General features: G+C 40.9%; 6 protein-coding genes and 1 long non-coding RNA gene across 10 annotated transcripts in view; 4 read left to right on the forward strand and 3 right to left on the reverse strand.

Moving 5' to 3' along the window:
- Nucleotides 1–802: 802 nt before the first annotated feature.
- Nucleotides 803–32,882, forward strand: pdlim2 (PDZ and LIM domain 2 (mystique)). Its single transcript, XM_085475020.1, has 10 exons — nt 803–1,111; nt 7,713–7,844; nt 9,681–9,832; nt 12,407–12,470; nt 12,902–13,053; nt 14,128–14,191; nt 24,682–24,794; nt 29,807–29,955; nt 30,607–30,718; nt 31,712–32,882. Exons 2-10 carry the CDS (start codon nt 7,752–7,754, stop codon nt 31,902–31,904), a joined length of 1,092 nt encoding a protein of 363 aa, XP_085331146.1. The 5' UTR covers nt 803–1,111; nt 7,713–7,751; the 3' UTR covers nt 31,905–32,882.
- A 3,257-nt stretch (nt 32,883–36,139) lies between these two features.
- On the forward strand, nt 36,140–75,847 carry adgra2 (adhesion G protein-coupled receptor A2). Its single transcript, XM_085475021.1, has 19 exons — nt 36,140–37,170; nt 55,064–55,135; nt 65,923–65,994; nt 66,938–67,009; nt 67,109–67,180; nt 67,828–67,991; nt 68,395–68,608; nt 68,781–68,945; nt 69,048–69,246; nt 69,351–69,500; nt 69,583–69,744; nt 70,000–70,200; nt 70,362–70,551; nt 71,211–71,419; nt 71,497–71,621; nt 71,705–71,828; nt 71,908–72,056; nt 72,635–72,724; nt 72,861–75,847. The coding sequence occupies exons 1-19, from the start codon at nt 36,881–36,883 to the stop codon at nt 74,272–74,274; spliced, it is 4,134 nt and encodes a 1,377-aa protein (XP_085331147.1). The 5' UTR covers nt 36,140–36,880; the 3' UTR covers nt 74,275–75,847.
- Nucleotides 75,848–76,490: 643 nt separating this feature from the next.
- Nucleotides 76,491–90,466, forward strand: rab11fip1a (RAB11 family interacting protein 1 (class I) a). Its single transcript, XM_085475022.1, has 6 exons — nt 76,491–77,224; nt 84,338–84,774; nt 84,885–85,785; nt 86,716–88,368; nt 88,751–88,847; nt 89,250–90,466. The coding sequence occupies exons 1-6, from the start codon at nt 76,875–76,877 to the stop codon at nt 89,451–89,453; spliced, it is 3,642 nt and encodes a 1,213-aa protein (XP_085331148.1). The 5' UTR covers nt 76,491–76,874; the 3' UTR covers nt 89,454–90,466.
- Nucleotides 90,467–92,173: 1,707 nt separating this feature from the next.
- prlhr2a (prolactin releasing hormone receptor 2a) lies at nt 92,174–97,399 on the reverse strand. The gene is made up of 3 exons (XM_085475023.1): nt 96,878–97,399; nt 94,854–95,334; nt 92,174–93,141 (listed from the first exon to the last, which is right to left on the reverse strand). Exons 2-3 carry the CDS (start codon nt 95,312–95,314, stop codon nt 92,505–92,507), a joined length of 1,098 nt encoding a protein of 365 aa, XP_085331149.1. The 5' UTR covers nt 95,315–95,334; nt 96,878–97,399; the 3' UTR covers nt 92,174–92,504.
- A 9,525-nt stretch (nt 97,400–106,924) lies between these two features.
- got1l1 (glutamic-oxaloacetic transaminase 1 like 1) lies at nt 106,925–113,121 on the reverse strand. 2 transcript variants are annotated; one of them, XM_085475026.1, is made up of 9 exons: nt 112,868–113,121; nt 111,341–111,522; nt 110,995–111,118; nt 109,756–109,800; nt 109,583–109,653; nt 109,317–109,467; nt 108,274–108,439; nt 107,950–108,092; nt 106,925–107,439 (listed from the first exon to the last, which is right to left on the reverse strand). In XM_085475026.1, the coding sequence occupies exons 1-9, from the start codon at nt 113,040–113,042 to the stop codon at nt 107,300–107,302; spliced, it is 1,197 nt and encodes a 398-aa protein (XP_085331152.1). In that variant the 5' UTR covers nt 113,043–113,121; the 3' UTR covers nt 106,925–107,299. The 2 variants fall into 2 exon arrangements, with proteins under 2 accessions (XP_085331152.1, XP_085331153.1); XM_085475027.1 differs by having other exon boundaries at nt 109,583–109,800; nt 112,868–113,113.
- LOC146696759 (uncharacterized) overlaps nt 113,107–116,874 on the forward strand; it is a 48,452-nt gene continuing 44,684 nt past the window's right edge. For both annotated transcript variants that reach the window (XR_014923329.1, XR_014923330.1), the window contains exon 1: nt 113,107–113,187. This is a non-coding gene — a long non-coding RNA (uncharacterized LOC146696759). The remainder of the gene's footprint in view (nt 113,188–116,874) is intronic.
- adrb3a (adrenoceptor beta 3a) overlaps nt 115,796–116,874 on the reverse strand; it is an 11,270-nt gene continuing 10,191 nt past the window's right edge. For both annotated transcript variants that reach the window (XM_085475025.1, XM_085475024.1), the window contains one exon: nt 115,796–116,845. In XM_085475025.1, coding sequence (XP_085331151.1) covers nt 116,818–116,845 — 28 coding nt within the window. In that variant the 3' untranslated portion in view covers nt 115,796–116,817. The remainder of the gene's footprint in view (nt 116,846–116,874) is intronic.

A 116,874-nucleotide genomic window follows, 5' to 3' on the forward strand; every position in this document is an offset into this window, starting at 1 on the left:
AAGGACATTGCACACCATGCTCAGATTTGCTAGGTTTTTGGCTATTAGCCCTTTCAGAATTGACCCATTAGTGCAAAAGTACAAATTTATGCCTGTCAAACTGTGTTATGTTTGGCAGTTTTCAAAGATTGGGCTAAAGAAATGGGAACGATGTGTTATTGCAACAAGTTGCCAGTAAAGTAAAACATACAGTTTAAAACTTTGCTAACTTGTCTGTTATGTGAAAAACGCAACACTCATCCCTTAAGGCAGGTGGGATTTTTTTAATCCTTGGGTAAATCATAGGTCCGTTTTAAGTGCCTTAGATAAGTAAATTAAAAACAACTTTTTTCTTTAAAGTGGTCAGATACAAGGTATGGACTTAAAAACGTTAAAAAAAAAAAACAAAAAAAACAATGTCCAATGAAAAAAACTGAAAAACTCTCAGAAAGCCTGGAGAACTAGTCAAAGTCTGGCTGCTTAGAAACAATGTATTAGGGGGGGGAAAGGATGGCTCGCGACTTTTGCACAGCGTGTCCCTCAACATTAAAGCAGTCCAAAGAAGCTGCTTGTGATTCTAAGTTTAACCGAAGCGACAGCCTCACCGCTAACGTGAACCAGCGACCTGTTCAGTCTCAGGTGAAAGCCATGACACTCAACTAGCTGCTTCGAGTGGGGGCGCGTGCCGTTGTGCTCTGCTCCGTCAGCAGGTGGCGCGTGAACACACACAGCGCAACCACCGTGTTTTGTTTCGGGGTTTTTTTTTAAACAAATGATTCAATTATCATTGCGGTACACTCCTCTCGCCTGCTCCTCCTTGATGTGACACGCCCTGGGCCGGTAACCATGTCATCGTTTTTATTTTGGGAACGGCACATGGCTTCTCGAGCTCATACCATCACTGTTACAACTACGCGCGTCGTCACAAGTGGTGTTCACGCGTGCCATCCTCTCATCTGACTCAACACTCCAGAGACACAGACTCGGCGGGAGTAGCAGTGGAGCTTTTCTGTTTCATGTTTGCGATTTGGTGACTGGAGTGAGCTGTGACCTGTCTTGTTTTTTTTTTCAATTTATTATTTTTTTCCAAACAGGTGGGAAAAGAACCTTAAAGCCCACTACATTCAGTTTGGTAAGTTGCTACAACGACCTGAACAATTTAAACGGCTCTCAAGCCTTGTAGCTAATTAATTTCATTCACGCAGCTTAATTGTGACTCTCAATACTCCTATTTTTCGGAGGGGTGGTGGTGCAGTTTTTTCCCCTTCTGTTGCAGTGTTTGATTTATAAAACGTGACTCATTATGAGTCTAAATTTGTCATTAGGTATCTGTTGTATGGAAATATTAGAAAATATGAGGTAGAGCAACACACAGGGTTTATATGCAAAAGTATATTAAAGTTAAAAGTGCACGGTACCAATGTGTGAGCTGTTGTAAGTAATGATGCATGATCCGAGTGGAAATCAGTCTAACACAATAGATGAGCCTAAAGCCACAATGTGCATGTTTCCAGCACCTACTGTAGATTTTCCATCCCTCCTGAGTTCAGAGAAGCAGATTTTTTTTTTTTTTCTTTTTTTTTCTTTTTCGCACATTAAGCAGTCATGCTGATTTGTGGAGAGGCTGAACCAGGTGCAACCTCAGGAAGCTCTTAAGTCAGTATTTATGTCACATTAGCCGGCTGCTGGGGCTATTATCTTCCCTCTCACTTCACTTAAAGTGGTTTTAAAATGACCTGGCTGTGTGAGCGGATGAGAGGGTGAAACTGCTGAGGAGTGCAATCCAGAACAGTCACAGTGAAACAATCGTGTTTTCAAATCTCCATTGCCTGCTGTCTCTATACTTTAGCCTTTCTGATTGTGTCTGCTTGCCTTTCATGTGCCTGCTCTTTATACTTTTCCTCTCACTGTTTGTTTCCCGATGGTTTTGCTTTATTTGAGAGAACTCTCTGACAGGATAAAGCCATCCAGAAACCCAGAAACGGTCCACTGTAATTTTGTACCAAAGCAGCAGCTTTTTAAGAAAACGCACAGAAAGGGCCAGGTCATTACTTCTAACTCGGAAAGATATGTTGTTTGTTTTTACGATCGCACTGAGGTTTTAACTGAGCCGAAGTAACGTTTTCTTCTTTTTTTCGCCTACTTTTAGTTTTAATCCTCCTGCCTTGCTGTAACTTTGATTTTTGTTCAACTCAGATGAACATGCATGCAGGAAGTCGTTTTTATCTTTGGTCTGAAAGATAAGTGTGGGTTGTTTTTTGTTGCAGAAGTTTGTTTTTCAGTTTTAACTGAGCCAGAGCCAGAGTGGTGGTTTAGACTGTTATTTATTTCACTTTACACCAAGATTTATGAGCCGCAGGATGTTCAGCTTTCTCAAAGGTTCTCAGTTGCCTCGGTACCTTTGGCATGCAAAGAGCACCACAGTTGTTGGTGTGAGGAGCCAGAAGGTGAAAGCAAAGGATGTGGTGAACCCGTTTGATTGCTGAAAATCTGCAAGTGAAAATGTAAAAATGCAAAGAGCAATAATGAAAAGGGACAAGTACAGCCAGTGTCACAGTATTCGTTTCAATTCTGTCAGCTGTATCAGTGCTGCCACAAAGTGATGAATGCACTTTGGTAAGTGGTGGATGTTATTAGATGCTACATTGCATTAAGCAACACTTTTAAGACCATAATAATGTGAGATCAAATCCACTAGCAGCATCCACCCTTGAAAGTTTTCTTATTGAAAAGGGAGTAAGGCATTTTTCAGGTGTGTTTCATTCCACAACTATTTTGGTGACACATCGTAGCCATATGCAACAATGCAGAAATTCACCAACCAACACCCCATTTGACATCACATGTTATTGTTTGATATTCTCTTCATCTCCTTAGTGATTGCTGGTATATATCTGACCAGATGGGTATGATGTGCAGAATGTGCTGAATGCTACTGCTTTCGACTTATTGGAGGGAGAGGCTTGCCACTGCATTCTTTTCCTTTTTATTCAGTGGGTGTGTGTGTCCAGGTAGGTGCCAACCTGTCAGTGTACTTTGTGACACAGGTTGCAGACTGCATCGCTGACATGAGATTGTGGAAAGTTCACATTGGTGCACGGCGACCTGTGAGAGTTTTGACAAGTGTGTGATTCATACCAGGAATATTTCCCTGAAGCCACAGGAGTTCTTTTAAGAGAAAGCGTTCCTTCACATTAAAGAGCTTTCAGTTGAATGTGTGTGTCTGCTATGTTCATCAGCCATTGTTCATTTCACTCCAGTGGATTTTGGCACAGCTTTGACAGAAGAAAAACTGTCTCACTTAAGCACTCTAGTGATAAAAGAAAGTTATAGAGCCAAAGTAGGTGCTCAGTTTTGGCTGTCAGACATTTTACTGTACAGGGCTTTTAAGTTGGATCACCTAGTGGCATATAGTTTACACGAATATTCGATTTCCAGTGCTGTACATATGGTAACAACTTGTTTTTCCAAAATATTCATTCCTTGAAATAAATGAGGTGTTAGTTCTCAGCTTTGTTATGCAAAATGATGGTAACGGTTTCCTGTTTTGGTGTTCACAGTTTGCTCTGTCTGCTTTGATTTAATGAATATCAATGCATCTGTAAATATGACTACTGGTTCCCATGCCAGTGTCAAAATGGTGATCAAAGTTAATGACTCACCCTTGATGAGTCATTGTAATACCACACTAAGACACATGATTTCAGGCCTGTGTCAGCAGGTTTCATTCAGCCTAACTGCCCATAGCAACTTGTTGCTTACTAAATAGATTGCATATCAGTTGATGTTAATGTCTTTACACTGAAACCTGCATGTGCCTGATTTATCATCAGACACTGATAAAGAAAGCTACAGTCCTGCAAGACTTTGCTCTCAGAACATAAGCTCAGTGTGGCAAACATAAGCTACGTGTAACAGATTAGTTTCATGATGTATGTCATACAGTAACTAATATTTTATTTTTATAATGTAAAAAGCAGCTGTATCTATTGGTAATATCAGAAATGTTTTATACAAATGATACATTTTAAAACTACTTTACATTAAACCCTGAAGGCATTGCACAGGTACAGCCAATGAATCTTGACTCTGACATTATGAAAGGCCTATTCTGCCCCTTTGTACTGCTTGTAACCGTGTTTGCCTGTAGAGAGCACCACTCAGAGATTGCAAGTACCCAGAAGCCTTTAACATATAACTCCTAACATCAGTTTCCTAAAGTGCTACCTGATGATAGCCAGTTTTCTTGTTTTGTCTTAAACAACAATGTAAAACCTCAAGATGTCTGGTTTATTGCTGGATAGTGCAGCAATGTTTAGTAGCAGTTGTTAGACAAACTTTAAAGTACTTCTTGGGGGTAAGAACTGATCCTCTACACACTTTCAAATTCTTTTTCTTTTCATGTAATAATCTTAACCAAAACTTAAGTTAATGAACAAATCATTTAAGTGCTAAAAAAGTAGCAGAAACGATGACGGCTGCATTTAGGAATGTGAGGCAGAAAGAATTATGTGACCACACCATGTGGTTTGTTAATGTGAGGGGAAAAAGAAAAGGAATGTGAAGCATTCAGTAGGATATGGACAATACTTTGTGTTGCTACCTGTTTGCAGTGACAGAATGTGATTAATAAAACTTTGGGTTGTCGTTTATGTTGATGACTATGCTTGTTATCTACGAGTGGGACAGAATCCCACCAGTAACAGGCATCAATTTGTCAAACACCTGTTTAACAAAAAAGCTGTGATGAACATTTTAAACTGCTCTGAATACCCCTGGTCCACTCGATGATGCTGGTGTGCTCCATATGGAGCCTATAATGCTAAGTGGAAAATTGGTCTAAATGGCCAGTAATTTCATGAAACTAATCAGTTGTTAGCTGTATTGTTGCAGACTTTGAAGTGCCCTTCTTAAAACATAATTTTTACCAACATTGACTGTGACATTTGATAAAGTAGTGTTGTACTGGAATACAGTAATTCTTGCTGGGTGTATGCTATGCAGTTTGAGTTTGTTCAGAAAATTATGTAGCCTGTAGTAAAAAGTAATCTGACTTGACGTCTCACTGCTTGTTGTAGCAACAGGCCGTACGCAGTTAAGTTGTAAACCTGTCTATTGTATTAATTGGAGGTGAGAGGGATCGCTTTCTATTCTCATGCACACTTCCAGCTCTTTGTGGCCGGTGCTGAACTACAAGCTATAGAAATAGCTTCATAACTAGAATTCTTTTCATTGTGTTGGGCGTATTGAATTGTGCTGCAAAAACTGGCCTGGCAGCAATAGCAGTGAGATGTCACCAGAAGAGAACTTACCTTTATGTGTGCTGGCACCTTCCCAGCAGTAATTTCATGGACTAGAGACATTTCATTAAACTGTGTTCAGCAACACAGCCTATTTAAAGCTCATCAGTCACCAATTAAACGCAGCACATGACGAGCGTGCCACTTATCTTCACCGCCACAATGTGTTGTCGTCCATCTCCACTGCCCCCAGACTTTCACCATACTTTCCCTTTCCACCACAAGCATTTTTATGATGCAAACAGTGAATGTTTACACAGAGAATTAGCAGGTTTCTCGGACGATAATGGCCTCTCTATAGGAGTAGTTGTAGAGACTTATGGAACTAATTGACACCCCCGGAGGCTGGGAAAGTTTTGGACAGCAGCTCTCTGTCATTATCACTACTGCACTTATTTCTGGCCACAGCAATTAAGAGATACTAATGATGGAGAGCCCGCTAATTGGCCCAGACTGTTAATGAGTAACTGGGTCTGCATTGCTTGTTCCAAACTCTTGTGGAATGTGCGTACCATGAAGTGGGCCAGTGTTTGGAGGGATTCAGGGGAGTAGCATGGCTGCTGTCCTAGATCCACTTTACTTGGTCTGTGATTTATGTTATTGTATTTTGCACAACTCTGTTGCTTGTGAAGCTCGCACGCAAGAATTTCACTCGCATGTGCTGTACCAATGTACCTGCACATGTGATGTGACAATAAAAGTGATTTGATTTGATTTGATTTCTCATTGTCCTGCCTGTTTGTCATATTTTCACGATCTGTGATAAGTGCATTATGCAATCACTAGCAGTATTTGTTTACTTTTTTTTTATGGGGACCTTGAGTAACATCGCTTAAGATGAAAATTGACGTTGTTGGAAAATGTACGTCACAGGGTGTACAGTGTATAACGTACTATAGTTGGCTCATATCTGTTTTTTTTAGACCTTATCAGAAGATTTGCTGATACAGTCACAGTGTGCAATCAGAGGTGCTACAGACTGTGCAGGTCAGCATATTTCACACTCTGTCACTAAAAAGAATTACTGTGGTTAAAGAGTAAAAACATCCATAGTGTTATTATAGAAAAATGACAGTCAACAATAAAGTGTAATTTCTGTGTTTATTTCCAGAAGCTTTCTCTTAGACTGAGCCTTGTGTTATGAGTTGAGTAGCAGAGAATAGAAAAGAGATGCTACTTGGTGTTTATTTTTTCTGTTTGATCGCAGCGGTCTATACTTAAAATAGCTTATGTCATGAGCTGCGTGTAGAACTATATATTACTTGTTGCGCTAATGTCTTCACCGCTTTTTCTCTGTGAGATGAGTTTCAATGAGAAGCTGCAGCTGTGTGTGTGTTTTAGCAGTACGGGTGTTGATGCGTATATGACTGTAAGGGCTTATCTTTTCATCACATTATCACACTGCAGAGCTCTTTGTCTCCAGGTGAAGTCGTACTACAGACAGGCTTCAGTCCATTAGCAGAGCCTGAGAAAACCTGCAGGTGAATCACGTCTTACCAGTAACACCAGCACAAGAATTTTAATGCTTTAAAAGATATTCTGGGTTTATGCTCATGAATATTTCAGAAGTTGTGTAACTGATGATTAGTTAGTGCCAGGTTTTAATTACATTAGTGGAATCTACCCCAGTGTTTACTGAGATACATATTCACATATAAAAACTGTTGGTTTTACCTGCAATAACCAATTAACCAATAGTTGCTATTAGTTACCCTTTAATACTTTGCTGTTATCGTCTTGTCTCTTTGTGTCAAAGTACACAGAGATACAATGAGAAGAATTTTTGATAATGTGTTTATTGGGAAAAGTAAAGCAGTAAAAGCATTTTTTAAGATGTTAGTTTCAGCAGACACTATTTAATCATGCTAATGGCTTTCTTTTGTTTAATACATAATATCACAAAACCAAAATAACTTCTGCATTAGAGTCCGTTATACAAGATTTTATTTTTATTTATATATATATATATATATATATATATATATATATATATATATATATACATAAATTAATTATACACACACTCTACTGTACTCTAGAAAATAGTCAGTAACAGTTAACTATGTACTCTTAGCACATTCCACTGTACACTGTGTTTCCTTAGTCTTCAAAGAGCACTTGGATTTAATGAAACTATTTAACTTAACAAACGCTTTAGAAATGTTGGTCATGTGAATTTGGTCTCAGATTCTTTCCATTCTTATTTGATGTGGTTGGATAATCTATGTCAGAGAGGACTTAGGCCAGTGAAAGAAGCTGTGCTGGAGATAAAGGCCATCTTGTGCAAATGATCGCTGTCCTCTCCTGTTGATTGTATTTTGAACCTGTCTCAGGCATGTGACTTGAGATCATTAAGGCATGCACATGTTTAGGTCTGACATTTCTTATACCTGATGTTGTTTCTTTTATTTGTTTTTGATTTTTTTCTCCCAGAGTTTGGACAAGAGTGAAAAAGAAAGATCCGATCTCGCCATGGCACTAACAGTGAACCTGATTGGCCCTTCACCATGGGGCTTCAGAATATATGGAGGACGAGATTTCAAGAAGGCCATAACTGTATCAAAGGTATTTGTTGACAGCAGTCCTGACGCTGAACCCTGTCACACCTTATAATACCATACCCATTTTTTTTTTCAAAACACAGACTGGAATGCCATGTCATGCAGTCAACTTCCTACTTGCTACGCCTCTTTTCTTGTCTTTGTTTATGTCCGCTGCAACAGCATACCTATTTCCTTGACAACTGAACCCATTAGAATAGAATGGAAGTAGATTGCATTAGAAGGAAATCGCTGATTACAGTAGAAATGGAAGCTGAGGTGGGAGGTGAGAGGTTCCTGAGTTACAGCGACGTGTAAATGTGTCAGAATATGGATTGCCCTGTGAATCTGTGCACTTTAGCATGTGTGTTTTATTTTTACTGACAATATTTTCCCAGTTGGATGAAGTAGAAGAAGTGGAAACATTACTACTGTAAGCAGACATTCTGCAGTAAACACATCCAGGAAACTTGCTCAGACTAACTACATGCCAGAGACACCCTGTTCACCCGCACATCCTGGTGCTATATCACCATCTCAGCGTGTGTTTTTTTTTATTTTTTTTTATTTGGCCCTGTTCACTGAGCCTCCCCGCAGTCCATAAAGGATAAGTTATGGCAGTGCCATGAAGAGGCACCCATGCTTCAAACAGCTGGAGTTTTAAGCTCCTTAAACTTCAAAAGCACTTTGTTTGGCCCCACTCAACAGCTTATGCTAGAAAAACTAGTCTTCTCATGAATAATGGGTCTGATTTTGTTAGTGCTATCCAGTAAACAACACCAGTGTTTACTTGTCTCAAATATCAAACGTATCCTGTGAAGTGACAAGAATTCCTTCTCAAACAACAACTTAATTACTGAAATTGGTTTGTAAAGTGTGTGTGAAACAGTTGGTCCCAAATCCCCAAGCAGAGATGTAGGTTTAACCCTCTGTAGTGGTTTGTGCTTGGCACAGAAATACCACGGATGCACTCTTTTTATTTCTGTTGGCCTGAAAGATAACGTGCCCTTGTTTTTCTTAAGCACAGATTTGGGAAAAGATCCCCCAGCTGATCTTAGTTTATGTGAAACCAGGCATGTCCTGATCAGAGAAGGCATGCAAAACTGTGGGTCACCACAGCAACCCTTAATTGCCTCTCAAGTTGGCCCACAGACATGGTACCTCTGCCTGGCTAAGTGGGCAAATGGCCTGTGACTGGCATTTACTCCACATACATTTGCCTCTAAAGAGGCAGCAGAGAGTGATAGGCTCTTTATTCATTTTGCTTTGCATTCTTTGTTTTATTGCCTCTCTCTGTTTTTAATTGTGAGGCAACACAGTTTGTGGCAAATGACATACTTTCTACTAAAGTTTAAGCTTCAGATTAAGTATGCCTGTGTGCTGGGTCACAGGGACCAAGCTGAGCGAGATCGTTTGGACCTTATATTTTGGCCCATTAGTGTGGAATTCCCTCTGATGTGGGGGCATGGTACTGACTCTGACACGTGGAGAGGCTGGTTGCAAAGGTCAGAGCAGTCAACCCATCGAGTACAGTCACACTAATGACTTCTCCCCAAGGGTGTCATGAATTCATCTGCTTGTGACCACTATTGGGAAATCCTGTGGTGTTTGTCGGCATTTACCGAGGGCTGACTTTTAGGAGAAGACATTTGGGTTAATTATGCAACAAAGTATGAAACAACTCTTCAGTGTCTTTTCTCGTTTATTCATTTGTTGTGCTGGAGGTCAGTCGATGTCAGGGTATACACACACTCATGGGATAAGTCAGAGATGTCTATGCTTGTTAGATAGCTTCCTAAAAAGTGTTGTTTTTAAGACCTGGGGCTAGGACTAAATTGGAGCTCATGCCTTTGTTCAACAGGTCAATGAGGGCGGCAAGGCAGAGCAGGCAGCCCTACAAGCCGGTGACATTATTTTGGAGATCAATGGAGAAAACACGGCTGATATGCTGAATGCAGAGGCCCAGACCAAGATCAAGAACTCCAAGACCTCTCTGCAGCTGGTGGTGGAGAGGTATGCTGACATGCAGATCTGAAGTAGGACTAACATTTGAGCTACAATGTCATTTTTTTTTTTTTGTGAATATGTCTTATAGACATAAAATAAACAAATACAGTGCCATGCAATGCAACAACATGCAGGCTGCATAGTCCCACATAGAGTATCTTTTACGTCTCTAATTTTCTCTGTTTGTGCCAAGACCACAGTCTCCCTAGCTTCCATCTTTCTTTACACCATTTTTAAGCACTGTACAAACAAAACAAGTGATTATAATCAGGGGAAATGCCAGCATGTATGAGAGCCACCCTACTCCCTTCCCTGGTCCTTTACTTTGATCCTTTACTTTGGTCCTTTACTGGTCCTAAACTTTACTTTGAGATTTTCCTTGTTTGGATGACGGGAGTTGGGAACTAAGAAAAATCTTTCCCTTCAGTCGGAATTACTCTTGGCTTGATTAAAGGTCCTCCCTGAGGTATTATTTGTTGTCACAGTTGCCTTCCAATCATATTTTTTTTTCATCTCTGTTATTACACGCACGCGCACGGGCGCGCTCGCACACACATCCTTTCTGGATGTCCTACGTCCATGTGAGTGAATTTTTCCCGTCTGACCTCATGTCTCCTGCCAAGCCAGAAACAACAGTAATTCTCCTTCGCTGCCCAAGACAGTGCCACTCTGTCTGTTAGCTGTCAGTGGTTACACCGAAGCTTCTGTTTTTAATTTTACTCATTTAGCACTTCAGATCTTTGACTTATGTTCAGATGAGCTCTCTTGAGGATGGTAATTGAGTGGCACAAGTCTTTAATGTTTAATGAGTTCTTTTCTTAGCTGAGAGCACTCTCCTTCCAGCAGTGATGTGGGTGCCCACTGAAGGAAGCTGGCATCAGTCTGTACTCAGAAGTTTTGTTTTTAGCTGTGCCTGATGTTTTAAACTGAGATAGTGGTTTATTGTTGGTCAGTTCAACATCAGATTAATCCCAGACATAGCTAACTGAATATGTTTTCAACTGAAGGAGTAGCTACCACATTTCAAATTTGATCCTTAAAACGTTATACATTGCTTTTTTTTTCTTTTCTTTTTTTTCCTGCTGGATGATGTTGACCCTTTTCTTCATGGAGCTAGCTTTTAGCGCACCTTTTGCTTTATTGTGCAGTAGTTTTCTTCTAATTTCCTGCCTTTTTAAAGTAAAAATGATAAATAAGTAAATCCAGGTTGTATGCCGGATTTATATATTTATTAATTTTTTTATAGAGAAAAGGGTAATGTGATATCAACAAACAAAAATCAGCTCTTGTTTATTGCCGGTTTCAATCCTTTTCAAATCTAGTTGTAGATGAAGTGTTTTTGGTTCATTTTCTCAGAGTGGTATTCCAAAAATTCACATTTTGAATTTCCAGATGTGAAGGCTATTATCAGTACGGGGTTTCAGATGCTGCTTTTGGGTCAGTTTTACATCTCTGTGGTTCAGAATCACACATTGTTACCACTAATAATTCTTCTGTAAATGAGACCTGTTAACCAAGAGCATTGGTTACAGCCTAAATACTCATCTGACTTCTTACCGTCCGTAGGCCACAGCTTCCTCTGATGTTTGATATACATGCTACAAAGTGGAAGTAATGAGTTTTTCAGGCGTACAATATTAATATCCTTCCTATGGGAAGAAATGTCTTACAGGGACTGGATCAGTTTTTGTCTTCTTGCCATCTCTTCTCCACACAGTATGTGGAGCCAGAGCCACTAGAGGTGTGTTTCTGGGTGATTTACCACAGGCATCCAGGCCTTCCTGTGTGCCTCATTAGCTCAAGCTCAAGCAAGAGGCAGGCAGCTTCTGGTCCTGCAGCCAGGGGGGCATTGTGTGTTTGCATTGGCGCTTCCACTACCCACATTTTCCCCTCCAGCTTCAGTGATAGACTTGCTCATAATGTATCTTCTGTTCAAGAAAGAAAAACAACAGTTGAAAAGCTGCAGAGAGATCAAGAGAATATTTTGTAAAGAAGGCTCTGCAGTAATCTTAAAGATTCATGACAACATAATGGTGGACACTTGGCAGGGCACTGACACTATTATTATTATTATTATTATTATTGTTATTTTTTAATAACTGATTATTTCGCATTGCTTTGGCTCTTTCTCGATCGAAATTGATTTTTTCTTTTCTCCATGTTTGTTAGAGAAAAGTCGGCAGTCCTATATAAAGTTGCACGATATCCCGTGTTGATGCTGTTCCTGTATCATTATAATAAAATTAGTCCGGGTCAGCATTGCAACAGACCATGGATGTCAATGCATTCGGTTAACAGGTAACCGATCAGGTGGCTGATGCTACAAACATGAGTAATCATAAAATAGTTATTATACTGGATAAATTAATCAAGAAAACACTGGAAACGTTTACATTTTGTAAGGGGGTTTTATGTAAACAAAGACATCTTTTCTTTTTTCCCCACTTTACAAAGTTAAGGCATCACAGTGTGTTTTTGGTCACTTGCAGTAAACCAGTATTATTATTATGATGCAGGAATGCAAGAGTTGATCAGATACACCTATAAAGTCATTTGATCTGCTGTTCTCTCTCTTTCAAGACCTGAAACTCCCGGCGTTGGACAAACCAACGGCACTCCTGAACAGCTCATTGGACGTTTCAAGGTCAGTGCTGAAGCTACGGAGTACTTCAACATATTTGATGTCCCGCACTGGACAGAATAATATCCATAATTGTCATGTTTTCTTTTTTTCTGTATATTCAAGTCATGTTGGTTTGTTTGTAAAAATGTAAACGAATCTTGACAGTATACATGCATTACACATCTGTTTACAAGTCTGTTTTTCTGTCCACAAATAGCCGTAAAACCTTAAATCATTTTCAGTACTTGTATTTTACTGAGCTCACACCGGGTGTAAGAGTTCATCAAACAATATGTAGTGATAGATGACATGTTTTTGTGGTGACATTTCTCACAAGTACCTCTGTTGATCCTTTTACAGCTTGCATGGCCAAAACACAGGATTAAAGATCAAGTCATGTTCAGCTGAGTCTAATGTAGTAACATTTCTCTGATGTGATGTATTTTTTTTAGGAAACAGTAAAACTGAATCAAGATGAGAATCAAAACTATAGAGAGTACACCATCTCCAGCCCTGTGTCACGATCTCCAGGACCGTACTCAACAGATCGTCCTGCCAGCCCCGATACAAGGATGGAGATGGTGACACCAACCATCAACAAGAGGTAGTGCACTCATGCTTTTCAAATCACTGTGATACTTTGTTTAAGCAAGTCCACTTTTCATACTTTTTGACATGCAAAGTTGTGTAGTTTAAAGAATTCTCTGCAGAGAAACATGAGTTACAGTTTTCTCCTGTAACATTAGAGACACAAAAAAGCATTTCCCTAGGCGTTAGCGGTCTAAAAAAGGAGATTTTTAGAGCTCCACATTTCAGGTGTATGTTTTTTTTTTTTTGGTTTTTTTTTTTTTTTTTTTGTTACTGTTTCTTTTTCTTTTTTTCTTTCCAAAAATCCAACCGTTCACTTCCTAAATAGGCTTGTATCTGGACAAAAAGTCTGCAGCAAGTGGTCTCTTGACCAAACAACAGGCAAGCCAATAGGTATGGGAATAACAGACAGAAAGTGGAGCCATGGGATTGTGCTGTAGTAACAAAGGATATGCACAGGATATCACATTCCTCCGTTTGCATTCACGTTAACAAAAGGCAGAATGTGGAACATTCACCGCGGTTTTGTCTGCACTCGGACGTTTGTTGAACAACCTTTAATAGGCCATATTTCAAACTAGATTTCCTCCCTTGCATGCACTGGTAAAGTTTCCTGCCCAGGACTTGATTTAAGTATTAATATAATTTTTTGCTTTTGTTTGTTTTTGGGGGGGGGTTGCCTCATAACCTATTAAATCCGTATTTTGTAATGCAGTCCTATTGATTTATTAAATAGAATAAACTCTTTGGCACAGTAACTTGTAATGTGTATAAGGAAATAAAGTGCATAGATCATTCACAACAGTCATAAAAAAAAACAATATAACCAGGGTGAGTTGATCATAGAGTTTGTGTTATTATTATGATATTATTAGCCTTTTTGAGGCAGCAGGAACTATGAAGCCACAATAATATCACAATAGTGTAATACATACTGAGATAATAAAGGTGCCACGTGCTACAGTAAAATATATGCAGTACAGAAGAATCTCTGACGACTGACGCGTGTCTCTGTGTGAATTGTGGCCAACCTAAAAGCATAAGTTCTTATGACTGATATCTTTTTTCTTTTCTTGTCCATATGTTACAGTTTTCAGCTGCACTCAAGGTCACCAGAGGAGAGAAATACGAGATTGTCAGGACTCGTGTCACAGGTTGGTTGAAGTGTTTTTGTTGAAGGTTTTCAGCAGTCTGCCTTACACGTAGGAGTTATTGACTTTTGTTCAGTCATTCCTTTTTCTACCTTGCAAATAATGAAGCACAATTTCTGTAATAAAGAGCACTTAATTAGATGGAGACAGTGGTTGCTAAGTAACTTAAAATTACTGTCTTCAAAACACAGTTTGTGGGTGTCCTTTTTTGTTTTACGGTATTTGTGAGTCAGAATCATTATTTGCGTGTCCAGGCTTGAAAGCCATAGATTTTCCTGGACTGTCGTTCATCTGTAGCTGCAGTTTTAGGCTGCAGTTCACACAGACAGTACAGCTGAAGATTTTTGTCCACTGTGTATTACTGTGTGGAGAGTATTTATTTTGACTGGGCTAGTCCAGTCCGCTAGAATGACTTATCTGAAGCCTCAGCCTTCCCATTTGAATTGTTTGTTTCTGATGCCACAGAAGGTGCCCTTGAATAGGTTTGCGGACAGTGTACTGACTGTGCACTTAACAGTAAAGGCAGGAAACTGATAAGGTTTGGCATTTTTATAGCAGGGTGTGTACAAACTACAAAGGTCAGCGTTCAAAATATCTGGCATTAAGATGAACAACCGTCTGGAGCTGCTTCATTCAAAGCCTGGGCCAAGAAAAAAAGCTATTGATTTCCTTCAGAACAATGGCCATAACCTTTAGTTGTCAAAAATGGAGACTTATTAATCTCAATAGGCTGCAAGATATGGAGAGACGTAAAACACAGACTTATCTGTAAGTATGCTGTGTCCATTCCCCGTTCCAGCAACAGAACCAAAACCGGGGGACTAGAGCGTCTGGAAAGACTTCCATGAAGTAAAGAGAGAAAATGTTGTGGGAAAGTTCATCATAAGCTATTTCAGCTATGCCTCCATACTTAGTTACATGCATGGGTCCCACTGAAGACGAAACATGTGAAATGACAGAACAGGAAAAAACATTCAAGACCTTTTGTAGTGCCACAAGGAATTCCATCCATTTTTATAACTCTGGACATTACATAACGTTAGATAAATATGCAGAGGTTTGAACTTCAAAACATTGGAGCATTCCTCCTGAGAGGCAGCTGCGTAAGGCAGTCCAGTTTAAAGGTTTTCCTTCAAGTTTTAGATTCTTTGTCACGTCCTTGAAGGCCGGTGGCTCATGTTGGGGTACTCTTGGTTGTTTAGACACCACGAGAACCACTCTAACTAATATTTAGCTAATATCAATTTAGTGTAACTAATTTTGACAACTGAATTCCACAGTTTGCTACAGTTAACTGATACGAGGTTAAAGCTTTATTAATTCCTAAAAAACACTGTAGGCCACTTTGACATATCAGTTCACTTTATTTTTAGGGGGGGCATTTACAACCATGTTCTGAAACTGACTGTGGAGTTCCACTGTGGTGACCTGAAAACCATGGTGCAGTAAACTGGAAGTTGGCTTGCCCAAAACACATTAGGAGCTGTATTGTGGCTCAAAGCTCCATTGGCAAGCTCTTAGGAATGAACACACGCCTGTTGGGACAGCCTCACATGTTTGTGGTATTCATGGAGTCACCCGTTCTTCCATTCTTCTTAACATTTTTAAAAATCATAATTCCTCTTATTTTTCTTCATTTGGACTCTGTATTGTCTGACTTCCTCTTGGAGCCTTTTCTTGGTTATTTTTAACCATTTGTTGAGTATCTTTGAATTAAATCAGTCTCAGGAAAGAGAGTTTTGGGTTTTGGCTGACCCCAAGAGATTTCTATCCCGGTTTTAAAGTAGTGATGAGCCTCCCACTGCAGCGCTGAGATTAGTGAGTGGAGTTCTTTCAGAGTGCTCGATGGGGAGATGGCTTGGAAGAGTTCTGCCATGGGTACATTGTGCATTATGTTGCTTGCGCTGGCAGGAACTCAGCATCCCATTGAGCGCTGAGATGTGGAGCGTCTGTGCCAAGGGCCTCTGTCCTGACTGAGAGGTGCAGAGTGCTTCTGTATCAGGTGATCAACTTCACTGAAAAGCTCCTAAAAGGCTTTTCCACCCCTGATTTGGCTCCCTGAGTGCAGAGAGAGTGGGGTGCGCAACAGGATCCGCCATTTTCCAGGGTGTTGGATATCCTGAGAAAAAGCCTGTATACAATAGTGGCTGTGATGGCCTGGTGTTGCTTTTTCCCTTGTGTCACAAGGCATGCTGTTGTGTGATGAAACTCAAATGGATGGGGGCTGGGGTATGGGGTGGAGTTCAGTGGACACCAGAGAGCCTGCTGACACTCGCAGACTGTACTTAAGCCATGTCACTCTAAGGAGAAACTTTTCAACACACAGCCATGTCTTTTGATTGGAGTTTAGACCACCTGCGATACCAGACCGACCACATGTATGACAGAATCGAAAGATTTAAATGAATGTTTAACCCAGTAATACCAATTCTACCACATATCATACAGAAGTATTTGAGACCTCTACACAAGTGGGGATATATTTTTTTCCTGATACACTAGAATTATCTGCAAATTATTTCATGCTTCAGTCTTTATAAGGTTAAAAACAGACATTTTAGTATATTTATATTTACTATAGTGCTGTTTCTACCTCTACTTTTATACCAACTTGCCTTGTGGTGAATATGAACTATAGAGTTTATTTATCAGTGGCTCATATTTATCAATCAAGAATACTTCAGGACGTGGAGGGACTGGGAATTGAACTCTCAAATCATTGGCTATATTACAAACTGCTTTTGAAGTCACAGTCGTGACAAAAGAGCTAAATGCATGGTGCATCCTAGATTACTGGAATCTGGACATAAGCTTGTTTCTGAACTGCTCGGCCACTGTCATGATTCAGAGCATCTGTTTATATCATCATGAAGTGACCACAATGGGATCTCTGTTGCACTGAGCAGAGCCAAAACCAAACTGCTCTTCATGAGACATGACCCGTCGCTCGACCATTAAGACTAGGCTCCGTGTCTGGGTTTGCAGTTTCTGCACTTTGAGGTTCCTGAGGGTTGCCTTAGTGGGCTGTCCGATCCTGTGCTGGGACAGTGAGGTTGCTTTACAAATATCCTCAGTAGTGTAAGATCTCCAGCTACAGCCGGGCAACACAACATTTTGTGCCAGCGCTGGCCAAACTTTTCCTCTCGATTCTAAATTTGGTGCAGTGGCCTTGGCTGTATGACATGTCACGGAGTTCTTTATCTAAAGAAGTAGCTGTCAATCCCCACATCCTCTATTTCATGCATTACTGTCCATTGTTCTCTTCACAGGAGGATAGCCGTCACAGAAGGAAGGCGGCCTTGTGCTTCGTTATTCTAAATTGAGGCCAAAACTGTGCTCATCAAATTGGAGCAGGAAAAATGACTTGGCATTCAAGAATGGAGTTTATTTTTAATGGTGTCAAAATATAAACCTTTATAGACACAGTTGGATGAAAATTGAAGTAATTAAAGTATCAAAGAGGCTGGGAACTTAAGAAAAATTCAGCTCAACAGAAATGGCCACTCCTTTTTACTAAATAGAAATATACATATTATATAGATGATGATGGCTTGGAATGATGCACTTTCTCAGATCTGATGTGAGTGGGCCTCTTGTTTGGTTTGGCATGCTGGTGCTGTGCTAAGCCAAGCCAGTGTCTGGGGAGCAGTGCTGGCTGCACGGTCATGGTGGAGGGATGTTTTCTTCTCTGCACAGTGAGCTCTGTGACTGGGCAGTGTGAGGCCCTTTCACGTGGACTCGTAGCCGTTAAGCTCGGGGTCCATTGTGGCCTCTCCGTGGGCAGCATGCCTCTCGTCATCCCCTCTGATTGATCAGCACAGCTGTTTTTCTTTCCCCTGGAATGGAAAAGCAAACTGGGACACTTTTGATTCCCTGAGCTTTGCAGGCCTCTGGGTGCACTCATGGGGATAGATGGCCCTGAAAGTTTTATGGAGAACTGTTGGCTGAGAGAGATGGACCTTTTTACAAGTTGTTGGTGTTTACGAAGGTGGTTGAGCATAATGTCAACATTCCTAAAGTTGTTGTCAAGGGAATGACATGAATAACTGCCCCTTGATATGTTCGTGCCAACAAAAATAGACATGTTAGCATATATTTTTGTAGTTTTACACAGTACAACACCCACATTTTAGTGTAGTGATTACCAGGGGTGGATTGGGTGATCGTGAATCATAACTGTTAGGCTGCAGAAATGACATGTGGAGAGTAACTCTTCTGCACTGACATACCATAAATGCTGACATGTTAGATTTATGGTCTATAGTCATTTGTGGACATTCCTGTTGAAATATATGTGGCAGTTTTCCATCGCTATACAGAGTACTCCAGTATTCAGTACAGTTGGTTTAAATCTGTGTGAAATGTGAGAGTGGAACATATTGTTGTGATGCTGTGAGACTACTTACAGTTAGAGCTCTGTTATCTTTGTGGGAGGAACTGTAAAAACACCAAAAAAACTACAAAAATGTCTTTATAAAAATTTGATCGTCAGTCTTGTTTACATTCAGCTCGTCTTGACTCTTACTGTAACCCCACCACACATTTTTTTTCTTTTTTGGCGCATGTGAAGAGAGTCATCTCGCCAACCATGAATTGGAAGTCCAGTGATTTTTAGTCCAACCATAATGAACTCCAGATGTCTAATGAGCTTGATATGCTGATTCAGTCAGAGCCTTGTGGGGAATTTTATAGGGATAAAAATGTGTTGCTCAAAGCACCCTTTGTGTATAAAACACTATGCAGACATATTATTGACCTATTCAGTTTTGGTAGCAGTGAGTCTCTCTCTCAGGCCACCTACACTAGAGATCTTACTTCATTACTTTTAGCTTCAGGAATCATTTGTTTATTAAACTAAAACTGCAGCACTTAATAACTGTTTCACGATCTGTTTCTGTCAAGCATGTTTTGCAGCACCCAGTATGCTCATCCATTCAGAGGTGTATCAGAATGCTGCTCATTCGATATCCAATGTTTCTTGGCAGTACTGTATGTTTAGAATCATCCTCTTATCTTGTTTTCTATGTTCTTCATTTAATCTTGTACAGTTTGATTGTGTGTGGCCATGGTAAAGGAGTAGAGAGTAGAGGAGCTATTAGGACCAAAGTCACAAAAATCTATTCCTTTGTTCAGTGTCACTGCTCTATATAAGCCTATTTTACAAATGTCTATGTATAAACCCTGAGAAAAATGAGCTTGACTTGTAAAGAATTGCATGCTGCAGCATAGACTGGAGTCCCGTAAGACTTTTGCATCAGTATTTTGGAAAAACAAAACAGAACACGAAGTTAGCATGCATTTAGATTAAAAAGAAAATTACCTTTAAGTCTTAATTGTCTTAGATTATATGCACAGGTATAGTCTCAGCACATTGTTTTAGTCATATCATTATTGGAACCAGGACTGTAGTCGGAGATGTAAGACCTTTCATAACGCAGGGGCAGTCGGACATGAGCCAATAAAAAAGGTAAAGAATGTTAATTACATGATTTTTTTTTTTTTTTTTGTTCCAAAAAGATGTCCTGTGTTTAACCATGTATTGTGTTTTATTTGTAACAGAATGTGTACACAGTAATGCACCATTGCTCAGACATAATTACAAGGCAGGGATCTATCAGTAACAGTGGATAACGAGTAGGTTACTCTTCGCCTCAGGACCTCCACCAGTGCCCACTGCTGGATAGGAAAAAACCTACACAGCTCTGATTATTACCAAGCCCAGAATGTCTGGTGTCCCCCGCCTCATTGTAGTGCAGCACTCATGTCTGAGGTGGAGACAGTGAATTAGCAGTTACAGCACTTTCTTACAGCAGCAACTGTCTTCCCAAAAGTAGCTCCTCTAGGCATCACTCCTATGTGCTGCTGGCCAGTGCCCTGTAATTGAAGCTGCAGGGTGGTAATGATGATGCACAGTGGCTTGGTTGGAGCCAGACTGAAGACTCCTCTGCTGGCACTGTCCCCAGTGTTTCCCATGGGTCTTTATCTGAAACAGCTGCCTTCACTTTATTTTGGCATTTTATGCTTGTTGTGTCTAAAATGGATAAACTCTTGATTGTGTTTAGAATGATTTTTTTTTTTCTTTTGTAACAGTTTTTATAATGCACTAAGGCTTTATCTCTAATATTGGTAAATGAATACGTCCCATTTATAGTTGCCCACAGTTTTGTTTTGCAGAGATCAGCCACAACAGTAAAATCACCTGCCTTCTAGTGGGTTGATTACTGTTATGTGCCAAAGCAACGCTGATCACATATTAGGAGTATATAAGTCTTTCAAAGGTGTGTGTAGCCACTGCAGTGTCTCAGGCGTTTTTGGATTCTGCATTCTGAATCTTCAATTAGTGTTTTGGCTGCTGCTGTGTTTTTTGTTTTGTTTTCTTTTTTGGAGACAGACATTACCACCACACAGGCCAGGCCAAGGCCAACATACCAGTTGCCAACCATCTTGCCAGAGAAAAATATTTATTTTCTAGCTGGTGGGTTGCTGTAGGTTATTGGTAGTTACTGTGAAATGGATTTGTAAAGGCCTAGAGATCAGTCAGCGGCTAGAGAGAATTTTGTGTTCTTTGACCGGTTGGCAAGTCATTGTGGGAGGTTGCTGGCAAATGTTACAAACACCAACAAATTATTTGCCGATCAGTAAAACTGGTCAGTTAAAGTTGCGACTTTTGAAGTGTGTTGGTTGGGAAGAGGGAAAGAACAGTGTCCATTTCTGGTTTGCACCAAACTTCTTGTAGTTTCACTACAGCAAAAAACTACAGGCGGCCACAACATTTATTTTACCTGGTGACAGCCAGCAACCTATGTAGTGACATGAGGGTCATCAAGCCTGTGTGACTGAGGCCTAAGCTCTTAGCTAGTGCTATTAAGCTGGTTTAACTTTGGATGGGTACAATCCACAGATAGGAATAATCAGCATACATTTATAACTAACATTACTAATAAATATTTGCCAATGCACCCAGAAGTGTCTTTAAAAAAACACAATCGTGGATGCTGGCAGCAGATCTTTTGGGTCTTGTAGGTTGCCAGTTTGGCCCTTCATAGACTGGGTTGGATCAGGTGCACCTGTCAGAAGGGGACCAACAGATCCCCATCTGACCAAGGCTGGAGAACTTTTTTGTGTTGTGCATGTTCTGGTTGAGACCACTTGTGTCACTTAATAGTGTGTGGTTATGCTTTATGTGAAAGAACATTAAGGTGAATGGTACTTGCCAAGGTAACATCTACATGAATGTCAAGACTAAAGAATGTAGGTTTTAATACAATGCATACTTTGTAATATGTGAGTTTCTGGGGCACCAGTGTTTGTATTTTCACATGTTAAAATCAAGCTGAATCCCATAAATGTCGGGTCAGTTTTTGCTGACGCACAAGGGTCTTCTCTGTTTCTTTCCCCAAGCATGCTGGGATAGGCTCCAGCCCCCTCTCCCCTGCCATGGAAGATGTGAGTGTATAAAATGGATGAACGATGAAAATAAACAGCAGGTTTCAGCACAACCTTAAGTTGCCATGTTTTCCACAGTAAGACAGATGTGGCCCTCCGTCTTACTGCTGCAAAGGGCCTCATACATAAAGTTAGAGATTTTAAAATTAAGACATTTTAAATGCTGGAGTTTATTTTGTTTTGTGTTGGTATTGGCTGTTTGGGCATTATATTAAATATCATAGAACTTCAAGCATGAAAAATGGTTAACACTGAAATGGAAAAAGCACATAGAAAAACCCAAATTCTGAAACCTTGCATGTTACTTTGGCAAAAAACATTGTTTGTGTTGGACCAATGGGACGTGGATATCCAATCTGTTCTCCAGGCAGATTTTGTCTCTGTGCATTTGTATGTACAAACACACCATAATAAGCTAAACAGTATACCTAAAGAGGATATATAGTGCTCAATAGCTTGATATGTTATTTTAAATGCAGTACAGCATTCCAGCAACTTGCCCTAATGATCTTGGGATTGTTGACTATGAACTCCTGATTACAGTTCAGCGCAGCTTTAATCAGAGCTTCCTCTTCTTGCCAGCCACTGGAACCACAAAAAAATTGGCTGATGATATTCTCCGCTGGTCTCTTCCATCTGTGACCATTCTCTCATCCAAGAAAGAAAATGGGCTTTCCTCAGCTCACCCGTATTTCTTCTTGAGTTTTCTAGTACATGAAACATGGGGGTATTGTTGGCACTGTCATGATGCAGTTCCCCAAATGCACTGTAGAACTGAGATCACTGTGTGTAATGGTTCAAAGGCTTAAAATGCAACCGTGATGATCTGGAACAAAGCATATGCAGGAAGCATTGGTTAAGGCTTTGCTAGTCATGTAACAGTTACCGCTATAAAATTCTGGCACTGGATTTCGCAGAATGGATTGTGGTGATGGGAGAGCTGCTCTGGTTGTGCAGACAAAGTTTTTTTTTAACTTTCTAAGGTCAAGCTCAGTCACAGCTGCATACTCCCTGTCACAGTGGAGCGCATGTGTTTTTTCTTTATCCCTTTTGTTTTTCTTTACTTCATTGCATTCCTCTTGAGTCTCCGAGCCGAGCTGTGATTTTTATCCCTAAATTCTTATGATGTTGGAATGCATGAAGATCCACATTCAGTAGCTGGACACTTATGTAACATATATTTGGTTTGTATTAGAATAGATTCATCAGTACATACTGCTTGGCTTCACTAGGTCTTTAAGAAAGAATCTATACATATCCCTCCAGTACATTCCCTAGAGATTTGCTCAAATAAAGACAGCATGGATGTCTCTATTCGTGCATAGTGATAGTACGAAATATATGATGTTCTGAGCCTCTGCCTTTTGTGGTGGGTTTATCCTGGGAGGAATCATGGGGAGCCATCCCAGTGATCATTTCTGGTAAAGGCTTCCTGGCATCCGCCACTAATCTACCCACTCACTAAGGAAAAAGAGCAGGAAAATTGGACTCGATTGAGAACAGAGACATTGTTCAAAGAGTTTCTGAATTGGAAGCGGGTGCTGGCATTGGGCACACAAATCTTTGACTCCATCCATGCTATTTGTTCAGTACTGAGCTCTTGCATCAGCTCCAGCTTGACTTTCAGATGTGTGCTGGTTCAAAAGGTTGGGTGGAGCCACTTTGCTGTGAAGCCCATGTAACACTTGTGCCAGCTGGTGACATTTGAGGGAGGAGAAAAAAAAAAATCGGTGAGCTTTATTGCAAAAGCTGTACTCTTGGGTTGTCTGTGGGCTTTGCGATTTCTAGCACAAGATCTCCTGCACTGTGTGCACTGTGTGCGGGAGATGAAATGAAGTAACAGCTTTATTTCACAAGTAAAGTTCAGTAGGAATATTGCAGCATATGTGATCAACAAGTATGACTGCTAATTATTCTGAGCTGTGCCAAGTAGTCATGAGGACTTAAAATACCAGTTTTGAAAAGACAGCAGTGAAATAACTACCAGGTTTCTTTTTGCCACAGGTTGGCTAGTCCATTATCCTTGTTGAATGATATTCACCAGGAAATATTCAGACAACATGTAACACATGTACTGCTCTAAATCATAATCAAGCTTTCAGCTTCCAAGTTCAGGATTGGGAAATATAATATGGCATTTTGATGATTCTGTCTTAACTCTGTACTGCATATTTCTTTTCCTGAGCTAAACTAACATGCTGAGGAATGAATTTCAGGAGTTTTTTTTTCAACCCATACTGTTAGAGTAAAGATGGAAAAATCTACCTTTAACTTAATGGTGGAACTGCTGGATCACCTGTAGGTACTTAGCGCCCTCTTCTGTCAAAAGTCAAATATTTTTCACTTGACTAAGATTTCTCAATTTCAGTATTTGTACTGTAAGTGTTCATTTTGACTGATTTGTGTGATGCTGCTGTTTAACTACAGTAACTACAGATGAATAATCATCAGGTTTGTAGAGCATCTGGAACCTATTACAGTACAAGCTGGCTCTGAGTTTCTCTTCAAACCAATTTTCCAGTTAGTACCAAACACCTGTTTCTACACCATCAGTCATCTATCAGCTGTGGGAGTGGAGCACACCTAAGACTGTGCATGATTAACACGATGAAACAATGTTAATTCAGCTTGCTGAGATTGAAATGGATCAGCAGGAACAACCAGTAAAAGGAATGTCGGTGTGACTCAAGCTGTCAAAACCTTGGCAGCACAGTGAATCACATTAAACAATGCAAGCATGTAGCTTATTTGGTACTTGAAGTTGAAACATTTGTCTAAAATCCGATGAAGGTTTCAATCGGATCTCGCCTGGTTTGATCTTGACTGAATGTGTCTTTCAAAAGATATAATTTTATTTCAGGTTTTCATATTTAGAGTTTCTGGAAATATGGACGAACTGCCGTCAATACCAAAACACTCCTTGGTGGAGAAGCTCTTCAGAATCTCACCCACTGAATTCCTGTCTCTGAATGGAGCAAAACACTTGGTGTGTCTCTTATGTTTAAATTGCATCATTTCATACATTTTTGCTCTCTCCTTCTCCACAGGACTTCTCGCCTTCAGACTACAGAAACAACTCTGTGTCCAACACAACTCCACAAGGACGCTTCTCACCCCAAAGTCCCACTGAGCGTGACGTACCAGTGTCGCCTCATCGCAGGTAAATGTTACACTTTTACTCCAACATAATTAAAACCTACTTTTGACTCCTATACACACACAGGATTACCACACCAAATGGATTGTTCTCTTTTTCTGAGAGCAAACCGGGACTCTTTCACTTCTTTAGGCTTAAAATTTAGGTGCACGCTCAAAGGAAAAACCCGACTTGGTTTACAGTGGCTGTGTTAAGCCGTGGTTGGCATTTTGTGGCCATAGTTGGGAGTTAACTTGGTCAACTTTGTGGGAACATTCTGTCTTTAAGTATGAAAATTATGTTAATCATGTGTTATGGCCTTCACAGTTCCCAACTTTTAATGCAGCTGGGAATCTCCTGGTTTTGTGTAAACAGTGCTTCCACCACATCCATAACCAAGATGTTCTGGAGGAACATGGAGGCAAAATATTTTACAACAGCAGTTGGTTGACGATGGCTTTTCCTTTGATTTGATTCTCTGGTTTTTCTTTCACATGATAGCTTGATATCCAACTACTCGAGGGCCCCTTTAGAGGACAATGCACAACAGAACCTAAAGCTTTAACATGTACTACAGCGTAAGTTTTTTTCCTGTCTAATTGGAGTATACACAGTTTCAATGCAGTAATTTAGTGCCACCTATAGGCCTGTAGAGGCTGCACCTGCACATTCCACCATCACCTGGTACCTCATTTATAACTGTAAAGCTGCAAATATGGCATGAAAGTGGGTACTTGCAGACCATGCACACATGTATTTTGAAATTTTGGAAAACTACTAAAACGGGTGGTAATCATCGAACTTCTTTATTATTAGATTTTTATAGAGAGATTTGTATTTACATTTGTGATCCTTCTCAAATTTTGTACTTTATCAAAGAAATAATTACACCCAAATTATAATAACAATTAAGGCTATTTGCATTACACTGTGTTAGTAGTAAGACACTTATTATTACCTCTACAGAAGTGAAAATAGTTTTATCTGGTTGCATCAGTGATCTCATCTTGAAAAATTCTTTCAGTTTCTCAGTTGTTTCCTCATTTTTAAAATCTCTGTCAAAATGCAGATTAGCTGAGAAATCTGCCAAACCAGTTCCTTCATTTAGAGTAAAACAGCCAGCTTGTGAATCTACTGATATTGTCCAGGTGGTTCTCGATGTTTACTGCTTTTTGCAGAAACATTTGGAGTCAAATGAACCTTTGGGAAACGGCTCATCACCTCCCTCAGCAACACTTTAGTTTCTTGTTTCCTGCCTCACCCTCTCTGATTAGGTGATGTAGCTGTAATTTGATTCTGTTCCCACTGTGCAGGTGCTGCCCTCCTAAGCATTGTTTGGAATATTTGTTGTCCCAGAAGAAATTGGTGTTTTCACTTCAGTCTCTCACACAATCCTTTCTGTCAGCACGCTCACGGTGGCTGTTTTTTCTTTCCCCTCCTCAGTGCACGATAGTTGACTTTGGACTTTAGACCCAAGTCCAGCTGGGCTAACCATAGCTAGTGATGTGTCAGCAGCTGTAGTCAGACCCTTCCCAAAAAAGATTGATTTTTGCTTCTCCCCCTAATTGGCCCCCAGTCTAGAGCTAGCACAGAAAGTCTCTCCCTGTTCTTTCCAGCCAATCACAGACTCTGTAACACCCATTTTCCCACCCCTTCATGATGCATGGCCAATGAGTTTCAGCTAAAGGCACACCTTTCAGTCACTCTTGCATTTTCTGTGCCGTCTGGTTTAGATAGAGGTGTGTGCTCTTCATCTGCTTGTGTGTCAATATTGTTTGTTCTTTTGTATGTTGGTATGTTTGCCGAGTTGCTCTAGCACTGTTAAAAGGACAAGGACTTTAGCTGGAATTGTTCTTCCCCACTTTTTTCACTCTCTTTCTCTCTTTTTTTCTTTTTGAGGTGAGTCTCGTCATCTTATGTTTTGCTGTTTTTAATTCCTTCTCTCCATATGTTTTGACTTTGGTTTAGATGTTGTACTTCAAGGAAACCAGTTCATAAATATGGCTGGAATTTAGCTTTGTGATCTTAGATGTTTCGACTACATGCAGCTATGCCTTGGGTCTCATTGTTGCTCGCGTGAGCCAAGTCTGGATACAGAAACCAGCAGCACATTTGTCTTGGCCACTGATATATACATGTGAGAACATTGGAAAGCGCAATTCCCAAGAGTTTTGTGGAATTAGATTTAAAAGTGATAGTTGTTTTAATGTGCTTGCACTAATAATCTGTGTGCTTGACTGCTTGTTCAGATGCATGTTATTTTCTCTGACCATAAGTCCTGTTATTTCTATTCTTTTACCTAGAATTTCCATTTGTTTTGAGATAGCATGTCATGAGGGATGGTGAGGGAAAGGAAAAGGGGAAATGGCTTGCTTAGGGTGGAGCTGAGCATGTGGAAAACTTGGAGAGGTCTGAGAGGTCTGTTTTCAATTTGAACCATGTTCAGTGATGCAGAAGAAAGGGTCTGAGCATTTGTTTCATTCACATACTTGTTGCTATGTCTGTTTGCCCTTGTTTGTTGCAGCCATGTTCACTAAGGGGGAAATGGGCTTTGCATACACAGAAATATATCTTATGAAAATTCTCTGAACATGTTCATTTAAAACCATTACTCATCTTTGCAGCTGGACAGTGAACCTGAACCTAAAACCCAAGAAACCAGGGCTGTTTCCTTTTTCAATGGCCACGTCTGTCTCTTTGCCTCAGCCCAATTCCAGTTTAACAAAGTTGTCTAGTCTCATAATTTGAATTATCAGTCACGCGAACTGATTTGTTTTTTAAAAGCAACACAGTCACAGATTTCTCATCTTGAATCTGCTTTAAACTCATAATAATTGAATGTATAGAGCCAGGCTACATGAAGTTAAAAAATGTTACAAATCTGCCAAAACCCAGCAACACGCTAACTGTAATGTTGTTGTACAAAAAAAATAAATAAAAAGGCTTTATAGGTTCACATCTGTATGTTAAATCACAACAGTGTTGAATGAAGTTGAGGGCTTTGTCTTCACACCACAGGTGTCAGTTAAAGCATAAATATCTCTGCAGTAGGTGACAACAGGTGGGACAGTCAGTCAGGTTGGGTTATTCTAGCTGACAAAACGGCTCCTATTTGAAGTAATCAAATCGCACCTAGTCTGAACAGTGTGTACCTGGCCGACTGGTTCCACATGACTGAAAACACTCCCTCCAGACAAACACACATACAGGAACAAAATTTTGTGTCTTACCAATGTTCTGCCAATCTACATTTTAGTACATGGGTTTCCTCAGCTCGGGTTGCTTGGAAGACGGAGCTTTTATCTGTTAAGTAATAATCATTCAGCTCACAGTGTCTAATCCCCTTTGATGGAAGCTTCTTCTCCCCTCCTGCCCTTAACCTGAAGCTGAAATTGCAAAAATGCAGAGTTTGAAGTAATTTTCTATGGCTGTGTACCAGCGACAACAGTGGCTGGAGGCGTCATGTGTTTGAGTTGTCAGTCTGCATGTACGTGCAGGGATTCTCATGAACATGATGTGTCAGGTCACCTCGAGGGATTTTATAAAAATTTGGCACAGATTTGCAGTTGACCTCAGGGCCAGTGCAGCTTGTCGAAACACGTTTTTCACCACAACTCAAGAACTCATGGGCTAATTTCACAAGTTTCTAATGGGATAAAATGATGTGATGACATTTCATTTTGAAAAGGCCAAAGGTCACACCTTCACAAAAAGAGACACGCAACTGCGGGATCTCATGTTTCTTGGCTGTTGGAGAGGCTTTTGAATCAATTTTGTACTTGGTGATGTTATTTTGTGCTATAGATTATGTAATGCACAAGCCTCTCTTATTACTACTTTGTTAACCGGTTTTAACTAATCAGAAGTTTTCTAAAAAAAACAAAGCCGCTTTTCGTTAAGCTCTTTATTTTATTTTATTTTTTCTTTAAGGATTTTAGATTTGAGATGTGGCTCTCTCAGTTAGCCTTTTGCCCTCCTTGTTTCTTCCTTGTAGCTGTTTGCTGAGTTAACAGCAAGACAGCAAAGTATGGTGTTACTGGTGGAGCACGTTGAGCATTAGTTTGATATTGTTTGAATTCTTGTACAGAGTTGCTATTAATGTAGAAATAAACATGCCATTTCACATAGAAATCATACCAGATCATACTTGTATGGCTTTTCTTGGCATCAACTAGTAATTTCCCAAGAACCTTCCTGAAATAACAGTAATCCCCTGATCAATAAATTCAACAGTTCCCACTGTAATATCATATTTTAAATTTTGATGAGAGGGGAGACTTCTCTGGTTTGGTCTGGGTGTTGTCTCTGCTATTGTACAATGTTGGAGCTGTTGAAGCAGTCGTTGGAAGTACCTGCCAATATAGATTGATTTAGGAACAAATATGGCAGAAATCTCATAAATCAGATAAGTTGTTTTACCATTTTAGATTAGATAAAAGCGCTGTTCTGAGCAACAGCTAAAGAAGTTCAAACTTAGATGGGCCTCTTAGTTGGCTCTTTACAAACACACTTCTGGTGAATCTGCAAATGCATGTGATGAGTTGCAAATATGTGTGTGGAGAGAGTTACCCTTAACTCAAAGCTTTGATTTGCCCTGAGCTTATACTCACAGGCTCATGCGTCCTGCTCTGCCTGCACTCTGTCAGAGTGTAATACAACAGACATTCATAATGAGCAGCACTCAGTTTCAGTTACTATTTAAAAAAAAAAAACAACAAAAAAACTTTTACATCTACATAGAGGAACCAACTGATATCCGATAAAGTTTGCCTTCTGCCTGCAAAACTGCAGCCAAAACACTCAACACAAACTTGTGCAAATTGCAACACGCCAAAGTGCAGCAAAAATCAAATGTACAAAAGAGAGCCGGAGAGGCCTGCTTTAAGTTATTATTGGTGACTTGGTTTTATGTCCATCTATTCAGTCATAATACAAACTTTAATGCTTTAATATCACCGTATCATACACATTTATATATTTTTAATCATATATAAATGAATAGATCCTATACTGATTATTATTGGTTTGTTTTACAGCAGTCCCAGTTCTGACTTTGCCATGCAGAGGTTCGACACAGACTCAGAGGTGTACAAGATGATCCAGGAGAACAGGGAGTCCCGCAATCCACCTCGTCAGTCCAACACCTTTAAAATGCTGCAAGAGGTCCTGGAGGCTGACGAAAAAGGTGAGACGCTCATTCATCCAAAGAGCATCCTTTATAGACAAAAGTGCACATTGTTTCATAAATATAAAAGTGTGTGTGTATGTTAGAACACACAAGAAAGTGGCAGTAGGTATTAGTTGAGCACAAAAGGGCTTTGTGACTGCAGAGATTTTATCCATGTGGACTGGCTGCTTTGAGACTTATTTTCTGCATCTGTCAGCTATATCAAGTACTTTATAATTCACTTCCTCTCTTGTTTCTGTTTGCTGCCCACATCTCCATCTTGAAACCATCCTTGACAAATGTGCATCATTCAGAACCATATGCACTTCCATATGTTTGTCATGAGGAGCGCAACTCTGCAGTGTGTGGGTCATAAAAATGTTATCATGGAATACATCGGTCTGATTCCCCTTTGGCTTTGATCTTTGGCAGTGAAAATAAATCCAGATAGTGATAACATTCTTTCATGACGTGATAATGGCCAGTATTTGGAAATTTCATATAGCGTGTCCCATAGGCGACGACCTTGTGATGACAGTTACCGGAAACATAAACAAGCTGCACTGACAGAGGACAGTGAAGACAAACAGAGTGCTGATGTGTTGAGCAGTGAGACGCAGCGTGTCAAAACTTCATCATGAGCAACTCTGTGTGTGTGTTTTTCTCCAGAGGCAGCTCTGAGGTTTCCAGGAAATCTTTCACCAAATGCCCCCAAAGCAACCACATCAGTGGGAGGAACCAGCAAATACCACACCTGCGAGAGGTGTGGTACCAAAATTGTGTAAGTCTGTGGTCGCCTGCAGTTACATGCTTAATTGGATAACATAGCCGTTGATATAATAATATATTTGTGTCTCAGACTCAGAAGATTTGATGCTGGTTTGTTTTACTTATAAATCTGCAAATGATGCTACACAATTACAAAACCTTCACACTTGAGCTGTGGTGCATGAGACTTCTAGACCTGCCAGCCCAACCAGATTGAGCTATTATGGACAAAAGGTGTTTGCCTTGGTGACGAGAGTCAGACTTCCGCTCCCCTCTTATGCGCACCACTCAGCCATTTATGGTAGAGTGACCGAAGAGAACGGGTTCCTCAACAAAAGACAGAAGACACTGTGCTTATAGTTCAAAAGCAAAATACTTGGGTCTTAATGAACAAAGATTTAAGTATTTGGCTGCAAATGGTAATATTTATCTGGAACTGGAAGACTAGTCAGGATAGAGAAGTGTGTACATGACAAATACAAAATCCTTTTCTGGAGGGAATTCTTATTTTTTTTTTTTTTTTATATATTTGAGGCTTCACGTGTTTATAGAATATAATACTATATATATAATATACTACTTAATCGTTATCAGATTATCATAAAGATGTATATGAGATCAGGATATGAGTTGCCGTGAAACTCGCACATCAAATCACTGATTTTAAATTATCTGACCTCCAATTTGAGTCATACTCTGAAGGCCATGAGCCTCTTAACATGACCAGAATAAACTGGTGAAACTGAAATATGTGAACGAATGCTTCTGGTTTACCTGGTGCACAACACTGCCATTGTGGTCTGCTGTGTAACGATTTGTGGGGGAAAAATAATAGACAAAATTTCAAAAGGAGTCTGAAACATCAATTGTAGACAGTTCAAGCGGGTCTATTAACTGTTTTGTTTTAGCATGGTGATTATTTGTGCTGATTGTTGAAACTCATCATTTCACCGTTCGATCATCTAGTCTGTTTTCTTGGTGCCTGATTGCGCTCATCTCTCCGCAGCTCACAGGCCGTGCGCATCAACGACGATCGATTCCGCCACCCCGAGTGCTACACGTGCACAGATTGCGGTCTTAACCTGAGTATGCGAGGGCACTTTTGGATTGGAGATGTGATGTACTGTGAGAAGCACGCCAAAGAAAGGTACCAGGGCCCGGGCAGCTCCCCCCCAGCCACCGTGTCCCCTCACCACTGAGTCTGCCACTCCACCCCTGCCTCACTGTGGACACAGAGGGCCGCCTGTTTGGCTTAAATATCCACCTCATCTGACTGAGTTTTAGATCTTGGGAAGATACACGGAGGTGGAGATGAATCAACAATATGGTCGAGGATGCTCTTTTCTGATCACATTTAACCATACTTTGCAGTAATATAATACACTTTGTTGCCTTCTTTGTAAATGTATGAGAAATGGGGCTTTGTTTGTCTTTTCTTTTTCTTTTTTTTTTTTTAATTAACCAGCCTCCGTGCCATCTTTAGGTTATTCTTAGGCCTAATGATTCACAGCTGCCATGGACTCAAGCCACATGACATTATGCTAAGGCCAGATTTACAAATCACCACTGCTTTGGACAAACTCAACAGGGCTGACTCTGAGGATCAGGATCTTCATTTAAATTTTCTGCTGACACAGTGGGATCAAAAGAAAACTTACACTGCATGCCTTTTTAAAAAATGTAATGTACACAGATAGTGCTGTGTGGGTGTGTATGTGTGCATACTTTCTCATGCAGGGGTGTGGCGGCTTCTTCAGGCGTTCCCTTCATCTGTGGGTGTGTGTGCACATGTGAGAGTGAGAGGCAGAAAGGAAGAAGGGAAAGGGTGTTCACACTGTTACAAACACAGGAGTTGCAAATTTAGTATCAGGCCAAAAACCCCTGAGTTTTTCTGTATTTCTTTTGTAATCTGAATTTATAAATAATGAGGGGATTTTTTTTTGTGGCTGTTTTTGTTACCTTTTGAGGGACTAGAGTTTCATTTAATATGCAAATATTTTTGATGTTTGTGATTGAAATGTATTCTATAATGTAGATCACTTAAAATGCATAATGTATGCACAGGACATATAGTGTGAAAAGAATCGATGATGCTACACTTACAGCAGTACTCAGAGATGCACTATAATGTTCACATTTCATGTGGCACTTAATAAATTCGCACAACCTGAAGCTTCCTCAGCGATAATAACTGTTTTGCAGTTGTGTGTACCAAAATGTGTATGTGTGTATGCAGTGTTTTCCTGATGTGTTATTGTTTCTTTAATGTAACTATGTCTGCCAACTTGAAACATTTATTCTTCCCATATTAACACCAGAAAGAGTTTCGCCAAAAGTAGCACAGAAAAGAGTTTAACTGCTGCTGTAAGCTGGTTCTTTACCGCACATTTTTGAATGTAGAACAAGGTCTGTGACATACACAAACTGCAAACATCTCTTTGTAGTAGAAGTTGTACAGATAGGTAGACAGTTTATTTAAATGCATTTTTGCATATTTATTATTCCACATATTATATCGCACACAATCTAGGGATTATGTTTGTCATTATATTTAATTGTTTTACTAGTGGCTCCATAGTGCAGTGCCAGTAAAAGCTCTGCAGTTCATCCCAGGAGGAGACACAAATCCCTTGGGGTGGTTTGTGTCAGAAGAGGCATCCAGATTAAAAATCTGCCAACATGCTTTGTGAATAGCAGACCAGGCAAAAAGGAAACTAGAACGGTAGTTTGGATGCTTTTATTTTCCCACAAGCTTATCTGCCATCCAGGTCTTGTAACTGAATGAGCATTACAAAGTTGTTGGGAGACCCACGTCTATGACAAGAGATGTCTGATATAATTATGCAGCACATGAGGAGGGAGAGTTATGACGTGCGTTGCCTTTGAGGCTGTGTAACAGCTATGTAATTCACGTTCCTGACCAAAAGACGGCAGTATTACTGCAGTTTCAGACTTGTTCTTTATGAACTTATGAAAGCGATAAAACTCAAATTACACATGGATTAAGATTTTTAAACTTCGTTATAAAATCTTTGCGCAGGATTAGAAACAAAATATGGACATGAGCTGATTCATTTCGTGGAGAAATCTGATGGTATGTTTATATAAACAAGTGGGGGGAAGCATAGGCGAGTGTACTATGATTTCGGTTACTAGGCAATTATAGAATTGATTTCTGCATTATTTGTGGATCATTATACAATGACTACAAAGATAAACCTCCTTTGCAGCATTATATTGGATTAAATTCTAAATTACTTGAAAGACTTCGGATAAATGAGTGTTGACAGTACAGCACCACATCGTTTGATAACCCCTCAAAAATGTAGAAGTAAAGAGCTTAATGTTCTCATAAAGTGTTAAATAAAACCATTCACCCAGGAAATGTGCAGAAGTGGAGGAGTGACGAGTGCGCTGCGGATCTCACCACTAGATGTCACGAGCTCCTCGAGAAACACTCGGCAGCAGGTCGCCTGACGTCTGTTTCCCGGCTGGAAGTTTTCTTTTGTTTATCCATTGGCAGAAATCCGGACTTTTTGCCTGAAACTCAGCAGTCAGTGGGTCTGGTTTCTCTAATTGTGCTGAAAACCCCATTGTTTTACATGTTTTTCTACCAGTGTGGGATTTGTAGAAGACGACCGACATACAAAACCATCTCTCAGCCTTCGTCACACATCCCCAAAAAGCTTGTATAACATCAGCCAAAATCGACACTGAGGCACAATCTCAACCCTATACGTTTTTTGGCTTTTTTAGCCTCCAACCTTCTCTGTTTTCCACCTTCGTGATGTTCTCCCCCTTTCTCAATAACTCCACCTGGAATGGAGTCCAGATGTGGAACAGGGAAGAAGGAGAGACTTGCTTGCTAAGCTATAAGGAGCAGGGGGAGAGCGTGTGGAGTACATAGAGAGAAAATGTTGGACCGACATTAAAGTTTGTCTGGATGCCATTAAGTACAATTTGATGTAATGTGCAGTTTGGGACGTGACATTTTAAAATGGAAACTGTGCTCTCCAGATGAGAGCGATCTGGGCCTTGTGGAGCTGGACGGGGGTGTTGTACTTGAAGCCTTATTTAACGGCTTGGATAAACAGCCCTCTGTTTCATTGCTGAACAGGCGCCCATCTACTCCTTGTGCTTTCTTTCAATAATTGCACCGGCTTTTTCAGCCCATTCCCGACGTAAAGTATCATATACAGGAATAACAAACCAGGGGTCCACTGTGTGGTTCAGAGCACAGTGCGCTTTTATACTACCAGGCTGCTGGCTGCAGACTGAGGTGCCTGCAGTTTGGATATGTCGGTGAATAGTTGTCAAGCCCAATTGCATAAAATCCCGTTTCAAAAGCTTTCCTGCTTCACCTTCTCATATTTTGAAATGCTCTCCAGATTTGAATCGCCACGGTTTCCATCCTACTGAGCTTCTCGTATATCAAAAGGTATTTTTAAAACTGAAATATTGTATTTTGGGAAGTTTCCATACACGCAGGGAGAAAAAAAGAGCAGCAGAGCCAGAGGAAGGATTCTTTTACTTTTAGGGGAGAAATGTAATGTTTCTGTAAAATAAATAAATATATATATATTTCTATATATATATATAGTTCTTTCAACAAAATATTTAATGTTTTTTATTATCTCAGAATAATTGAGGAAGAACATTCAGTGAAAATTTGATAGAATAGGACTGAAAAAAGCTTATCTGTATTGGAGCCCTGACAGCTTCTTTGTGCCAGCCACTCCAGTTTCAGCATTTATGAGAAGCCACGGAAACAAAAGAAAACATGCCATTAATCTAGAAGTTATCATCTACAATATGACACCCCATTCTCTACGTCTACATTTTAAAGATCAATAACTCTAATCATAACTCTTTCTGCAGCAACAATATCACATTTGCCGTAGCGTATCTGTAAAAGTCTTTGCTTCCTCTGCTTCCCGTCGATTGAATGAAAACTCTTTGATCTGCTCCAAAGGCACAATACAATGAAGGCTTTCCACATTCATTCATAATTTTAGTTTTAGGCTCCCGGTGCAGGCAGGCACTGAAATCAAGACCTTTCAGACTTTTACACCCAGGCCGATCAACATTTTCAAAAGCAGTTTCCCTTTCTGATGAATTTATCATTGAACGTATTATTGTTGTAATGGGATAAAAGCCAAAAGTTGAGTTAATAACTAGGCCTAATTATTTCGATAATTATTTCAGTTTTGCTTATAGGTGAAATATTTGTGGGTTTTAGGCAAACTCATATCCATAATATTAAACCTAATGGGCCGTATGTTTTTTTTTCTTTTCTTTTTTTTTTGTGAAGGCGTGTAACGTGAGTCGTCGTTGCCCTGACCCCCTCCCCGGTCACATGTGGAACCTCCTCTCTGTCTCGCTCTGTGCAGATCCGGATGCGCTAGGACCGCGGGGACCAGGGCGCAGACGAAGACGGAATGGGCGCACTTGGGGTAGTAACCAAGTGATTTTTGAGTGTGACAGAGGCAAGCAAGCAAAACCGCTAGATTCTGGGAATTACACCGCAGCTCCGAGCTCACTTCTAAACGAACTAAAAGTTGCTGTTTTTTGTTTGTTTCTTTTTTCCAACAAGTTCAAACTGAATTCAAGTTGCGCATGAGAGTAAGCAACGGTGAGCTTAGGGATTGGAGGAAAACACTGAGGGAAACTTTCAAGAGATGCGAGCAAGTGAAAAAGAGAATTAATTTTTGTTCATATAAACGACAGCGTGGCTGTGGATGTGACTGCTCAGCCGTCAATCTCACCAACCCCTGGATTAAGTTCGCAGAAGGCGAGATAACGGTAATCTGGACACTCCCACTTCTCTAAAGGTAATTAACACAGCCATCAACTTTTTAGAGACATATTGGATCGCTTTTTTTCTAACTGTTGTGGACGTTTGGAGGGTGACACATCTCTTGGATTTATTAAAAGCGTTTGGACCAGAGGGAGTTGTGCGCCCGGGCTGCCATGACATAACGGGACACTTGGGGAAAAAATCAACGGCGCTGAATATTTCTGGAATGACCGGATGACGAGTGTCCATTGTTGAGCGGATCCTTTAACCTTGCCATTCATTCAAGGCCTGAAAGCTGATTTTATTATTGTTGTTGTTATTACAACTTTCTTCTCGCCCACATTACACCCACTGAAAGCTCCATGCTGCAGATATGGGATGATTGGAGGCTGGGGTGCAGCTGAGGTGAGATCCAGCCGAAGGACAATGTTTGCGCCCGGCGTTGGCATCCCTCTGCTGCCGGGGCGTCTGGTACTGATGCTGCTCCTGTTGCCGAGGCTCTACCAGGCTTGCCCGGGGCTGCTCGCCTCCACCAGTGGCTGCAGCTGCGCGGAAGAGCGCCCCAAACTGCACAGCGTCCAGGCTGTGGGGATCAGGGTCAGCTGCAGCAAGGGGGAGCTGACTGAACTTCCGGATCCCGGCTTGCTGCCCAACAGAACCGTCACTCTGTGAGTTGGAACACTTTGAGCATCACTGTAACATTCAAACTGACGAATTAACAGTGTATTATTATCATAAGGCTGGATTTTTGAAGGCTGGGCCTGACATACTGGTGTCACTGGTACAATTAGGCCTCATTTCTGTTCTCTGGTGTCACTCAGCTTTCATAATAGTATTTCTGAATGTCCCCTAAACATTTTGGAGGGGAAATATTATCCAATCTTTTTAAACAACTTGTTTCCATAGTTAAATTAAGTTGAAGTCACAGGATGTCCATGTTATAGGATTAGGGAAGTCACCTTTAGTTGTTCATTCTTAAAAAGTACTCCCAATGTGATTATCATCTAAGGCTTAAGTATTCTGGGAGCCACACACCGATGACCCCTTGACCTTAGTTTTACCTACATTAATGGCTTTCTGAGTTAATAAGACTTGTCAGGTTAGGCGCTTACATCTTGATTTACTTTAACTGCTGGGCTGAACGCTGCCATGCTGCAAACCATTAAAACAAGCGTTGAGAGGGCATAGGGCTGACTGTAGCCATCATCTGGCCCTGCCTCTCTGACACAACTCTGTCGCTTTAAATTAGACTCAGCTAGACGCCCTGTCTTCAGCTCGCTCCTTCTTCTTCCACCGCCGCCGCCGCTCGTGCACATGGCCCAGCTGACTTGGCCTCGCAGAACTAGAATAAACAGAAACAAATTATAAGTATTTTATGTCTGAGTCTTTGCTTTACTGGTGGGCGGCTCCTTAAATGCCGCAACACCCTGCCTCACTATCTCCTTCCGTTGAAAAGGGAGGAAGAAAAAAAACATCTGGCGAGAGCTGGACAGCACTAATCCTGACCCAGAATAGTTGCATATTTGTAATTATAAAGCAGTTATTTGTGTGGTCTGTTTTGGACCAAACTTGAAAGCACTACCATCACTGGCCAAAGTACACTATTGCCCATGACTGATGGCCTACCGATCTATTAGTGACACATTTCTTTGGACAGTAACACACCACTTTCTTCACAGCTGCTCAGTCTTTTGAAGACATTGCTCATTCCCACAGTGTGTTAGTGTCTCTGTACTCTGACCCAGCGGGAGAAATGCTAAGTGCACATCGTCACAGGGGGAAAAACATGTTCAACTGCCCCACTGGAGAAAGCATATGAGGTAAAGTGAGGGGATTTATGCCCAGGAGAGCTAAAGCCAGCCAGCAGTCCATTTATAGGGCTTTATGTTTCTTGCTTATTAAAGGCAGGATAAACATCTGGGGAACACATTGCTGAAAAGCTGGAGGAGGTGAAATGGCTCGGGTGGCAGTGGTTGAGGTGACTTAAGATAATCTCCTATACCCACACCTAACTTTGGTTAAGATGTTTTGTGCATGCGCTTTGCATTCTGTGACACTTTTTTGATTAAGCTCTCTGCCAGGTGAAAACAATTCCGCTTGCAATCCACCATTTTCTCTATATCCCGGGAACGACGGTGTCTAGAAAGTTTGTTTTCCTGAGGATTCGGTGAGTCTTTTCAAGCGCCTGCGTTCCCACTATTGCTCGTGACATTAGCTCCAGATGTGGAATGCGAGAAGTTGTGTGGGTATTCGTGTTATTCCTGACATTCCACAGACGCTCTGAAACTGCAGACAGTATCCCAGGTGCGGCATAGGAGCTTTTTCCATGCCCTACATCACTTTTCCTCCTCTCCAGAATCGGCGGGCTTGAGAGCCAGGCCCTGCTGCCCTCTCTCTGGGGCAGCCTGGAGGAATGCTCTCCTCCATGCTGAGCAGGCAAAGGCTGGAGGACACCAGGCCTTGGGCTTCCGGGGCTGGCTGCTACGTGTAATTCACAACAGCTGGCCCCTGTGAACATTCCAGCTGAGGCCCCTGAGCCTCATGGGAAAACCCGACGGCGATTTGTTTATTAAAACTATTAGCTGGCTGTTTGTTGCTCCTGCCATCCATAAAGGAGCAGCAAACAGTCCACCCCCCTGACCCCCCCAATATTATCACCTCCTCCTATGGCTCGTCAGTATCTCTGTTTGGAGTTTGTTTACACTGCAGTGTGTGTCACGTTTACACATCGCCGTTTCTTTAAACTTATGCTTATCAGTAGTTTAATGGTGTATAAATTTATTCTCAGCCTTCTCCATCGAGCTCCAGTCGTTTGTCCCACTTTCATTCGTTTCTCTTTATCTCCATCCCCCCTCCCCCCGCTCTCTATCATGAGTTCATCCACATGCAGTAACTCTCAACCTAAATATTTAGTCGTCTTGGTAGGAAACTGCCATGTCCAAACTTCTTCCAGATGTGAGCTTGAGCAGGCTTGTGTTTAGGCCTAATTATGCACGGCTGCAGAGGAGGTGGATCGCTGAGCGAGGAAGAGGAGTGGAAAGGGAAGAGAGGGTAAAACAGATAAGGGTGTGAAAGTGAAAAGTTCTGTTGAGGAGAAAGTGGGAAAAGACGGTGTAGGTTAAAAAGAGGCCGGAGCGAGGGAAGAAGGTCGAATACGAGGAGTAGAAGAAGTGGGACGAGGAAATCAAAGGGGAAAGAAAGAAAGCTGAGCAAGAAAAATGATGGAGAGAGGAGAAGTTTGGCAGGCAGTTCAGAGGGATGTGCCCCTGGAGACTGAAAACTCCCCATCCCCTGACTAACAGATCTTTAGCTCCAAGTTGAGACACAAGAGGAGGAGGCAGGGCTCCTAAATGCATCAACATAGCTTCACTTTTAATACATTACTTCGTGTCTCTAATATTTTGGATGTTACATTTGTCTTTGCCTGTTAGCGGAATTATGCAAAACTACAATTTTGGGTAACACCACTGCCGCTGAAGCAGCTGGTTGGAGCTGGAGTTAATTTTTAAACAATATGCCCAATATTCATAAGATCTATGATAAATCCATATGATATCAATTTTTTTGGTTTGTGTTTTAAGTTTGCTAAAATTTCACAGGCTCCGTTGTTTCCGATCTTCATCAGAACTGGACCAGATCATCTTCATACCAAGATATTATATGGATTTCTCATTTTCAAAAGCTTTTATTCATCATGGCAATGAAGCTGTTGAAAAGGAAGTTAGGTCATATCTTGGCAACGCGTTCAAGGACATACATGGACGCGGGACTTTGTTTTGACGAAGTGCAAACAGTCTTTCTTCATTTGCTGCAAAATCGAATAACTTTTGGTTACTTAAAAGAAATAATTCTCGTCTGTGATAATGCCAAGGGAGGTTCAAATCTGAGACATTTTCTAATGCAACTGGCATATTGTTTTTTTTATCAAGAGCAGATTGGATGTTTCTGTCATAATAATTCAGCTGGATGAACTGAGAGAACTCATCTGTGTCAAAAAAGACTGCAGATCTCTACAGCTTAGACACTGAAGGCACCAGCTTCTCTACACAGTCTTCTCCATGCCCCAAGCTTAGGTTATTTAGTTGTGCTTCACACCTGGCCAGTCAGAATGGTACAGGCCTTACTAGTACTGGTAAAAGTCAGAAAAGCTGTTTGGAAAATGGATTTAAAGGTGATGCATAAAAGTGAGGAGTGGAATACATTAGGGTGGCGCTAGACCCAGTGAGAGTGTTAATGCCAGGTCTGAACCTATTCAAGTACCAGTCATCAGTCATTATTGGACATGTTTGAATTAATAGGGCAGGACTGAGTCATTCAAACATCTGCTGGGGATGCCACATTGAACAAGGTGACATTGTTCACATGTCTGTTCCAGCCTAACGACCCCGACAGTAATTCATAGAAAGACGTAGGGACAACATGGGCACCAATGTTGGTATATCCCCAGTTTTATGCATCCCAAATAGCCTAAAAGAAAATGAGTGAATTGGCAGGAGAAAGGCTCAGTGACACAGGACGCTCCCAGTAAAGCTAAGAAGACTATACTGAGGCTATTGACAGAGGGAGGAACATCTGTACCTACTCTAAACGGCTTACATCTCTAACAGAAGCTGTCTCTTATGCCTCTATAGCAAAAGTTCATAGTTTCCATTCTCTCAACTGGTTTGGAGTGTAAACACACTTTTCTTACATACCTGTCAATACCAGGGACTAAACAGAACTGTTTCTGTCAGACTTCAGCCTGACAGCTATAGTATGTTTTTTAAGACTAATGTCGATATTTGATGATTTAAAAATCCAATATATCGGCCGATATTTTTTTTCTTTCAGACACCTGAAACGCAAAAAAACTTCCATTTGTTATGTGTAGGTATTTAGTGATTCTGCCTGACTCTGTTTTGTTTGTAGTTCCAAACACTTGTTGGCAAAAGGGATGTTGCAGAGTGCCCCCTGGTGGGCAAACTATGCAACTTCCTGGCTGAAGGGTGTTTCTGTTGTCTCTTCTTTACTTGTTTCATTTTCTGTCATTTGCTGTTATAAATGGCAATATCAATAGATCAGAAAATATTTAATAGTGGCCTAAAATTTTGGCCCGTTGATAAATTGGTCCAGCTGTAGAGTTCGAAATTCCAGTTAGCTAACTGTTTATGTATGCGATTGGAATAACAAATCTGGCATTTTTGTTAACCCCCCCTCCAAAAAAACCCATCCAGGTTGTTATTCCAATAATAATGTAATTTGATCTGAAAAGTATGGATGCCAACTGTTGCATAATGAGCCCATTAATCACAATGATTGATGGGCTCATTACTAACAAGTTATTATAATTTTAATGGAATATCCACATACGCATAATTTCATCAACCCCTGTGTCCCAAAGCCAAATGTTGTTTATTATGTTGAAAGTTTAGCTCTGCTGACTAAAGAAGCTGTAATCTTTCGGTATCGGCTATTTCAGTGTTTTCAGGATCTTCAGACTTTCTTCGTAAACTGATCACAGAATTCTTGTTGTATGAAGTGAAGGCTGTTTCAGAAGATTTCATACTGTAGGTTCTACTACTGCATTAGGGAACAGGACAAAAATGGCTTTAATAATAATGAAAATGTGGGAGGCTGTGAAGCACAACTTAGCAGAAGGAAGAGTTCATTCAATCTTTCATCTGAAAAAGGATGTTTCACAGACAACCAGCTGGCAGACATATGCAAATATGCCAGTTTGGGGTATCTGTGTTGAAGCAAGCAATATATATGTATCATTAGCTAACTGGTATACGTATCCTACAGATTCATGCTATAGCCCTGAAACACCCAAAGAAAAATGAGTGCAGCGTGGGGGCAGCTGTCTTTGTTTTAGCGTTTTAATGAATAACAGACAAATGAAGAGAACGTACAGTGGCAGCTCATGTGCAAATGTGCTGGTGCTTCATAACTTGTGGTTTGTACCCAAGTCAAAGCTGTGCTCCTCCTTTGGCGTATTTTCTTGTCATCATTGTCAGTGACTGATGGCTGTGGCTCAGTGGATGCCAGCCTGAGCGAGTGGGCTCAGATACTCAGAGTGAGGGTCAGCAGCATGCCCATCCTTGGCGTGATCGTCCCCCCTCCCTCCCCATCCAAGACAGCTGCAGTTGCTCTCTCTGCGTGCTTGAACTTGAGCCCAGTATGTCAGTGTGGCTAAATGGCAGTCAAGGGTTTCAGATGAAAGTATTTCAGCCACGGCAACAATATTTTTTATCAGTGAGGATCATGGAAGTGAATGTCTGCCCATTTACTTCCTTCAGACAGTATGTTTTTGCATGATTTTTGCATTAAAACCAGCATCACTTGAGATGCAAACTTTATGTTCACATATACAGAGATAAACTAGTTTTTGCTCTTTAGTGTCACATTTTTTTGTGTGACCTAGGTCACTTTGACATTATTTTTGTCCAGTGTCCTGCACAAACTTACGTTAGGTCATTCTTGCACAGCTAACAGACAACACATCAGCATAAAACAGTTGGCTCTCCCTTCCAACTTTTACCAGTTCAACTCTTAGCAAGAAAGCAGATAAAAGCTTGATTTTTGAGCTACTCCTACAACCACATTTTGTCTTCATCTCATGTAGATGGTGTGCTTGAGTGGCACTGCCAGCAAACACACCATCGACATGACCAACTCAGCTTATTCATTTGTTTTTTAAATTATTCATGAGAAAAAAAGAGAAAATGTCTAAAAGGTAGCTGTTTGATGCTGATCATGACTCTGTCATGTTGAGAAACACAGTACCCGATTACAGCTTTCTAAAGCTTAATGACTCAAAGAGATTATTAATTCAATTTATTCAGATTTACAGTTTGAATACTGAATTGGCTCCAAGTGTGTGCTGATTATTATTATTAAAAAAACATCCACTTGTAGTACAAAACACTGCTGTCTGTGTGTTCTTTGCACCATGTTTGTTTAACTAACTTACGTATAGTTTCTCTATCAAATGTCCTCATGAGCAGTCTCTTAGTTTGTTCACAGCTGCTAGCAAAATGTACGGCACACGCCCTGTTACACTGTTGTGGTTGCTCCTTCTCCATTTGAACCAGCATAATTATTAGAATTTTACAGGATTTATATATTAAAATTCTTTCTATAATATTACTAGTGTTAGCAGTGGCTGAACTAATCCTGCATAATCTACACCTACAAGAATATGCTACACCAGCATCTAAGCAGTCTGCCTCTAAAAAGGAGTGATGGAGAAGCCTTTTTGTTAACCCCACATTCATCTGGTTTGAGTCTTTTCATTTTTGGCTCTGTTTATCTGCCCATCATGAAGCCCGATATCATTTGCTACATCTGCTACGCCCTCTGAGTGTCTATTTTTTCAAAGCCAGCTCACCTCAGTAGTATAATTGGCTGCCTACAGTATTAATCTGTGTGCCTTTAATCGCTGTGCTATCTTCTGAGTCACATCATCAGCCTCTCACTTGTGGCAAATGGGAGGCTGGATACCCAAGGGCCAGCAGATGTGTCGGTGGTTTATGATTGCTCTGTGAGTCAGTGTTTGTCAGATAGGAGCGTGACTACGAGACATCCCGAATGACATCTTATCATCAGGGAAAGTTCACGGAGAGAGAGAGAGAGAGGGAAAGAGAGAGCGTGCTGGCTGGGCATTCCTGAAGAGTTTATTTATGTGGGGAAAGGTGTTGAGACGAGGGGGAGCAGACTCCCCTCCACACATGTTAGGTGTGGCCGTGGTCAGCAATAAATCAAAAAAGCAAACAACGGCCTGACACTGGATACTCCGAGTTTTCTACTGCAGCTGCAGCACCTGCCAGTGCCACACAAGCCTTGTATTTTATTAAGTCCTTGCAGTTCAAGGTAACATAAGCAGAGAGGGAGTCTTCGCTGTCATACTGTGTGTACTGCAGCTGCCCGCCCGTTTGCTTGATGAATGTGCATTTCACTTATCACCTTGTTGTGTTTGTTGATTAAATGGCCCCGGTGTTCCAAAACTTGGCAAAAACAGCGGTGTGTTGTCATAGTAATCTCATACCCCCAAGTGGCTTTTTGTTATTTTAGTTTTTCCTTTCTCGCTGCTCTCTTCTTATCTTACTCCAAAAATGCCTGACTTTGGCTTTTCTTTGCCAGCGCTAACTTCCCGCTCCCTGTGTCTGACCACAGCGGCCCCCAAAGTTCCTGCTCCGGGTCGACAACACATGGGACGGAGATAATGGGTGTCTGTAGTGGGAATGCCTGTGGCTTGCGTGAGTGTATGTGTGTGTGTGCATGCATGTGTGTGTCTTTGAACTAATCTATGGCAATGCAGTGCAATCATCTTCTGAATTTCATATACTTTTATATTACTTAGAGTATACTAAGTAACTGTATCCATCAGTATGAATAATGTGCTTACACTTTCAGTTTTAGAGGGTGGGTTGACCAGGACAATTATACAGCAACTACAGAAAGTATCGAATGTGCAAGAACAGTAACGTGTCGAGCAAAGAGGCTGAACTTAGTGCTTCATGGCTTTGGACATGGCTAGTGCCATTTTATCACCAATCTGGATTTAAGCACAACAATTAAGAGCTAAAAGTCTGCATTAGTCTGTGTACTAACACTAAATGAACATATGGCAGAATTTAAAGTCAAGGAAAGCTTTTGGGTTTCCTTTTGTCAGTCATGTCAGTGTGCTTGAATGGAAACACATGCAGATAGGTTGCTCCTCTGAAAATGTTTTTAAATGCCACATTGTCACAAACAAATAAGCAGTTCAATCAGCAGCTTATCCACCGCTCTCTTACTGTGAATGAACTGCATATGGTAATCCTTCCTCTGGATAATTGTAGGGGTCTTTTATAAGCACCTGTTGTTGTGATTTGGTGCCATATAAATACAATGAAATTGAATTAAACTGAATTTCAAAGTTCATCAGGTTGGAGGCTCTCATTAGCTTGCAGCAGCTCTCCATAGCAGAGTAAAGACTGCTGTCGACAGATGTTGGAGTTCACCAGACTGTATGATGATAGATGACAGATTGTAAATTTATAAATTACATGGCAAGTATAGGTGTAAACCTTTGCCAATCTGTCCTAGAGTGATTGCAGTCGATCTGAGTTGTATGGCAATTGTTGGGAGACAGCTTGCCTTCCACTGGGCGACCTGTGCAATCGCCATGTGGTAGAAGTGGATCACCCAGAAGTTGAGGGTGTTGCACGCACAAACTATGATTACCGATGCAACCAGAGCTTATATTGTTCACTTGCACTCCCCTATCAGCAGCACAGGGATGGAAAACAAATAAATTGCTTTATATGTGGAAGGGGCTTTAGATGGAAAGATAAATACTGCAAGTAGTGGGAAATAACAACCCCAGCTTTGTCCCCGAGGTAACGTCATGTGACCACATTTTTTTTTCCTAAGAAACAAATTGTTAAATAAAAAAGAGATACTGATAGTGTGTTTTTGTATCTTTATCAACGGTACTCAAGTATATAAAACCAACCAGCAGCTCATCTTCATCGTTACTCAAAACCATTGTATTATTGAGTAAGCTGTTACACGGAGCCACAACAAACTAAACATCTGTTGCTTGGATTGTTTTATCCTTACACTGTCTATGAATACGATCTGGTTTAGAGCTACATTTAAAGTGACTGAACAAGTTGTGACATGAAGCAATAACCCTTGATTAAAATCTTCTTGATGGCTTAACCGCTGTTTAAAGATACAGTATGAATGTGTGTTCCTTCGGAAAGAATGGTGGTCTACCAGTTTTTATTACAGATGCCTTTTGATTATTTAATACACTGTGGTATCCTCTGGTGTTGAAACGTTGGTAAATCTGAATTGAGCCCTGACTGTCATTCGAGAAAGCATTACTGCTGCACAGAAATGAAAAAAGAAAAACAACCTTCTCACAGATTCCTCTAAAGGCACTCAGTATCTGGGACAAAAAGATTTTAGCCAAGCCTTTGTAAACGCGGCCTGATTTCCCAGCAGTCTTTGCTGGGAATCAGAAAACAGAGGCTGGTTATGAAACAGAACAATGAGACAATGTTAACAGGCATACACCACATTCCACTCACTGTCTCAAATGGCTAAATTCACTAAATTGCCTCATTAAAAGTGTAAAAACACTTTAGACAGTGATTAAACTGACTATTGTGTTCCTGCACTCCAGCCATAAACTTTCCAGTTTGGTTTGTCTTGACGAGTCTTTGACTATAAATATTGCACTAATTTATTGCAGCCTCACAGTAAGGCGGTTTTATTTTAGCTTGTGTTCCCTGATTGTTAATATTTGTGGCAGCTACTTGTTTATGTCTTTGGAGTTCACTGGTTTCTCAGCTTTAATAAATTGTATATTGAAGCGCTCTTGGTAGACAGTTCCTGATAGCAGAACTCGATGAATTGTCTAATAAGACCAACTTGAAGTGGAGACCTTCCTCTCCAAATCGTGTATTGTGTGTGTGTGTGTGTGTGTGTGTGTGTGTGTGTGTGTGTGTGTGTGTGTGTGTCAGCCTGTGCGCACACATATGGGAAGGGCGTGCATGGCCACATCTCTCAAAATAGGCTCCAGTCCTCCCCTCTCTAATTAGAGACATTTAAAAAACCCAGATTTTAATTTTAGACTAGTAGTTTTTGGACCACTTATGCGCGCGCACACACACATACCCATCGAGTTAAACATACACACTTTCCATATAAATAAATCTTATAGGTCACACACTAGTACATATAAATCTGCGCGCACGCACATAGACACACACACACACACACCACAAACCACAAAGCCTAACTGCTTGGCCCTGCATGTTAACCCAAGCACAATGCAGTACACTCTATAATAAGCGGTTCAGCATATCAGATGCAGGAGCACACTCCCCACGCTAGGCCTTGAGGGACATAAATATGATAACAAAACTGAGTAATGCAAGAAAATTATTGGCATAAATCATTAAATTCATCTATTTTGTCATATACATGAATGACAGGAATCTGTACCACTCCTTCATGTGGCTGCTCTCACCCTCTTCTCCCTGTTTGATGACTAAATTACTCAATGTGGGTCTGCAAAATGATTTCATAAAAAATATTTTTCATGCAATTACATGCAAGTGCCTTTCCATGACAGGCGGTAAATGGGGCTTGTAGCTTGGCAGCGTTCCCTGGTGGCTGCTGCGAGCCCACTGGTGGGTCAGGCACAATGGGCACATTCACATCTTGACATGCATTTGCTGTTTAAGTGCCTGTTGGGCTCAGGGGCATTTAGTCTTTCTGTTATATCTGGTGCCGCGACTTGCCTAGGACAGGCTCAGGGTGCAAGGGGCTCCCAGGACTGCTGGCTTAGGTGACTCTCTGTCTGAAAGGGTTAAGCTATTAGGAATAACCCATGTGCTGAATAGTCGGTGCGATCTGGAAGCCTCTTTTAAAGCACTTATTGTAACAAGGATGACACAACTGGCCTCCCACTCTGAGAGATCTCTCTGCTCTTATTCCTCCTCCCTCCACTTTCCTCCTCTGCTTTCTACAAAATGTGTCTGTTAGTAAGGAAGAGACTTAGAGGAGAGAGCTGGACTGCAATGGATTGCTGTAAAAAAAAAATACACAATTTTAGAGTAAGCAGGCTGTATTTCAAAAATACAGTAAAAAAAATGTAAAAAGAATTACAGTATGGTCACTTTAAATTTTACAATAAAGTGCTGCCAACCCTGCTGCCAGTATTTTACTGTAAAATTTACAGGATTTTTCTTAAAGTTAGAGTTCTGATGCAGGCTGTGAACCATAACCACACATACTGTCAGCAGTCCTACAAATGAAAATGTGAATATTTTCACAGCATAGAATAAATAATTCCCTCAGAAAAAAATAATGCAGTTCACACATACTGATGCATTTCAATATCCCCTGAATTAACATTTACATCTCCTTAAACTGACACTAAACAAATAATCTACATTTACTTTAATACTTAATACTTATATAATTCCTCGCTGTTAACACACCTCACGAAATGTCATTACCCACAATTCTCAGCTGCTAATGAATGTCTTCACAGCTTATGTGTATATGTACAGGTGTATAAATGCTTATTATTGTCTGTCACTGCAGGTTTATTTTTTTAAAAAATCAATTCAAATAATTAATAATGACTGCTGTTTTTAATTGTATTGCCTACATTGTGTTCCACTTAAACAAACATCAGCAGTACTTCATGGCAATTCATTCATTTAGCAAATAGCTTTTTTATAGACGCACTCTTGCATTCTGCATGCAAGACTGGAAGATTAATTGCTGCTGTTAGTAAAAGTTTTCCAGATTGGCTTTCTCACATATCACAGCGCTGAATGTATAAATGGCAGCCCGCTTTAATTACGGCTCTAAGTTTGTCCAGACAGGAATCTCAGCTTAGCAAGTTGTGTATGTTTTTCTGTGGGTGTAAAAGTATCACAGTCATCACAGTCTGTCACTGAAACATTTTCTAAAAGTTTACAGCTCATCTCTTATGACACATCCGATGATGTTATCCTTTCTCGCTGGCGTGCCCGCAGCTGAAGGGATCATTTTGATTCTCCTGGTTTGGGAGCTTAAATTGCAGTGTAATCCACTGCATGCTTCCATCATTTTTTTAAACCACTTATTTGGTTCAGGGTTGTGAGGGTGCTGGAGCATATCCCAGCTGACAGCGGGCGAGAGGTGGGGTACAACTTCCACAAGTTGCCAGCCCGTCATAGTAGCAGTGTAATGTAGATGGGTAATGGCGTCTGATTCATTAGAGCCCGTGTTTGGATGGAGTAAGTGGGATTGGGAAGCTAAATTAGGTAATGCACTTTCTAATCCATCTTTTGGTGTAACCGCAGTATTTTGTTGATCCACCCCGTCTGTCTGCATTACTCTGAGGGATATGTGTGTGATGTATATATGAAGAGAAGTGCTGCCATGTCCACTTAGTTCTCCTCTGTGAATGGCACATATTCTTGAAATGCACCTTTGGCTAGAAAAAGCTGCTCAAATGGAAAGCTAAAGGGGAAAATGCAGTAAAATAAATCAGCACTGGTTTTGCAGCTCAGCTATAAGACACAAATGAAAGAGCTCACACAAAGCTGGCCTCTTGTAATCTAAAAGTGGGTAATTGCACCACTTTCAGCAGAGTTCAGCTCCCTCACGGTTAAATTCTTATTAAATTTTATTTATGTGAAACAAACCAGCATGTGCATTATCAAATCGGCTAATTAAACCAGACTTAATTCAGTAATGATGCTCTGAGACTCTCATTTACAGTTAGTCTCATTATCTGGCTCCCATTGGTCTCTGAATTACGACCGGAGTTTTGCCACGTTACCAATCTCTTTCAAGGGTTCTTGTCTCTCACCCCGCGTGTGGTCCTCGAGCGTAAGAGACCAATCCAAAGTTAATTGATGTTTACACAGTGGTGCTTTGGGTTGTTTTTACTCTTTATTACGCTGAACCTGAACACCTCCGTCTCTTTTGGCCTCGGAGTGCTAGATCGATCGCATCTTTCAAGCGCTCCCGTTGTTTCATCATTGGTGAGACTGCTGCAGCTTCAGGTGTTGTAAAGACTGGATCTGCTGAAGAAGAATGAATCTGTAGTCAGTATGAAAGAAAACCATACTATTATTCACAGAACGTGAAGTGTACTACATACATAATGAGCTCTAGGAGCTTAGCCTGGAGATGAATTCTTATTAAATATAAATCCTTGCTTAAGACTCTTTTTCTGCTTGTGGTTTGCTGTAGAAGCCTGCAGCTACACAGAGCTCACTGTCTGAGTCCAGCATGCCTAAATATTTAGGAGCCAATTGAAATCGGGGCTTTTTACTTAAGTACTGCTCATTTATGTTCAGGACTACATGCCAAACCAGGCTAGAGCATTTCCTGTGTATCCTTCCCCACCCAAAAAAATAAAGAAAAAGTTTAAAGTGCATTTGGCAAAGAAGCAGGATGAGAGGATGAAGGTGGGATGATACTGACACCAAAAAGCAAACAGGACATCCTGTTGTGTTTGAGTTTACAGCATTCTTGCTGTGGTTAGGACAGATAATAGAGGGATGTATCTTTTTTTTATCGCCTGTGTTCAACCAAACGACGGCCCAAAATCAGCTTTAGAAAGTATACAGAATACAGAAGACAAAGGTGCGTAAGCACCCGCACAGATCAGGCCTTATCCTCCAGGCTCAGGGCAGCGTGTTACCAATGAGACAGCTATGTAGTTAAGAGTTGGGGGGTGGGGAGTGGAAGTAAATCAAATACGATTTGTGACGTGCTGTCATTGCTCCCGTGTGGCCCTCAAAGGCTTTGTGGGTTTAGTAAGCAAATTGAGCAAACCAACAAAGTGAGTGGCATGATGCAGGGAGGAGCTGCTGTGGTCTGCTAGACAAGATGCTTTGTATAGTTCTACTTTTTTTACACACCATCATGCAGCATAAGAAGCCTGATCTAACACGGAGCTGTGGCAATGGAAGCTAAAAAGTCAAGTGTGATTCGATGCGTAAATTTACACATTTTTTGCCACTGAACTTCTGGAGAGAAGGTTTTTGCAGGTAGGGGATTTTTTGTTTTTGCATGATGTCAAAGATTTAAATAATACATAATTTGGCATTTTTAAAGATGTAATGTTTACAGAAATTTACTTGAGAATCGAGCTCACTTATTAAAAGGTTTTTTTTCTTAAGAATATTAGTTTACTTGATCTCTTTGGGGATAAGTTTGTGAAAAACCAAGAATACATCCATATGTGTTTTTATGTTTTATATTAAAGAAAACCGTGACGTCAAGTTGTTGCTATACATGTGGTGTTTAACCCTTCTGCTGAGTGAGAACTGCTAGAAGAGAAGCTGGTAACTCTGTTTGACCTGGTGCTTTTCATATGACCTCTTTCTTTTTGATCCTAATGTAAATGAATTATGCGAAATGGTTAAACAAGATCCCTGGGGCCTGACATGTGGCCCTGCTTTCCCTCTCTTTCTCTTTTTCCTTTGGTTGCATGAATTAGATGGATTCAATTAGCCCATCTAATTTAGGCCTCTGTGCTCTGAAAGGGTTAAGTGAATGAAAGATACCATACCGTAGTCTGGACTGAGTTAGCGCACTGACGTGCCATGCGAATAGGTCTTGAAAACAGAAGAAGATTAAATCAATCTGCCATCTGATCTGTCACTTACAGACAGATCTGGCAGAAATGTGCAGTTAAGCCTCAGTAGCAATACTGTGTGCTGAGCAGACATTAGGCCTCCTAGTAGAAGCTGCTTATCTTCTTTGTTTGTAAAGCTCTGTTAACCTACAGTGATGAAGCGATGGACCCTCGTTTGCCTCAGCTGTCACCTGTGTCCGGACCCTGCTCCATCTGTCTGATGACTTTCCAGGAAGTGCTCTCTCTGCAACCCCTGACCTCTCAAACCGGGTTCTGAATAAACAGCTAATTGGCTGGGTTTCCTGTTTAGCCTGATGGGAGCGCTGACTATTTCTGTCTGTTTACAGAGTTCTGCTTCTCTCTCTTTCTCAGAGTTGTACTCTTTGTATTGTTTATAAAAGAACAATGCCCTCCACTACAACTGTGCTCCAAACATCAGGCTTTAGGGATTATACAGCAGTGTCTAGGCCACACAACTCCCCTGCGTTCCTGGAAATCTGCGCCTTTTGTTGCTTATGGGAGGAATTCGGTTAGCTCATTTTGTGTGCGCTGTTTATTTGCGAAAGTCAGCTTTCAAGTTTTAGCGAGATAATTGAAATACCGTGTGTGGAATGTGTGCTGGGTTTAGACCTGAATGCAACACACAAATAAATAAATCTGTGCAGGTTTGGAGAATGCATATTAACTCAGTGTGTGATTATATGAAAGGAGGTGTTTTGTTCCTGTAGGCTTGCAGCGATGTGCACATGTGGGCCTTCGGAGCACACCAGAAACAAATGTGCATTATTCCCTGACTAATAGTTTTCTGCTTAATAAGCAAAGTCCAAAAGGAACTATCTGTATCTCAGCTGTCTGTGTTGAATTAAATGGCTTGTTTCTTTGCCAGATGTGACTTTCTCCTCTCCTATCTGCACTGAATTATTCAGGCAGTTCCGGATCTTCTGTAACTTTCATCCTGGGCCTGCATCCATTTATAGGAGAGATTTTGTGCCCAAAAGTCGAGCAAGAGACCTCAAGGCCCAGGAGTCACGGGTTCAAATCCAGGCTACACCACAAGAGGATTGCTCTCGTCTAACATCCTCTCTCTGCCTTAATAATAATGATTTATTTTGAGGAGTTCAGTGGGAATTTGTGAACATGACATGTTTGTATTTTTTCCAAATCTTGGAAAGGGTTGGGGGGGGGGGGGAGCTCAGATTTGGGATGACGTCAAAAATGGTGGGAGAGGCTTTACTTTCAGTATTCCAGTCGTTATCATTTTTAGTGTCTTGATTGCAGCACAGCTTGAAAATGTGTTTTCTTTGCTTTTGAAATTTTGCTGATAATTGTCGCAAGATATTGGCTGAAGAGTCCACGATGTAGCTGTAGCAAAAGATGATTTACTCCCTACGTTTCCATTTTGCAATGCTGGCTTTCGACACTTTTAACTGTTACAGGAGGGAAGAAGTGAGTCGGGCCAGCTCATGCTTGTATACTGAGATTGGACGATTAAATCCGGTCATTAAGCGGGCTGGAAGGCGCGGAGCTGAAGGCAGTGTTTTTATTGATGTGGCAGGAAACGGGGGGCTGTGCACTGCTGCTGTAAATCTAACGGACGCTTCACAGTGAGCTCCCTCTCTTAAAGCCGCACACACACAACTTCACTCTCTCAATTAAGAACACACTTAATGTCACAAACAGCCCATTAAAAGCTGTGTGGCAGGGGCAATAATGACGTGAGACTAAAGGGTGTGTTAATGATGGCAGCCTGTCTCCAGGGCAGGGTCCTGGCTGTACCCTGAGCCCACGCTGAGAAGGATATAGACAGGTGTCTGAATCCGAGTGATTATGGTTGTGTATTTTCTTGTTTAAGTTTAGTTTCTATTGTTTGAAAGTGTTATGATTTCATTAGTTTCAGTGTTTATTGTCGTCTTTTTAATTATAGTTGTTATACGGAGGGCATATATCAGAGGCAGTATTCAGGAAAATCAGTACAGGTAGTCCATTAAAGCCTCATTAGCTGTAATACATTTTTTACTAACAGATACTTAAACAAACAATATGTTCTCTAGATTTCTCTAATTTTAGTTAGTCTTAATTTTATTTTCAAAATTCTACTTTTTAGTTAATTTTTAGTTAACTATAACAACCTTGGTTAGCCGGGATAGGACACCCCCCCCCCCCCCCCCCCCCCGGCGATCCTGATAAGGATAAGCAGAAGAGGATAGATGGATAGATGGATGGTGTAGCTCCATCATAATTGTGATTATGGTGACAGTAATGTGCTGCGTATGGAGAATAAAGTGCTATCAATCTTGACCACTGGTGTTTTTGTGCACCAGTTCTCCACCCAGACCTCCTCTTGAACTTTTTGTGCACTATAAAAATGTCATTCTTCCTGAATTGGAAAAAATGGCGCTGTGACTGTAATTCAATACAGTAGCAGATTTGTTTCAACCCTTATCTGCTACAAAACTTTCATGGTGTTTTAAGTTAATAAATTCTCATGATGCGTTTCTCTTCCTTTCTCTGGCTAACACTCATTTATACAGGTTAGCTTTTCCTTAATCGCCTCTTTATTAATTGTCCTCTTTATTTTTGGACATAGTTTGCAACTATTTGCATGTATGTGTGTGATGAATGATCGTATGGTTGATTATGTGTCTGTATCTTCAGACATTATCTTTAATGTGTGGCTTTTATTCAAACTGTGAAGGACTCTGTGTTTTGACAAATGTCATACAAATAAAGTTGTTTTTATTAAAAAGTAACTATTTTGTTGTAGCTTTTTTTTCTCTATAAAGAAGACAATTAACTTGCTGCACTTTCCATGATCCATGCCTCAGACTAGAAATTTTCCCTATCATGCTTCTACTGTTGTGAATAAGCTAAGCCAACAGGCTTCTGCATGTAGTGTCCTATTTACTTAACTCTCACAAGTATATTGTCACTGAAACTAGGGGCAGAGTATAAGTCTATGCAACTTCTAAAGCAGCCTTGGCCTATTGCCTTATATTTTTGCATTTCCCTGTCAAACCGAGAGATCTCAGCCTCACTTCCACTCTGCCCTCTAGCATTTTGCTCTGTGCACTGATAAGAACTCCAAAGGCCAAGTGATTTGCCAGCGGGGAAAGAGCTAATTACCGTGGCATGTGCCGCCATTTGTTTGATATGGAAAGACATCCCTTTGATCTTAAAAAACAATAACTTATAAATGATTATCAAGATTGCAACCTCTGTCTTGATGCCCTTCTGTCTTATCATTTATTTGAAACATCTTTAGGTAATGCTAATGCTAATCTCTCATGTGACTGCAGCACTGAATGGACATTTTCTTTGGCTTTTTTCCTCCTCCTAATTTATGTTTCTATTCTATTTCTATTCCTCATGTTTTTTTTTCAACCTATTTTTAACAACCGTGTGATTTGATTTGTTTCCATTTTTTTTATTTACAGGATACTGAGCCACAACAAAATCCGAGTTCTGAGAAACGGATCCTTCCTTGGACTTTATGCCTTGGATAAATTGTGAGTATCCTTTTCTCATCGTCCTTTATTAAATACTGTGCTTCTGCGGGTGGTCTAATGTCATGTGTATTGTTTCCACTGGATTTATGTGTGAGCTGATTTCTGGCTTGTCTCTGGCCCGGGCCTTGTGGAGACATACAGACAAGGTATCAGAGAGATCTGAGCAGATCTGAGCAGCTATGGCCCATCTATCCGATCACGGGCTTCATTCCAGAAGGGAGGATGATACACTCAGACTGGCTATCACAGACTTATGTTGAAAACTTCACATAATTACACTTCACTCCTCCATTATCAGTAAAGCCCCACTCCACATGACAAGATAAGGGAGATCTCTGGCAGGAGCTGCATGTTGGCAGCTTTGCCTGTGGCTTGCAGACAGTCTGGCCCTCCTTAGCGGCATCGTAATCTCTCTATGAATGGGGTGTGAGACAAGTGAGAGATGAAATATTTTCTTACGAATTTGAGGCGATGCACAGCGCCACTGGTGACAAACGGGAAAGGAACTATAGTTGGAACTGCCAGTGGTGACACATGGCTATAATTGCACGGCCTGTAAGACGATCCACCACCTTGGTCCAGACCACGATATTACGAAAACAAATACAACCCTGTTTTCAAAAGAGCTGGGTTGCTTTGTGTATTGTAAATAAAAACAGACTGTAATCATTTCAAATAATTGAAATGACATATTCAATTGATAAAAGTACAAAGGCCAAACATATAATGTGTTTTTTGCTTTTTGGAAAAAATGTATATATTCATTTCAAACTTGTTGCCAGTAACATATTTGGAAAAACAAAAAGAAAGAAAAAGTTTGGCCATCGGTATGTTTACAGCTGTGCTGGCTTGAATCTTCTTTTAATCGTGTTTTATAAGCGTTTAGGAAACTGAGGAGGCCAACTGTTGTACATTAAGAAGCTAAATGTTTTCCCATACTTGCTTGACATGCAGGGCCTCCTTAGTTGTATGTTTCATTTCACAGTGTACCAAATGTTTCCAGAGGTTGACGGGCCTGGACTGCAGGCGGGCCAGTTAAAGCCCTGAGACTTGTCCTACACAGCCATGTTGTTGTAACACTCTCTGTCATATTTAGGTGGGAATATAAATTGATCAAAACCTGCATGCATCATTCAGAGCAAGTTATCCAGGCTGTGCACACTAATGCACAACAGCCATGCTTTCACACATGCTGGCTTTCCTTCTTCAAATTTCCAAATTTTGACTTTTCATACCACAGGGCAGAGTTTGAATGAGCTTGGGTCTACAGACGTTGACAGTGTTTCTGGTTCTTATACAAAAAATAAATCTTATAAATCATGTTGCCCAATGAATGAAATACAAACAGGATGGGTGTTAAATTAATTAGCACCTACACTCTACTATATGCCAATCTCCCTGAATACTCTGATATTCTCACACTGTCCTTGAATCTAGTGTACGTTTCACAACAGATTCATTTTGGGGTTTTTTTTACAGTGTGCTGTTTCACAGGGCATCCCAGTAAAGCTTTATGGCAACAACACATATGTTGCAGCTTCACTTCGCAAACTTGGATGCTGTAGTCTGGCAGACAGGCTTATATTGTTGGCGAGGGGGCTGGTGGGTATGTTGCAGAGATATTAGTTCCACATGGCACTTCGAGCTGCCACCCATGAAGCTAACGAGTTTCTCAAAAATGTTGAAAGAAAGAAAAATATGGTAATTTGTTGCAGTTGTTAGCTTGTTAGTACCTACCACTGAAGTTCAGAGCAGATGTGCCAGTCGAGAACAAAAGCTATATTTGCTCAAATTTATGTTTTTTTTTCTAAAGTCTGACACGAGAACACCATTGGTGAATAGTTTCAAGGCCAAGTTGTCAGTTCTCACCTCAGCAGTCTTGCACCGAGGACGCTGATAAAGCTGTTAACAGGAAGATCCTGAGGCTAATGCTACTTGGGCAGTAATGTATAGTAAATTAAAGCCTGATCTGTGGCTCAGAATGAGCTGATGTTGCATATTTTTGTTAGTGTGGAAAAGCCTTCCTGTAGCGCCATAGGGTCGGTGGGTTGGGTAATCTGAGCTCTCCCATGTACCTGGAGCAGTGATAAAAAACTAGCAGGAGGCAGCAGAGTGGAGGTTTAACTAAAAGAGGTTGGGAGAAAGACAAAAAACAGGCAGATAAACCCCTGGCTGTGCTCCACAGTGGGAGATGCAGGCGTCTGGCTGAGCACGAAATGTAAATCACACAGGCCTCATTTCACTCCTCCGCCTGCACCTCTGCTGGCTTGCTGACACACAGTGGTGGAGGTCCACTCACTCACTCTGACATCTTCAACCTTTAATTGAGCCTCGGGCAGCTTATAATCACATCTGAGCTCATGGGAAATTTGCTGTCTGTTGTGAAAAATGCCACACTGATGGAAGGGTTTGCAGGGATGAATTCAGATATGAGCTTAGAGTGTGAGTTTTGTCTGCGCTTGTGAGATTTTGGTTTTGTTTTGTCTCCTCGGTCCACCACGGCTCTTCGGGTCTTCTCATTGTTTCCAGTATGGCGTCAACATGTGCTTGTCATTTGGAGCAGTAGTGAGCAGTTACTCATATTATGTGACCAGCGGTGTAATCAAAGGCCAGCCCACTGGGACTGAGTAAACACACATCAGGGAATTACACTGCATCTCTTCCCCTACGTGACAAGGATAAACACAGTCTGCGCCCCCTAACTGCACGCACACACACACACACACACACACATTGGGACACATGTTGTTGTGAAACATACACACACAGGGACACACACACACACACATTCTCGTTTTGATATCTTAGTGAGGACATCAAATTGATAGTGCTTTCACTAGCCCAGAGGTTTTAGATATCACCCTGGATCAACACAGCTGAATCAAATAATTAGTTCATTACCAAGCTTGAGAACTGTTGAGGAGGACATGTTGAGGAGGTACTTTAGACATTTAAATCGGCTGTGTTGGATCAAGGACACATCTAAAACTTGCAGGACACCGGCCCTTAAGGCCCAGAGTTGGAAACCTCTGCCCTAGCCGCTTACCCTAACCCTAACTAATCAAAATGAATACCTAACCCTAAGCCATAGCCTAAACCTAACCATAATCTAATTGTAACCCTGACACTAAATCCACATTTTAAGTCTCAAAAAGTCTTCACAGCTGCTTTTGTCCTCATAAGTGACTGTTGGTCCCCACAAGTATAGTAACATTCCAATTTTTGGTCCCCACAAAGATGTCTAAACAGGTACACACACACTCGCGCACACACTCTCACTCTTGGCTCATCGCTGCTGTGACTTCAGTGTATACAGTAACCCTTGAGTGTGCTTCCTAGTATGGGCACCCTCTCTTCTGGCCCAGTCTAACAGGTCTCAGCAGACACACACTCACTTCCACACGCTCACAGCATACTTCTATTCAGAGCTGAATGCAGTCTGATCTGCTGTTATTAAACGGAGAATTCAGCTCCAGAGTAGAACACCCTCCTCCAGGCCTGGACAAGGCCGTGCAGCAATCTACACAGTTAGCCCTTTCATTGGGACAAACCTCCTCAAAGCCACTATTGCCTTCATAACCTGCCAAGCCACCCAAGTGCAGAGGAGCAATTTAGGATTGTTTGTTTTTTGCCCTCTTACTAGACTACTGTGTTTTTGTAGGTCTTTTAAACAGGCTTGCCATCCAATGGCTACATTTGGATCTTGGAATACTTCATTTCTTTCCAGCTCTTTGGATGAACACACTGGTTAAATCATGCCTCGCCTCTGTGGCGGTGGTTGCTATGCGCAAAATAAGTCACTTTCATACACACCGTCAGACCTCTGCTCGTGTACTTGCGCACCTTTTGAGTACCTCTACCGCTATGCACACCCTTTCTGATGGAAGTTTTCACTGGCAACCCCACTAATGAGCCGGGACCTTTATGAGTTGTGGACAGATCCCAGCAGCCTGTCCTGCACTGATTTGAGGCAATGTAATGAGAATAATGAGCAACGAGGGCCGAGGCAGTCTGGCTCCTTTCCAAATGGGCCCCACTGCACCATGGGACACAGGACAGGCAGGCAGGGCACAAGGGGCCCTCATTACTAAGGCTTGTTACCCTACAGCGAGAGAGGGAGCAGGGAGGGAGAGCAGAGGGCAACGATGATGATGGATGAGGGAGCAGCAGGGTGTTTGTAGTGGACAGGTCTGAAAGGCAGGAGTGAGGCTTGTGGTTAGGAGGCTCTAGGTGTTGGCAGCGTGACCGTTTTTGTCAACAAGAGAGGCTGAGATGATCTCTACAGTGGGAATCTTTTAAACACTGCACTTCTTTGGACTCATTGGAGTAAGCACATAAAACATCACATAAGACAACCAAACACTTCTTGTAGACTCAACTTAGTTTAAGTGTAGAAAATAAGGAGGTGCTTGAGATTTATGCTGATAATGCAACAAAATTAAGGGAAGCCTGAAATTAAACCTTGGGCTGGAACACTGTTTCTTAAAAATGTCTGCATGAGAAAACATGCACAGTTATAGTGTTATGATTATGTGCAGGCCTAGGCCAATTCATATATGTTTGGCTTGATAGTATCTGTTCCGCAAAAGCAGAGGCAGACCATTCATTCACTCTTTGCCTGAAATCTCTCCGAAACCAACCTTGAAATCGCCTCTGCCATTCTGAGCGGTAGGGGTTAGGACGGAGTCCAACTTAAACAACTTTACCATCTGACATGAGGGACGCGGAGCCAAGATGGCTAAAGATGGTATGGTGGTGAGAGAGAGGGAAAGGGTAGATGAAGAAGGGAGAGGGAGGGAGCGAGGGTGAGAAAGAAAGCACACTCCTGCAGTTTGTCTTGTATAAATCTGAGGCCGTTTTCCTTAGCAGGAGATTTCCACACAAGCTGAGCAAATTACCTTGATGAGTGGGAACAAAGAAGAGGTGTGCCACACTGTAACACTTAAAAACAGTGGCCAACGTGTAGGCATGGCGAGATGGCAAGGAGCCCCTCTGTCTAGACTGGCCTGACTAAAAGAAAGGCTCAGATTGTACCAGCCCACTCTGGAGAGCGCTAAGGACAGCTGCTGTGATTGCACAGGGGAGTCTTGTTTCCCCCTTCACAGAAAAATGAACATTTGTTTTGGTGCATTTTTCCCGCACATGCCACCGGGTGGCTCCCGGTTAGGCAACAGTCACCTAATGAGAGTGCATGACCCATTAAGGGGTGGAGTGGGTGAGGAAGGGGTTAAGCGTGGTGGAGAGTGGAAACACAAAGGGGGTGCTGCAGGAGTTGATAGACTCCAGATGTGTCTTTCAGATAAACTGGAGGAACGGGTGTGTTTGTATTGCAAGCTTAGCCCAGTCATGGCTCTGGGAGTTTATTGAAACAGCGAGTAAACCCCCTCATAAGCCCATTACCAAATCATATGCTTTATATGCCAGTAACTCACTCTCACACACTCTTTCGGCAAACTCGATATGGTTTCAAGGGCATTTTCCTCAGGAGGAACTTGAGCTTTCTCTAGACCTTCTTCCCCCCCCAGCTTCCTTTTCTGCTTTATTTTTGCATCTCCCTTCTCCGAGCCCACTCGGGCTCTTGCTGTTCCTCACCTTTTACACTCTCTGCATGCTGCAGTCCACCTACTGGCTGAAAATTCACTCGCGGACACGAGCCACTCTTTTCATTGACAACCTGAACAAAAGGCACTTGTCCCTGCTGATTTCTCAGCTGCAAATTGTTACAACTATATTTTTACTTAACTTTCTAATAAAGACTGAATGACCCAGATGAAATGAAAATAAAATGTTCTTAGCATTTTTTTTCACTGTATGTTCAAATCTATCTGATCTGATCTGACTTTTATTGTTTTTGATTATTTGCATTCTGGTAGGTCTCGTGAAAATCTGCCAAAAATGGGCACGGCACTCTTCTCTATGCCGCTCCTAAAGCCAGACCTGGAGTCAATCACGATCCGTGGTTTCAGAGTTTTCCTTGGCAGAATAATCTTCATCTCTTCTTGCTGCAGATTATAGGAACATATAACCAAGCTAGGAAATTTTACACTTCAAATAAAAGTGTGTTGCTATTTCTGCACATCCCACTAACAACAGTGCAGTTGGACCCACGGTTTATGTTATGGTCAGTCATGGGCAGAGCTGCGGGCCTCGTGTTTTTGAACCATAGTACGGTCCTGATGCTTGTTGTCCGAAATTGCAAGGAAATATTTTAAACATGTGTCCTGCAGCAGCGCTACTGACAGAAAATCATAGAAAATGTGTATTATGTGTGTAAGGTTTCTTGGCTGTGCTAGAATAAATGCTTTCCAGATGGCAAATAGCTGATCAGGTATATCCAATCTGAGAGGAACCAGAAAATAATTAAATAAATAATCTAGGGACGGGGCAGCAAAGCAGGAAATTAGTAGAAAAACAAGAGCTCAGCAGATCCTGGTTTCCTGTTTTAGGGGGAAAGCAAGAGCATGTTGGGGTCGGTAGTTACAGAGCCCCATTGTGAGCAAGTGTGTTGTGGAGTAGGGGGGTGGGGTGTACAGGGACCATACGCAGGGCCGTATTTTTCTTCTTATTACTGAATCCTTTAACCCACCTGCCCCTCCCGACAAAGGAAAACTACCTAGTTAAAAAAAAAGAGCGAGAGAGAGAAAGGAAACTGTAAAAATAAACGAGCAAAGGCCTCTGCTAGACCCGCCAACCAGACAGGAAATGACACGCGGCACAAAAATGGTCTCCGCTGACCTCTTTCAGGAACCAAGGTGGCAGTTAACACCCCCTCGCTTTTTTTCCATCATACCTTCAGACATGTTTGTTTCTGTCTTTTTTCCTTTATTGAGTCGTATACAGAGAAAACTGCAATTAAAGTATAGAAATCACGCCGCAACCCACTGACTTTCCATTAAAAAAAACTTTAAAAAAAAACTCCAGCAACAGGAAATTCTTAATTCCAGTCTGGTGATAATGAGTGGCCATTCCCCCGGCTTCCGTCATTTTCCCAGCTCCCTCCAGGGCTGGAGCCTAAACAATGTCAGCACTCCAGTTGCTGCTGCTGTGCTCCTGATAATGGAGCACTCCATGTCTGGAGCGCTTTACAGACCATGTCTTCATTATTACCCTCTCGCTGCCCTACAAGCACGTCGCTCCTCTCCAGTCTGCATGGGGCCCAGGCGCTCATCCCCTGTATCCAACAGAGCAATGACTCTTCAGAATGGCAGAGGACCAGTCCCATTGATCAGGAGGAGTTTTGGGGGGGGGGGCATTCTTAATGGCTGCCTCTGGTGTTAGGCCCAGCGGCGGCAGACAATGGCCCCTTTTGGATTTGGGAGCGAGCTTGAGTTTGTCACCGTCTAATCATACGCGCCACATGTAGCGTAGGGGATGAAGCACTGCACTCAGAAGGTTACAAAGCATAACTCAAAAAGAAAGGTCGTAGTGACTGTAACAATGTGTCGCCATCAATCAGCTCATCGAGCTTTTGGAAGAAATAGATGCTGCTCCTGAGGAGGATGTTGAAAAACTAAAATAATAGCTACAATTTAAACTTTAGACGTTAAAATTGTTGATATTTTCATGGTCTGCAAGCATGAGGCTTTGAAGCATTCATTGTCTCTGCTGTTATCCTCTTCCTTGGTGACAGCTGTTTTCATCAGTGTCGAGGTCACTGAGCTGTGAAGCTGCTGTAAGATGGGGCGCTGGCTACTCCAGAGGGCACGCACACAAGTCATCGCCTGAGTGTGAAGCCTGCTACTCTATTTTCAATCTACTGTACTGAAGGTTTTAAATAGCGCTGGAAACAAATCGGACACTGTGAGCCAGTGGTAAGAGGCGGCTCCAGACATTCAGCTGGGATTGTGCCGGCGAAGTGCTTGGACAGTGCTTCAGTTCCTGTTTTCCTTCACGTTTACCAGCCTGGTGATAAGAGAAGGGATCAGAGGCAGCGGTGTGTTAATAATCAGGTCAGAGCCTTGAGCCAGACAGGAAATGCACATTGGCTTGATGCAGTTGGGATAAGATTCCTCTTGAGAAACATGAAATCCACATTGGCACAGTCACTATATAGTTCTGGCTTCATTCATTCGCTTGAATGATACATTTTGCTCCTGTGTTTAAGATTTAAGACTTCCAAACCAGCAAATCAGAGAAAATAAAAGTACTGACTTGATAAAGGAGAACTAAATTATTTTCACAAGGGTCAATTTCATAACTTTCCCACATATAGCATCTGTGTTTGAATCGAAATTTAACTACCTATCAAAAACAGCACCCAAATATTTACATATCAGTGCACTGCAGCGACCGGCTCACCTTTAATAGCACATGTTGCAGGGACAGAAGGAAGTGGCCTCCTCCAAAAATCAACAAACGCTTCTTTGGTTTGGTTTGGTATCCAGGCACAAATTTGAACTCAGTCTAATGTCCTGTGAGAACAGCACGGCTAACATGTTTGTGTACTTGTGTAAGTCTATTTGGATTTATGTCATGTTTGTGTCATTCTAGTATCATCTGTTGATTTTTGATTTTTTTTAGGTGTTTTTTTCCACCAGACAATATAACAGAAGATAACACACCAGAAGAAATGAGTTAATTTAGTTGTTCTGTGCAGTACATTACATTTATTAAGAAGCTAATTAAAATTAGCCATTATATTTTTCTCGAGATCTTTAGTTTGCTGATCTGAGGAGATTTAAGCAGGAGATTTTTACAATATAAAGGGAAAGAAATAATGCACTGTCTTAATAATAAATGTGTTGTGTAGATCATATGAGCAGTGTTATAGTAAACATTACCTCCATCTGCAAGAAGGAGGTGACAAAAACAAGCATTTAAAGACAAGCCTTGAAACTGACACTTCTATCTAGCAACTGAATCCCAGCTTACAGCGACTCTGTGGCACTTTTGTGTTAGCATTTTAATCCAGCTGTAAGAGCACGTTTGGTAACACAGCAAAGTGTGTGGCTGTGCGCACGTGGAGCATGTGTGTGTCAAAGGGACAGACAGGGAGGGAGCGAGACAGATCTCAGGGAGAGGAAGTAGTGGGCAGTGCCGCGTCTTTCATCGCTGCACTAATGAGCCCCGTGACACACAGACTGGAAACAGCAGTATTGTTCTTCCCCTGCCTGGGTCAACAAATTCTATAAAGCTAATGTCCCCCAGAAACACATGTATATTCAGAGTGAGACGCAGTACCACAAAGATTGCTATTTTATATTGTGACAGACTCACAATATAGTCCGGAGACACACACAAACACACACACAGATACTGAAAAGTGTAGCTGTTCTCTGTCAAACACCCAGATTGCTCTTTGATTTGATTGGTGATATGCTTTTTTTTACTGCTTATTTAGAATCACAGAGGTGGAAATATCTCCGATTTTTAAAAAGCTGTGAAATTGTTGCAAATGTTCTGACTGACAAGCTGGCACAAACTCAAAGATCTGAACCGAGCAAACTTTAGCCTGTTGGTCTGGGGCCAGTTTTTTTTTTTTTTTGCTCCATCGTTTCAACCAGTCTCCTGTTTCGAATCTAAATATGAGTGATGGCTTAGAAGGACCAATAGCAAAACCCCCTGATCTTTTTGAGCATGTCTCAGCCACACCGCAGTGTAATTTCTTTGCTCGAAGCATTTTCTACAACAATTTTCCCGCCGTAGCTTACCCAGAAAAGTTCATCTCTTGGAAAGCAGACAAAACAGTGGTTAAGAGACGCCTGAGGTGATGTGAAGCAGCGTGGTTGACAACCGCCGTGGAAGATAATGTTTTGTGGAAAACAAAAAGGACCAAAAGGTCCTCTGAGGTCTAACATAACATCGAAGTCTTTGTTAAAAAGAGAAATCGAGAAAAACGCAGCTGCTGCACTGATGCTCCTGTAAGGAAATCTGACTCTGCGACTGCTCTGATGAGAGCAGAACTATTTCATGCTATAGGAACGTGGATAACATGTGCTGTTCATAACCATCCGTCTCCCGACCTCATTTAGCCTTGCTATTCTCACCTGGCCAAAAAAAAGGTTCAAAATCTAATCTACAGCAGCTGATGTAGATGGGAGTATCTAGCTAAAGTCTTTAAGACTGGAGTGTGGGTGTAGAAGTGGAACAGGGTGGAGAAGTGCAGCGGATAGTATGAAATTAAATCTTCAAAGAAAATTATTATTTATGGTTTGAATTGGGTAAAGCTTATTGCGGGAAGGACAGTTTTGGAAAAAAAAGAATAAATAAATAAATAAATAAATAACAGAACTTAGTGTTAATAGTTTCAGATTCCACAAGTGTTTTATGTGGTTGAATATCTCGCTAGTCTCAAGCCCAGGAGGCAGTTCGGATAATATTTCCTATTTGTTTGCACAAATATCCTGCTGTGGCTCGCTGGACGAGCCAGGTTTAGGATGTGTGTCCCTGCTCCCATTCATTTAAACCTAACAGCGTCTTCTTTCAATGGTAAATGGTGATACCATGCTTGTGACTATTACTACACAAAATCCCTTAAAATGCTGCTGTTATTTTTAAACTTTCTTCTCTGAAAGGGTTAATTAATCAAGCTAGAGCCTTACAACTTTGTGCCCCTTGAGGACTCATTTTATTACAATGACATACCGGGTTAGCTGCTTCCCTTGATCCAAGTTTATGCTAAGCTCAGTGAATTCGCTCCAGCTACATATTGATTACAAATATATGATTGCAGTACCAATCTAAACATTGCAACTCTCAGTGAGAATACAAAAATGAAAGTTTGCAGTCCTCTTGTTAATGTGTCAGTATAGTCCTTGCGTGCACCTAACATTTTCTCTTTCCCCCAGGGACCTCAAGCACAACTTAATCAGCACCATCATGCCTGGAGCCTTCCAAAGCCTCTCTGAGCTTCGGAAACTGTAAGTAGATATTAAGATGACCCACATTTCACTCGGGTTCACAACTCAATAAACGCAGAGAGTTTAATCCTAAGGTTTAGCATAAGATGGACGGAGGTTAGTTTGTTGCCCAGATTGGCAGTAGTCAGGAGAAAACCCACATATATATTTTTTTGGAAGCTCACAGATGTCATATGTCATATCAGGTTCATGGTGTTATTGTCACCATAAAAGCTTCCTTTCCTAAATGTTTCTGCAGAGGGGACACTGGGATGTCATCTGTGAGCCCCGCTTCAAACCTCAGGGCTCCTCACACGCAATTGAATGTGACAAGGCGGCTGTTTGAGGCCGCTTGCTGCTCACTCATTGTGTTTTTGGACACCGAGGTCTGGTTGCAGCGTGGGTCCAAAGAGGCTCCTCGGCGCAGCGCCGCATGACTCCCTTTCCCTCCTCCCCCTTCTTGTGTTTTCCCTGCAAGGTCTGGGGCTTCTCAAAACAAACAGATAGAGATAAACACATGCTCTGGACAGCTCTCTGCTGGGTAGTGTCAGAGGTACAACAGAGCAGATCCCTCTCTGACTGCAGATATACATCACACTCAGAGGTGGACAGCAGAACTGGGGCCCTGCTTTTACCCCAATGATGATAAACTCGTACTTGGGTCCCTTTGTGTCCTGATAAGGAGAAGTAGCCAGAACTGTTGGAACCCTTCTTTAACTTCCCAAATATTAAAATATATAATGTTCTGACTACAGTTGAATACAGCTACTTAATTTTTAAAGACATGAAAGGAGATCCTATACAAGTTATTGCATATGTTTCTTAGACAAATGACATTTCACATCAGTAAAGCAATGCGGCCACTGAAAGAGTCAAGACACCACAATCTGGTGCTGAGTGATTGAGAAAAGGCCTCTTAATTTGAAAATAACTGACCACATTCTTTTGTCTTTTACACTTTTAGTGACCTTTCCAACAACCGCATTGGCTGCCTGACTGCAGACATGTTCCAGGGGCTGACCAATCTTACTAAACTGTAAGAGGCAGATGAATTGATTCGATTAAAAAAAGTCCTCTATGAGTTACAGCAAAGCTATGAAGTTACACTGTTCATATCTAATTTGTGTTCTGTTAGGAACCTCTCTGGCAACATCATATCAACCATGAATCCAGGGGTGTTTGAAGAGTTGCCGTCCCTCAAGCTAGTGTGAGTATTAAACTCTGTCGGCCTTTCGTTCCCCCGAGGTTACCCTCACGGCATACCAGTCCATAGTTTAACAAAATATTTTTGGACATCCTAGACAAAGATAACATTTATTTTCAATTAATATTTATTTTCCCGTGTGTATGCCAACCGTGTTTCACAGTGAAGCCTGTGTCAAAGCTCAAATAATCAAAGAGGATTTATTTGACATGTATTTATTTTAATTTGGATATTTTTGTCTATACTGTGCATGCTTTTTTTTAAAAAAAAAACTGAAAGCATATCATTTATGCTACCGTAAAGAAACATTGAAGTTTATCTACAAACATTTCAAAACTGAACCACAGACTGTATATAAAAGATGGACATGGGCATGAGATATTTGTGAAGTGGCTGTTTTTAACCCGTGTGTTTGTTATTTTGTCATCTTGTGTTTGTGGAGTCAAAATGGACCATATTAGGAGAAGAGAGTGAACTTGCTAGCTTAGCAAGCAAAGTGCAAAACACAGATATGGATACGTGCTAATTAGTGCTAACATTCAAATTAAATAGTATTAGAATAATGTTAGAATTTAACTCATCAAAATTGGAGCACAAAGTTCTTTGATGGTCTGTTAGTACTATTTACAATACATTGGTTCTCTCTTCAGGAACTTCAACTCAGACTACCTAACATGTGACTGCGAGCTGCAATGGGTCCCGAACTTCTTTCGCGGCAGTCCAGCACGGCTAGGGGAAGAAACCCTGTGTGCCTACCCCATGAGCCTGAGGGGAAAGCCCCTGCGTGGACTAAGGGAAGGCCATCTGAGCTGTGGTAAGAGCCTGGCAGCAGTGAGGCATATGAATGAGGCGGTTCACCACTTTATTTCAGAGAATGTTGCACTGTGAATGATAGCAACAGTTCACTCATTATGAAGTTCAAGCTCATCTCAGCTATTTCAAGGATTAACCGACCAAAAAAGGGTTGAACAAAATCAATCCCCGCTGCTCTGCGGGGGACATATTTCCAAAAGGCTCAGTGAGTTGTGTTGACAGCTAATCCTGTGGGTTGAATTTACCAATTGCTGCAGTCTGCATCCAGTCTGCTCTAGAACGGCAGACTCATAATAGCTTCTGTGGAAAAATGTAGCTGAGGCTTGGTAATGAGAGAGCAGCACAAGCAGTTCCGAGCGATGTGTAACCTTCACATCTGCATCTTTTCCCACCGTGTTGCTCAGATGGTCCTCTGGAGCTGCACACCATGTCACTGCTGCCGTCTCAGCGTCAGGTGGTCTTCAAAGGCGATCGGCTGCCCTTCCACTGCGCTGCTGCCTTGGTGGACAAGATGACCACTTTACACTGGCGTCACAATGGTCAGCCGGTGACCACTGATCCAGAAATGGGTGTCCAGCTGGAGAGCAGTGTCGTGCATGACTGCACCTTTATCACCAGGTGTGGTAAATAGAGCAACGCAGACAGAGTAGTAGTAGATCAGATGAGTTGTTTTCGTTTTAGTGCAAAGACAGTCCTGTGTAAAAAAAAGAAAAAGGGAGAGGCTTTATTAGTTACAATATTATGTGTTAACGATGTGTTATAATGAGCTGTCGCTATCATCTTTATCCAGTGAGCTTATTCTATACGATGTGCATGTGGAGGCCAGTGGAGAGTGGGAGTGTGTGGTTTCTACTGGGAGGGGCAACAAGTCTCTCACCGTTGAGATAGTGGTACTGGAGAACAGTGCCTCCTTCTGTCCAGAAGATAAAGTTGTCAACAACCGTGGGGAGTTCAGGTCAGTTAAAGCTTTAAATATATCCTGTATATTATAATATGGAACATACGATATTAAAAAAAAGATTCAGCGTTGCCATTATTCTCTGGCATTTATCCACAGGTGGCCAAGAACTCTGGCAGGAATTACCTCCCACCAGTACTGCCTGCAGCTGCGTTACCCTTCCCTTTCTGTTGAGGGGGGCATGGAGCAGAAAAAAGCCTCTCGCTATTGTGACCGTACTGGAAAATGGGAGGATGGCGACTACTCAAACTGTCACTACACCAACGGCATCACACGTGTCTTGCATACCTTCATCCTGGTCAGTCGCAGCGCTGTCACCGCCGTAGTATGTTGGTTCAATAAACATTCGCAGCATGACGTGACTCCTTATGTCCTCACCATATTTCCGCTCTTGCTTTTCAGAGGCCCATCAATGCATCCAATGTTGTCACAGTGGCACATCAAGTTCGCACATACACCCTGGAGGCTGTTGGTTTTACTGACTCGGTCGATGTACTGTACATGGCGCAAATTATGGAGAAGTTTATGGAATATGTGACACAGATAAAAGAGGTGAGGGCACTTTAAGTAAATGTAGTAATATATTCTCTAGAGTTCCTTATTAAATCTCCTTTTAAATTTCCCTGTGCTCCAGTTGTTGGCGGTGATGGTGGAGATGGGCAGTAACCTGATGCAGGTGGATGAACAGATTCTCGCTCTGGCCCAGAGAGAGAAGAGAGCCTGTAGTTCTATAGTCAACTCCCTTGAGACATTGGCTTGGTCTCAGCTACACAGTAATGCTAAAGAATTTTCCATGGTGGGAACTATTAACTGTTTTTTATATATTTATCATGTGACTTTCAACAGAGCATGCTTGCTGTGAAACCTGTGAAATCTTTCTATAGTTCATTCATGCAGTAGGAAATGCATGTGTGTGTGATTTAGAAGAGCGGTGCATGTCTTTAATCATATTTCTGTGTGAAATTGTCTGTGTAATGCAACAAAACCCATAGTAATGTTTAAATGAAAGTGTCAGGGTGTTTACCTTGCCTGGGTGACTTCATGTTTACAGATGTCTAAGAACATTGTGATGGAAGCCCATCTAATTCAACCTGCCCACTTCACTGGGATAACTTGTACTGCGCATCAGCAGCGTGAGGTGTCAGTGGGCAACCTGGGAATGGAAACGTCAGAGTCTGGCCATGAACAGCAGCTTCGCGTCCACTGTAGCACTGGTGCCCATAACACCTCTCTCAACAATTTTTTCCTAAAGGTGAGGCTTATGTATGCCTTCTTGCATCCGCCTGTTCTGTCTACTTCATTAATAACCACATCATATAGACACGGACAGTTTAGGTTTAATGAAGGATTTTGATACAATCAACATTTGCAGTTTGGCTTCTTGTGTGACTTACACCTTTTTTAATTCTCCAGAATTCTGTAGCCTTGGCCTCGGTGACTCTTCCAGCTAATCTGTTTGCTTCGGATGCTGCAGCAGACTGTAAACTGCAGTTTGTAGCCTTTCGAACAGGCAGCTTTTTTCCTTTGACTGGGAACTCGAGCACCACTACTGAACACTCCCGCAGACGCACTGTCAACAGCCCTGTAGTCTTTGTAGGCCTAGGTAAGGAAACCTTTAGTATATTAAAGAGACTCCTTTTATTTATTTATTTATTTATTTATTTATTTATTTATTTATTTATTTATGCATATTTAAAGTTAATGTTTTAATGTTAAAATCATGGGTGTTTGGATGCTCTGTATGCTTAGGCATCATAATAAAACACATTAGTGTAATTCTTCTGCTCTGTGACAGCTACAAACATCATAATTATGCTTCAGGATGAACAAAGAACGAACCACTTTGCGCTTATTTGAATTAATTAAATATGAAAAATCCCTTGCAGTCAAATGGGACAGTTGCTTTCTTCACCAAACGTAACCCGGGTATAATTTTTACAGATCCGATACTGTGTGAAACTCAGTATAATGAAAGGCTACTTTGTCTGAACCACTGCACCAGAAAAACCTTGAGACTGTTCTTTGTTCGTTGCTTGTTTTTGCCTTGGCAGGTTTTTCTCTCTCTTTGCCAAGAGTCATTTTGCAAATTGTAGCGACCAATCATGAAATATAAACAAAGCCTTCAATCCATTTCTTTGCACTTATACCCCAGTTTATGTAATTGTTTTTACAAAAACAACCAGGTGGAAAGTAGAATGCATTGGGTATTCTATTCAGTAAACAGTAGGTTTTTAGTTATTTATTAATTTCATTCTGTGACAGATGGTTGCAGCATGCAGAACAATTCAGACCCCATCTGGGTGTCACTCCGCCACTTGTCTCCTGGTACCGATGCCGTGGCAGCCCATTGGAGCCTTAAGGGACCGGAGAAGCAGGGAAGCTGGAGTCAGGAGGGCTGCCAGTTGGTCCGCAGTGACAGCAACACCTCCACCATGCGCTGCTCTCTGCTTAGCAACTATGCCGTTCTGCAGGTAGGCTCAAAAATGTAATGATTCATCCAAGATCACCGTGGCTAAATGAGAGTTAACTTGACTTCTGTGGTTTCTAGGAGGTACCTGACTTCCCTAGCTCCCCACTGACTGTGAGGGTGCTCCATCCAGTGGTCTATGCCTGCACTGCAGTTCTGCTCCTTTGCCTCTTTACTATCATCATTACACACATACTGCACCACAGGTACTGTAGTGTATTTGCAATTTCTCGCTACTATTTATTTATTTTTTGCTTCATTATCTAATTAGCTTACTCTTCTCCCATAGTTCAATATGCATATCAAGAAAAAGTTGGCACACATTGCTGAATACCTGCTTCCACATTGCAATGACAACAGCGATATACGCAGGCGGCATAAGCTTAACAAGCTATCCAGTCGTTTGCCAAGCCGTAAGTTTTGAATTTCAAGTATTGCATTTTTTTAGAGGAATTTAAGATTGATGTCTGATCTGACAACATTACATGACAGGTTGGCATTGCCTTGCATTACTCCTCGCTGTCAACCCTGCTGTGGATTGGAGTCAGCGCCAGGGTGATTTACAAAGAGGCTGTGTGGAGAATGCCCCGGCAACCAGATGGAGAATCTCCTGTTCCGCCTACGCAACGACCTATGCTCAGGTCAGTGAACAAGATTCAACTCACCTTCGCCCACTTCCTTTACTGTGAGATTATTGTTTGTTGTCAATAAGGTTTATATTTTGGGCAGATGCTGTAATTCTTGTGTGTGACCACCCAAAGTGTGCACGATCAAAGGTGGTTATTGTGCCCAATGACTAAGGGGAGGGGGAGGGGGGAAAGGGGCATGAGACCACCATAAGAGAATGAGTGGGAGTTGTCATGAATCTGAGCATATCTATCATATCCAGCATTCCCGATTTTCTTCTCTTCCTGCTTTTCTGTTCCTGTGATCTAGAGGTTGTGCTCATACTACACTGTGCCTCTGACCTCCAGCCACCATTTGTTGCCTATTCAGCCACATTAGATGAGAACATAGATTCTGGTGTCTGTGCTGACCCATGTAACACTGTGCCTACTAAGACAGCCAAAGATCATAAAGCCCTGCACATGATAGAGAGCCAGGAATACATTAAAACACCAAAAGGAAAAGAAAAAAGATCATGGCAGCCGAAGGTCAAACATGCACAAGAATCGCTTTTTATCGCATGAGTTTGATATGTGTCTCTCTGTTATTCAAGGTTCTATTTGATAGCTGATGGTGTTCCTCTCATCATTTGTGGGATCACAGCAGCTGTCAATGTTAACGACTATGGAGACAACAGCCCTTAGTAAGTGCCTCTCTTTTTATCCTTGAGCCATTTGGCCCTTGACTTTGTGTTGTTTGGATTGCTGCTGAAGCGAATGACACACAAAGATGTCCTTGTTTTGTGCTGACTCTCCTGCAATCTTTTCTGCCTCTTGCAGCTGCTGGCTGGTCCGGCGCTCCAGCCTGGGGTCTTTCTTTGTCCCCGCTGGCCTGGTGGTGTTGGTGACCTGGATCTATTTCCTGTGCACTGTTTTTCGCTTGAGGCGCCGTGGGGCCAAAGAATGCACAGGAACCACTCTGTCTTCTCCTGTGACCGAGAGCCATCCTGCGCTCGCAGGAAGTACCAGCCTGCTCTCCACAGACTCAGTGACTGGACCTGTACACCCTCTTATGTCTCCAGAGGATCAGTATTCGCTCAAGACACAGTTCTCTGTGCTGGTGGCCACCCACTTCCTGTTTGTGGCTCTGTGGTGTTGTGCAGCCATGGCAGTGTGGCTTACAGGTCACACTAGCTTGTTGTTTAGCTGTCTCTATGGGATAGTCGCAACAGTTTTGGGGGGTTTTCTGGTGGTGCACCACTGCTTCCGGCGACAAGATGTCCAGACCTCTTGGCTGGCTTGTTGCCCAGGCTATCAACGCCCTCATCCCATGTCTACCTACACCCATACCTGCACTACTGGGAGTGGGGTCCAGACCTCTGAACAGGGATCCCAGCTTTTTATCAACTGCCATCCACCTGGTGACTCTCATAATTCCTCATCAGCTAGGTCGTCATCCACACCAAGTGGGATCAGCAGCGTGGGCCCAGGGCCTTGCAAGCTCACCAACCTGCTGCAGGCGACACAAGACAATTCAAACGGCACTTCACGTGCTCCTACGGGCAACAACACTAGCACCAGTACTGACAACATCACCAAGCCTACAAACAATGTTCTGCCCACCATTAACTCTGCAGCCCCAGGACAGCCCCAGAGAAGGAAAGCGAGCAGCAGAACTAAACAAGGCAGTAGTCAATACTATCATCGGGGCGAGGGCAGAGGTCACTATCGTCTCAAAGCTCTAAGGGCTGCTGGAGGTGGGGGCAGTCTTGGAGCTTTAGGGCCCATAGGTTTAGACCACCTCAGTTCATCGCATGCTGTTTACAAACAAGCCACAAGTGAGAATGGCAGCATTCACCACAGTCTGTCAGAGAACCAGGCCAGCGTGCTGACAAACGGGAAGCGAGTGGGAGAATCAGTAGCTACGAGCCCCTCGGAGGGAAGCGATGGAGGCAGCAGCGGGAGTCGCAAACCATTCCCCCTGCTGCCATCGATGGCCAGCCGAGTGGCCATGCAAAACGCTCAGAGGCGATGTGCCAGCAGAGACAATTTAAAAGTCGCAGCTTCTGCGGAAACAAAGCGCTGCTCCTACCCTCTGAACGGCGACACCGCCACTGTGCCGGGGGCCGCTGGCCAAAATGGCAACCTGAAAAACTCTGTGCTGGAACTAGAGCAGGACATGAGTGGCACAGACCAATCACAGAGCTCTGTTGGAATGAAGAGTGGTTTGTGGAAAAGTGAAACCACGGTGTAAATTATGCTTACATGTGAACAACTATGCATGTCCTTAATGAACTCTTGAATGACTGGGTTATGTTTCAACGGTCTCTTAATAATTATCTAATTTAAGATATAATATCATGAAGGCATCCAGGACCCTAAACTGGTACTTTTGCCTCAGTAGCGTTGAGAGAGTTTGCTGTGAAATGATTTAAAAAATAAAAAAATACTAAGGCAGGTGTTTTTATTGTCATTTTCAAAAATAAGATACACATTTATCTTATAAAAAAAATGTACAAGTCATTTCTAAAATTGGCATATGATGTTGATTTTAGATGTCTAATGAAAGCTTTAATATTTTAATTGTGATTTTTCTATGCATATCAACTATAGCATGAAATGGTTTATGAGATGGGCCATTTCCAAAGTCAAGCTATATGCATTTAATCCGTGGAAAAACTTTCACCCTTATGTGCGCTTCGAATAACTGGTTGTGTTACTCATGTATGCACTTCTATGTTGTCTGCAAGTTTATGCTTCAGTGTGTGTGTGCGTGTGTGTGTGTGTGTGTGTGGTTGTGTGTGTGCGCGCTCACTCAACAGAAGAGGATTTGCGTGAGTGTGGCTGTACAGAATCTCAGAGTGAAATAAAAAGGCTATGCGAAACTTTTAAATATAAAAAAATGTTTCCTTTTCATTTCTATGTACTCCTATCAGCACTGCTGGAGCTTCTCTTGTGTGATAAATTCACAATATACCCACTCAGACCTTGTCTGATCTAATACCTGAATGACTGCCCCCTCCTGGATAGCAGAGGAACCTGGATTGAGATTTCCTTTAAGCTGTATTTAGCAGGTTTTTGATTGTGGAGGTCGAGCTGTTTGTAATTTAGGGGCCACCGTAGTATTGCCTTGAGTTGACTCACAAATCCAAAGCCATACTTCTGTTTTATGAGCTTTTTAATGCACTTGCAATTCAGGAAATTACATTAACAGGAAATAGTATTTCTGCTACGCACCTCATTGCCACGTTTCTCCATTGTTCTCTGGGCACCACACCCTGTGTTGTTACACTTGTTGCTGTGTCATAATATGCTCTTTCTTTGTCATATTTTATTATATAGGAGTGGTATGATTTTGTTGATTAGAAAGATAGACTTGTCTGGTTCATTTAATATCATGGGCGATAGGTATACATATAATCTTAATGTTGCCTCTCTATCAGTAACTATGCTTTTGTTAACAATTTCCAATTTGCAAGTTGCATGCAAGACAATGTCTTTATTTAAAAGGAAAAATAATCAGGGCACTAAAATATTCTGTTTAATTTCTGATGTATTTTTCTTTGTGCCAAAGAAAAACCTTTATGTTGCTGAAGAATGGAGCCACAGCTGCTTGTTGCTTGATTTCAATAATTCAGATCTTTAATTATTTATAACTGAATGTTGCATTTTGTAAATAACCCAATCGTCTTCATTTACTGAAATATCCAGTGGAGTGTACTCTATTTTGCAATTACACAAGCCTACAAAAACCCAGTATTATTGTGGTCATATGAAATATTGTGTTCTTAATATGATGTTCATTTCATTAAAGGGACATTGCCTGAAAATAATTTGCAATGGCTTAAACTTTGTTGAAAAGGGCCTGGTAGATAAATGAATTCATAGTTACTGTATGATAGGATTTTAGATGCCCTTAGATTTATGTTGCTGTGACGTAATTTCATAAGTCTTACCTGTAACACACTGTTCCCTGTGCTCCCGCAGGCAAAGAACAATGTAAAAAACAAAGTAAGACAAAAGTACATTACATTACTGGTAGTTTTTAAATTAATGACGTAAAAACACAATATTTTTTGTAATTATTTTTTGCTTAATAATAATAGTAATTTAATTTAATTATTAAAAAACATTCGTTTTAGACTTAACAAATAAAAAAAACATTTGTAAAAATGTGTTGTAAAAATGTTTTTACGTTTTTAAAAATGGCCATTTTCTGTCCCTTACAAGCACGCAATTACCAGCACTGGACTCAGTTCGGTGGTAACTGCTGACCTCTTTCAGTCTTGCATTGCGTTTCCCAGGCTAAACTGATTCCTGGTCAGTGCTTTTCAGCCACGGTTAACGGTCTGTGAGTTATTAAAGCCCTCCTCCTCTGCGATCCAATCGCTAACTCACTTTTTACAAACGACTGAAGAATTGGCCAATCAGAGAGCGATATGTAGAGTATGGGCGGGAACTCCTTACATCAGGGAAGTAAACTATTCAACTTGGCGGAAAGAACTGTGTTTATAAAAGCCTCTTGAAGGATTTAGTTGCGCTACAGTGCCCTGGTTGGGTTACCTAGGCTAATATTACCATGCAAATGTAATGTAAATGTAAAGTAAGTGTGAACTGAACTCAAATGTTATCAGAGGCTGAGGCACAGCCTTCCAAAGAGGAGGGAGAAGTATTACGACATCATACTGAGCTTCCCGAACTGAAGTCAAGCTAGGTAACCCACACCTAGAACCGCAGAGGACGCCGAAGGTGAACAACAGAGTTCAAGAAAAGGTTAACCAGTCTTCCGTTTTATTGAGGTATTTTTCGAGACAGTTCTGAATAACTTTTAGGAAGGCTTGACGGACTTTAGCGATGTCTCTGGCCGACCAGAGCCAGCAGTCGTATCCTACGAGTGTCCAGGTAACGGTGCACCAGGCTCGGAACCTGCGTACCAAGGGAAAGAATGGCACCAACGACTCCTACGCCATCATCCAAGTGGCCAAAGACAAGTTTTCTACCTCCGTGGCTGAGAAGTCTGTCGATCCGGTGTGGAAAGAAGAGGCTTCGTTCGACCTGCCGCTCTTCCACCCGGGAAACGCTGAGCGCTGTATGCTATATATCATAGTAATGCACCGTGCCCAAGTAGGGCTGGACAAGTTCTTGGGCCAAACTGTGATAAACCTGCTGCAGCTTTATGACAACAAGGCTCGCAAAAAGACAGAGTAAGTGTCAGCTAAGCAGTTTTGGGAGGGGTTTGGGGTCTCACAGATTCCCCCCATTAGTTCTGACTAAGTATGTTTAAGTCTTCTTTTACATTTATAATGAGTCTGGGTTTTAGTGCAGCAGCAGCCTTAGAGCACTGCACAATGAAAAATGACTATCCAAATAACTTTCGTTTCAGAGCTTCATATAGAAGAGAAGAGAATAGGGCCCTTTATTGTCATTGTACATGTACAATGAAATTCTAGGTGCTCCACACAAACCGTGCCGGAATAAACTATAAATAGTCGACAGTAGGAATAAATGGGACACAGGAGAAATGTATATACAAAACAAGAGAGAAGTATACAAAAATAAGAGAAAGGCACACAGTGGAGAGCAAACTAGTTGCAAATGTAATGTAGTCTAGACCATAAGGCTAGGTTAAATGCATTGTTTCTAGGAAGAGGTAAGTAAGCTGATATCGAGTTTGTTTCCACACAGTTCTCTAGCTGGTATCTATATTCTGCTAAAAAAAAACGTTTCCCACTGAAGGGAACAGACTTTGAAGAAGCAGTAATCTTAATAAATGTTACAGCCAAAGTGCCACCAGTTTTACTGTGACTGGCTTATCATGTGTCACAGTGTAATTCCAGGGCTGTATATTAACTTTCAGAATCACTGGGTAGTTGGATTAGATTTTTACCTCTCAGCTGCAGACTTGAACTTTGCTTCAGCTATTCTGAGGAGGTATTAGCATACCTATTGGGCTTTATAAGTGCCTGTCTGATGATCTAGTTTACCAGCATTTGCTTTTCCCAAAGTAAGTCTAACAATTTACCTACCATTTACCACCAGATTAGCTTTTTATTCAATTAAAAGGAATTCCAGAAGAATTTATGTCAATGTTTGTTATAAAGCGGCAGCACGGCTTATAGTCACTGAGAATTACATTATGTGAAATACTCTGGAGCATCTTTTGACTTTGTATGTGTCCACTGTGAAACACAGCAGTGAATAATGTCATAGTCATTGAGTTTATTGGTTTACTGACTTTGCAATTGCAGGGCTTATCTAGACAAGTTGAGTTTCTAGACACCCACTTGAATAATTCAGTGTTCTGATGTCATATATTTCTTTTGGTTTGCTGTTAAAGATAAACATGAACGTGGGTGGAGCCTCTGTCCTCTTCCTCTTCCTTTTTTCTTTTGTGTTTGGGTTTTAAAACTATCCACTGACTTGCTTGGAAAATGGTCTGAGATCATTCTTTCCTTTGCTTGTCTGTCGTCATTGGTCCAACCCTGCATGCTTGTGGGTTCACTTTTACTTCACAAATTATTTTAAGACAATGACAATCACTAATGCTTGATGGTGGAGGCATGCCTTAAAATCACTTAGCTTTTGTTAATCCTGAGAATTCCTCAAGACTAGCTTAAAATATGTCTGTTCACACCCAGACGCATTACATGAATGGCGCTGACATGGGTGTAACGTGGGTGTAACGTGAATCCAAACAGAGCTTTGCTTTAGAATTGTCAAATTGGGTTGGACACCCTCTTATGTAAAAGAAATGTTAAAAATAAAGGTGGTTTATTTTAGGCTACACTGGTAAAACTTTCCCAGTAACTTTGAAGTGACCTTTGGTAATGAATGAGTGAGGTAGCGCTTGCTACTTCTTAGTAATCACTCACCCCGGGGGCAGCCTAGATTATGGTGCTGGAATGACCTCATGCTCTTTGTTATTGTACCACCATATTTGAAATGTTATCTTTTGCTTGCTCAGGTTCTTTTTCCATGTTCATGCCAAAGTTCATTCCCTGCTATTTCCATTTCATAACTGAGCTCCTTCGTTCTCCTGCCTTGTCCTGCTCCTCCTGTTCTGTAAGATGCAGTATGCGTGCAGGGGTATTGGATGTTGCTGGTTTTCCCTTGAAGTATCTGGTGTTAGATTACTGCGCTGCTCCCCTGTTGTGGTGATACAGGGTGTGACACCGAAGGCTTTGTTTTCCAGTTGAAAGGGAACCTGACACTTTTCCTCTAATACAAAACAGTTTAGCGAGATGAAATTAGGTTTTAAGGCCAGACATCAGATAGATAGATATCAGTTTAACAATTTACTTGGACTTACTCATCTTTGCAGCTCCATTGGAGTGCATTTTTTTTCTATGAATGCAAGTTTTACTATCTTAATATACCAGATTGTTTTAAATGTTTTGGTTTTTTTTCAAAGATTCCTCTAAACTCAGTTTTTCACAAGTAGGATATTGAGCTATACTGCATTATGAATGATCTACAAGTAATAGTTATTTTTGCACCGTATTGTCCTAAACCCAGTGTTTATTGTCTCAAAGGACAAAGCAGGAAATTCCAGCCATTTGAAAGCTTAAACTTGCAGGTGGTTGAAAGTTCTGCTGAAACACTCACTGAAATGATTCATTTAATTTATTGTCCAGTTTCCAGGTAATCCGTTTCGCCTTTAGATGTTATTTATGTAGGTTTTAAATTTTAAAAACGTCAAACAGTCCATTAATTTGTCTCTGCAGAGGCAGTAAGGACAAGATCTTGGATAGATATACTTCAACATGGAGAGCATGACAGGGCGAACACTCAAGATAAATAAATCACAAACTCAAACAGAAAAATCATTGTATTTACAAATGCCTCCTCTCAGCTTGGGGTCCTGGATACATTAGAGTAATCTACAACAGCGGTCCCCAACCCCCTGTGAAATGTATGGTTTTCAGGGTTTTTATCGGTTTTCAGTGTTATTTTGTTATCGTTTTTATCGTTAACTCTGTTTTCCTGGGACTTTTCACGTGTGTTATGAATAAATCTTCTTTTTTCAGTACCAGTACTAGTTTTATTTTGTTGTATTTATCCGCGACACCTTAAAGGCCGGTCCGTGAAAATATTGTCGGGCATAAACCGGTCCGTGGCGCAAAAAAGGTTGGGGACCGCTGATCTACAACATATTTGTGGTGGTACCGCTTTTGTTTTTGTCTTCTACCTTCCCGGTGCCTGAGACATTAAAAAGTGGTATCGACTGTTCTGTGTTTTGTTGCCTGGAGCTGAAGTCTCTCGTCTCTTATAAAGACTCAGTGGGCAGTGAGGAGGTGGTACACGCTGTGCCCAGCTGAAGTGGGTACTCTGTTTTTAGAGTTCTTGATAACTGTGCTTGTTGGTGTGATTGCAATCAAAACTGTTGCAAACAAAAAGAAACAAATAATAAGAGTCTTCTAACCTTTTCAGGAGCTCCCATCTACCACTGCTATGCAGAACCACAGCACACTTATTGGGCTAATATGAGTTGTTTAGAACATACATAAATGAACAAAGTGCTAAAATTAACATTTTAATCTAAAAAGAAAATAAAAATATAAGTAAAAGCAATAACCTTGATAAAAACATGGTAAAACAGACACTAAAAAGTATGCTTGAGAAGAAATTGAGATAAATGGTCTGGAGCTAGTCGCTGTAGTGCTCTGTATGCAGTCATGAGAATTTGAAAACAAATTCTTCAATCAACTGGGAGCCAGTGTAAAGAGTATAATATAGTGGTAATGTGAGCTTGCTTGCTGGGACATGTAAGGAGTCCTGCTGCGGTGTTTGTACATTATTTGGAGGCAATTTTTGTGGTACAGCTTGTCGCATTCACTAAGTCCAGCACGAAAGTTGAGTGAAAATAGAGTGGTCTCATTTTTTTAAAAGCATTTTACACTTTTCATTTTGCTTTACTGTGAAATGTAACAAAATGATTGTTTCACTACTGTAGTTATGACTTTACAGGACAGCTTTAATTTTCCATTTGTATATTTATTCATATTTAAACTAGAGAATATGGTCTATTTTTTTTAAGTCTCTGTTCCAAGTTACGAATCCTGATCCATTTGTAATTTGTAAAGAAAAACCAAGTGGAACATTTCAGGCTTTTATCTTTAATAGTTTTTGAGATACTCAAGCAGAAGGCTCACAGTGATTTGACATGAAATAAACCAGTGACTTTTCTACTTCTGTTTTAGTACCAGTAAGGATATTAATGAAAAAAAAAAATCATTTTATTATATACATACCCATCATTTTTTGCTAACTATACAGGGAAGAAGAAGAGAGTACGCCCACAAAATATCAGATGTGCTGATCTGAACTGTATGACTAATATGCATACTTCAGTATTTGTGTATTATTTGCATGTCGTGTGATCGTGGCAGTATTGAACAATTTTATCAGCCGTTATCAATTTTCCTCGTATTGTGCAGCCCTAATGCAGAGGCAGTTCCCAGAGTAGGACTCATGTGTTCAGACATATGAGTCACAGTATTTTGCAAACAAAGCGTACAGGAGAATTTCCCATCCATGTGAAATATGACGCCCAGTAACATCAGACTTACCTAATGCTGACATCAGACTAAACTTTCCTAAAGATCATTTTTAACATGGCTGTATGTGGAACAGTAACAGCCAATTGTAGCCTATCTGTATGAGATTGTTTTTATACTTCTTTGTTTTTTATTGGCTGAATCATCCGTACTGGCTGGTGTTGGTTCACAAGATAAGGATGTTTGTTAATCATTACACATGAAAGGGAAGCTATTGACAGTTAACAGAGGGAACCTGTCCAGCAAGACCAGTGAGCTCATGCGTCAGGGAGGAGGCTTTATATGCATGTGCAAACAATACAAAAGTTGGAACAGCCTGACAGCTTGTTAGTACTCGTGTTAATTCATATTGTTTTCGTAGTCCTCTTGGTGCACGCCCTGTTGTTATTGAAGACAAGAGGACAAAGCTGTTTCTTGACTGACTTGTGAAAATGTTATCTCCGTACCCTTGTGCCTCGACTCGGCTAGCGATTGTTTGCTTTGGCATTCTTGGTTTAGAGTGGGAGATGAAGAATGTTTGAATTAGAGTCAGCTTAAATTTAATTATAACACACTTCACACACACAGGGAGGTGCCGTGAGGAATGCTGTTTCACTCCCATGCTTGTTTCCTAGCTGTTTTTCCCTACAGCAGACTATCTGCATATCTGCTGCATGACAAATAAATGTGCTGGCTGTGAACTTCCTTTAAATTGCAGTTTGGTGTCAGATTAGGACTACACAACGTTTTGGGCGGAAATAGATAGCTTCAGAGACCTCAGTTTAAGTCATGCAAGGACAGACGGAACTTTAATAAGAAATCAAACTGTGACCTTTACCTCATGTGAAACGGTCAGAGGAATGTACTGTGAAACAAAAAGGTTAAAAAGGGGAAAGGCTTGACAAAATGGGCGCGACTGCTGAACTATTAGTACATCTAATAATAGCATGGTTTTGAGAAAAACCTTTAGAGCCCTTATAATGTCTTTGTTTTAAATTATACAAATGGAGAGCAACAGTATGCAGTGGCACTAACTGCGTGTTTTGGCTTGCTTTTAAACGGGCCTCTCCAGAACACTCTTACCTTTCCCTTACAGAAAATAAAAGCTGATCCTGTGCAACAGAGAGGACATGATGGGGGAGCCTGAACAAAGCTGCCGTTGGCATGGTACTCCTAACAGGAACTACAACAAGCTGTACAGTATAGACACCTGTCAGTCTCAGGTTAACAATCGGCAGACAAATGCCAGCAGGGCTGATGTATTAGACGTCACAAGTGTTAGGAATCTGCTCATTTTGGTTCAGTTTTTTTTTTTTTTTCAGTCAGATATTTATTCTTCAATGTCTTTCATACATAAAACGTCATTTAAGCCCTGCATTCAAATTATTGTATAAAAGAGTAATGTCATGACCAAAAGCAGGTTTTTGAAAAGCAATGCACACTCCAAAATTACACTGAAAAACTGCAGGACATTTGATAAGCCAAAATCAAAAAACATTTTCAGATTTAGCTCACGTTATAATCACAATAACAATTGTCAAATTGTTGAAACCATTAACATTTTTCATGTCTAATGCATTGTATCTGGGAATTTTGACGTGATGGATTAATGAGGCCTGTAACAACTAGAGTGTTTTCTATATGTTTAAAAATCTATTTGTATATAATAATTTTCAGTATAATTTCCATCACATTTTTTTATTGTGAGAAAAAGATTGATAGTAATTACATAAAACAAATATAGTTAACTCAATTTGCACTTTGTAGCAGTGTTTAAGAATAAGAGTGGTGACTGTGGAGGCAGCATTAAAAAATCTAAAGTAGAAATCCTGAGAATAAAGTTGCAATAGTAAATCAACCTGTGTTACAGAGTTTGGGGGATTTAAGATTTATTGTTTACATGTCTCAATTTAGGGCTGTTCGACATAATGATATATATCGGATGACGATATAAAAACGTCTATCGTTTCATTTTACGCTATCGTTTGTTTTGTGGTGTCGCAAAATAAACTGTTTATGGCAATATTTTCTCATCGTTTTGATGGTGACTGTAGTGGCTATATTAATTTCTTAAAGTTCTCTCTTTCTCTTATATTTTATGTAACCACACTACGGAAGGACAAGCGCCTGTTTTTATGCGTTGTGGTTAGCAACAACGACGATAACAACATCGCGTGTCCGCGTGTTTATATTCCAAATAAATCTTTCACAATAAAGCTCAAGATCCTGTTGAGACTTTTCAAAGTAAACTGAATCACATGAAAGAGCAGATTATTTACGGATGAGAATTAAAAAAAGAGCCACCAGGTGCTAAAAAATAAACCTTAGACTCAAACGTTAGAACAGGCTTTTCCCCACAGCACGCTGTGTAATAAATACTCACAAAGAAAACAGCGGCTGTTACAACTTATGTCTAAAAATGTGTAGTTTCATGCATCGGTTAAAACATTCGACTCCAGCTACATGACGCGCAGCTGGAAACACTTCCCGCAAGACGAGCTGCCCGAGAGTCGCAGAATTTACAGAAAATGTTACATTTTTGTGATTTATATCGTTATCGGACGATAGAATTCTTATATCAGGATATGAGATTTTGGTCATATCGCACAGCCCTATCTCAATTTTTTATTTTTTTTTAAGGTTCAGGTTTTTGTGTTTGTGTGAATCTGTGCATCCTATATAAAGATAAATCATATAAATAGTTCTGAAACAAAAGTCAAATCCTGTTATCTTCCGATAACTCAGTTTTAACACATGATTCATTATTTCTGACATTTGCAGATGGTTCAAGCTGGTGGACAAAACGGGAAAAGAGGACAAGGCACGAGGAGAAGTGCTGCTAGATATCCAGTTTATGAGAAACAATATGTCAGCCAGCATGTTTGACCTTTCCATGCAGGACAAACCACGCTCTCGCATTTCCAAGATAAAGGACAAAGTGCGAGGGAAGAAAAAGGATGGTTTCTCCGACTCGGCCTCAGCGATTGTGCCCTCTGTCAGCCAGGTCCTCACAGACAGTGAGGGCGAGGCTGACGCGCAGTCACTTAACCAATCTCCAGATGAGAAAAAGAAATCTAAGCTCAAAAAGCTCTTTGCCCCCAAATCAAACTTGCAGCGTAACATCTCACAGTCCATGTCCACACTGGGGACGCTGCCTGAGAAGAATTCATCTCTGAGTGGCAGCCGCTCATCTGGTCTCAATGTCAACTCTCCTGATGGTAATTTAACCTCTGTTCTCTGTTTATTGTTTGCTGTTGCCAGCGCAAGTTGCGTAAGTTGTTTTGCATGTCAACAATGACATCATGCCTCACTGTCTCTCTCCCCGCAGTTAAGAAGAAATTCAAATTGGGACACAAACGAGCCGGCAGCTCTGACAGCAAGGTGTCTTTGGGTCCTTTCTCCCTGCTGGGCCGCTCCAAGCAGAGCAACAGTGACCTGAACAACCTGTGCATTAACGGCAGCCATGTGTACACAGAGGAGACAGAACCCAAGAGTGGATCTACTCTCAGTCTAAACAGCTCTGGTCGAGGCTCTGTGGAAGATGTCCGCAAACACACTTCTGATCTCTCTGCAGATGCTTTCAGGAGTGTATCTGTCCCATCAACAGACAGAGCATCACAAGAACAACAGCACCATCAAGAGGAGGAGGAAAGAAGGCAAGCAGAAGAAAGGCGCATAGCAGAAGCAAAGAGGATTGAGGAAGAGGAGAAACACAGGGCACAGCTCAAGAGGCTGCAGGAGGAAGAGGAGCGTAGACTGCAAGAGGAACAGGAGAGGAAGAGACGCTTCCTGGAGGATGAGGCCAGGAGGAAGAAACAGATGGAGGAGGACGAGAGGCGAAAGCAAGAAGAGCAACGCAAGATGATGGAAGCAGCAGAAAATCAGCGGCTTGAGGAGGAGCGTCGTCGAGCAGAGGAGCAGAAACGTCAGGAGGAGGCGTCCATGAGTGACAGACTGTCGTCCTTGTTCGGGATGATCAAGAAGAAGGAGGAGAAAAAGGAGGAGGTACAGCTGCCCACCCCAGCCCGTACTTTGGATGCGCAAGATCCCAATCAGCCTGTCTCCCGTCATTCCACCAACCCATTTGAGGACATCACCCTCAGCTCAGATGTTTCTCTAAGCAGCAACGTCAGCCCAACCGATCATCAGAAATCCAGCAGCAAGGCACAAACCCCCTCTGCCATGGTCTTCCTTAACCGCACCGCAAAAGTGTCTGCAGTCAAACCCAGGTAGGCCTTTTTCTCACTACATTGCACAAAGCACACTTAACCATACAGTCTGCACTAAATATGTCATGATGTCACGTGCTTCTGATTGGTCAGTTTTGCTGTATATTATGCCTTTCAACACTGAACCCTGGAATTTACACAACCTTCTTATCTGATCTTGCTTTTGTCATGAGTTACTCTTAACTCCATCCTCCGATGGCTGACGAACCTGTGAAACCGGTTTGGTTTGTACCGATGACAATGAAGGTGGGGTTTAAATCTGTAAAGATGTTGTGGAACAAGTTGTAGGCTGAACAAAGTTCATAAGGAGCGACTGAGCCATAGTGCTGCTTTCTGCGTGAATGTCGTGGCTGGTTCGATTTTCTTTTCTTTTATATTGTTTTTAAGATCTTTTTTTAATATCATTGTTTGTGTTCTGGATCGGACTGGAATTCTTAGATCTGGATCATAATGGTAGGTGAATGACCTTTTTATTGCTGCTGTTGTTGCAGTAATCTTTGATTTCCAAAATGTTTTAGAGATTTAGGCCATGAAAGATGGCCTTTAAATTATGTTGCAGTGTTAGGCCTGCATGGAGTGATCGAAGTAGGATGATGTTATTGTTGTGTACAGTCATTAGGATAAAAGAGCGACCGTAAAATGTGTAAATATCAGCAGCTTCCTCTCATTGAATAGTGGACCATTTTATGGGAAAATATTTTGTTATACTAGCGGCTTGTTTCAGTACAAAGGTGGAACAGTCGATAAATCAAAGTGAAGAGTTTATTGATTAGTGTTAAACAACAGCTACATTATATGAGCCAGTACATGGGGAATGTAGTTACCTGCTTGTTGAGATGTTATCTGCTTGTTATTGGTGACGGTTTATACACTGGTGAAAGTGTGGGTGCCAGTAATGACCTGTAGGCCTTTGTTTTCACTCCTTGGCAGATTGGCTCAATCTTTGGAGCCTGAACCTGCTGACTTCCAAACCCCCAGTCAGCTGTCTCCTTCCCCAGCCAACTCTGAGTCCATCCTGTCCAGAGTCCCATCTGGGTCCCCTGATACTTTCTCCAGCCTCCACTCATCTTTAGCTCCAAGAAATAGCAATCAAAGCCCACCTAGTTCTCCCCGTGGCAACACAGAGAATTTGTCATCTGGATCTGAGGGGTCTTCACCCACCATGGCAGATCAGAACAGAAGGGCCCTCCTACCACCCACTTACAGGAACCAAACCAGAGGAAATCTTACTCCTGTCAGAGAGATTCAAAACCCGGCTTATGAAGAGCCAGAAGAACCGCAACCAGGCAAAAACTCTGTACCACTTCCAGATTATGAAACCCTCTTCCCTCAGAGGAGACACGGGGTGAAAGGGCAGCCTCGATGGGATAATATAATTGCTGAGGTCAATCAGAAACACAAGAGTGCACCTGCACTCTTGGGTCCTGAGATGAGTGTGGACGGTCCATTGGAGCATACACCAAGTCCTAGGTCTTCTGTTTCACTGGAGACTCCTAACATGAGGCTTTCCCAAGCTAAACCTCAGGAGACCAAACCTGTGTCAACAAAAAAAGCACCAGCCCCGACTCCTCCTAAACCAGTGACATCTCCACTTCCACGATCAGCAGCAGATTCCAGTCAGAAACAAAGCCCGAGTGTTTCTCAACAGTCTTCAGTGACACGTAGTCAACCTGCATCCCCAGCATCAGTAATATCGGACACTTCAAGCAGAGTTACGTCAGGAGATGGTGCAAGAAAGGTGCTGCAACCTTCACCCACACCTTCACCCAGAACACCAAGCCAGATGGACTTGAATACACCACCTTCAAGTGATCAAAGCAAAGAACAGGCCACCATGAACAAAGAAGCACCCACAGCTAAACCCAGACAAAGGGTCAGTGTCAACGAGCTAACAAAGGAACCACAATCTGCTGTGAACAGTAACATCCCAAAAGTATCTAATTCAAGTATGAGCAGCACGGACAAAAAGTTAAAAGACGGCTTTGCAGAGGAGGACCCATTCCCCAGTACTCAGCTTCTTTCCAGAGACCCATGGACGCTGCAGAAGGAAAACGGTGATTCACTTTTTACTGGCGATGCTAGTAGGAAGGAGGCGACACCTCGAGATTGGGGAATGACAGCAAGTGACTTTGATAAAGTTTTTGGTCAAGAAAAAACACCAGATCCTTTCACCAGTTTTAATGGCAGTGATCTGAAGAAACAGAGTGAATACAGGAAAACGGATGATGAGTCAAAACTAGACAGTCCTGCTTTCCAAAGAAAGAATTCACAAAAAGGAAAGAAGAGCCTTCCATCCACAACTCCCACACAGCAGATAATACCCACTGCCACTCAAGGTTTCAGAGATATCCCACTGCTGCTTCCCAATGATGGGAAAACACAGAGCAGTTTCAGTGAAGGAGAGGATCTTTTTGGAGACCGATCTTTTTTTCAAGCTTCAGAGCCCCTTCAAGTAGTTATGGAGGAACCAGAAATCTTGTCTGGGGGGAAGGAAACTTTGCGAGCGATGGTGTCACCATCTGAGGTTCAGCCTGTCAGTACTCAGAATAGCAATGGAAGCGGGCTAGCGATAAATTCACGCAGGTGAGATTGACCAGGCTATTTTCAGAGTTAGCCTTTGATGAGGGTTGAGCTTGATTCAGTTATGGTGGATGACACGTGGTGCTGTTATACTGGGAGGCGAATAAGTCGCTGGGATTTATCTTGTGGTGTGGCTGTTTTCCAGGCTGTGATTTCTTGGAAACTTTCCTCACACTTGATTTCAATCTGAATGTTGAATATTGCACTTCAAATGCACTTTGAATACGATAGAAATGATTATGGAAGATGATAAAACACATCATTTAATTGTTTTTCTCCTACACAAAATATTTCTTAATCATTTTCTGTGGGGTTTCTGTACCTCTTCTTCTATTTACTTAGTAAACTATCAGGCCTTACAGTAACGTAATGCCTTTATTTACAGGCCTCATCCCGTGAAGCCTATGAGCACATCAGAGAGCCAGAGCGTCCACGCTATGAAAGAGATAAAGGTCCGGGACAGCACACCAGCGAAGATAAAGGTACTGTCATACTGGTATAATGTACTGGCACGTAAACACCGTTAACCTGACCGGCTTTTGCTGCAGGAACAATTCGTGCCTGGATAACCTAAAATCTCTTTTCCACTGTGCAACATGGTCTGCACTGTGCTCTTATTTACAAGGAGTAGCATGAGACGATTGGATTTTACACATCTAAGATCGTCTGGCAGTCTGCTCTCAAAGTGCTTTTAGAAACTTTCTCAAAAGTTCTTCTTGTCTCTCTTTAACTTGGCAGATGGTGATGATATTATTTTGTCAGAAAAGTAATGGAACTTTTATATTCCAATTTCTTTGATTTGTTTTTCTTTGTGTGCTTAAATGAATTCCTCAATATGTCCTAATTTAAAAAGCATTCACCAAATTATCTTTTTTTTCATTCAGATGATGGACTCTGTGGAAAGTGGACCGTACACTCAGCTGACTCAGGAGGAGCTGATCACAATGGTGGTGAAGCAGCAGGCTGACCTTACCAAGAAGGACGCCAAGATCGTTGAGCTTGAGGAATACATAGACAACCTGTTGGTCCGTGTCATTGAGGAGAAGCCGAGTATCCTGTATGCCCTCAATGCTGCCAAGCCAGTGTAAAGGAATGTAAACAGGACTTAATTCTGCTTCCTGTTTGTGTTTGTACTGTATTATAAGACAGTGTCTTAGAGCATATGCACTTTTTTAACTTTCAAACAAATAGATGCTGGAGTGTAAAAAGCAAGCAGAAAATCTTTATATTAAAAATAAGAAAAAAAAAAATGTTGTCCCGACACTAAGGTACTGCAACTTATTGCAAAATATACTAATCATTATAAATAATGAAAACTGGATTCAACTTTTATTTAATAAAGTAGTTTTTTTAAGTCTACACTGGGCAGTCTCTAAGTTTTGCTGTGTAGTGAATAATCACTGAAATCATTCATGTATGTTGTCTTCCTCCACTAAAGTCTTTATTTTTATTTTCTTTGCCTCATCTTTTTGAAAGCATGTATTCTTTTAACCACTTAACAGCAGTCATTATATTGTACTCACCACATATGAATGTCACCTGGATATCCAGTCCTTAAAGACACTGTGCCTATTGTTGCTTCAGAGAGGTCTTACATAGAAAACCAGCATCGACTAAAATAGAGCAGCTGCTATGTTCTCAGCAGATTTTGAATCGTATACCGAGTTAAGCAATTTTGTCTCCATTGTGCTCATAGTTCAAATATTATGCAAGTTATACTACAGTTTCCTGTTCTCCTTAAATTAATTAGAAACTTTGAGCACTATGATGTGTTTTGTCTTTTGTGAAGTAATTTAAAAATCAAGATCAGAGTAAAAGACTTGTTTTAGTAAGTCGCCTTGTCTCTGTTTGATCTTCACTAATGATGCCTTTACAAACTAAAACTGTTTGATGATAGCATGGCAGTAATGATAGCAATATTAATCAGTATGTCTGTCCAGACTTGTGCCTTCCAGACCTTCTTTTCATGTATGATCTGTTGTTTTTCTGGAGTGAGAGCTCACTGCATGTACAGTCTGATCTATCCAGTGTTTGTAATATTACAGCTGATGTAAATGCCTGAAAACGCTGTGTTTATTTTCAAATAAAGACACTAATTATGCCTCTGGACTGTGCATGTGGTTGTTTACCACCATTGTGTGTTTGCAAGTAATATACAACACAACTAAATGAAATATTTACATAATAATTATTTAGCTCTCAGCGAAGGTTCTAATTGCACTAACAATTCCAGATGTTCGGTGTCTTCCAATTTCTGGCAGGTTTATTTTTATGCTTCTTATCTCCATACCTACGAGGATGAAAAAGCAATGTAGCCATGGTAACATACATAGCATGTTTTATTGTACACGCTGCCTGACTTTTATCCAGAACAATAACATTGCATTTGAGCGTGTTTACTTTTTCACAATATTCTCAGTCTTTTGCGTTGTTCTCGGCAGTTACAGCATTGTAAATGTAAATGGGTAGGAAGTGTACATATATTTCGAGCCTTTACAGTTTAAATGGCAGAAAATCACCTCAAGCTGTAGCGATCAGAGTTCAGGCATATGGTAGCACTCAAACAATCAGCAGCTGTTGATAAATAATAAGCACTTGAACACGTACGAATTGCTGTGAATATGCCAAGTAAGAGTTGGGCACGTGGGGATTCAAAACAGACGGTGGAGAAAGCTGGGATGCCACGAAAGCTGAGGGCAAAGCCATCACGCGCAAAACTGGAGAATATATATATATTTATATGAAATATCTTCAAATGTATTTGCACGCCATTGCAAGCAATCATACTCACTTTTAAGGAACTGACTGTTATGACCCTAGATCACACGAACTGCAGCCAATTGAACTTTTCACATACGTGGCGCCCTCTAGAGGTGAAGCACTCTTATTAAGCATTAAGCGCTCTTAAATATGTTTCAAATCCTTCATAACTTATTGGAAACGTGATCTATTTGACATTATTTCATTAAAGACTTTAGATGTTCCTCACCCAGTACCAAGTCTAGTAACTTTACGTTTCATACTTTCCATTTTATTTACATATGATGCTGAACAACAATAATCTTATGTTTACAGCCTCTTCTCTTGCATGAATGATAAATAAATGAGTTGGGACTGAGCTCCTTAAAATTCATATCTATAATATTTGCATTTTACTGTATTTTTGTGAAGAGGACATGTTTTCATAAAATCCTAGATTTTAAAAAGATGCCAAAAGTAAATCTTACTCTTCTTCTTTTGGATGCTCCCTTTAGGGGTCGCCACAGCAGATCTCCCTCCATCTCATCCCCAGCATCCTCTGTCACGGTTGATCTGATCTTGTCTCTTTCCTCCTGTCTTACAGCTCCATCTTTAATATCCTTTGTCCAATATATCCACCATCTCTTTTTTGCACATGTCAAACCCTCTCAAGCCCTCTCGAGCTTGTCTCTCTCTAACTCTGTCTGCTCATTTCTAATCCTGTCCCTCCTGGTAATTCTTTTCTTAGCATCTTCAATTCTACCACCAGCTCAGCCTCCTGTCTTTTTGTCACCAGCACGTCTTCAAACCACACATCATAGCAGGTCTCACTGCCATCTTGCAAACTTTCCTTTTCACTCTTGCTGTTATCCTTCTGTCACGAACCAGGGACAACACAAAGCAAACATCACATCTGTAGTGCTCTTTCTCTACATGAAGTCATGTTGCTGCTCACTTATCATCACCTTTTTTTCTCAGCCTAGCCTCAACCAGTCTTTCCCATCTCTTCATGGTGTGGCTCATGAGTTTTATTCCTCTACAGCTCTGCACATCACCCTTGTTCAATCAGTACCAGTAAACTTATTTCCTGTTCCTAAAGCATCGTATTGTGTTAAACAATCCTGGAGAGTTTGAAAAGAGGAGTGATGGAGCATATCTCTGGATTGTAATGCTATATCTCTGTCTGATCAACAACACAGGGACATGTTTGACAGTATCCTACTAATTTAGTTTGTATATCATATGGATGCCGGCTAAGAGCTGGATCATCATACATTAGACTCCTACCCTATCCCATCTATGCCTAGGCTGCTCTAATTCTGACTGTTTTAAATATTATCACTGCTTTACCAAAATGAGATGAGTGTGGGTACCCAGTTTCAGCTTAAAACACAAAAGCTTCACAATACCACACTGGCTGTGGCGCAGTTGTTGGCTGAGATGCCAATGCGACGGCGGCACGTGAACATTTTGCGAAGCTCAGCTCGAAAGCGGTCGTGCAGCCAGGCGTAGAGGAAAGGGTTACAGCAGGATGAGCTCATTGCGCACAGATGGCAAAGCAGCTGAATGAGTAGAAAGTGCTGCTTGTCGATCAGATTGATGTCAATGTCACGCAGGACATTGAACACGCTGATGGGCATCCAGCAGATGCCAAATGCCGCCACCACCAGGGACACCAGACGGAAGGTCTTGCGTTTGCGAACGCGCTGAGCCTCTGCCTGGCTCTCTGTGTGGTGGCCGGGTATGACGCAGTTCCGCAGTTTGACGGAGATGCACAGGTAAGAGATGCAGAGGGCCGACAGAGGCAGGACATAGGTGATGAAGAGAGTGCTGTAGGCGTAGGCCAACCGCTGCCTCTCCTGGCCCATCCAGAACTCCTCACAGATGGTGAAGCCTTCATTTTTAAATTCCACGTGGTAGGTGTGAGCCACAGCCGGGGCCACCAGACAACAGGACAACAGCCAGATCCCAGACAGGAGGTAGGTGCACGCCAAGACCGAGATCCGCTTTTTCAAAGGGTGCACCGTGGCATAGTATCTGCGGAGTCCATGAGTAAAAAGGAGCAAAGGAAATGTGGATAGAAAATGATGGAATCAGTAATTGGCAGGGGCAAAGACAAACAACATTTACCAAGTCAATATGAGCGACAGTAATCAGCGCACAAATTACCATATGCTGTTAAGGACAACGGATAATACAGGCTGAAAAATGGCAGCAGCACAACATCAATACTAAATTGTCTGTTACCAGGAAAGTAACATGTTTTAAGCTTCACAAATAATAAATCTAATTCAGCTCTGTCACTGCAACCAAGGTGAATGGATAAGCCTAGATGTGTGCTGGGTTACTGAAACAGACACACGAGTCCGACAGAGCTTCACTTAACAATAATGTCCTCATTCAGACAGACTTACATTTAGGTAGCACTAAACTGATTGAATTAGTGCAGAATATTTAGACTAGTAGAGTAGCTTCAAATGTCTTTCCTTATTTTCTGTCATATGTGCAACAACAGCAGATGTTGACAATAAATAAACAAGCTCAAAGCTCAAGCTTGGATCCCTCAGTTTTACACAGAGTTATATTCAGTTTTTCTACTCTTGCTCTGTAAGACATTAGTGAAAGTACAGTCATCGTAGGCAGACAGCTCTGTCTGTGAGCGCAGAAGCCCCGCCCACCTGCCTTTCAAATCTGGTGTTTAAGAGCCAGATCAGAAGTTCCACAGTTGCACCTCAATGTAGTCGTTTTTTGTGTTAGCTGTAAAATCAATAAAGATTGTTTTTCTCCTTGATTGTGAATACGACCCAGTTTTGAGGGCAGATGACTCAAAACGAATACAGGTTGAAACAAGGTGTGGTATAGGGTAATTAAGGATTATTTTGAACTGTGAATCATGCAGAGCTGCTTAAGAGCATGATAGGTCTACTTTACAAAGCAGTGAAGTTGTACATCAATAGTAGGTGATGCGCACTTTAGCTAAAACCAAATAATTTAATACTGTATTGCATTTAGGGAGATACCACTGTGTTCTTTGCAAGTTCTTGTCATGAATGACCTTCACCTGTTTTAGATTTGAGGGTCTGCCTTTTTGTCGCAGTGACCACCTGCTTGATTTAAAGTCTCAGGTTTTGGACTTTCACCCTTCTCTGGTGTTTCTGGTCCTCTGTCTTTTGAGCCATTATGCACATTCATGTCATGTTTGCACTTAAGAAAAAAAACAATCTTTGTTGGTTTTACAGATGACATAAAAACTCACCACATCAAGGTGAATTTGCATCTGAAGCCGGAAACTTGTTCACTAGGTCCTTCACACAGCAGCTAGACTGATGCGTGGTGTAGCATGGCAAGGTAGACACAGGTGTTATTGATAACAATCAGTTAGGGTGCCATGCTATTTAGTGTTTCACAGTCATTCAAGCAAACAAGCAAGTAGCAGGGGGTCCTGAACCATCAAAATAGTAATTACAATTACCGTTTATCCTGCCACTGCATGTCAAAACAACGGCTGCTGAAAGTGTCTATTTTCTTTGAGACAACAGTCATTGTTAGGTGTTGTGTGCAAAATGAATGCTATATTTAGCTTTGTTTTTGAGGGATAACTAGAGCTGGTTTACAAACGCTTCATGATGAAAAGTTTTTTGTCCTTGTTTGTACATTGTTTCTCACAGACACAGCATGCTGCATGCCAGCGAGATGCTGGAGGTTTACTTACAGTTTTTCCCACTGCATTCTGACTCATTGTGACTTACCTGTCTACACCAATGGCAGTGAGGGTGAACACTGACACGTACACCGTCACCGGCTGTATGAGGTACACCAGGTAGCACATGAAGCGACCAAACACCCAACCGTGTGGGTTGAAGGCGTAGGCCAGCGTGAAGGGGACACACGTAGCACACATCAGCATGTCAGAGAAAGCCAGGTTTCCAATGAAAAAGTTGGTGACGTTGTGCATCTTGCGAGTGCGGCAGATGACATAGAGGAGCAGGTAGTTGCCAAAGACGCCCACCAGAGCCACGAGGGTGTAGCAGGGAATGATAAGCAGCTTGAAGGACTGCAGCAGCTCCACGCCCGCAAACTGGGGGCTGCGCTTGGAGGAGCTGTTCTGCAGCGCCACCTCAAACACCTGACCAGAGTCGTTTCCATTTGCAGCTTGTGTCACACACGGAGGGGTGAGCTCAGCTGCCCACCCACTGCCCGAAACCTCCATCCTGAAAGGATGGTGTGAGCCTACAGAGATGACATCATAAACAGAGTCAAGTACAGTTCAACATGCACAGTGAAATGTCAAATTTGGCCAAGGGAGACATGTGCAAACAAGAACAGGCAAAGTGATTGAGAACGCTTTTCCTTTTATTACAGGCCTGCAGACAGGCTGAGCAGCTTCATGAGCCTTTGTCCAATTATTTTTCTTGTCCTTGAAGTAAATGATTTTTTTCCTCCTGTGTAGCTACAAAAAACAAGAAACCCACTATGCTGAAAGCAAATTCCTTTTATTAGACTACGGTGACAATTTACTGACTAACTACATGCAGAAACCAAAATGAACTGGGGTTATTACTTCAGTGTAACTCAGACGAGTAGGGCCTAGTCATTTCCCAGTCAGTTCCACAAAACTTCGATGCAAACACTCAATATCAAAGCAAATGCTGCTGGATGACTCACGCCATTATCTCCCCATGCACCATGTATGTGCAGTGTTTATGTGGTCAGCACAAGAGGTGTTGGTCCCTGTTAAATCAGTTCAGCATATATACTCAAGTGAGGGAATTTAAATGATTCATGCCAAAAAAAAACCAAAAAAAAAAACGCAGGATAATATAAGCACTATAATAAACTCACCCAGCAAGGACACATTTGGCCAAGACTGTGTAAGAAATTTATGTTGATGAAGAAAAGACCAGCAGTGGAGGCTGAATATTTGAACTGCCAGGAAATATTACAGGGGGAAAAATGGCCAGAAGGTGCAGTGTAAGGACAGCAGTCAATCACAATATCTCAAGTAACCAGTACACAACCCCACACTGTTGTGTCTCTAAGAAAGATTAAAAATTTGGGTTGGTCTTTCTCGATTTTAGAGAATTTGCCCGATATTTTTGCCTCTGTGCTTGCTTTTGTGATCCTTAGTTAATTGTTTATATATCTGAACACCGTAGATTGCAGCAATTTATGTCCTGAAGTTACGCCACACTGTGAACAGTGGACAGAGAAAACTCACATATGAGTCGCTGTTCATCAATGGACGAGAGTGAGAGTAAATGAATGTAACACGTTTGTCCACAGGAAAAATGTTACAGGAAAAATAGGTCAGAGATTTTTGGCACAAAGCTCGTTTCCTGCGCCAAAAAGACCCGATATTTCTTTTTTATTAGTTTGTTTTAACACTCCCGTATTCCTTATGCCAAGAAAAAAAGGAGAGAAAATAATAATAACGCACGCTGGTACCAGTTGCGTGATCTCATACATTTTAAAGAACATATCACCATTTAAAAGCATTGGAAATATTTACAGTTTCAGGGTCAGCTCTGGAATACCTCGACGCAGATAAAGCGAGTGGACTGACAGCTATAAAACTGTCGGACATACCGATGACAAAACGCAAGTAATTAAAAATCCTCTAAATAACTTTCAAATGTCTCCAAGGAGAAAAAGCACGTTGCATCGTGCCTGCATCATTTCCGCTCTTCTCACACTCGACGTGCTGACTTTAGATGCAGTTAGACTTTGTCAATTTAAATTTGCACAACATTACAAGCCAAAGCAGCACACCTACCGTCTACAGATGTCTCAGTGTTCCAGCGCACGGAATATCCAGCTCGGAGCTTCTGTGCGTCTGTGGAGAGATGCGCGCTTCTCACACAAATCCACGCTTATAGGTTTACGGACACCAAGCACAGCCATGCATTCCGAATCCTTCATTAACGTGCACTGTAACAACTTCAGTTGTCTTAATTAATCAAGTGTGTGTGTGAGTGTGGGTGTGTGTGGTGATCAGCAGGTGCAGTCCGGCTGACTGGGGGAGGAAGTCTCGCTTATATATCTGCCCCAAACTTGAGTGACAGCTGTGATGACTGGACGGCGTTTCCGACGCGTCTCCTTGGAAGATGGTGTGGCCTGAAAAGCCCGAATAAAACCCTGCAGACTGTACACCTGATTTCAAAAGCAAGGACAGAGCAGGTGGTTAAAGAGACTTTGCAGCTCCATTCCTGCATGTTCTCCTGCTCCTGTAGTTTCAAGTTGCTGTGGCAGATTCTATAGCAAACATTCTCCACGGTATTTGTTGATCATTTCTATTAATGGATAATTTAAAAAATGAATAACGGTTTTATTTCCATACAATCTGTTGCATTAAGTCAAGAATGATTTATGCCCACGCCAAGACGGCTCAATATTCTGTGGAATAAGAGAAGGTTACTGCTATTATGGCGCTTGTGCTTGAACTATCCTCCTTTGTTATAAATATTTGTAAAAGGAACAGAGGGGCAGACTGATAAAGAGGTGGCTTAATGTGATGTCTCAGTTTTTCGTGGCCCTTGTGTGGAGAACAGTCAGAGGTGGAGGTTCTGCAAGCACGATGTTTGATTTGTGCAAACTAACTCTCGGGGGCAGAGGCGAAACGATCCGAGCTTTTTTGTTGTCATTAGCAAATTGATTGAGAATCAACAACCTGAAGCCAGCTGATCAGGGGGATCCTGGTGTGACGTCCACGGCAGATGCTGTGCTCAGTGTGTCTGGGGTTTCAAACCGTCCATTTAAAGCTAGAGAGTTTCGAGTGAGTGCGATCAATTCAGGTTAACTCTCCTCACTTTTCATTCTGCATGGAAAAATCACCATGCAGTTCCCACTCAGCCACCAGTGAGTAGTATCTGCAAAGTCAGCGTTAAGCTAGGATTTATCCTTGAGGGTCCTCAAAGTAGTCAAAACACAGCACTGAGGAATTGTGGAACTAAAGTGGAATCATCTTCAATTCTTGGTGGCATGGATTTAACAAGATGCTGGAAACATTCTTCACAGATTTGAAATAGTCAGCATCAGCACTCAGACAGGCTGTGACATTTAAACAATCCTCATTTGCTACAAAAGGGGCCCAAAGTGTGCCAAGAAAGCAGCAGCCTGAACTGTTGTTGAAGTCATTAACTGGCAAAGTACCACTGCAGGAAAATAACAAGTTGTTTTTTGGCCTTTAAAACTAAATAGGGGGGACAGGGGATAGTTGTAACATTTTTGACATTTCTGTCTGTAAATTAGAGCTCTTTTAAGGTAGTGGATTCAAAATGTAATGCAAAGTATTTACATGTCGTCGCTATTAAATAGTGCAGCTATTTTCTCTGCAGCACAATTACCCATTGCATGGTATGGTCTCAAACACAAAGAGTGAAATGTTACAATTAACCCCACAGTCTGGGTTAGTTGTAACATATCCTGGGGTAAAATGTAACACAATGAAAGCTGTATGTGTGTGTGTGTGTGTGTGTGTGTGTGTGTGTGTGTGTGTGTGTGTGTGTGTGTGTGTGTGTGTGTGTGTGTGTGTGAGTGACAGAATGCAGAAATCAAGGTTTTGAACATATTCCAACCCCCCAAAAAAAGACAAATTATGGAATTTTCTGCAACTGAATATTTCATTAATTTTGGTTGGTCTTCCTTGAGTTTGGCCTCATTGGCTCAGTGGGCATTATAACCTACAACTCTTGCACCAACCTTTGAACATAACAATGAAGCTGAAAAAATGTAGTTGTGCACCAGCACCGCAATTCCATTACTTTTTATCATGGCTTACCTTGGTGTGGTTTGCAAAGTGCTTCAGAAAGATGAGGAAATCTGTTTCGTGCACCCATCCTGATTTATTTCCACTACCAGTACTTCCTACTGGTCCATCTCTGACACAGTGGTCTGCATAATGTATGTGTTGGAACACAAACAGTGGAGGAATTGTGTTGCCAATGGCATTAACCGCATATACAAATGCGACCAGTGAACCTCTCTCTGCTGATGTCGTTGCCCCAACTTGTTTAATATAAGTTAAAGTAATAGTGTGGTTAGTTGTAACATCTGCGTTATTGTTACAACTAACCCAGACTGTTGCTGTTACAACTGACCCAGACTCCTATCCATGAACTAGCCAACATTACAGCCAACGGCTAAAACATTAGCACTAAAGACCTACACAGAATATATCCCCAACATAATTTAAGTTTGATGAGTTTAACTGCAAAGCAGATAATGCTATTAGAAATTGAAATAAAGTAGAAATACTTACTTTTTGGCATACAAATTACTTTTTTTTCATGTTAAATTGTCTGTGTTTGACAAAATGTGCTAATTTTTCACATGTGATAGCAGAACTGAATTGGGCATGCACAGGATGAATCACATCATTTGAAACTTAGCCCTGATTGGAGAAATTGGAAGTGTTACAACTGACCCACGTTACAACTATCCCCGGTCTCTCCTACCTCTTTAGGAAACTATAGGGCAGCCTTTTTTTTGGTTCGGGATAGGAAAATACTATAAGCTAAAGGAGAATATTGCAGCCATCTTTGCCATCGTTTAACAATAACGGAGACTTTCAGAGCTGTTCAGACTGAACACTGCTTTAGTTTGATCATGTCAGATTCTAACACTTGCCTGGATTTATTAAAAGGCTTTACTGTGTCTTTTCATTGAATCAATAATGAACAGATGCTGTTTAGTCAAGCGCTATAGAGTGCACCCATTGTTTCTTGTGAGAGAAGAACAACTTAACATGCATGAATTTCTTTTCTTTCTTTAATTTTTTTTCTGTCATATACTAAAACTTGCTGATGAGTGACAACCATGTGACCTTTTTTGCACTAGCAGGAATGAACAGCATTAGAATCTGTCACTGTGTTCTGAGCTTCATGGGGACTGTGTAATTTTTAGACTACTTGTCTCCACGGCCACTGCCGGTGTGAAGAAATCAAAACTTCAGACCCTGAGCAATGAATAAGAAGAAGGTATGATGAGTCACTGTGGTGTTTCACCTACCTGCAGAATTATCAAATACTTCAACCTTCAAGTTCTTTGAACTATTGCTAGGACATTTGAAATGCAATTGCAGTTTGCATGCACTCATCATGGGCACGAATGTGATGGTAATTTGGGGCTTTTACGGATTTCTGTTCATTTTCCAGGTTGGAATGATTGTTCAGTAGACATCTTTAATGAATTTATTTTGGATTTTTACTTTTGACCCTGTGCGGGTCAAAAGTTTACATACAGGCTCAAATTTATACAGACATCCCCACTAACGTAGTTAAATGTCTTTTGGCAAGTTGCACCTCGCCCAGGCATTTTTGGAAGTCAACAAAATTCTAGTATAATTCTGGCTTGTTGGCAGAATTAATAGAGTCCATGTAAACTGGCTGGTTTCCTGGCACACACCTGGCTTTTAAGTATAGTCCACAAATCTTCAGTAGAGTCGAGGTTGGGGCTTTGGAGAGGCAATTCCAGACACTAAATTGTCTTAATGGGTTTTATAAACAGCTTCCCAGATCCTCGGTTTAAACAATTGCACTTAACTGCAGTTTATTCAGATTTGACATCATTTGGCCAAAGTTTGGAAAACACAAAACAAATTGTCACCCTGAAATAAGAAGAAATTGGTTAGGATGTTCAGGAACACCCGGGAACCACCAAGGCACAAGCCAGCCACTAACCGGAAACTGCTGGAACACCGATGTCACTGTCCACAGTGAAGTGAGATAAAGCACGCACAAAAATAACGTTTCTGGAATAGCTCAACCCTTTTGAGAATTTGTGGACTATGCTTAAAGGCTTATATTAAACAATACAATTTCACAAATACCAGCTTGAAACTTAATTAATAATAAACTTTGAAAGAAAATGATAGCATCTGGCACCTGGCAGCTTTCATCTTAGATGAATCTAGTTCATAGGCAGTGGTTTTTGTCTGTGAATTAAGGTGATCTGACCTCAATGAGTTTCAGTTGTCTTATGCAAGCAGGCTGCATGATGAGTGTTTTTTACTGATAGACTCACTGATGCAGACACAATGAGGCTTTTACAGATCAGGTCACAACATATTTCTGATAACATGCTAAAAACCTCCAGTTCACCTTTACAAATATCATCGTCTGACATTTCCTGATTTTAAAAAGCACCCAAATTAGATAATAATAAATATATAATGAACTGAAGAATACCAAAATTGAAAAGAAGCAAAAAGAGCAGGAAGGAAAACTAGAACAAGATGCATGACAAAACTAAACTTTAAAAAGCACAACAACAAAGTAGCAAACTACCGTACATGAAAGCAGAGACAGAGGAACACGAGCACAGAAGGCACAAGAAAATCAAGATGCTGAAAGCACTAAGAACACAACAAAACGAGCAAAACAACAGGACCATGACCAAAGTCCTCGGTTAAATTCTATAATTTGGACACTGGAGGTGTTAACAAATGCTTTTTCAGATAAACAATGAGGCTGTATTAGTAGTTACGCACTGATATGCATTAGTATGCACAGCAATTGAGTTTCAAACAACTCCTCTGCAAAATCAGGAGACTGATCTTTGTTTTTATCACCAACTTTTTTGACTCTTTGGAGTCACCTGTCTTTAAACAGGCCATACCCCCATCGTTACCTTTAAAAAATGATGTCAACTAATGCCAAGATTTTAAATGCTCACAATCTGCAGTTCATGGCTGTATTCACAATTTTTACTGTCAGGGACAATCACACATTTCAGATAATTTCTGTGTGATTCATTCTCCACTTGAAATTATTATTATTACTGCTTGACAGTTTGACAGTAACTGTCAGGCATTTATGTTTCAATTGTGTTTTGCTCTGGTTTTGTTTGATTTTGTTCATATTTGTTCAGTGTTCATGGGTCATAACTGATCAGTGATCATCCATACGTACACATTCAAGTGGACCTGAAGACCAGGTCAGCTGAAATTATTTAACCTGGAGGTCATGAAAGACTCTCCTGGGTCTGCTCAGTGATGACTTAAAGTTACTACTAATACAAAAGTCCAAGACTTTTCTATTTGACATGATTATCTTCACTAGATAATGGCAATTTTCTCTATTTTATGTCTCACCCAGAGAAACCCACAAGGATAATAATCAGTGTAATGTGCCAGCTCAGTAATCAGGCTTATCCTGGTGCAACAATATTGTTTGATAATACATATCAGGCCCATAATGAGTTCCTTTTGTAATACAAATGAACTGCACGTGTCTATAAAACAAAGCACAAACAGTGTAAGAGGGATTTACAGATGAATTTTTATATATAAATCTCCACTGTGACTCTGAATTGGATAAGGAAAAGATGGATGGTTGGATGAATCTGCATTCATAAATCACTTTGCAAACCTTTCATAAAGGTTGTCTTTCTATAAAGAAGCACCAATTAATGTTTTTTACTCTCTTAGACAAAAGGCAGGGCTGTCCAGAACAAACAATTAATAAATCCTGAAGTTCCACCTGTTAAAAACCTGAGTGATTTCTATTAAAAATTAGATGGAAGGAAAAAATACCTTCTTCTGTTTACTCTGTGCAACTGTCAGATTTACAGTAATGCTCTTTATTCAGGATTGTCTGGATAACTGCAAGCATACTATAACGATGCCTGTAACCTATTACTAACAAAAACCTGAAACCCCTGATAGGAGTAAATATCTGCAACACTGTGTACATGCAAAAATGGTCAGATACAACTCAAAGAGGTCTAGATAGGATTTAATGGCTCAGACTCTGTGATGGTGGTGCATGTTGATTATCCTCGCTGTTCTCTCAGGGTCACCGAAATGAAAAGGGCTAGCACATTGCCTCCATTAAATACCTTGTTGTAACCTGTTACTCAGAACTGAACAACACGCACAATAATGGCATATCTCACAAATGAAAATAGGGCCCCTGAGGATATAAAAGCCATGTGTTTTCCTAAAAAAAGAGAAAAGAAAGAAAGAAAAAAAGACATGTTTTTCATAACCAAAGAAGAAAATACCACTCATTTCTAAGTGGAAATGTTTCTTAATTGAAGAAAAAGGAGATGCTTAAAAAAAAATCGAACCATGCCAGGTAGAGGACCCGAATGATCCAACATAAACACAGACACAATACAGAAAAATTCTCTTACCTGTAGCATTGAGAAAAGTAGTTGATATTTTACATTTCAATTTCACAAATGACAACAGCGCTTCTCAGAACACGATGTTAGTTGGATAAAAGCTCCTCATTTGTCTAATCTTATCTTTCTTGTTAGCAGTCGGATATCAATTCAGTTCTTAATCGCGCAGTCGTGTCCTGAGAGCAGTGGCCAAACAACCTTCAAGGTTGTTTGTGGTGCACAATGGTACATCAGAACCTATTGAGTGAAGTGCAGATGCTTGTCACAGCAGTCAGGGTTGTTCAGCCTTGGTGAATAATAAAGGCAGCTGAAATCTGCTGAGTCTACAGCATGTTTATCAGCACAATTCAGAGTATTTTGTCTGAATGATGTTCACAGTAGCTGCAGTGAATTCACGAAGCAGGAGTGCTTTCAGTAAATATGAAAGGTTAACCGTTAATCCACAAGCTCTCAATTAAGCCCTGCTGAGTGACTGGTGATCATATTATAGAACATAGTGTTGTTACTTACAGCATAAATTAAGCCACAGTAAAACATTGTACCATGTATGTTATAAAAACTAGAGTTTATAGATAAGTTAAAAGACCTTAAAAGAGATCTTAATTGTCCTTTATTAAAAAAAAAAGTAACCAAAAATGTATGTTTGGGTGAAAAAAAGTGCTACAACAATTCAACTGTAAGTCACATATGATACCAAAATGATGGTCTTACAGCATAAGAATTACTTAATTGATTAGAATTATAGAGGCACTTTAATGTTATGGGGAAAACACTTCTGTGCTAACACAATAATAATTTCATTTTTAAGGATATGATAACATAATGAATGCCCATCTTGAAAAATTAGGTCTAAGGATGTGACATTATGACAGTTCGGGGATTTAGTGGGATATAGACTCGCACCACTACACATGCTTGAAGTTCATAAATAGATAAATATTCATAATTACCATTATGTTTAGTACCACTGTTGATACTGACAACTATAATGTAGCGAATGTTGCCAGACCATCTAGAATTTATTGTCTAGGGACTAAGTCTACATTGGAATTTGGGATCCTGAACAGATAAAAGTACAATCTCCAGTTATTTGTAAATAAAAAATGCCCTGGGGGAGAAGAAAAAAGGAAGAAGGAGAAAACAAAGTTGGTAAAACAGGGAGGGGGGTGTCAGGAAAGTTTCAAGCTGACTTAATTATTCACAAGGGGTCAAGCCTGCAGGTTGTTGTATGTTGCTGCGTGTTTGATTTGGCAGATTTACTTTATATCAGATGATCTTCCTGACACAGACCTGAAGGGAATTATGTGTCACCCAAGGCTTCAACTGGAGATCTTTCACTTTATGATTTTTGATTTTTAAACCCTAGCTCCAGCTCCCATGTTGCAGTATGATAAATATTTGTAAAATATCCTACCTTTTTATGCAGATGATACGCAGTAATATTTTCCTCTGATGATCAAAACCCCTGTTCACAAATTAATAAGCAGCATTGATTGACTGCTGGATATCTAGAAGCCTTTTAGAACTGGACAGAGACAAGGACATAGTCCAAAAAGTCTGCAAAAGTAAATTTGTTCATACTTACTATTCCTTCATCTGAAAACAGTGGATAAGGCAGGAAACCTGGCATTTTGTTTGACAAATTAATAAAGTCAACAAGCAAAGTAATCCTGTCCTTAGACAGCACAGCTTCTCATCTGCAATGAATATATGTATCCATCCTTCACATTATTGCCATCTTGTGGCCATGCTGTCGCTGAAAGCTGTGCTTGTTTCAATCTCACAGAAAACTGCAGCTATTTTGAGGGCGTGGCCATGTGCTGTTAACTAGTGGTGTGGGATACTGCATATTTTGGTATCGATCCGATACCAAGTAAATACGAGTCAGTGTCGCTGATACCGATACTTTTCAATAAACAAGCTGGATGCGTCATTGAACTGCTAAATCTCAATTAATTTTCATGACCTTAAGTGTTTTTGTGATGTTTCCTTTTTCAATATTAGCATTATTATTACTATGGCTGGCAGCGGGAGAGCTGCAGCCGTTGAATGTGGTGTTACAGCAACTGTGTGACTATTGTAAGAATAAATGATGCTGCGATGCATGAAAATGCCATCGGGTCTGCCGTGGTGGTTTACAGTTATCAATTTTTTATTTATTTATTTTTTAGAAAAATCTTTTTAAAAAAACCCCAGTAAACTAATTAAAACAAACAAGTACTGTTGAGAAACCATAATACAAAAGTTATAATTAAAATTCTCAACAGCAAAAACAACTGGTGAAAATATAATTGATATGTAAACAACTTAACAACCCCCAAAGTGTCTAAATCACGTCAGGTGACGGCATAACATCTAAACACGGGGGGGGGGAGTGTGCCTAAACTGCAGGTATATGAATGTAAACTAATGGGAGATCAGCATGTGAGGCAAGCTGCTGCCAGTCTGCTTTGACTGCTCTGGGATCAGTTACAATCTACGCTTCATACAGAAACACAGCTAGCATTAGCAAGTAAAACATCTTCAGTGATTCAGCATCGTTAGCTCTTGCTAACCACCTTGGCCAACAACAACTAACAATTTCTTTAGTACATTAGCACGGAAACCATGATGGGGAGAACAGCTCGGATCCTTTTCGGTCTAATAAAACTGATTAAAACAGTACATCTGTAATTTGCTCAGTGTCTATAATCCAATTAGACCTCTCAGGTCATCAGATGCACATCTTTTAACTATCCCAGAATTAGATCTCAGTGTGCTGAGGATGCTTAAAGTTGCTGTGTTCCTGTTCTTTGGAACGAGCTGTCTGCTGATCTGAGGTCAATGACAACCGTCTCACAGGTCTGTGTGTCAGCATTGATTTGTATTTCTCTGTAACATTTTATTATTATTGCCTTTACGTCATTGTAGACCTACGCAGGTTTTTAAGTGTACATGTAAAAACCTTTTAAACGTACATAAATAAAAGTGACACTGACATTGACGCTACACTATGGAGCCACTACTAAACAAAAAAAAAACATAATGATGACAAAAATGATCACCAGATTTTGTGTGATCTATTCTGTGGATTCACCCATTCAAGCACAGAAACATACAAAACCTGCTCAAACTAACGATACCTACACTGTATAACGGGGTTGTGTAAATTTTACCTCTTGGCCACATGTGATATGTACGCCTCAAATGGTGATGATGAGTTTCTGAGTGACTTAATTTATCAAAGAGTGCATTTTATCAAAAGTAAATCGATATATTTCATATTACCTGACTTATGATAATTGTAAAACTATGTTGGTTCTGTGCACCAGTGTATTCACATTTACCTTTGTCATGCAACTGTTAAGTAAGTAAGTAAGTAAGGCAATATTAGCCAAATTGTATGAGCTTGAGCTCCTAATATGTGTGAGAACAATTTTTTAAAGCCAAAAATCACAAATTATGATGGGGCACCATTAGGGTCCAAGGTTAGCAGTACATTGACTTTGAGGGTTAACAAAAATTTTATTTATCAATAACATTAGGTAAACACTTCATATCCAGACACTTTCATAATCATGTTCAGTTGAGAAGGCTATAAATCTAATATTTTTTCATTAAAGATGAACTGCTGCCAGCTGTCAGCTAGTAATTATGATTGAACTAAAGGCAAAAAGCTACCCTAGAAGTCCAAAACACACAAAGTCTGTCTAGCAGCTCTCGGTGACTAACTCTTTTTTATTTGTTTATGAATCTATTTTTTACTGAGGTGTAGAAACAATTTCTGCAAACATCTTCCATAAAAAGGAAAAAAAGTAATTTGTTTTCTACACTACCTTCTGTTCACATTCCGTATATGTAAAGTGAGAATATATAAATATACACCTCAATCAACTCTTAATGTAAACAGACTGAACAGGAAAATCACTCCACAGCTTCCAGCAGATCTCCTGATATGGCTGACCCAACATCCCTTTTTTAAGTAACATCATAATTACACTTAACTTAAAAAGGAACATTTTAATGAAACACTTGAAAGGTCCAAACTCATTGTGAAGCCCACAGAATTTGGATGCTGATAAAAGCTGCGTGGTCAGAGTGAAGAGGTCAGAGCCAAATGGATGGACTCGGCTATATAGTCCAGGTTGCGGCAGTTGATTGCGCTCACGTTTAGACATCCGCCGGGAAGCAGGTACACCCGTCTCCTGTTTGACAGAAATTCTACTTGCTCACCTAAAAAGGCCAAAAAACAGTCACAAAAAAGCAAAATCATGAAAGCTCATCAGTGTATCAACCTATGTTATTGTCATGTGAAGAAAAGCTCTGTTTAAAACATGAATGCTACATAAAATATATCTTCAGCAGTTAAGTTTTCAAGTTATATTTTTTGAACCAAACTAAAATCACAAACAGCAATTCAATGTAGACTGATCAGGGTTATGGCCTTCGTATAAGCCATATGTGTGCATAATGTGTGCGATTGAATAAGTGCATCAGACACTGATAAACTTTATGAATACATTAAAAAATTGTGTTGCAAATGCCAATTAGCTGTTTCAAAGGATCTTCCAGAGAATCGCGGCAAAGCAAGAGCTGAGAAAACTAATTATGAACATCAGACAGCATTTATGTTGTCCTTGTTCGAGGCTGATGCAGTGAATCATTTGTCCTTCTAGATTGTGAGAAACATAATTCTAAAAAAAAATTGAGAGGAGGGCTGAAACAGTGCTTTTCAGTTTTTACCATTTAACCCTGTGCAGCAAAAGAGTCCACCTTGTTGAGTCAGATGGTCCCAGCGACCAGGAGTTCCCAAAAGCCTCAGCTTCTCTCTTAAAATGGCTCTGATCAGCATACACCTTTCAACAATGTGCTTAACCTCTCCCTGCCTGGGGAACACAGTGAGAAAAATATATATATAATTCAATATCTGCACTATGAAAAATGAGGGTGGAAAGGGGCGTGTATGCATAACATCAAGAGACATACAACACATGTACTGATAAAACAGCAACAGCTAATGTCCGGGCCAAATTCTTCAAATGCCAGATCATTTGCAGCATGTCTCACCACTCAACAAGATGGGCTGAGTTACTGAGCACTGTGGTGACAACATGTGCTCCTCCTACGGATGGCCTGGCCCACAGTGATCTCACTATTTTGTCAGCCTGAGACCGCACGGGCAGCAGGACGGAGTTCTGCTTTAAGACGCACAGGAGGTGTCCAACAGCTTCACCTGGTGAAGGAAACAATATGAGCTCAACGTGAAGAAATCTACAGAATGTCCCAGCAGCAGTGAAGTAACGTTATGCTCTGCTGAAAAGAAATGCTTTGCATCAGTATACACCGCAAGCCTGTCAGGTTTTTCCATTTTTTCTGGTAAATATTCACTGGGTCACAAATGAAAGATTGCAAAGATGCTTTTGGATGCACATGAAGCAGGTTTAGTTGCCACTTTTTTGATTCTTTCTAACTTGTGTTTAAAAGATGAGCGCAGAAAAACAGCACATTTCATTTTCGACATTTCATCCCAGAGCCAATTACGAAGATCAGAGGAGCCCTTTCTAAAAACATGAACTCCCCTGGAAACATGATTTGCAAAAGACTCTAATGAGGACATATGCATCTTTATTTTTCACAGGTACTTTCAGCTGCTCCCTTATTTCCCAAGGGGTCGCCGCAGCAGATGGATCTGCAAGTTTGATTTAGCACAGATTTGAAACCGGATGCAACCCTCCCATTTATCTGAGCGTAACCTGACAGGTTAGGTGAAGAAAAAGTCAGGGAATGCAGCAACAATCCACAGTCCCTGGAGCACACTGGATAAATTTGATCTCATGCACTCAGCATAGTAAAGCTTGGCCTTTAAATATTTTTCCTCTCTATGGCTACTGAAGTCTGCCTTTTTCTGATGACGATTATGGTTCAAAGATAAGTAAAGAGGTGCTCTTGTCAATTACCTTGAGTCGGTTCATTCAGAAAAGAAAGAGTTCAAACTGACTTGTATCAGCTCCAGGCAGCGCAGTTGTTTTCTCGCCGCAGAGTGCAGTGTTCGTTTGTGCAATAAGCACATTTTGATAGGTGTGGCCCCTTCAGTGCACATACGTTCTCACCATATAGTCCAAAGCAATGGGAAAATGACTGAGCGCAGAGAAGCTCCATTCCCAGCGATGCACAGTGCTGCACAGGCCAAGCATCACGCTCCATGTCTCCACAGCAGAGTGCCTGTGTAGGCAGCAAGAGGAAGGGGAAAAGTCTACGGCTCTGTTGAAAAACAGTGCCAGGAGAGCAAATTAAATTAAGTATGAGTGAAAAGCTGCTTGTCTGATAAAAATAATTTCAGCTTCTGTCGGAGAGCATAAATGCACAAGTTAGTTACCGTAATGAGCCGTGTAATCACAGCCCATTGACTCTGAGAGAGGTCTGCTCCGGTCGGGTAGTGGGCAGACGCTGACAGAACAACAACACTGTGCTCAGGAGCACTCTCCAAATCCTCCAGAAGCCTCTCCAAACAAATGCCCCGCTGCTTGTCATCCCAGTAATAATACTCACGGATCTCTTGGATCCCTGCTGCCTGGAAGATACCAGCCAATGAGTCTGCAGGGAGGATCAAGACAAAACATTATACTGGCTTATTAGATATAAAAGCAGTACCAACCCCTAAAGATCAATGACACTTTTGTCCGCAGCATGTACACTCACAAGAAAAGTATGTGAAGCAGGATTTATGAATTAATTACTCAAAAAATGTGGTCTGATCTTCATCTAAGTAATAACTAGTGACCGATGGAGCCTAACTTAATCAGTGTAATACAAGGCAAGCAGTTTCATATCTTTATTAAACACAATGAGTAATCACTCACAGCTCAGACTGAAAAAAGTAAGGCTCGGTTCAGTAACTCGTGGACTCACTTATGGCAGCAAAAGTCGGGGGATTGCTGTAGAGGAATTTGGAACCAATTATCCTTACAAAAAGGTTTCAGGCCATGACACAGCCATTAAGTTGAATGAATTTTATGTCCTTTATTTGTGCATCTGCTTTCAATCATTCTCCTGTAAAATTTGACCAGTTTCCATTAAAGCTTACATTTTCAATTCTACTTCTGTGACAAAATTACACGGAAAATAATCAAATAACTTAAAAGTCAGCATTTTGGGAAGAAGTGTTTTATGAGTCTATGCTTAACGGCTGGGATGAGGTTTTGGTGTTGGAGTGTTCCTCCAAAGACAGCATATTTTGGCTCATCTGTCCATTGAACATTGTCGCAAGTGTTGTGGATCATCTTAGATGACTGTGGTTTTATGTTACCACCATTATTATTCACTATTTTTCTTATTTTTCACAATTAAATAAAGATATAAGTCACAGAGCTCCATGCGGGCATTTTTCTATGACAGATATTTATCTAATGATGTGGAATCCTTGACATTTTGTCTCCTTTATGTATTCATTTTCAAAATCTTGTGTTGCTATGGAAACAGCGCTGATTGTTTACAAGACATACTCTTTTGTAATTATTGGTGTGTGTGTGTGTGTATATATATATGTATATATATATATATATATATATATATATATATATATATATATATATATATATATATATATATATATATATATATAAAATAAAGCCCTACACCCCGGCCCAGAAGAAGATACATAAGATTTGTTTTGAACTGTGTATTATGCAAGGCAACTTTAGAAGAGTCCAAAAATACAATTATGTAACTGGAAATGGGCATAATTGTTCCACTTTAAATGTTGTTCAGTAGAAGCGGTTTTTTATTTACCATCACAGGGGGAAGAGAGGTAAACCGGGCCACACCAGTCAGCACTGAGATCGTACCAGCACCTCAAGAGTTCAGCTCCAAGACGAACAGCAGCAGTAAAACCAGGAGTTTGGACACCTAACACCTGCAGCGAAAGCCAGGAAATACCAGCAGCAGAGTTTTTTGATATAAATGATGTTTGCTTGCTGATCTTCTATTGATTTATTCTGCAGTTACTTATAGTAACTGCAAATAACGTCTTTCCGAGTAATGACGGTGCTGACTGACTGCATGATCAGTCCTAGTTTTTGTTTTGTGCAAAACGAGGTTCAAATGAATTGAGCTGTCTGTGTGTAGCTGACATTACCTGGTTCTCCACTATAGCCCTAGAATGCTTCCCAAGGGCAACTTCTGTGGCTTTGCTGGTGAATTCTCTCAGTCCAAGAGAAGAGGGATACTCAGGATGAAGAGTGGGATCAGTGCTCAACTGCTGCTTTATTTTTCCAACCAGACGCAATTCAAAGGGTTTTCCCTCCTCGCTGTAATACTCTGCAAAAACATGTATTGCAAAGAACAGAATATATTTAATCTGACACAAAAATACAACGCACCCTCAGAGCCGAAAAACTGAAATTAAAATCCCTTTAATAATTGTGTTGCCTTCTAACAAGTGGCAACAAAGAGTTAAAATGTTTAAACAAGTGCAGTAGTATCTTAAGGTACAGATCATTTACTTGCAACATGCTCACGTAATTGTGGCCTTAGCAGCTATTGCACTGTATGCGTCAGCAAAGGCTGAGAAAATGAGGTACAAAGCGAGGCAAGAACTGAGTTTCTAGCAGCTATTTCAAGAAGGCTCACGCAGAGCTTCAGCTGCTCTCTATTAGGCTCAAAGTAGCTGATTAAAGTGGGAGCAAATGCAACCTCCAGGCTTTAAAAAGCCCCTTCAAACACCCACTGGTACAATCTCATGAATGCTTCCTGTTTTTAGCATTGACACAAAATATAAATGTTAAAGGCCATGACTGGCAATTAATGATTTTACTGAAAATCTTAATGTACTGCTCACCGGGCTTTCTATAAAGATATGAGTATACAGTGTCTGATGCACTGAATATCTTCTTCGGTGTATCTTATTACATTGAATAAGATACTGACTGGTGACCGGCGAACCAGTCCTCTGCTCAGATTAGAATCTGAGGAGGCTACACGGTGTATATAGCAGTATTTTTCTTTCTGCTCACATATTGCCTGCCATAATGCGGCTCACGTATTTCCAGCTACATTGCAGAACTGTGGAGGCACATTACATTATATGTGCAATAAAGCAAGCCTGTAACAAAAAACAAAACAAAAACAACAAAAATAATAATAATAAAAGCACCTATATTAGCATATGTTGTCTGTGTTAAATTATAACAGATGTACTTCACTAAATTCACATTTAAAAATCAAACTGCACTTTGTGGATAAAAGTTATATATCTAAGTTTATTTATTTAAAAAGTAAGTATAAGTAAGTAAATATGTCATACAATGTCTGCATCTTTGATCTTCACATCTGTCGATAGCTGTTGTCTATATTAATGTAAGTTTGCTAAGTTTGGATCTGACTCATGAGATCATCAGTGCATTTGAGTAAAGTGTACGTTTGTAGTTAATGTAGTTACCACTAGAATAGTGGTTTAAAAAAACCTGCGGTATTTTTTTTAGGGGGGGGAGGAGAGATTACTAACTACATAGAGATGACATAAGCATTTTTTAAAATTACATTAAAATTAAATTTGAAGTTGCACAACATTGTTTCTGTTTGAGTTATACTATCTATCTATCTATCTATCTATCTATCTATCTATCTATCTATCTATCTATCTATATAACGTGATAAGACTCACCTCTGCCTGCCAGATCAACTTTCCTGGCCTGGGTATCTCTGGCGAAGGCGGATAACAACCTTGTTTCGGGACTCACTGGTGCGTTGAGCGTATTGGTAAACAGTGGGCATTGACCTCCTGGGTCTCCATTTTGGCTGACCCCTTTTTCATCAGGGCTGCTGCCGGGTCGGCTCATCTCGGAGGCGGTCAGACAACTCAGACCGGCGGGAGCTGCGAACCTTTTGTTTGGGCACTGTTGCCAAGCTACAGCACATATTTGGATTCTGTGGCCCAGGCAACGGGGATGGATGAGTTTTGTCGCTCCCTAATGTGTGGCTCCGGTGAGTTTACTTTTGCCCTGACGGTAAGCCATCAAAGCCACTGGAAAAAGAAAGGATGAGCTATTATCAGTGAAGACCCAGATGCATCTTTAGCTTCTAACACCGACAACACGCTAGTCTAAAGCTCAGCTTTGTGTCCTTATTAAGGCTTGTTTGGGAGCTTGGCCCGTAGCCGCCATAAATTAGCCCTATTGCAATACACAAAAAAAAACAAAAAAAAAACAAAAAACGAAGAAGTAAGCAAGAGGCTTGCTCATTAATTGTACAAGAGTGTTCTGTGTCGGTCATATATATCTGCAGATGAGGCTATTTCCTGCATCCATGGCTTCCACTCATCCATTTCTTATATGTTTACTCAAATGCATTCATTTGATGACATTTATCCCACTATCATTTTCACAGATCAGACTAGTCTTAATGGTGGAGTTCATGTGTAATCTGAATTCATGAGAAATTAAAGTTCCATGTACAATTTTCCTCCTTGGAAACCAACTGAAATCCAGCGTGCAGTGTAAATCTCTTCAGGCTATTACTGTGCTCCTGCATAATACTGCTGGGAAATAGTGGTTTCCTTCCAGGCAGCGAACTAAGGAAAGAAAGCCATTTCCAGGGGATAAAGAGGTAGCAGTGAATATTGCATTAAATGAAATTGCAGAATCAAAGTAAACATCTGATGGAGGTGATAAGTGAGCCTGGCTTTGTAGTTCACTTTATGAAGCTGGAAATCACAGATAACTGCACTAGATGGCAGTAGATGGCCAAATCAGCCATCAACTCTTGTCAACTGGTTGACTTGGAGTTAAAGATGCTCTTGTCCAGCCTGTCCAGTCCTGGTTTTTATAGATTACATGACAACAACTTTCTTTTTTTTCCAGGAAAGAAATAGAAAAAGATTCCAAAAATGTAAGCTTTAGGTGGGGAATTGGATTCTGGTCTTTTCACACGGCTGTTAAATATTTTTATCCTTGCCCCGTTTTTTAAAAAACTCATTTATCTTTGTGTGGTTCTCACACAAAACACATCGGTACAGTCATTTTATCCCAGGGAATGACAACAAAAATTACACCTTTGACTTTGTCATTTGCTGGATATTTGAGCCTCCGGGTGTTATTGTTGAAGTTGGAATATTTCTGTGAAGTCAAATTGTTTCTGAATGCCGAGTTGGCCTCTGAAGCAAAAACGAACACACAGATAAAAGAAAGAAAATGTGACAGAGAAAGACATTTAGAAAGAAAGAAAACCCGACAACACTGTTGACTCCAACTCTGGGAAAAATATCTGGATTCTTAAATCTACTCCCGTCAAGAGGCTGTTAGTGAGAAAGGAAACGACACGTTAGAAGAAGCTCGGCTTGTGCCTTGATCACGCTCCCACGTTGTCAGGAAGAGTTCACGATAGTTTATTAAATTAAAGATGCAGCAGACACAATTAGATTTAAGAAACCTTATCTGGTGACTATTGATGTCCAAGCTTAGTGTCAAAGGTTTTTATTTTGTTTTGTTTTTTCATTTATCTGAAGCAGGTTCTAAAAATATCCTGAAGAAAACTGAGCTACACGTCTCAGACACTGGCTGTGGACTTACATGTGTAATTGAGAGTGAAAGTCATTTAAACTTCCAAGCAGATCCAAGACTGCCTCAGTCACATTTAATAGTAAAAGCAGAAGAAAAAAGAGGATTTTATTGAATTCATTTTCTTATGTAGAATATTTTCCTAATCAGATGTTCCGCCTCTGTTTTTATAGTCTTTTTGTTTCCTGTACTTGTATCTTATCAAACCCTCCCAGTCGTACTTTAAGTGGTGGCTTTTCCTTGAAAACTTTAGGATTGATTTCGGTCTGATACCACTCATGGAAAACATTGGAACAGGAATCAGCTGATAGGAATGTGGCTTCAGACAGGGCCATTATTTCCATTCTGAGTTGTTGTGTGGCTTTTTTTTTCTCTCTCCTAATGATATTTTTGGTAGTCACACTGCCCGTCTGGCAGGGCTAATGTCAGTTTTGGCTTATTTTCAAATGTCTTACATTCTGCTCTTGGTTTATTTTTAAAGTCCCAAATCTTGTAAATTCCTCTCATAACACGGAGATATTGCCCGCTCAAACAGTAGCCAAAGCCAGAGATGACAGTGGTTTAGATAGTGGGAGGATTACTTAAAAGAACATTTCAATAATGCATTGTTTAGATTTGTGTCTTGAGCTCACATCAACAGTAGTTTTACTTGCTCAGTGTTGTGGAACATGGAGTGAAGGTCGGGACCCTCAGGGCCTCCCAAGATAAATCCGAGGGGCCATAAGTAGATCAAAGGGTTAGGAAAAGGGGAACAAATATTCCTGTTCACAAAGCTGTTTATTTTTTCTGACTTTTTTTCCTTTTTTTTCTTGTGAAAGTACTTAAAGTACTACACTTTCACATCTACAGCATCCCAAAAAACCCCACTTCAAATGAAGCCACCTATGAAGGACAAAAATAATTAAATCCCTCTTAAGTCATTGTCTGTGACGGTTACATACAGCAAAAGTTAATAATAATAATTATTATATTGTTACAGTCATTTGTTGTTTGCTTCCAGAATGGTGAGTTTGCACACACAGCACGCATGACCAATGTTACACAGTTTTAAAATACTTTATTTTTCAATGCAACAGATGATGTTATGTAAAATCACACCACAAGGTGCCTTATGACAATGAAGTAATACATAATGTGGGCAGAAGGTTTTCTGTGCGTGTGGACATGTTGGGCTTATACTGTGGCCACAAGCCAAAGAAAATAAACTAGCAGCACGGCATGTTGCATATGCTGCTGTGTTTACCTGCAGTTCGTAATACTGTACCTTGTACAAGGACATACCCACAAAAAGATTCTAGACAGCGTGATGTTTGAGGCATCCAGACGTAAGGTTCTGTCATCCATTATTCGTAGCCATGGCACAACTTAACATAGACATGGGCTTTTAAATCCCAGTTTCACTGTTGTGTGCATACAGACTCAAAATAGAAACATTAAGACTTTAAACCGAGACAAAAATGGAGTATTTCTATTCATAGTTCTTTGGTTAAGCTGATATTAAACTGAAAGGTTTTTGTAAAGAAAATGTTCCTACAGTGGAGACAGGCTTGCCAGAATGATCGCTTAGTCGAGTTTGCTACAGATTCAGTGTATCGTCATTACATAACTTACCAGATAATATACTGTACAAAAATTAGTTTATACTGACATTTTTGAAACCACAAGCCATGTGACACTGTGTCCATGTACTGGAATGCATTTCAGTGTTGATGTCAAACACTGTCAGTCTGGAGCAGAGAGCCTTTTTCCAAACAACACGTAGAGGACTCTGGGAGGTTCATCCGTGATGCCACCTAATCTCGGCTGTACGCCAACAAACAAACAACAACAACAACAACAACAACAAAAACAGTCACAGTGTTCCCATTCAGACCGAATCATCTGTTTCTCCACAGTCAATCCAGTCATGTCTTTGGGGCTAGCTTCATTCTGCTGTGCTTTTCAGGGTTTGGGATTGAACTTTTCTGTAGCTTTTCTTTGCTGTTTGGTCTCAGACTTTGCAGAAATCACAGTAACAGCTGGAAACGCAGTTCGCTTCAGTAGGTTGACATTTCACTCTTCATCTGTCCTGTTCCTGCAACGTGAATCTGAAAACAGATGGATATATTAGCATCCA

The sequence above is a fragment of the Copadichromis virginalis genome, linkage group LG12, assembly GCF_057382275.1.
Source record: "Copadichromis virginalis isolate Kocher_CV1m ecotype Utaka linkage group LG12, C_Virginalis_male_GT1.1, whole genome shotgun sequence".
NCBI classification, from domain to species: Eukaryota; Metazoa; Chordata; class Actinopteri; order Cichliformes; family Cichlidae; genus Copadichromis; species Copadichromis virginalis.

Excerpts from the sequence above, each read along its gene's own strand:
- adgra2 (XM_085475021.1), top strand. The coding sequence starts at position 36,881 with ATGATTGGAGGCTGGGGTGCAGCTGAGGTGAGATCCAGCCGAAGGACA. Across the intron at positions 65,995-66,937 it reads CTCTCTGAGCTTCGGAAACT|TGACCTTTCCAACAACCGCA; the intron begins GTAAGTAGATAT and ends TTACACTTTTAG. Across the intron at positions 67,010-67,108 it reads CTGACCAATCTTACTAAACT|GAACCTCTCTGGCAACATCA; the intron begins GTAAGAGGCAGA and ends GTGTTCTGTTAG.
- pdlim2 (XM_085475020.1), top strand. The coding sequence starts at position 7,752 with ATGGCACTAACAGTGAACCTGATTGGCCCTTCACCATGGGGCTTCAGA. Across the intron at positions 9,833-12,406 it reads CTGCAGCTGGTGGTGGAGAG|ACCTGAAACTCCCGGCGTTG; the intron begins GTATGCTGACAT and ends CTCTCTTTCAAG. Across the intron at positions 30,719-31,711 it reads AGGTGTGGTACCAAAATTGT|CTCACAGGCCGTGCGCATCA; the intron begins GTAAGTCTGTGG and ends ATCTCTCCGCAG.
- rab11fip1a (XM_085475022.1), top strand. The coding sequence starts at position 76,875 with ATGTCTCTGGCCGACCAGAGCCAGCAGTCGTATCCTACGAGTGTCCAG. Across the intron at positions 77,225-84,337 it reads AAGGCTCGCAAAAAGACAGA|ATGGTTCAAGCTGGTGGACA; the intron begins GTAAGTGTCAGC and ends TGACATTTGCAG. Across the intron at positions 88,369-88,750 it reads CTAGCGATAAATTCACGCAG|GCCTCATCCCGTGAAGCCTA; the intron begins GTGAGATTGACC and ends CTTTATTTACAG.
- prlhr2a (XM_085475023.1), bottom strand. The coding sequence starts at position 95,314 with ATGGAGGTTTCGGGCAGTGGGTGGGCAGCTGAGCTCACCCCTCCGTGT. Across the intron at positions 93,142-94,853 it reads ACTGCCATTGGTGTAGACAG|ATACTATGCCACGGTGCACC; the intron begins GTAAGTCACAAT and ends TGGACTCCGCAG.
- got1l1 (XM_085475027.1), bottom strand. The coding sequence starts at position 113,042 with ATGAGCCGACCCGGCAGCAGCCCTGATGAAAAAGGGGTCAGCCAAAAT. Across the intron at positions 109,801-110,994 it reads CCTCTCTTCCCCCTGTGATG|ACTCATTGGCTGGTATCTTC; the intron begins GTAAATAAAAAA and ends TCCTCCCTGCAG. Across the intron at positions 108,093-108,273 it reads TCAGCCCATCTTGTTGAGTG|GCAGGGAGAGGTTAAGCACA; the intron begins GTGAGACATGCT and ends TGTGTTCCCCAG.